The sequence below is a fragment of the Ziziphus jujuba genome, chromosome 1, assembly GCF_031755915.1.
Source record: "Ziziphus jujuba cultivar Dongzao chromosome 1, ASM3175591v1".
Classification (NCBI taxonomy): Eukaryota; Viridiplantae; Streptophyta; class Magnoliopsida; order Rosales; family Rhamnaceae; genus Ziziphus; species Ziziphus jujuba.
Genome location: NC_083379.1, coordinates 10,573,763 through 10,695,658, shown reverse-complemented (window position 1 = coordinate 10,695,658; position 121,896 = coordinate 10,573,763). Strand labels below are relative to the sequence as shown.

Here is a 121,896-nt window from a genome sequence, read left to right as displayed (position 1 = left end):
TTCCGGCGAGTACCCAGTCGCACCGCCGGTCTTTGTCCACTGTGTTCGACCTCCTGAACCCGAATCCGGCATCCTTTTCTGCCAATTCGAGACGGTTTGGGAGAATTGAGGAGTCAAAACCCGAAAGCTTTCCGGCGAGATTCCGACCACCTCGGGTCCGATCACCGGAAAGTAAGACTGAATCCGTGATCTTCATCACTCAAGCTTCGATTCGGTATATAACTCGTAACTTTTAGTTGTCGTTGTGTTTGCTCCCTGGGTACCCATTTGGGAATTACCCGAATAAAATATTAATATATTTGGTTGGTATACTGTGGATGTTTTAGGTGCACGCGCGAGTAGTGGAGTTGATCCTGCGGAGGATCTTAGCTTATTTACGCGCTTAAGGTGAGTGACCCACCTTTAAAAATATTTTGGGCAATTAATTATGTTTAATTGGTATTTAAATTATGCTCATGTGGTGCGATTTAATTATGGTTTTATTGTGATTTAATTTATTTATTATGCATGAGCAAAGTATATTTCGGTAATAATCGTACGAGGGTTTAAGTATTATTTTCGGGCATAATTGGGTTAAATATTTTATGAAAATATTTGTTTAAATTGTATAAATTATGCCCACGGTATTTTATCTGTTGAACCTCGTATTACGAGAAAATTATGGTTTATTTGTTATCGATGTTTTCGTACCGATTTGTTAAATAAAAATATGTGGGATGGTAAGTGTGAAATTTTGGTATATTTTCCACGGTAATTTTGGAAAACGGTACCGTTGGTTTAATAATTATTTTAGACGCATTCATACAGTATTGGTGTTCTGGTATATGTATATGTGGTTCAGCGCGCAAGTATTATTATTTCACTCGTGAGTTGCCATTGGACCTTGGGCAGGTAAGTTTGTTATTGGCCACAGCCGCCCCCCTCCTTGGCCGGGATGATGGTTTCAGCAGCGGTACTGTCGGCACGCCGAAGTACCATTTGCAAGTTTTTCTCTTTAATCTCCCCGCCAGTCGGTGCTCAGGACGCTGGGTATCGGAGGGCATCACCGGTATATGGTGTGATGCGTCAAGTGAAATTTTCACATAAAATTTCAAACCCCAAAGGTGTTCAAAAATTATTTATTATAATTTATTACATTTTAATTATATATTGGGGTATTTATTTATTTATTTATTTATTGATTATCAAATGTTTGATCCCTTGGTTTTCGAGAAGTACGAATATCGGGTTTTGTGAAATCGTTTTAAAAATGTAACATTTCCAACGGAGTGATTGGTGAGAGTTTTGAGGGAAAAATTATCATTTCCAACTGTTATTATTTATTTATTAATTGTTGGTATTAATTCAATTCCCTTATTTGTTATATTATTATTATTATTATCATTAAAAGTGTTCAGTAGTTAGGGTCACTCATTGAGATGATTAGCATCTCACGTTTTTAAGTTCTGTTCCCTTAGGTGCAAGGGGTGGTAGACGTTCTTCCGGAGCGAACCAATTTTCCGCTGCTATCGTGTTTCGAGAAGTACCTTTGTACTCATTCATTTCAGTTGTATTATTTCTTTCATCTTTGTTGTATTTCTGTTGATTAGCACTTCATAAAGCTCTGTATACTATTTGGACACTTATGTTTTATTTATGCACTGGGCTGCTGTTATTGTTGTGAAGTGCTGTAAATTGTGGAACAACTTGTAGTTTTGCGGGAGGAATAAGGGGGTGAATATAGAAGTGTGTTTTCAGTGCAGGTAATTTTTGGTAAGTCCTACTCTTAGGGGAGGTGCTGCCGGATTTTCCGTTGGAATGTTCAGTGGTATTTCCCTGGGATCAGGGCTTGTCTAGGGTTCCGGGAAGGAATTCTGGACGGGTCCTGACAATACGGCTTTGCCAAGTTTAACCCCAAAAAAATAAGAATGTCAACGGGGTGGGATAGGATCGATTTTTAAAATTCCGTCTCCGATTCCATGGGAAATTTTTCATCTAGTTCCCATGGGTTTCCTCGTTTCTTTAGAGGCGGGGCGGGGATGAGGATTTCCCAATTGAGGCCTCGACGGGATAGTTTTTCCTGTTTATTTATTTATTTTTTTTTATAATTGATATAATTGTTTTTGAGAAATTTATATAAAAAAAATTTTTACGAATAAAATGTAAATAAAGTGACTAAAATGTAATAAAAGTACAATAAAATATATCGAGGTCCAAATTTATAATTATAATAAAATACATTCTTAAAAAATACAATAGTCCAAATACATAAAATATATAAAAAAAAGTAAATATATATGAATCGGGTTCTTTATTCTCCAGTTGTAGTCCAATCCCGATTCGAGCCTTAAGGATTTATTCCAAGCCCCTTCCACGATTCCGATTTTTGGGAGAAAAACTGTCCCGTTAAGGGCTGTGCACTACGGTTTTCAGAGTGTGCGGGGTAAATTGTCACCCCTATAAAAAATAAAAAGACCTCTACCTTGCCCAACCAAGCTGGATTGGTGATGTTAATGGAGATATGCGGCAACTTTTTTTTTTAATTGGATAATATTTTTAATTAACCTACTTGAATAAAAAAATTATGACTAAAAAAATACAAATACTAATAAAATATATAAAATTGAATATTTTATTTTTATTTAATAAAAAATATAATATAATACATTATAATACCAAACAATATTATACAATCATTTCCAATACAATTTCTTTCAATCTATTCCAATACAATACAATACTACATGCAAAATGAAACCTAAGTGTTTAAACCAAAGATATGAATATATATTTCACTAGTTTTACCAAACCTAGTGAAATATATAACTTCTCAATGCCAATTGAAAATGATGTGGGACTATGTTTCCAGCCAACTTGACCATCAAACTATTCTACAAGTATTTCTTTACCCTTCTGTTTCATTTCACTTTCCCAAAAAAAAAAACATAATAATAATCCAACTTTAAAGAATTTTCAACTTATAAATAACCTCAATTTTCTTAGACTCTTATTAATGGAAGGAAGATATGCCAAAGCTGTGGATTCGGACGGACAACCTTAATTTGGCATCTCTTTTATACTTGGCACGAGAAAAAAGGCCTCAAATACCACCACAACCTAAAAGCAGTAGCCACGGACGCACTGGTACATTTAACTACTCTCTAATTAGTACCATATATTATCCAAATACAAAATTAATGTATATAAAGTAAAAGAGCTTTAGTTTTTAAAATAAATGGTGTTTCGAATCTAAATATCCCAATGTAGTAGCGTAAAATAGCTAGGATTTTCATGTGATAGTTAATGTGATCATTTACGGTTCAATGTTTTTTTTTTTGATGGAATGAGAAAATAGATAAGGGTGTCATCGAGGATAACCAATGCTTCAATAATTCTTAACGTGGGTTGCGATATGTACTCGAGCAATTCAGAGTCAGTGAGAGATGCACTATGCTTCTTCTTGGATGAAGAGCAGGGGCATGAAATTGCTTTCGTACAATTTCCACAGGTCTTTGACAACATCACCGAGAATGATATTTACAGCAGCTCCTTGCGTCTTACAAGCAAGGTTAGCCAGTAGATATGCATACATTTCAAAATTTGTTTTCTGAAATCCATTACACTGACCCAGTAAACCTTCTCATCCTGCCTCTGCTTGCTCAAATACTGTTTTGACATTATTCAACACAAAAGCACAGGAGGCGATGATGACAAAAAATGATGACTATCTTCCTCTTTTCGAAACGAAAAACAGCAAAGGGGCTAATCCCATTTCGACTGTATGCAGCTTCAAATATTCACGTATATCTGCTTTATCACGGTTTACAGGCTGAACCAAATCCAAAATTAAGCCTGCAAACGAAGAAGAAGAAGAAGCTGAAGAAGATGGGCTTGGATTGGAATGTTTGTTACGCAGAGCTTTGGTTCAGTCTCTGTTGGCTTGTCAATGTTGGATTCTCAATGTTGTGGTTAGATGGAACATCTATCGTTACAGTTTCACGGACAGGCTCTCCAGAAGGTATATGGTCTCTTTCTCTATTTCTCTCTGTTTTTCTCTGTTTCTCTCTGCTACTTTGTTAAGTATTTTGCAATGGGATTGCGGAAAAATTACATAAATATATGTATTGCAGATACAATGAGAAGGATTTGCCCAGGGATAGACATATTCGTGTGCACAGCTGACCCGCCACCGCAGTCTTATCAGTCATGGCTTATGACTACCCAACGGAGAAGCTTAGCGTTTATTTATCCGATGATGGTGGGGTCGGAGGACTTGACCTTCTAAGCTCTGTTAGAGGCCTCTGAGTTTGCAAAGGATGGGCTTCCATTTTGCACCATGGGAGAGGCGGCCGTTGCCATTACTTACCATGACGACCTTAAAGGATCTTGGTTTTTTTTTTGGTGAATATAAAGGATCTTGGTTTATGGGTCATACCATTGCACCTATCACCTACCTCGCTTGTCTGTCAACTAATTATTTTTTATGTCGTCTTTTCTTTTTCTTTTATTTATTATTATATTGTTTTTTTGTTTGTTTTGAGATGTTGCATTTTCTTTTTCTTTCTCAATATATATATATATATATATATATATAATTACCGATATGTCACGAGCATTGCTATATGAATATTATTCGTATGTATTTTGAAAATTTTATATAAATTATCCTTGTAGCAAGTTGTTCTTATTTATTTATTCTTCTTCTTCGGAAAAAGACAACAATTCTCATTTATTAATTTATAGAATTAAAATTTTAAATAAAAAAAAATTTACAAGTTAAAAGAGCTTTGGTGGATTGTGGGCTTTTTTTTTTTTTTAAATTTTTTAGATATATTTATGTATATACAATAGGTTATATTATACTATATATTTTAAATTTTTTTTATTACAATAGAATATTCTCATATTTATATTTTTATAATTTCATAAAAATATCTAATTATAATTAAATTTTTTTTAAAATATACAATATAATATATCCTTGTGGAGATTCAAGCATTTCCATCTAATAAAATACAACAAAATTAATAAAGTATTGTTTTGGGTAGGCAATCTTGTGTACGTACGCGATCATTACGTGAAGGGACTTAAGAAAAATAAAATAGATAAAATAGTGTGAAGTTTATAAAATCCATAAAATTAATTTAATTGTTAGTAGGAAGCAAAAAAATTAAAAAAAAAATTGTTAGTACCAAAATATATAAATAAACACCAAAGATTAATTTTTGTGATAAATAATAATTGTGGAATTGAAGGGAACTTTACATTTCCAACCTGCTTCCATCCAATTTATTAATTATTATTTTCTAGGAATGGGGTACATCATTTCCCTAATTTCTCCTTATTTATTTTTTACTGAAAAGTATGGGTTTATTACAAAATAAAAAAAGCAACAAGCTAAAGCACATATTAAGAGCCAGTACCGGGACCTCTCTGTTTTCCTCCTCATCTTTTCTTCTCTTTTTCTTTTTTTTTTTTTTTTTTTTGGGTTTTTTTAAAGGAAAGTTTTTTTTTTTTATATTTATGCTGGATAAAGTACAGGCCTTACTGAGTTTGATTGGACAATTCCAACTTATCTTTTAGCTCTGTGTGGTGATTATTTCAGAAAGGACCTTGTGACATGTAGCTTGAAAACGATGTCCATTAATAGTCTACCGATGAAATTTTAGTGTACTTTTTACCTGTGGAAAAAAATAATGCAATTAATCATTGATTTTCCTCCGTTTATACATTTCTCCACTCTTCATTCATAGGGGAAAAGAAATTTGTGTACCATCAATGCATTAATTTTCGTATTTCTTGCTTTTAATCATTATTATTTTTACATATTAAAATTACTTTTCATCGCCGCTCATACTAACACTCTCTCTCTCTCTCTCTATCTATCTATATATATATATATATATATATATTCCACACATATATCATCAGAGAGACAGAAGAAATTAGAAGACAGTGAGAGAGGTTGTGATGGCAAGAAACGACTATCTTCCACTCTTCCACACAAAATCAGGCAAAGGACTTGTCTCATTCCGACTGTTTGCAGCTTCAATCTTCGCCGGCGTCTGGCTGATCTTGGTGCATAGGGTCATCCACATGCCATCCAACAAAGGAAATACACTAGCAACTTGGGCTTGGAGTGGATTGTTTCTTTCTGAACTCTGGTTCGCGTTCTACTACCTCATCAATGTCCTTGTTAGATGGAACCCTGCCTACCGTAACACTTTTAAAGACCGCCTCTCCCTCAGGTTAATTCCTATCTCTTCATCATATATATATAGATTATATGTATACTATTCTGCTATAAAAGATAATACATATAATTGATGGAATATATTACTCTTAATTAAATGTAATTCGGCCATAAATTATGGTGCATCTCTTCGTTATCATTTGTATATATATATACAATTCTATTATAATAAATAGTAGATGTAATTGATAGAATATATTATGCTTAATTAAATGTAATTCGGCCATTATGGTGGGCGACCTCGCTCATCTTAACAAAATTATACATATCAAAATACTGTAAATTATTTGCCAACAGATATGAGAAGGTGTTGCCAGGGATAGACATATTTGTATGCACCGCGGACCCCACGGTAGAGCCACCAATCATGGTTATAAACACAGTGTTATCAGTCATGGCTTATGACTATCCACCGGAGAAGCTCAGTGTTTATCTATCTGATGATGGTGGGTCCGACTTGACATTTTACGCCATGTTAATGGCCTCGCGGTTTGCAAAGGAATGGCTTCCATTTTGCAGAAAGTTCAAAGTAGAACCCAGGTCCCCTGAGGCTTATTTTCAGACAGCTCCTGAACCACTTGATAATAATACTCTATTGGCCAAAGAGTGGACCTCCATCAAGGTTCGTAACATTAATTCTGTCACTGACTTCTTTAAATTTTTATACAACTCCTCACCACTATATACCTAAATAAACGTTTCTTTCACGCATGCAGCTAAAAACAAGTTGTTATTCTGATTAAATTTAGCATATATATTTTTATCAAAAATAATAATAATAATAATAATAATAATAATATAGAATCATATTTAAATTAGATTTTTAATATTAAAATTAATATTAGATTTTTTTTTTAACTTTTATATCACATTAAATGTTGAAATATTTATTAATCATCGAAATTTAATAAATTTATTTTTTAATAAAATATTAATATATTATTAAATTTATATATGATGATTTAGATATTTACCATTTCACTGTATGGGCAAAGTAATTGACCATCATCAAGATTTGTAAAATTGTCATTCATTTCCTTAAATTTATCTTCATAGACACATGGACTCCTCACCACTAAATACTTAAATATTACTTTCATGCATGCGCCTAAAGGCCTAAAACTAGTTGTTATTCTTTACTTATTAATTTTGGTTAAATAAAACGACCATTAGGATTTTTTTTGGTAATAAAAACGACCATTAGGATTAGGTATACATAAGAGTGTTCTGTAGTATGGACACCAACTTCTACCAATTCATGTGGCTCCAAATAATTATCAATATATTAATTGTTAAAATATTGATTAAAAAGAAAAACTCTTAAAGAAAGTGACTTCATAAAAATCAATGACATAATTTATATTATTTGTCATATTAGTTGATAAATAAGTTATACGTGCGACATGGTTATTATTTAGATTTTAAAATTTAAATTTAAATAATAATTTTGTTGATTTAACTAAATCTGAAATCTAGATTTGACAGTTATTCTACAAACTATGATGCTCATTTTTATTAAAATAAATAAATAAATGATAGGATGCTTATTATGCACCACAAAGAGTTCGCATGGGTCCTCCAAAATACTGTGTCCTTGGAGATATTCCCCACTCCAGTCCAGTCCAGTTCAGTGGGAATGGCCTAAAACTTCACCTCCGGCTCAAATTTTAAAACTCCACCTTTTTTTTTTTTTTTTTTGGAACAATGTAAAACACCACGTTGTCTAGCTTTAAGAAATAGTAGACCAATAGTAACTCAAAATAAATAAATAAATAAAATAACAATTGAAGGCCGATACTAGCAATAATAATTAATATTAAGAGTTTCAACCAGATTTAGTGTTTAAACCAAAGATATGAAAATATTTTCTCAAGCCTACAAATACAATTTCTCAATGCCAATTGAAAAGGATATATGTGTTGGTCGCCAACGAATTAAAGAGATACTATGTATCTGTAAGATCTAGAATTAATTTATTCTTTATTTATTTATTTATTTTCCCAGGGTAACTTCTTTTAGTTTTGGTCCTTGCTGTCTAGCTTGTTCACCACAAGTTAATTAAAAATTGATAATTTTTTTTATCCTAAAATATATAGAAACTATACGAGGACGTAAAGACAAGAATTGAAAGCACCACAAAGACAGGCCGAATTTCAGGAGAAATACGCAAAGAACACAAGGGTTTTCTGGAGTGGGACTATGTTTCCAGTCGACGTGACCATCAAACTATTCTTCAAGTATTTCTTCACCATTCCGTTTCATTTCACTTTCCCCCAAAAAAAAAAAAAAAAAAAAAAATTCACTTTAAAGACTTACCAACTTATACATGACCATAATTTTTCTTAGATTCTTATCGATGGAAGACATGCCAAGGCTGTGGATTCTGAAGGACAACCTTTGCCATCTCTTATATACTTGGCACGAGAAAAACGGCCTCAATACCACCACAACTTTAAAGCAGGAGCCATGAATGCTCTGGTACTATTAACTACTCTCTAATTAGTACCATTTATTATCCAATCATAAAATTAAAAATATATAAAAGCTTGAGATTTTAGGATAAATGGTGGCTTTTTTTTTTTTTAATAATTCCAATTACTCTAATATAATCGCATAAAATAGCTAGCATTTTCTTCTGATGGTTAATATGATCATTTATTGTCCATTAATGTTTTTGTTTTTGATGGAATGAGAAAATAGATAAGGGTGTCATCGAGGATAACCAATGCTCCAATAATTCTTAACGTGGATTGTGACATGTACTCAAGCAATTCAGAGTCGGTGAGAGATGCTCTATGCTTCTTGCTGGATGAAGATAAGGGGAAGGAGATTGCTTATGTACAGTTTCCTCAGGTCTTTGGCAACCTCACCAAGAATGATGTTTACGGCAGCTCTTTACGTATTTCAAGCAAGGTTATTTAGCCATTTGATATCTGCATAAATTTAGTACTACTTTTAATGTTAATTATGGAGGAAATTTTTTGTTCAAATTTCTTCACTCTGATCGATGAATCTGGCTGATTTTCAAGGTCGAGCTTCATGGATATGATGGTTATGGAGGACCTTGCTATGTTGGTAGTGGATGCTTTCACAGAAGGGAATCCCTTTCTGGGAAGAAGTACAATGGCATGGCATGTCAAGAAGACTGGATGAGCAACAAGGTCGACATTATAAAGAAAGAAGAAAATGCACATGTATTGGAAGAAATATGTAAAGTTCTTGCAAGTTGTAGCTATGAAGAAAACACTCAATGGGGAAAGGAGGTCCTTATATCTTTCTTACTATATGTGGATTAATTAATCAATCGTATATGTTATTTTTGTTGCAATATCACCCTTTTTGCATACTTACATTTTTGTGACATCTTCATGTAAATGCAATAAACCGAACTTTATATCTACTTTTTGCACGCTCAATTTATATGTTAAAATTTCAATAAAAAAAATAAAATTATGCAGATGGGTTTGAAGTATGGTTGTCCAGTGGAAGACATTTTGACAGGCTTATGCATACAATATAGAGGTTGGAAATCGGTCTACTTTAATCCAGAGAGGCCAGGTTTCTTAGGGGTTGCTCCAACAACTTTGCTTCAATCACTTGTACAACATAAGAGGTGGTCCGAAGGAGATTTTGAAATCTTTCTAAGATACTGTCCTTTCTTGTACGGACACAAAAAGATCTCACTTGGACTTCAACTTACATACTGCCTTTATTTGCTGTTGGCTCCAAACTCATTGGCCACACTTTACTATGTGACTGTTCCATCACTTTGCCTGCTAAGAGGAATCTCTTTATTTCCACAGGTAAGAAAATTAGTTTTATTTTCTAGAAAAGTTTGAGTTTTCTCACGTAGTATTTTCAGCAACGAAATTAATCAATTACTAATTTAGCCATAGTACAGATGTATTGGAAAATAAACTTGATACACATTTTTGGACCCGCTTCCTATTAGCTAAAGCTGTTAGGATAGGCGGTGACTTCATATGATGTCAGAGCCTTGTGACGAAGAGTTTGTATTTGTGTTGAATTGTTGTTTGGGTTGGGTTGAATTGTTATTTGCATTATTTAGCATGTATAAGATCGTGTTTCTTTCCTTCTTTATTAATGGACTTATACATGAAGGGGTGTATTGGAAAATAAGTTTCATATGCATTGTTGGGCATGCTTCCTATTTGCTATAACTATTTGCTATACCATTTGATTTCACAATATATTGCTGTCCACATAAAGATTTGTCATGCGTCCTCATTTTGTGTCAAAACGAATTTTGTTACTTATAGGTTTGCATTGTATGAACAGGTTTTGAACCCATGGGTGATACCATTTGTGTATGTCTTCTTTGGCAACTTTGCATACAGCCTTGTTGAATTCGTACACCATGGAGGGACATGCATAGAGTGGCTGAATGATACAAGGATGTGGGTATATAGAAGAACAACTTCGTTCTTGTTTGGATTTTGTGACAACATCTTCAAGTTATTGGGGTTCTCAAAATCAGCCTTTGTTGTCACTGCAAAGGTGGTGGATGAGGATGTTTCCGAGAGATACGAGCAAGAGCTTATGGAGTTTGGTACTGCTTCTCCATTATTTACCATTTTGGCCACATTGGCATTGCTCAATGCATTTGTTCTTGTTTGGGGAATAAAAAGGCTGCTGATCTTGGAGGATCCGAATATTAATTTGGGTCAGAACCCATTTAGTTTGCAGATTATTCTATGCAGTCTTTTGGTTTTCATCAATGTACCACTTTACAAAGCTCTCTTTTTGAGGAAGGACAAAGGAAGAATGCCTTCTTCAGTAGCAAACAAGTCACTAGTGTTTGCTTTGGCAGCTTGTTTACTAGCCCTTCGATATTAGAACAAAGTTTTTTTGTTATTGCTTGCATTTGGATGATTTTTTGTGTCAATGTACTCTTCTACTTTCAAATGCTGTACAAGGAGAAGATGTACTATTGGTTATTTTTGGATGGTCGTTTTTTTGTGTCCGGAGGAATTTATTGTATGGCATCCACTAGTCTATTCTGTAGCACTTTATGTAGTTCTTCAAGAATTTGTTCTAATATCAAATCTACTCTTTTTCTTTTCATTTCTTTATGTCAAATTAATTAACATGCAAGGCTATGGGGAAGAATTTGTTCTCTGAAACCCATTACGCTAACCCAGTGAACCTTCTCATCCAGCCTCTTCCTGCTCATATATTGTTTGATATTATTCAAAACAAATAAAAAAACAAAACAAAATAAAACAAAACAGAAACACAGCACTTGATAATGGCAAGAAATGATGACTATCTTCCTCTTTTCGAAACAAAAACAGCAAAGGGGCTAATCCCATTTCGATTGTTTGCAGCTTCAATGTTCACGAGCATCTGCTTCATCATGGTTTACAGGGTGAACCAAATCCAAAAGCCTGCAAAAGAGGAAGAAGAAGCTCTTCTAGGAAGAAAGTGGACTTGGATTGGAATGTTTATTGCAGAGCTTTGGTTCAGTCTCTGTTGGATTCTCAATGTTGTGGTTAGATGGAAACCCGTGTATCGTGTCACATTCAAAGACAGACTCTCCAAAAGGTGGTCTCTTTCTCCTCTGTTTCTCTCCGTTACTTTGTTAAGTATTTTGCAATGGGATTGCAAAAATCTTTATAAATATTTGTGTTGCAGATATAATGAGAAGGATTTTCCGGGCATAGACATATTCGTGTGCACAGCTGACCCCATAATAGAGCCACCGATCATGGTTCTAAACTCGGTGTTATCAGTCATGGCTTATGACTACCCACCAGAGAAGCTTAGCGTTTATCTATCGGATGATGGTGGCTCGTGTGAAGTCCAGCCGCACCAACCAACCTCACCAGCCTCACCAACCGCACCAACCTCACCAACCACAGCCACCATTGTTGACAGCCACCATTGTTGACACCATGGCTGCACCGATCAACAATTGTGGGCTAAGATGTTGAAAATTGTGGCCTTGTAAGCCTATAAATAGGCTCCTTACCGTTTCATGAAAACCAAGCCAAGAGAGCAATCTCAATCATCCCAAGTGAGGAGAATTGAGAGAAGACTCCGAGAGAGAGAGTCTTTAAGTTCCAGAGAGAGCTTGAGAGAAGAGTGAGCAATTCCAGAGAGAATTGGAGAGTGCAGAGAGAGGTTCCACGAGAGAATCCTCCATGAGAGAAGTTTTTATTTTTGTATTCTATTTTTAAGAGATTAATAGAATTCTTTTATTTTCTTCTCATATTTCTTCTCTAAAGTGGTCAGAGAACCACAACAAGTGGTATCAGAGCTCCAGGTTGAGAGCTTGGGTTCAAAATTTGAAGAAACAGAGCCACTGTTCTTCAAGTTGGTGTTTCGGAAAGTTGCTCAAATAATTAATTTGACAATCCCAGGTGAAAGTACCCGACGAGAGAAGAACAACGAAGTTCGCCGGAGAGAAAACGGACGTTCCACGCTCCCGCACGCGCCGACTGAAATTTTTCTGCAACTGTTCACGCGCGCACGCGCCGCACGAGCCGTCTGGAGGTTGAAGACGACCACGTCAGCAGCCACGTCAGCGAACCCTTGCCACATCATCTGCCACGCCAGCGACACGTCGTCAGCCACGTCATCTGCCACGTGGTGCCACGTCAGCACCATCTGCCACGTCAGCAATATTTTCTGAAATTACGGAACGGCCCCTGAAGTTTCGGAAATTACGGAACAGCCCCTGAGTTATTAGAAATTACAGATTGACCCCTGTAGTTTTTCTGAAATTACGGTGCAGCCCCTGAACTATTGGAAATTACAGATTGACCCCTATAGTTTCTGTATTTGCAGGTTGACCCAGAAATTTTGTGAAATTACATTTTTGCCCCAAAATTTCTGGTAATTATATTTTGACCCCGGAAGAGTCAAGTCCACCATTTTCGGCCGTTCCGGACGCAACGGTTAACTCCGTTTTGCCAAATTCAGCTCCATTTTTGGTCAAGCCATAATGTCAATGGAAGAATCATCTTCGGGAGCTATGGTTAAGCTCACTGCCACAAATTATACACTTTGGAGACCTCGGATGGAAGATCTCCTCAATTGTAAGGATCTGTTTGATCCTATAGAAGCTAAAGGCGAAAACCCCGATCCCAGCAAAGTAGCAGAATGGAAGAAATTAAACAAGAAAACAATCGGTCGGATCAGGCAATGGATCGACCACAGTGTCTTCCATCATGTAGCGAAGGAAACGGATGCATATGCCCTCTGGACAAAATTGGAGGACATGTACCAGGCCAAGACTGCTCGGAACAAAGCCCTGTTGCTTAAGCGATTGGTACATCTAACATTACAGAATGGAACTTCTGTAGCCGAGCATACCAGTGAGTTCCAGAGCTTGGTAAATCAACTATCTGCTGTGGATTACCAACTAGGGGATGAGGATCAGGCCCTCCTACTTCTAAGCTCTCTTCCAGACAGTTGGGAGACATTGGTAGTCTCTCTCAGCAATTCGGCCCCGAATGGCAAACTTACTATGGTTATGGTTAAGGATGCCCTATTTAATGAAGAGGCCAGGAGAAAGGACATTGGCATGGATCAGTCACATGCCCTCGTCACAGAGAGAGGAAGACAGCAAAGAGGTGGTCGAGATAGGGGGAGAGGCAGGAGCAAGAGCAGAGGCAGATCTACAGACGGCAGAAAATCATCGTATAAGTGCTATCATTGTGGCCTGGAGGGTCACATGAAGAAGAACTGCAGAAAGTTGTTGAGAGAGCAGAGACTCCAAGGAAATCAGCCGAAGAAGGATGGAGAGACACTAGTCACTTGTACAGGAGAAGTGGCGCTCTGCTCCACCGAAGAAGAGACATGCCTTCATATATCAACCCAAGATGTTGAGTGGGTAGTCGATACTGCAGCATCCTACCATGTCACTCCACACAGAGATTTCTTCAAAACGTACAAAGCAGGAGACTTTGGTACGGTAAAGATGGGAAATTCCAGTTTCGCAAAGATTATAGGAACTGGTGATATTCAGATAAAAATAAATGTTGGTTGTACAATCACTTTGAAGGATGTCCGTCATGTTCCAGACCTTCGACTTAATCTACTTTCGGGAGCAGCCTTAGACAAGCAAGGCTATGACAACTACTTCAGCAAAGGCACATGGAAAATGACGAAAGGTGCCATAGTTGTCGCCCGATGACATATTTGTGGAACATTGTACAAGACTCATGTGAAGATATGTGCAGACAGCCTCAATATTGCAGAAGGAGAGGCGTCTCAAAATCTGTGGCACCAGAGACTCGGTCACATGAGTGAAAAAGGATTGTCCACTTTGGCAAGGAAGAAGCTTATCACTGTTTGCAAGGATGCTGTGCTAGATCCTTGTAATCACTGCTTGTTTGGTAAGCAACATAGAGTCTCCTTCAGTTCCTCTGCATCGAGAAGATCAGAGTTGCTTAGTCTGGTGCACTCTGATGTTTGTGGTCCCATGGAGGTGGAATCATTAGGTGGCAACAAGTATTTCCTGACCTTCATTGATGATGCTTCACGGAAGGTGTGGGTATATTTCTTGAAGACAAAGGACCAGGTATTGGATTACTTCAAACTGTTTCATACCATGGTAGAGCGTGAAACAGGAAAGAAGCTGAAATGTCTCCGTTCAGATAATGGAGGCGAGTATACTTCCAAAGAGTTCGATGCCTACTGCAGAAGACACGGCATTCGACATGAGAAGACGGTCCCTCGCACCCCACAACATAATGGAATAGCCGAAAGAATGAACCGAACCATTATGGAAAAGGTCAGAAGTATGCTCAGTATGGCTAAGCTGCCAAAGCCATTCTGGGGAGAAGCTGTTCGTGCCGCCTGCTATTTAATCAACAGATCACCGTCAGTACCGTTGAATTTTGAAATTCCGGAGAAAGTGTGGTCGGGTAAGATTCCCTCCTACTCTCATTTAAGAGTGTTTGGTTGTATAGCTTATGTACATGTATCCAAGGAGCTCAGACAGAAGCTCGATGCAAGATCTACTCCATGCATCTTTATAGGATATGGAGACGAAGAATTCGGATACAGGTTATGGGACCCGAAAACAAAGAAGGTTATTAGAAGCAGGGATGTAGTATTCCAAGAAAACCAGAAAATGGAAGACATTGAAAAGCCCAGAATGTCTCCTAATTGCAGTTCTAGTGCCGAGAATTTTTGTCCTAATCCAGCACCAGCACAAATAGCCACAGAGGATAATGAGGTGCATGAAGATATACCAGAAGCAGACCAGGAGGAAGAAGGGGATATTGAGCAGGGGGAGACTCAATCCTCTCAAGCAGCTGCAGGGCCATCACAGCGGTCAGATGATGGTACACCTCCTGAAACCAGTGGTTTACAAGTTCGGAGATCTGAGCGAGGCCGAATTCCATCAAAGAGATTTCCAGAATCTGAGTATATTCTGCTTACTGAAGAGGGGGAGCCAGAGAGTTTCCAGGAAGCTGTTTCTCATCAAGAGAAGGAAAAGTGGCTGCAAGCAATGCAAGATGAGATGGAATCCTTGCAGAAAAATCATACTTATGAGTTGGTTGAGCTTCCAACAGGAAAGAAGGCACTAAAGAATAAATGGGTGTTCAAGCTCAAGAAAGATGGCAGCGGAAGGGTGGAGAAACACAAAGCCTGATTGGTGGTCAAAGGATTTCTTCAGAAGAAAGGAATTGACTTTGATGAGATTTTTTCACCAGTGGTAAAAATGACTTCAATTCGAGTCATTTTTGGTTTAGTAGCAAGTCTAAACCTAGAGCTTGAACAGATGGATGTGAAGACAGCATTTCTTCACGGTGATTTACATGAAGAAATCTACATGGAGCAGCCAGAAGGATTTGAGGTTTCAGGGAAAGAAAACCTCGTATGCAAGCTAAAGAAGAGCTTGTATGGCCTCAAGCAAGCACCAAGACAATGGTATAAGAAGTTTGACTCGTTTATGGTGAGTCAAGGCTATAAAAGGACTGCAGCAGACCAGTGTGTTTATATTAAAAAATTTTCAGGTGGAAACTTCATTGCACTTTTGCTATATGTGGACGACATGTTGATCGTTGGACAAGATGCAATGAAGATTAGTAAGCTGAAGAAAGAATTGTCTAAGTCTTTTGATATGAAAGACTTAGGACCAGCTCAACAAATTTTGGGAATGCAAATAATCCGAGACAGGAAGAATAGAAGGTTATGGCTATCTCAAGAGAAGTATGTTGAACGGGTGATAAAGAGATTCAACATGGATAAAGCCAAACCGGTCAGCATTCTACTTGCAAATCATTTCAAGTTGAGTAAGAAGTTGTGCCCCTCATCCAAAGAAGAGATAGAGGAGATGGCTTCAGTACCATATTCTTCAGCGGTAGGAAGTCTGATGTATGCAATGGTGTGTACCAGACCAGACATTGCTCATGCAGTAGGTGTTGTGAGCAGATTTCTTTCAAATCCTGGAAAGAAACACTGGGAAGCAGTCAAATGGATTCTCAGGTATCTTAAAGGTACATCGAAGCTGTGCTTGTGCTACGGGGGAGGTGACCCAATCTTAGAAGGCTATACAGATGCAGATATGGCCGGAGACCCTGATAATAGAAAGTCTACATCAGGTTATCTCTACACTTTTGCAGGGGGAGCTGTGTCATGGCAGTCAAGATTGCAGAAGTGTGTTGCTTTATCCACTACTGAAGCAGAGTACATTGCCGCAGCAGAAGCGGGTAAGGAAATGTTGTGGTTAAAGCGTTTTCTCACAGAATTGGGCATCAAGCAAGAAGACTACAAGATACATTGTGATAACCAAAGTGCCATGGATTTGAGCAAAAACTCAATGTATCATTCCCGTACAAAGCACATTGACATCCGCTATCATTGGATACGCGAAGTAATAGATCAACAGTTGCTGAAACTGATGAAGATCCACACAAAAGAGAATCCAGCAGATATGCTAACAAAAGTTGTTGCTCAAGAGAAGCTGAAGCTATGCAGAGACATAGCTGGAATAGATGGCAGATGACCATCAGTTTTAAATGCGACTGGAGGGGGAGAATTGTGAAGTCCAGCCGCACCAACCAACCTCACCAGCCTCACCAACCGCACCAACCTCACCAACCACAGCCACCATTGTTGACAGCCACCATTGTTGACACCATGGCTGCACCGATCAACAATTGTGGGCTAAGATGTTGAAAATTGTGGCCTTGTAAGCCTATAAATAGGCTCCTTACCGTTTCATGAAAACCAAGCCAAGAGAGCAATCTCAATCATCCCAAGTGAGGAGAATTGAGAGAAGACTCCGAGAGAGAGAGTTTTTAAGTTCCAGAGAGAGCTTGAGAGAAGAGTGAGCAATTCCAGAGAGAATTGGAGAGTGCAGAGAGAGGTTCCACGAGAGAATCCTCCATGAGAGAAGTTTTTATTTTTGTATTCTATTTTTAAGAGATTAATAGAATTCTTTTATTTTCTTCTCATATTTCTTCTCTAAAGTGGTCAGAGAACCACAACAGCTCGGACTTGACCTTCTATGCTCTGTTAGAGGCCTCTCAGTTTGCAAAGGAGTGGCTTCCATTTTGCAGGAAGTTCAAAGTGGAACCCAGATCACCAGAGGCATTTTTCCATAGAGCTCCTAAACAAGTTGAAGATTCTGCCATGGTCAAGGAGTGGACCTCCATTAAGGTCAGGAAGCAAGCATTGTCTTCTATGCCCCTGTTATTAATTTAAGAATGAAATAGATATTTGATATTATTAATATATTGTCTGTATTCAATTTGGATAATTTTATTTGTAAACCATCATATAATAAAAGGAAATAATAAATTTCATTTTACACAATACTATGTTTTGAGAGTGTCTTGCTATATTGCTCATGTGAATCTGAGGATAAATGAATTTTTTTTTTTTTCTTATTGTAGAAGTTGTATCAAGATATGAAAACAAGAATACAAACCACTACAAAGCTAGGCCGAATTTCAGAAGAAATACGCAAACAACACAAAGGATTTCATGAGTGGGACTCTGTTTCAGGCCAACATGACCACGACACCATTCTTCAAGTACTTCTCTAGCTCATCCTCCCAATGAAATTCAATCATTCACTACTTTCAAACTTTCTAATCCTAATAACATTAATTTCCAGCTTATATAGATGGACTAATTGAGACCAATATACTTTCCAATAGATTCTTATTGACTCAAAGGCTGTGGATAATGAAGGAAAGCGTTTGCCTATTCTGGTATACTTGGCCCGTGAGAAAAGGCCAACATACCACCACAATTTTAAAGCAGGTGCCATGAATGCGCTGGTAATATTTCTTTCAGATTAAGATACTTAGAAATATTAACATAATTTTTTTCTTACTTTTATATAAAATGGCAGTAATATTAGCCACTAAATTCATATTATACTTTTCGTAAATGAGAAAAATAGATAAGGGTTTCAGCACGGATAAGTAATGCTCCAGTAATTCTTAACGTGGACTGCGACATGTACTCGAACAATTCAGAATCAGTGAGAGATGCTCTATGCTTCTTCTTGGATGAAGAGAAGGGGCATGAGATTGCGTTTGTGCAGTTTCCACAGTTGTTTGATAACCTCACTAAGAATGATATTTACAACCATTTCATGCGTATCATAAGCGAGGTAATTAGCCCCTAATTAATAATCAAACTTATTCAACGATTTTCAATTATATTGAATCAAAAGTTTGTCTACGCTTATGGTGGTTGAATGGGTGATAGGTTGAGTTTGCTGGACTAGATAGTTATGGAGGGGTTTACTATGTTGGCACTGGTTGCCTTCACAGAAGGGAGTCTCTTTGTGGTAAGAAACACAGCAAGACATTGAAGCAAAACTTGATCAATACCAGGTACAGAAAGGAGGAGGAAAGTGCAAGTGTGCTAGAAGAAATATGCAGAGAACTTGCAAGTTGTACCTATGAAGATAACACTCAGTGGGGAATGGAGGTGATCACTGTCTATATAAAACCAGTCTGTTATTAGGGCAACCTGATAATATTATACTAAGTATGCATATATGTTGACGATGTTCATCATGCATGGATGCAGATGGGTTTAAAGTATGGATGTCCAGTGGAAGATATTATATCAGGAATAGACATACTATGCAGAGGATGGAAATCCATTTACTATAATCCAGAGAGGAAGGGCTTCTTAGGTCTTGCTCCCTCAACACTGCTGCAATCACTTGTACAGCATAAGAGATGGATTGCAGGAGATTTCCAAATCCTTCTCTCAAAATACTCTCCATTGTTGTATGGACACGGAAAGATTCCCCTACCACTTCAAATCTCTTACACTCAATACATGCTTTGGGCTCCAACCAGCTTGGTTTGGCTCTACTATTATGTTGTTCCATCGCTTTGCTTGCTCAAAGGAGTTGCCTTATTTCCCGAGGTAACTAATCCATATACTTTATACATATATACATACGCATAACATGCTATATATATACAATTGTGATTATTCTTTCCCCACAAATTGCAGACTTTAAACCCATGGGTGATACCATTTTTATATGTCTTCTTTGGAAACCGTGCATACACTCTTGGAGAATGTCTTTGCTATGGAGGGACATTACGAGAATGGTTGAATGAGCAAAGGATGTGGGTATTTAGAAGATCGACTTCACACTTATTTGCATTTTTCGACAACATCCTGAAGCTATTGGGTATCACAGACTCGACCTTCATCATCACTGCAAAGGTTGATGATGATCATGAAGATGTGTCTATAAAATATGAGCAAGAGCTAATGGAGTTTGGTGCCACTTCCCCAATGTCTACCATTTTGGCATCACTTGCCTTGCTCAATGCCATTATTTTTGCTGTGGGATTGAAGAGGTTGATTGAGGAATATGACAAAACATTGGTCACAAATCCATTTGTTTTGCAGATTATTCTATGTGGACTGTTGGTTTTCATAAACCTGCCAGTTTACATAGCTATGTTCTTAAGAATGGATAAGGGCAGAATACCCACCTCAATAACATGTCAATCATTCATATTGGCTCTTGCTGCTTGTTCAATAATCCAGATGTATTGAGAATCTTTATTGTATGTGTCATATATATATATATATATATATATTTCTGTATTTATTGTTATATATATATAATTTGGCAAGTAGTAGCATGGGAAGAGTGTGATGATTGACAGAGAAAAAGATAAATGCTTATCTGCAGACACAAAACAACAAAACAAAGGAAAAAAAACAATATAATATTGTCAAATATATATATTGGTTTTTTGCCATTTCGCTATTGCTAGCTAATGCTTCCCAACTACATCTCCCAAGGCTTATTTGTTTCTTTTGAGTTTATGAGTTCAATTTTCAGCTTTCTAGAGCTATATGTGAAGGAATATGTTGTCTTGAGTATAATATCTTCCTACTGTTATTTTGTTTTGTTTTGTTTTTTTTATTTTTATTTTTTCATAACAAGTGAAAATGAAAAAGGGAAAAGAAAAAGGGGGGAAAAAAAAAAGGGTGGGTTATAGTTCAAATTGCAAAATGCCTCATTCCACTGTTAAAGAATTTAAGTTTAAATGGAAACGCAAAAAATGCTCAATATATTTTAATTAAACAAATTTAAAGCCGACCAAACTAAGAGCATCCACTGGTTATAAAAGCAAATCTTTGAATCTATTATTTTAATCATAGCTTTCAACTTTTGGAAGAATATTGATTAACATGATATGGAAGGCTCTGTTGGGAAGAATTTATGGCATGGAATCCAGTTGTCATTTGATGCCTTAAAAGGGTAACACAGTCTTCTCTGAAAAATGACCTAAATGGTTATTTTAGGCCAACTGTCTGGAAGAATTTGTTCCCTCTACCATATTTGAGACAAGGAATATAATTTTAACATTATTATATTTAGAATTATTCCTTCCAACTGCTTGTTTGATCTCTAAAATCCTTTGTTAGAATTGATGATACGAATTCTTATTTATCAGATTTGAAAAGCTCGTGCGACCACTTAGTGAAATTTATTTTAAGGAAAAAATTAGAACTTTGTGGTAGTAGCAGAGATCAAGGGCTAAAGGTTCGTATTGCGAGGTTATATATTGTACAGACCTTTCAATTTTAAAATTTATCTCGTCCCTACAATATATATATTCAGAATTTTCAAATGTATTGTATTTTTACATATCTATTTTCGCTCACCTTTTGTACTAATATTTATCAATAAAAAATTTTGCTTCTCCTGTGGTTTTCCACGTAAATCTATATGTATTTTTGTTTTCATTCTCGTTCTTCTATTGTTATTGTTTTTGTTCTATTTTAAGTAACAGCCTTTATGTATTTTTGTTTTTATTCTCGTTCTTCTATTGTTATTGTTTTTGTTCTATTTTAAGTAACAGCCTTTTTGACTTTCAGGAAGGATATGTTCTCTTAAATCTATTTCACTAGTCCTCAATGTACTTCTCATCCAGCCTATGCTTTCTATTTATTTGCTGTTTTTAGCATTATAAGTTTGAAGAGAAAAGAAAAATAAAACACAGCAACCTAGCACATAAATGGCAAAAGGTGATGATCATTATCCTCCCCTCTTCGAAACAAAACCAGCCAAGGGTATCGTTCCATTCCGACTTTTTTCAGCTTCAATCTTCATTTCTATATGCTTTATCATGGTTTACAGGGTGAACCAAATGCCTGCAAAAGAAGAAGCAGCTCTTCTAGGAAGAAAATGGGCTTGGATTGGGATGCTTCTTGCAGAGCTCTGGTTCAGTCTCTGTTGGATTCTCAATGTTGTGGTTAAATGGAAGCCCGTCTATCGTTACACTTACAAAGACAGACTCTCTCAGAGGTGGTCTATTTCACCTTGTCTCTCTATCTCTCTATCACTCTCTTATGTATTTCCAATACCATTGAAAACTTTACACACGCAAACATTTTGCAGATATGATGAGGAGGTTTTACCCGGCATAGACATATTTGTATGCACCGCGGACGCCATGGTAGAGCCACCAAGCATGGTTATAAACACGGTGTTATCAGTCATGGCTTATGACTACCCACCGGAGAAGCTTAGCATTTATCTATCCGATGATGGTTGTTCCGACTTGACATTCTATGCTCTGTTAGAGGTCTCTCGGTTTGCAGAGCAATGGCTTCCATTTTGCAGGAAGTTCAAAGTGGAACCCAGATCGCCGGAGGCTTACTTTCAGAGAGCTTCTGATCAAGTTGAAGATTCCGCCATGGCCAGCGAGTGGACCTCTATTAAGGTCAGTAATTTGCGTAGTCTACTTCTGAAGTGTCAATTACGAAATATCAAATATGGCTTGCATTGCTTTCAGACAAAGCCAGATGGTCTTCTTGATGTCCCTGTTTTATTCCCCTGTTCTTGATCTAATCCTCCATGACATGATATGATATAATATTCCGAATAACTATTCTTTTAAAAATAAAAATAACTGCTTAAAATTTTTTTAAAAAAAATAATAATAATTTATAGAAATAAAAAATAAAAAAGGAAAAATAATTTATATTTATATGTTTAGTAAAATATTGATTTAAAATCAAAATTTATATGATAATTTATATTTATATGTTTAGTAAAATATTGATTTAAAATTAAAATTTATCCTTTTAAAATATTTTTTAAAAAAATATTCAAATTTAATAAAAATTAATTAGAAGTTCAATTTTATATTTATTAATATATTTTTAATATGGAATAAAAATTTTATATTCATTTATATATTTTTAATATATGATGATCAATGTAAATATAAACATAATAAAGATATTTTAAACTTCATCCAGATTAAAATATAGTAATAGAAATTCTAAAGTTTTCAAAAAAAAAAAAAAATTGGTATTCTTTCAAATTGATACATATCTATTTCTATGAAATAATTATTATCAAATTCAAAAATTTACCAAATATAGAAAAAATAAAATCAATGAAATAAGTATTCTATTCCTATATTTATTTCATGAATTAAACATACTCTAAAAATGAAATAGCTGGAACATAATTATATGAACATTACATATACATATATAATAAATAATTTTTTTTATTTTTTTATTTTAATTTTATGATTAATATGCCATCATAGAATAAATGAAATCATGAACTTTTGCCAACATGAATTTGAAAAGGAATGAATACTTTTTTTTCATTACAGAAGTTGTATGAAGACATGAAAGCAAGAATTGAAACCACCACCAAACTAGGCCGAATTCCAGAAGAAATAGGCAAACAACATGAAGGATTTCGCAAGTGGGATTTTGTTTCAAGTCGGCAGGATCATCAAACCATTGTTCAGGTATGGAAAACAGTAACCAAAAAAAAAAAAAAGAAAAAATACGTCAGTTTCCTTTGCAAATGTTGCTGCCGTATATGTTTTATCATAAAAACATGCTCCAGAGCTAAATGTTTTACTTGCAACTTATTACAAAATGTTTATTTAGGAATAAAACTGTTTTGTTACAAAAATACTCTGTCATTATTAGAGTTTTGATTACAAAGTTAATTATATTTCATTCATAAACGTATATGGTTGTGATAAAAATTTGTAGACCATAACCTGTAGTCACAATATGATCACATCAATCTGCAACTAATAATTTTCACAGGGATTTATGATGACCAAAAATTGAATTTTTCAGTTTTTGTAGTTCTAAATAAGAATTAACATCTGAACTTCAATGAGTTGTTATTTGTTTTTTCAGATTCTCATTGATGGAAGAGATTCCAAATCTGTGGATATTGAAGGACAACCTTTGCCAACCCTTGTATATTTGGCACGTGAAAAAAGTCCAAAATACCACCATAACTTCAAAGCAGGAGCCATGAATGCACTGGTAAAGCTAAGTATCAGCTAATTAATTTTATTAAGAGAAAGTTACCGTAACACTTACTTTTTCAATTTTGCAAAATAACCTCTATATTTTTAGAAAATGCAAAATAATAATGTAATAATTTTTTTAAAAAATGAAACCTTTTCTTTTTTTCTTTTTTATTTTTTTTCAAATGAAATGTGATAGGATATTTTTGTAAAATCTGAAAAATAGCAAGGCATTGTCATAAAAAATGACTGAAACTTCCCTTATAAATAGTACACCCAAATTCAAAACTCCCCACCTACAAGATGGCTGATATATATAAATTCTACTAAAATATTTTCTATGCTTTGATGATGAAAAAACAGTTAAGGGTTTCTTCGCGGATAAGCAATGGTCCAATAATTCTTAACGTGGATTGTGATATGTATTCAAACAACTCGGAGTCAGTGAGAGATGTTTTGTGCTTCTTCCTGGATGAAGAAAAAGGCCATGAGATTGCTTTTGTACAATTTGCACAGGCCTTTGATAACCTCACAAAGAATGATGTTTACAGCAGTTCCTCACGTCTTATATGTGAGGTTAGCGAAACTAATAAAAATGTTTTAAATTTTTCCTAATTAATACCTTGTTAAACAAAAAGGTTTAATTTAATTAAATGATCAAATGGTTTTTTGAAGGTTGAGCTTCCTGGTCTTGATAGTTATGGAGGGCCTTGCTATATTGGCAGTGGTTGCTTTCATAGAAGGGAGTGTCTTTGTGGGAAAAAATATAGCAAGTCAATATACAAGGAAGAGTGGAAGCACAGTAGATTAAAGATGGAGGAAAGTGCAAGTGTACTGGAAGAATTATGCAGAGTTCTTGCAAACTGTTCCTATGAAGATAACACTCAGTGGGGCAAGGAGGTCTTTTCTCTTGACATATCACATTTGCTAAACTGCGTATATTGATATGCATGTATACAGATTTGATCTCGTTGGAACTATCTGTCAATTTATAATGAAAGACATAGTAGCGTGGCAAGTGCTAAATTTACCTATTTTTAGTCAGGTTTTTTAGATTTGAATCATTCATTTAGGTATCACTTTTAGCACCTTCCCTGTCAGTAAGCGTGGTTTCCAACATATCAAACTATATGTATACACACACACACACACACACACACACACACATTGTAAGTAAAGTATTGATGATGTGCATGCATGGATGCAGATGGGCTTGAAGTATGGATGTCCAGTGGAGGACATTATAACAGGGTTAGCAATACAATGCAGAGGATGGAAATCCATATACTACAACCCAGAGAGGAAGGGCTTCCTAGGAGTTGCTCCCCCAATGCTGCTGCAATCACTTGTACAACATAAAAGATGGTCGGAAGGAGATTTTCAGATCTTGCTCTCAAAGCACTGTCCCTTGTTGTATGGATACAAAAAGATTCCTCTACCACTTCAACTATCATACTGTCAGTACATGCTTTGGGCTCCAAGCTGCTTGGCTTCACTCTACTATTTCGTTGTGCCATCGCTTTGCTTGCTCAAAGGGATTGCCTTGTTTCCAGAGGTATGTATTAGTAAGTTTCCACCTGTATTAGGAATAGCACCCTCTCTATTTTGTCAGTTCTGCATAGGATTGTCTATGCATCTTCATAAATCCTGCACTTAACACTTTTTGTTTCAGTATCAGACTTTTTGTGTTCTAACTTCTTGAAACTTTCACATGTAAATAGATATTGTTTAATTGATTGTATTTACATGAAAGCATAGAAGATTTACAGGTAAAAAAAATATAAAAAATTTTTACAGTATAAAAAGAGTGATATTGCAACACAAAATGAGTACAAAAGCATTTGTAATTTTACAAAACTGGCAAAACAACATAGAGGGTATTAGTATAAGTTACTAGAATGATAAGTTCATGTATCTTCTTAATTTTCTCCTTGTCCAAACAGATGCTAAACCCATGGGTGATACCATTTGTATATATCTTCTTTGGGAACCGTTTATACAGCCTTGGAGAATATCTTTGCTATGGAGGGACATTCCTAGAATGGTTGAATGATCAAAGAATGAGAATATTTAGAAGATCAACTTCATACTTGTTTGCCTTCTTTGACAACATCCTGAAGCTATTGAGGATCACAAAGTCAAGCTTCATCATCACCGCAAAGGTGGTTGACGATGAAAATGTGTCAATAAGATATGAGCAAGAGCTAATTGAGTTTGGTGCCACTTCCCCAATGTTTACCATTTTGGCAACACTTGCATTGCTCAATGCCTTCGTTTTTGCTGTGGGATTGAAGAGGTTGGTAATGGATGATCACCAAACTTTTGCTGCAAACCCATTTGCATTGCAGATGATTCTATGTGGCCTGTTGGTTTTCATTAACCTGCCAGTTTTTCGAGGTATGTTCTTTCGGATGGATAAGGGCAGAATTCCTACCTCAACAACATTTCAGTCAATAACTTTGGCTCTGGTGGCCTGTTCCATAATTTTGTACTAATTAGGATTAATATTCTCATAATGCCCCAGGGATGAAAAGCTTATAATTGATCAGAAGTTCAACTCTTTTGGTTCTAATGGTTTGGAGTATGTTTCTCAGCATTAATCATTATTCGCCTTATTTATCTTCCATTCTTGATTGGCAAGTAACGTTTAGTTATCATATTTACACGTACAAAAACCAAAGATGAAAACGATTAAACATGTTGAAAAAGGAATTTTATCTAATAAAGCTGGCTAGCAATATCATATAAATATAAGATGATCAAAAACAGGTTCCTGTATATGTATGTTTATTCCCAGAAAGAGATTTCCATCTGTGGAAGCAAAGCCCCGACTATGAAGCCCACCTTCACCACCCACCTGTTTCGATATATTTTAAGAGAGTTTGAAATAACTAGCTTCTGGGTCATATATAGTGGCTAACCTCTCTAATAATTCTCAAAGACCTGTGGAAACTGTAGGAATAAATAGCAATATTCTCATAGTTATGACCTTTCTCCTCATACAATAAGAAGCATGATGAAGATTGCAGAGCACTCTCCTGCTCGTTCTGAATTGTTTTAATACACATGTCGAAGTCTTGTGAGTTAAGAATGATCTGAGCATTGCTTACCTATTTTCTCATTCTTGATAATATCAATAAGTAATGGATATGACCATTACTACAGAAATTAAAGTAAAAATAATACACCAGAAGTTGTAGGACTTTTTTATACTAAATACGCTTCTATTTTGCTACTTTTGTTGAAACGCTTTTGCAATTTCAGACATTATATAAACACCTCCATTATATTCCATGTATTATAGGTGAATATGTTAGGGCATTCCAAAGTTTTTAATTGATTAGTATTTAGTAGCACACATCTTGTTGCCATTCAATGTTCATTCTGGTGTTCTGCAGAATATGTTGATGTTAAATTCTCCTTCATTTTCACTCATAAAGGTATAACAAGGAGAGCTGGGAAAGAGATGAAAAGGAAAATAACAGGAGAAGACTAAGAAAGAAACAGATAAGACTTGATAAGTTGAACAAATACAGATCCATTTATTCTCTTAAACATATCTGATACAAGATTTGGTTTTTCTCAGGGAGAAAAGCCAAAGCAATGCATGGAAAAATGGTACAAGCAGTATAGCGATGTGGAATTGCAAATTCAATATCATAACTTAGAATGTCCAACCTTTGCAACTGACCTGCAAGATGCAAAATTCATTTACAGCTTAATAAACTTCCACAATAATCCATGGGGGGAAATAGTGAAATCCCTTTCAATTAGCTGAAATTTAATCAACAATATAAAAACTGGAAGAAAGAAAACTTACACGAGCTCAAGAACAAGTGAAGACGCTCCCCCTCCCCCATTGCATATACCTGCAACACCATACTTTCCATTTTTATGTCTCAGTACCTGCAAACCACAATTTTTGACTCAGACATTCTGAAGGATATGAAAATATGAAAGGTTTAAAAATAATAATAATAATAATAAATTAAAAAAAAAAAAAAAAAAAAAAAAAGCAACTCTGATTCTGTCTTTTATTCCCTCAAATAAAGGAGCTTCAACTCCCAAGTGGATTTAATTAAAAGGGGATCCCAAACAGAGGACCGTTTCCATTTTGCAGGCACAAACATGAACAAAACATGTGTGGAAACAGAAAAGGATCACAAACAGTGATTTAAATCATCAGGCAAAAAACAAAGTAGCTAGAAAAACAATGAGCCTTTGCAAATTACCCCTAACAATGTGACCAAGATACGAGCTCCACTGCACCCTAATGGGTGTCCCAAAGATACAGCTCCACCATGCACATTAACTTTCTCCTGCAATATTTTAGACAAGCATAAAAACTGTAGAAATAAGAACCTGCTGGTACTGGGTTAATCTGTAGCAAAGCCACAAAGCAGAGTGACCAGAGGAATAGATAGCACAGCTTGATTCTCAGATTTCAGAATGCATCATATCAAGTTTGAAATAACGGTTGAGTTGTCTTGGAAACTCACAGGATCAAGACCAAGCAGCTTTTGGTTGGCAAGAGCCACAACCTGCAGAAAAAAGAAAATGTGTACGATATAAAAAATTAGCAATAAAAACAGACGTGTGGCATGAACATAAAGCATAAAAGCTTACAGAGAAGGCTTCATTTATTTCATAATAATCAACTTGAGAAGCCTCCAAACCAGCATTTGCAATAGCTTTTGGTATAGCAAGGGCTGGGGCAGTTGTAAATAACTCGGGTGCCTGCACAGACAATCTTGTTTTAGCACTAAAGTTATCTAAATTTCATGAACAAGGGCAAGATAAATGGATTTTTTCACAACAAAAGATAAATAAATAAATAAATAGATAAAATTAGGATGAAAATAAATAAACATATAGATAAAATTAGCCTTTTCAATACCTGAGCTGCATCAGCAAAGCCCTTGATCTTGGCAATTATTTGTAACCCCAGCTGAAGTGCTTTCTCCCCGCTCACCAAAACTAACGCAGCAGCACCATCACTAACCATGATAGGAACACCAAACAATTATCAAAAACAAGGGAAATAAAATTTGCACTAATATATAAGAAAAGAAAACTTATAACAAAAATCTTATCATTTTTATTCAGCTTAAATTTTCTAAATTAACTTTAGGCAAGGACTAAAAGGATATATTTTAAACTGGAAGCCTAGCCATGCAACTTTTGGTACAATATAATACATTGCCCTTGATAATACTAAAGTCAACGTTCATAAATGCTGTCCCTGAAAGATCTTTCAAACAACTTTCTCCCAACATTAACAATGAGAACAATACAAGTTCTTGGACCTCTCAGTTGATGAAATTTCCAAGAATCTAGATAACTAGGCACACCACCAAACCTTTCCTGGACATGGCCTGGTAAAGGACACAAATATTTGCACTTCAACACACAACCACACTGATAAAGATAGAAAGGACCTTATAAGCGAAGCATTGCCAGCAGTAACAGATCCATTCTCCTTGAAACTTGGTTTGAGACTCCTTAGTTTTGCAGCATCAAACTACAAGGTAAAATATGAAAAGAGAAAAAAAAAAAGAAAATATATAATTTGGTACTGAGGCTAGAATCAAGTCACTCTGAAGCACAACCTCAGAATTCAAACCTAGTCTATATTATATACTCAATAATTTCACATGTTATTTAATAATTATAGTGAATCAAGCCCATAGATTTGTTGGTTCATTGTCCTAAGAATTAAGATACTCTTAGCATAACGCTCAAACCCTAACATGGTGAAGTTAGGATGAAAAGATAAAAATCTGTTTTGCTTTTGTTAAATTCAAGATTAGATAAGCTAATTAGCCAGTCCCTTGCTTCCTATTGTCATTAATTTATATTGCAGTAGAAAAAATATCAACATGCATGGCCAATTAGTACAATTTGGAAGAGCAACCAAGAAACCATTCAATAAGGAGAAACAGATGCTGACATTTAATCTCAATCAATTTGGAATTTATTTGTTATAAAAATTTATACAAATTCCAACAATAAGATTATATTACAATCAATTAAACAAAGTTTAAAAACTCAATCACAAGCCCAGTATTGTCTTTACCTTTACTAAACCCTCATCCTTGCTAACAATTGTCGATGATCTTCCTCGTCCACCAGGAATTTCAACCTGCAGGTACAATATTCTAAGCATAGCCATATATAATAAAACAAAAAGTCTATTCTTTGGCATTGAACTCTAATTCACACCGGAACTATTTCCCATTCAAAGAGACCACCATTTTGTGCAGAAATTCCACGCTCAAAGCTTCGAATAGCGTAAGAATCCTGGAAGAATTTGCATAGCAGAGAAACATCCACATAAGTAGTTCAGGATTCAAAGTCAACCAAAAAAAAAAAAAAAAAAAAAAAAAAAGAAGGAAAAAGAAAAACAAGGGGAGGAATATCAAACAAAAAGAAAAACCAGGGGAGGAATATCATACTACATTCTCTTAGAACTTAAGCATTTAATTGGGTACATGGAGACAGAATTTTACGCTTATATATGCAGTACATTATGAATCAAGTATATTTTAAAAATTAGTTTGGTACAAGCTTTTGATTACTAGACATCAAGAGGGAGGCAGAAATTCAAAAATCTTAAACCTGAAGTGAGAAGACTACCTGCTCTTTCCTTGATATGGCATGTTGATCAGCACATATTTCTGCACAAACTCCCATTCCAAAGTCATTATAGACATCCCACAAGCCATCTTTAACCATTCCATCAACAATAGTGTCATCTCCTAATCGAGATCCTTTTCTGTTAAGAAATGAGGATCAGAATAGATCACTCTGATACATCTCTCAATTAATTAATATATAATGATCCTTTTGAAGCATAGAGAACATAATATCTAGCAATCAACAAGCTCATAACAGAATGCACAAAGCAAACAAGTAAAGAGACAGTTCCATTTAGGTAAATTAACAGAAAATGTATCTCAAGCAGAGAAACAATTGGTTCACATATCATATAATATACAAAGTTGATCGCTTTACATCGAAGCTTCTCTTCATGTTACTTGGAAAAGGCCACAAGGATATCAGTTTAAGCCCCAAGTAATTGACCCGTCATCCATTGACTTGAGCGAGCATAAATTGAGTCGTTTAAGTGCAAGTTTTCAGTCAGCATCAAGCTTCCATTTTTATCTTTATCAGTTTCTGTGGCAAAATGCAATCACTCTATTTTGCCTTAATTTTCAATGTTAGCTTTCACAACACATCTTCCAACTCCATGAATGAGAAAAAGGAAAAACAAAAACAAAAGGGAATTATTTTTGCATAAGCAAGGATATAAAGCTAAACCTTGCTGCTGGTAGGTACTTAGGCGCGTTTGACATACTCTCCATGCCACCAACCACAACTATATCATTGGCACCAAGCTGGATGCTATGTGCTGCAATCATTGTTGCTGAACAAAAGAAAATAAAGATAACGCCTTGTTTCACTTTTTGAATACCAAACTCTTTGAAACATACAAAGTGAAAGTACCAGATTTAGCAATAAGAGAGAAGTTCAACCTTTCATCCCAGATGAACAAACTTTGTTAATAGTGGTGCAAATAACAGAATTAGGTATGCCTGCACCAAGAGCAGCCTGTCTTGCCGGAGCTTGCCCTAAATTCGCACATAGAACATTGCCAAAGAAGACCTCTTGTACTAGTGAAGGATCCACATTTGCCCTCTTCAGAGCGGCTTACAAAGCAAACATTCCAAACCCCATAAAATAACTTCAATAGGTGCACCAAAAAAACATAAAATTCAATAGACAGAAGCAAAAGGGTATCCCAAAAAAGAAATATATATTACCCTTTATGGCAATAGAGCCAAGTTGGATAGCTGATAAAGACGAAAGGGAGCCCAATAAGCCGCCCATAGGCGTACGAGCAACACCCACTATACAAACATCTGTTGCCAAATATTCAAAAAAGAAACCATAAAAACACACCTTAAAGACTGTATAAAACCATGATCCTCTTGAAATGGAAAAAGTAATTTATCAATTCGAAGTACAAGCTCTGATAGCAAAACACAGAAAGAAGAAATTTTAAATCGAACCATACAAAGAAAGAAAGAAAATATTCAGTTTCATGAGTGTTAAAAGGAAATAAATAACCTCGCGGTTTGATGGAAGCCGAATAAGATGGAGCTGAGCGTGGAGCCATGGCAGTGTCAGAGAAGGAGGTTCGTGAGGTTTCGAACAAGGGCAATTAAAAAGGAGAAAAAGAAGTTGCTTTGAAGCCGAAAATATGAAGTTATATATATATATGGAGTTGGAGGATATATTATGGGAGAACAAGAAGTAGAAAGAATGGCAGTTGGGCTCTTCTTGTAGGGAAGAAGAAGAGCATCAGCAATTTCAATCAAGAGCTTAAAGAGAGAGTCGTGATGGTGACAAAAAATGCATATATTGATAGGTGATATTATATTATATTATACAACTCTTTGTTCTTTTTATCTCTGCGTTGGAATGCTCAATACGCTTACTGCCACGCTGTCTTTAATATTTGCACCATTATTTTGGCTGAGATTATTTTCCATGTTGAAAGGGAAAGAAAAAAAAAAAATAGATATTGTTTTCCATATTGCAATTAAAATTATATGGTTCTAGGTGTTTTTTTTTTTTTTTTTTTTGGTAGGGTTCTATTTTGGTTTGGCTTTTAATACTTTCTTTTTTCGGATTTTGTTTTCTTTTTTAATGAAATGCATCATTCAGCAAAAAAGAGAATAAAATGGAATTTAAGGATTTAATTTTACCAGTTAAATGGACTAACAAGATAATACCATTTTTTTTATATTTTTTTTTTCAAGACAAGTCAAAAAGTTCTCATTAGAATTTTTGTTTTATTACTGCATGAAAGACAACACACCTTGAGCAATGCATATGTTTCGAAGTAGAAAAATATATTGTCGTTAAATGTCTCTCGTTGTTACATAAATGTCTAGAATAAAGGTCATGCTGCGCTGGAAGCCGATATGATCCTAATTCCACACGTCATACCAGTTAAAAAATTCCTATTTGTGGACAATTTCTCGTTTCTTCCTTTTATTTTTATCAGAGCAAACAAATTACAACGGTTTGGGCATGTATTGTGGAGGCCATCATAGGCTCTATGGGCGAAATAATCGCGGTCTGAACGTATACAAGTCCATCCAATTGACCTCCATCTTTGAAACCCAATAAAAACCATTGAGCAGCCTTTATCTCCCAAAGGGGAAAACTAGGAAAACTAGTTTTTATGACCCAAAATTGGGATTCTACTGACCACCTCTTTAAGTGATCAGCAATAGAAGTACAACCAATGATGGATGTGTTTTTGAAACGATTAACATCAGCAATCGAGTCATAGAAGAGGTTAATGAAACTTTGCTTCAATAAAAGTAGGATGAAATGCCAATTTATATTCTAATAATGTCTCTTACTCGTTCAAACAAAGACATTCAAAGTAACTTGAGAGAAAAACAATGTAAGCATTCCTCCTTCAAACAAAAGGTACAGAGTTATGTACCAAAAGGTGGGATTTTTGCGAAGGCCAGTCGAACAGGTAAGATGAGAAGTGGAGAACAATCAAAACTGCAATTCTCCTCTGATCTTAGAACCCATCAGAGCACATGCCTGAAGGTGAGACTGATACGAGTTGCCTCAGCTTTTGCCCGCTTAGGCAGTGAATGCAGCCAATCCCTTTGAGTGTAACCTTTCATCACTAAAAGTGATCCATGCTTAAGATTGAATGAGTGCTGATCAACGTGACTGCTCTTCTTTAACCTCTTTGTCACAGGCTCTTCATCATTTATTCTTTCTGGAATTTACAAATAAAACACCATTGGAAAACTGGCAAACAGTGTGTGTATGACTTTTAATGCCTATACTGTATACAAGTTAAAAAACACAAAAAGAACTGTAGAAGTCCTTCTCCCTGTGCTTGCAAGAATTGGAGTATTAGTATACCAAATTTCTTCCCTAGCAGAATGTGAGAGATTGCCTTTTGATTTACCAGAAGCAGAAGAAAAATTAGTAGCAGGTTATCAAACCGAATATTCAGGGATATAATTTGGTTTATTTTACATTTCTTCCTATCTAAACCTATTAGTTTCGTCATTATTTGTAAAGGTTCTTTACTTGGACGGTTGGAATATCTCTACTCCGTATATATTTGTTTCCGAGTTTTTCAAACTAAATCAACAATATGGGGTTTTTGGGGTGACAGTTGGTATCTATATTACATTAGTTAAAACTTATTTATTTTGGCGACTAAAACCTATTTGTTTTTGTTCATTCCTATTGCAAACAGTTGCAAACTAGTGGAACCGTACAGACAATGCACAATAAACAACAGAAAGAGAGGTGCCTCAGCCAAATTACAGTCCCGAACCCCATCAACACAGTACAGAATGCAAGAACTTCATACCTTGTGAAGAATTTTTGTGTTTTTTCTTCTTCAACAAGAAATCACGGTCACATCCAAAGGACACCGTTGCTATTTCAGGAGTTGACCCATAAAGCTTTTCATCGTCAGAATGCCAACCAACATACTCATTACCACTTTTATACCTGTTTAGGAGCAAGCTATTGAAACTACTCCCAGGAAGCGCTTTATGAACCTTCATGTTTTATGCGAACGACATCAGGTCCCATCATAGCATTAGCAACAACTATGGAAACTAAAATATATTAAAAGGACAAACAGCCATTTATAATAGCAAAAACAAGAAATTTACCAAAAAGAGGTTTAAAATGGCTTTCAATATATATACAGAAACAAACTTACAGCCTCCAAGAGTTGCTTGAGTGGAGGATAATCATCCCACGAATAGGCATGTGGCTTATATCCACTGTAAGTATATTCTGGCAACCCAGGACTTGCAAAATAGCACGAGTCTCTAGGCTTCACAAACAAATATTTTACATTACCAACTAAAAAGAGTTACCTATGAAAACAATAAAAGAACCAAAATTCGTCTAATTTCTATGCCTCTCCTCATCAACATTAATTCTTTCTTTTCAATCTACATTACCCAAAACAAAAAGCTTTCGCCTTTCTGTTTTTCACTTATCCAAAGATCCAATTTTCAGTTAAATTTCTGGGTTAGTTTGGGATAAATCAGAAAATAAAAGAAAAGAAAAAGAAAAACGAAAACGAAAGATTAATCGAGAAACCTGGAGGCAGGATCTTCCAAAGACACGAAGGGTAGGTGTCGTCCAAGGGATTTCATTGTTGAGATATTCGAACCACTTCCATGAATCCTCGAAGCTCAAGAACCTTGGACTGTATACGATTTGGCTTCCGTTTCCCAGATCCACTGTCTGTGATTTTGGGATTTCATTAGGATTTGGGTATGGATTTGTCAGTCTGCCGAACGACAACGTTTTTGGTTTCAAACTCATTGACAAGCTCCTGAAACATGAAAGAAGAAGAACCCAAAGAGAGACCCAGTAGTTCTAATTCTCTTAACATTTACGCGCCAACCATGGATAGGAAAGCATCGTAGTGTATTCTCAATTACTCAAAAATTTAAAATTAAAAAAATAAAATAAAATAAAATAAATTCCTTTATACACATACGTGGTTCTGTTTATACCATAAAATTAGACACGCTACATTTTTAATGCTTTTTATATTCTTAAAAATAAAAGACAACCGAACAATCCAACATCATATGATAACATAAATCCCCGACCGTATAAACTTAAAGAAAGATATGCATCATCCAGTATATAACGTATATTACCAAAAAAAGAAAATATTACCAGCATACGACATATAAAAGAAATGTATGCACTCTAGTGTAAATATATATATATATATATATGCTGAGCGGACCTATACATATTATGTAATCTTAGAATAAAATTGACATATTAATATTTTATTAATGTAAAAGGTAATTATAAAATTTAAAATGAATGTAATATGCTTAATAATTCTTTGTAGAGTGAATAAAACCACCCAAACATGTTTTGAGTATATTAAAATCTACATATATTTAGGGTAAAATTACAATGATACCCCATTTGTATTGTACACATACCTTTTTTTTTATTATTATAAAAGCTATTTACATATGAATGATATTTATTTGGAAAAATTATTATAAAAAAAAAAAAATTATGTGTATGCCCTTTCAGAGCATCTTTGGTGGCATGTCATTGCTAAAAAATAACATAAATTTTTTATTTTGCTATTCCAATTGGGAATAATAAATTTTGCCAGTAACATTTTTTACCAAATTTGACAGTATAAAAATGTAATTGATAAAATTTGCTTATAGGTTTTACTATAAAAAAGTGGGAGAAAAACCTATATTTATTAAACTAAATTTTTAATTAATTGAAAAAAATTTTAAATGGGATCCCATATCTTTTAGCCTTGGTGCACTCTCTCTCTCTTAAATAAATTTTAGAATTTGACAATGTTATTTTTTAACATTTGTCATTTGAATAGTAATACCAAAATTTAGCGTGGGTATTGATATTTACCATTAGAAAATCCATATCAATATCAAAATTTTAAAATAGCAATACCAAAATGGTATTTGTTATTAGAAATGCTTAATGGTAATAATCATTTCACAGCAATGAAGAAGAATATTGTAAAATATAATAATAATAAATAAAGACAGATTGATGTATGCCTCAATCAAATTCAAGATAATTAAAAAAGAAAAAATCAAATGAAATGAAATTTTGAACTAGCATATTTTTATATACTAATTGTATGATATGATTGGAAATGAATGAAAATCAAAATACTGAATATTCACGAAAAAATAAAATAAAATAAAACAAAACAAAACAAAACGAAATGCTGAAGATTTATAAGTTATAATGGATAATATCGGAGGCAATGATTCTCTGAAAACAATTTATCAACATGTGGGTTGACACTAAAAATAAATAAATAAATATAAATATAAATATAAATAAATAAAACTCTGAAGAAGAAATAGAAGAAGGCTTTAAGCTGAGAAAAAGAATTTGTATACGTGGAGTTGGTGGATATATTACGGAGTAAGAAAGGTGGAAAAATGTTGAGCTCTTGTAGAGAAGAAGAGAATCAGCAATTCCCATCAAGGGTATTTTCAATGGTAAATATCATTTTGATATTGTAATTTGTATAATTTAGTAGCATTGATAGTAATTATCATTATCAATATTAAATTTTAATATTTGTGATGGGATCTTTTTTTATTAAAATTTTATTTAATTGTGATAGGATCCATTTTTTATCAATAAAAAATAAAATAACAATTTTTAATTCAATAAAAGGTGGCCAACCTATTGTAACTGTTGTGGGATCCAGCATCAAAAAAATAACAATTTTAGCATTATCAAAATTTGACATTTTTTATTGCTAAATGGGGGAAGATACCAAATTATAGGACTTGTATTGCCTAAACAGCATTGTCATTAGAGATGCCGTAACATGCATTGCTATTCTTCATGGAATCCGCGGCTTCTGACATTACAACAATTACCTTGTTCTATTTAAATTCTTGTTAATTTTACAAATTTAAAAACCTAACAGTAAATGAATGCATAATCGTAGCCAATTAAATTTTGATATGGGCGATATGGTAATCAACGTCACAGTTAAAATTGTTTGTTATATTATATGATCCTTTCTTTTTATCTCTATGCTGAAGTGCTCAATACTCAATGCGCCAAAATAATTTATCAAGAACTAAGCATTCCTCCTATAAACCAAGAAGTAAAAACAGTGTTATGTACCAAAAAGTGGTCGTTTGCAAGGTAATATGAAATACAGATCACAACCAAAAACTGTCATTCTCCTCTGATCTCAGTAGCCATCATAGAACTAGCCTGAAGGTGAGACTTATACGACTTCCCTCAGCATTTGGCCGCTTAGGCACCGAATGCAGCCAATCCCTATGAGTGTGACCTCTCATCACTAATATTAATGATCCGTGCTCAAGGTTGAATGAATACTTAAGAACACTTCTCTTCTTTAACTGCTTCCTCACAGGCTCTTCATCATTTATTCTTTCTGGCTCTTACAGTGAAACAGCATTGAGAGAACTGAGAAAACAGTATATGAATATAGCTTCTAATGTTCATCTTTGCACTCAAAAGACCAATGCAAGTCGATGACTCAATGTCCCTGTACTAAACAATGTAATGCAAGTGAATGTCCTTGTGCACGTTAGAAAATGGAGTTTCAGTATACCGTCAAAGAGTTTAGGATGCAGAAGAAGTAAAAAGCAAGAAAGGTACCCCAGTTAAATCACAGTCCATAACACCATGAAACATAAAACAGAAGCAAGAACAGCAAGAAGACTGCCGATCATACCTTGATAAGCTTTTCCAGGTTTCTTCTTCAACAAGAAATCGAGGTGGCATCCACAGGATACCTTAGCTATTTCAGAAGTCAACCCATAAAGCTTTTGGTCCTCTCAGAATGCCAACCAACATATTCATTACCACCTTTATACATGTCTATAAGCAAGCTATTGAAACTACTGCCAGGAAGAGCTTTATGGACCTTAAAATTTTAAAAGGGATCACTACCAGTTCCCATTAAAGCACCGGCAAGCAGCAACAATTATGGTGTAACTACAAGCTCGTTTCCAGGAATCGAGATAGTGGAAGCATTTCCAGGAATCGTCATCGTAGCTCAAGAAGCTGGGAACATAGACAATTTGGCTTCCTTATTTTAGATCCACTGTACGTGATTATGGGATTTCGTTAGGGTTTGGGATCGTCAACGTCAATCCATGAAACGACACCTCTTTGGCTTTCAAACTCATCGTCATACTTGAATTGAAGGATCGCACTGCATTTCATCATTCTCAGCTCTTTTATTTTTTTCCTCCACAAATTCTACTGTTCCTACAGAAATCCTGAGGCTCATTACAGAGTAAATAAAATTATTTAGAAAAACTTTAGTGTAATGAATAAATAAATGAAAAAATTGAGGCCCAAGTAAACACATGTATCAAAATAACATTTCAATAAGATAACCAATACCAAGAATATTAAGCAAATGATGCTGTGGTACTTTTTAAGCGACTTGCTATTGGATTTCACTTACCCATTTAAAAAGTTCAATTACCTATATTTTTCCATCACTGACATGTAGCCATGTCCTTGGCAAGTTGCAACATTATTCAGGGTATCATAACATAATATTACACTGCAGTAGGCACAATTTTTAGATTTTTCACCCGTAGAATATAGAATATCCTACATTAATACATTATTTTTAGATTTTTCACCTGTAAAACCATCCTACTTTTATATAAAATTATAAATACAATCAACAATTTCTAACAACACAAAATGGTAAAAGAGTTTTTCTGTTTTTTCTTTGCTTTTCTTTTTTTTTAATAAAAAAAGAGCCAAATTAAAGGTTGTTTGACTTGGCGCTCTAATTTCCTCTACCAATATTATTCTCCAAGTTGTTTGTTATTCTACTCTAATTTACAACTGCTTCCATAATGCATATTTGGGTCTTCTACAGGAAATGCATGGGCAAGAATATGCCGAAAAATGATCTTCACACAGCTTTAGACCAACATGAAAAAGAAACTGAAACTGAGAGTTGATGATAGTTGATCTGTAAGGTGTGTGTCTTTTGGAGTTTACAACAATTTCAAACCCATGAAATTCCACATACTACCTTATGTACAAATTACATAGGTTGTCTCAGTCTTGCAGCATCTCGTTCACCAAGTCCAGATTCGTTGCAAAGTCATTGCTAAACTACATTGAAGCTCACCTTGAATTTGAAAATGGAGTTGAAACATGGGGTTTCTAAAAACTAGAGATTTTCAGTTCTTCATTGTTAGAAGGTCCACACAAACAAGCCAACTAGAATTTTCTATCTATCTTGAGGGAGCAACAGGAACAGGTGGATCCACCAGTTTGATTTTCAGCTCTATCTCACCAGACTCAACTCCACAAAGCCTCAACCAAACACTCTGCTCCACCTCACCATCAACACAAGTGATGGAGCTTTCCCTTACAAGACAATTATCAGTATCCGGGATGACTTTTCTTAGAACTGTCTCCCCAGAAGAAACCCGTAGAATCTGCCTCAATCTAGCAGCAGAAACTATTGGTTGAAGGCTGAGGTGAGCATGTCCCATCTTGTCATCTGTCTTTAAAAGGTCTTTATCAAACACTTCCTGCAGAAAAAGGATTTTGGTCATATGCCATTTTAAGTCTTAAGATATGCTTGTAGCATTTTGAAAGCTACTTCACCAGCTAGATTTTATCTATAAAAAACTGTAGAATCATGTTTGTTTTGGAGCAACAGAGAGAAATATTGTAAAATTTAATGAAGGCAGATTGATCTACATCAATCAGGATTAGCAATCTATCGCTTCTTCTGAAAAATATAAAGTACCACAGAAGGAACGTTGTATGTACTGGCATGTTCTTTATTCAGTGTATAACATGATTAAAATGTATGTAATATTAGAATACTGAAGATTATAACAGAATATGTGAAAACATCTTAATTTTTATGCAGGTATAGAAAATCAAAGACATTCCATTTTATGAAACCACACATAAGGAAGATCAGGGATTTTGATGGGATCAGATTCACTCACCCACCTAAAACTAAAATATTTGGTTTGGAACCCCATTCGATAAGACTTCAGCTATGACAAGATTATCCATTGAATTGAAGTTGCTACCCAAACTCGCTACTTTAGAAGCTAAAAGAATACCAAACTTCCAGCAAGACTGCCAAAAGTTCCAGTCTTAAAATTTTACATGATACGTGTGATTGCAAACAAAATATAGAATCCGTTTGCAGAAAAGCCAAAAGCTTGGTACTCACCAAATTTAGAACTCCAACAGGTTCCATGAGGGAGAAACTCAGCTCTTCATTCCATACAGGATCAAGGCAACTGTTGATAACCCTGGTTTTGGCTGTCTGGTACAGGAAATACTGATATAAGCCACTCTGATAATTTTTAATGCATGTTCAAGTTTCAATAACTTTATGCAATCTAAAATGAAGCCATCAAGAATACTAAGATCAATAAGAATTTGTATCAGTGCCTAAAAGAAAATATTCAGATGATATTTTAAATTGAAGTACACAAATATCAAAACTACGAAAAACATAGCATAAGTTTCAAAAAAATAATAATAATAACAATAACAATGAAATATTTGAACTTTCAATAGTGAAAGATTTGGGAGGGATAGGGTGGGAAGAGAGAGAACTGAAACAACAAAACAGCAACAAACAAGCAAGAACAATTCATAACAAACAAACATAATGTCTATTTATGTCTTAAATTAATACTTCTATTGTTATGGTGCCAAAATGATATTTATGATCTCGCTTCTTGAAGCATTGAATAGAGATGCCATTCCTTTAACCATCATTTACTATGTATTGTAGGAATGAGATCCAGTATTAGACAAGAAGGGAAACATCACACTTCCTAAACAGTAATAACAAGTAGGTTTCAGCCAATGAAGCTCACAAAATCAGCTACACAATTTACACTGAAGTGGTACATTCTAAAATGCTACCATATCAACACATTCAATATACTTCGGACAAGAATGATAGGAAACAGAGTCAAGGTCCCAGTATCAATAGAAAAATATACAAAAGATAAAACCACATCCACAAAGGAAACAAGGTATGAAAAAAAAAAAAAAAAATTAATCATAGGGACCAACATCACCTGACTGCCCAACTTGACTACAACATAAGGATCACTGCTCTTGAAATCCCGGATTACCAGTCTTCTCCCTTGCACAACTACAATTTTAAGCAGCCCCAGTGACTCCCCCATGGTTTGCCTCCAAAGTTGTGGCAACTTTCTAAGGATGACCAAACACTGGAGTGAATGAACAAATATATTACACCAAAAGCCAACAATAAATGGCATGGGAATAGAATCTCAATCTCCCGGTAGAATTTTGAAGGACTAAAAAGAAATAATTATGAATCATGCTTTTCATTATTAGCCAACCGTGAAGCAAATGCAGTACCCACAAGAGTACATTGAAATATATAATTCATAATTTTTTGAAAAATTAAAAACATTCTCATTGCCTGACCCATAATCAGCAATCTGAAAATGGTTTATGCAAACTAAAAACTTAAAACGACTGGAAACTACTTGAAAGGGGAAAAGAGAAACGAAACAAAAACTTTGCTCAAAACTTATACCAAAAGAAAACAACAGAAATACACATCAAATGAAGGCAAACAAGAGATTATTACCATTGAAACAACATAAAACCAAACCCTAGAACTTCTGCACACTTTTAAATGTAAAGATACAAACTATTATGTACGTGTAGTATTTCTATACAGAGAAATAAGAACTTAAATTACAGAATAGCTTCATTACTATGGAATTAAAGCTCGAGGAGCTTAAATGACTGGAAAAAGCTTTGTGATTTGCGTTAGAAGAGGAAGATAGAACACCTTTGTAACAAACGTAAAAGAGATGCTCTTAAAACCCCCACCATTTCCTACTTTATGGTTTATAATCCCACACAAATACCCAAAAAGAAAAATAAATAAATAAATAAAAATCCATCCTTGAAAGCAAAAGAACAAGAGATAATAATAATAATAATAATAAAATGAAAAGAGAGAGAGAGAGGAAACAAAATTTACATAAAAATACAGGGCTTTGTTGATGATGTTGAATCTCAGAGTTTTTTTTTCCCTTTTTTTTTTTTTTTTTTTTTTTTGTGGGTTGTGGTAGAGTTTGGCTTGGTGAGCAGAAGATGCAGAGCACTTCAAAAACCGCCGGCGATAACAGGTCGTCGAGGATTCTAATGACTAGAGTTTTTGCCACGTCAAGAAAGTGGATGTCACAGGCAGCTGTCGGTCAGCATTTTTAATGTTTGACCAGATCATTACCGGGTTTCTTAGTGCGGTCCATGTTGACTCTCCCAATCTCTGAATCTTGACTGCTTGGCTTTGCCAATTGCCATCCTCGCATGCTGTGTCTTTTTTATTTTTCTTGCTCTCATTTTCCTTCACTTTCTTTCTATTTTTGCTAAAAAAAAATTTGTTTATATGATAATCACATTTTAAACCCAATGCCACTAATTGGGTTTTCTTTAATCTGATGAAGGTAAGCACAGAAGCATTCACATGTGCCGCCTAACCATTTTTTTAAAATAATACAAACAAAGAACCAATAATAATAATAACAATAATTTCAAAGAAAATGAGTAACAAAAAAAATAAAATAAACCTGAAGAGGATGTCTTATGGATTTGTCAAACTTTGTCAGGAAAAGTAGCAATTTCATGCAATCTATTTGATATTGTAATTGGATTACAAAGTCAAGTCCACCGACTTTTTCTTATTGAACTTAATAGTCTTTCATTGAATTCCTTTCAAATACAATCTGCCATTATTTGCATTAATTCCTATTCCCACCTTGTACCACACGCATGTAATAATAACTAATTACAAAACAAAAAAGTCCATTTAATATTATCCTCCACTACTTCAATTAACTAATCAATTTTATTGATTTTAAAAATTTGTTTCTCTAGCCCTACTAATTTCAGAAAGTCATTACCTTACACTTTTTTTTTTTTTTTTTTTTGTTGGTGAATATCTTCTGTTACGTTTTCTACCATTCTATAAAAGATTTGAACTAGGATTTTAGAGGGTGTGAGTTGTACTAATTATTAACTTATAAGTGTTGAATTTAATGGGGAGAGAGAGAGAGGAGAGAGAGAGAGAGAGAGAGAGAGAGAGAGAGAAAACAAAAAACCAAAAAAACTATTCTATGGCTAGCCCACCTAATGCGTCTAAGAAAACAGTGGGACATATACAATGTGGTATACACGTGGCCCTGGCAACCAAATGAACAGAAAAGCAAAGTTTCAGTGATTTTTATTTCTGCTTTTCCACGTTCTTTTGTTCTGTTCCGCTGGGGATAAAAATCTGTGACTGATCCTGAACATAATACACCCATTCTAAATCATTAAAAAAAAAAAAATATATATATATATATATAGCTTACTTTGAACATAATATACCAATATAGTGCATGAAAGGCTCAAACCAAACTGTCAAGGACTAATCCTGTTATATATTGAGGTAATTACATGTCAGGGAGAAGACAAAAGAAGAATAACATACATAATTACCGCAACCAATAGAACAAACAAAGAAGACAGAGCTAACACTTTGATGGACAACTAGAATTCAATCGTTAACATATAATTAATCTATCATCCCCACGTATAATCTGTACACGAAAGAAAGACGACGGAATTATCAGTTATGGCAGCGGGCAAGAAAGGTTCACTGCAGCCCACCAAATCACATGTCAAACCTATTCATCTACCACTAGTCATGCTCCACATTGTTATACGCTATTGTTTGCCTAACTAAACGTGGGAGCGTCTACCGTTATTTTTACAATGGACATGGGGCTGCAGGGAAACTGCTCTACTTGAGTACGTTAATCGGCTGTGTTTGCATGGTTTGAATGTCATTCATCTTCCTCAAACTCTCTCCATGCCAAAATGCAAACGCAGAAGTTACAAGATTCTGCCACAACAATACAGGGCTCGGTGAAAGTCGACTGCTTTTCCTGTGGCCATAATGCTTACCGGGTAAGCTTTGAGCCTTTTTTCCCTACTCGATTCTTCCACATCATCTGCACTCAGTGAAAATAAGTAATAAGAATAAATTCGCAAATAATGCAAGCTAAAACAGTTTGTATGCTAATGCATAGCTAGAGACACGTACAAGAGGCTCATCATCAGAAATTTCAGGATTCCCAACTGTGGATGGATTTGATGGTTCTCCTTTATGAGGTTTCTCTGATGTTAGAGGAGCATTACCGACATCATTTGTTTCTTGATTCCCTTCAGAATCTGATTTACCTTCAATGCTAGCCTGTTCTCTTGAGTCTTCACTCAATTCATCTGCTTGCTTTTCTTCTGAATGATGCTTTTCTTCAGCACCGTTTTGAGTATCCGGAGCAATGCTCTCCAAACCTTGACCAAGCTTCTCTCTTGAATCAGGTTTCTCTTCTTCAGACTCCTCTATATGACTTGGGCCGCCCTTCGCATTATCGGACCGTTTTCTTTTGGAAACTGACTTTGCTTCACTGTCTGAGTCCATCCCATCTGTTATGCTCTCATCCATTTTCTCAGTATGCTCTCCTTCAGAACTATCTGGGAAAGAATAAACAAATTTTGAGAAACCCCACACAAACAGATCCTCCACATAGTAACAGTGCAAGTTTCAAGCATCAGAAAACAAACTACCTAGCAATTATGCACTATTGAGAACCGATAAGACACCTTACCTGAGCTCCTCTCATCAACTTTAGACATCGCAGTGCCTTCAAGATTGAACACATCAGCACTTCCTCTATCCCCAGTTTCACGATGGTCGCTTCTTGATGTATCCTTTTGTCCATGCTTCAAAACTTTTTTAGGTGTTCTTTTCCCCTTAACTCTAGAAAATCAAAGACCATTCAATTTGTAACTTGCAGATATGTGAAATAATGTCATAGAACAGCATCGGGGATGCAAAATTTGACTCACATCTTAACTGCTTTCTTATTCCACCGCGAACCATCCGAATTTTTATTTTTCTGCCTAGGTGGCCTGTAAAAAATTAGAGAGTAAGAAAAAAATATTTATAAAACCATTGGCATCATAACTCTTAAAAATGCAAGAAACATTCATCAGCCCATAAGGATGGATATAACAAAACTACACTAGAACTACAAGAGCATTCTCAAAAAAAGGCTGATGTGTAATTACAACAGAGATTAATGTACATCGCACATGAGGAAGAAAAACACTTACACTTCTTTTGAAGGTGAAATTTTTGAACTCGGTTTCTGAAGACGGTGAAGGGTAAATCCATCAGAATTAAGCTATGATTCATAGCTTAACTAGAAACAAAATGTAGAACATCAATGAGTGAAAATGCTAAAAAAGATCCCATACCTTCATGGACTTGCGACCATTGTCAATGAGCTCCCATCGCTCCTTTTCCAAGCGTAGTACTTCTACATCTCCATCATCATATAATATCTTCCACATGACAATAATAAATAAAAACTATGTTAGCAGACTAGAAAGAAATAAATATCACATCAAATAATCAAATAGCGAAAAAGATGTGTGGAAAGCAAGTGTTTCTTACCACATGCTTCCTTTTCATGAGGTCAAATGACTTCACTGTGCCTTCATAAAATCTAGAGATGTAGCAAAATGATATTTACAATCAAAACAAAATCTATATTTCAAAAAATAAATAAAGTAGAAAAAAAATCCCTGGACATAATCTCATTAAAACTTTCCTATCTTATATTGGAAAAGTAAAATTTTATAAATGTAATCCAGAAAATATGACTTATCGGTGGAAAGGTTATTATAATCCTAAATTTATTTTTTGATGCTTCATTATTTCATTTTATGTGGAGAAAAAAAAAAAAAAAATCTACCACTGTATCCTTTTCCTTTTGTTATCTTCCTTGTCTATTTAAGAGTATACTCACTTCTTATCCATAGGCCACCAAACTTTTATTCTGCAGCCAATCAAGTCTTCAACATCCTTTCCACTTTCCTTGAATTTGGACTGACAACAAAAAAGTAAATGCATCATATAAAATACTGACATGTTTTTCAGGAAACTCAATATGATTATAAATTTTAAGTAACCACTGGAGCCTGCAACAACAAACCAAAAGGACGATACTCAATATTTATGACCATATACACACAACTATTTCAATCCACAAGTCGCATGTTTGTATTTAAACACCCAGTCAGATAAACAGAAGACGTTTTTTACAACTAATCCTGGCACATGAACAATAGCAGGGCCACCATTTACCAAATGAAATTAAAAAGACAGGGACATGAGCTAAAGTAAATTGAATATGCATGTGCAAGGTAATGGCAACAGATGTAAATTAATTCAAGCAAACCTTTGCCAATCCTGCAACGCTCTTTCTTTTCCGCTTCTTAGTTGACCCTGTGGTAAATTGGATATTGCTATTTGTGTCAATCTTGTCTTCCATCAGCCCAAGAGACTTCTGCAAGAGAAGTGAAGTGGGATGTTAGAAATAATAGCCAGCAAAATTATCAGGTGCACTCCTATGAAGCAGATTATTCGAAGAGCTTACCTCATGATCACTGGCTTCTCCAACTTCATCTTCCTTGTCATCACGACTGCGAATTGAGCCTTTCCCTTTATGTTTTGAAGACGATGTTGTACTCTTCCGGAAGCATGATGCCAACAAATCTCTCTCAGTGCTCCCAACCAATTTTCTCTGCATAGACAACTTCTCATCAGATACCATGAGGATCTCAAGTTTCATGTAAATAGACTGGAATGGGTTAATCCTTACTTGACGTAAACCATCCCCAGTGTCTCTTAACAAAGTTTTTGACGTATTACTCGGTCCTCTGGAAGCACTATGAGTGGACAATGACCTTCTCCGTTTAGGAACTGGAACAGATGTTTGATCACTTGCTTTTCTCTTTTCACCTTTTTCATGCTCTGGATCTGCCATTGATTTCTTACTTGGAAAATGCTCATGCCCATTGCTCGATTCAAACTTACTAGGCTTTCCCAAGTTATCAAAATTTATTTCCCTGACCATTTTTAATATGTCAACATCATTTTCAGTATCCCCTGCTTCAACTGGGGATGACTTGTTCTTTTTGACCTTTTTCGCTTTGGCACCGTGAGATTTGAAGCGCTTTATCATTTTCCCAAGAGGAACTTCATTACCATCTTTTTCACCTTTCAGATTCTCATCCTCTATAGGTTCTGAAACTACCTGGAGAGAAAAAGGAAACACCAGCAGTGAAAAGATGAGCCAATATCACAAAATAAGAAGGGTAAGTACTGTATTTAAATTGTCCTTGAGCAGCAGAACATACCGTTTCACTAGTTTCTAGCTTAAGCGATTCAAAATGTGACAATACACTCTCATCAGCCAGCCAAGTTTGCCCGTCACCAGCCTATAGTATACATGCAATCAATTAAAAAAAGTAATATAAAACAGAGAACAATGAAATCCTGCTGGGCCACTCTCATATCACTAGATATGGATTTCTTTTTTTCTTTTTTTCTTTTTTTGGTTCTCCCAATAAAATAATATAACTCACATTTTTGAATTATGCAGACTAAAATTGAGATCTAATTTCATGAAGGACACAGTGCAAAATTCAATGAATTCATAGCATCGATAAGAAAATAAAAGGTATGTAGGCTGCAATATATGTCAAGCTATCAATGTATAGTCTATACAATAAATTTAAAGCATAATTATTTTATCTTCGGCTCCAATTGATTTGTGTTTTCAAATTGTTTTTCTATTTTTTTTTTTCATAAATAAGTCAACCAAACATTCTTTAATTAAAAATCAACTCTTTCAAACCAAAAGAGGGAGTAGATTTCACCATCTTTTCTCCATTTATTTCATCTTTCTTCCCACCAACTTCACTATCCTTCCATAAAAATGTTGTATTGTATTCGTATTGTTTAATTTTGAAAATTCTTTATCAAACACATTTTTCAATTAAAAAAAAAGGAAAACAGAGCTGTTAGAGGACTGCTTAGAAACTCCTTTCCTTTTCTCTAAAGTTGAATGGGTCCTGGGCTTTGCTCAGAGTAGTTCTAAACCTAAGAATCATTCCTATTTGGGAAAACCTAAAGAATATAAAAGTTTCTTTTTATTTCAATGAATCATATGAAAATTGTTCTCAAAATGTAACTTTAATAATATCAGACATAATAAGGACAATCATATACAAGAATAGATAACTAACCATAGAATCTTCGCCTTCTCTCTTCTCATATGGTTTGTACAGCATGGAAGGTAGAGGAACCGATGCAGTCAACCCTTGTGAATCGTCCTCCTTGGACACTATACGCTTGGTTATTGACAATCCAAGGTCACATATTGCATATGAATTCTGAGAATATCAATTATCATACAATTAATATCGAGGTTTTATATTATAATTTAGTAAATATGGATTTTACTTTTCCTTTTTCTGTATTTCAGTGGGGATGATAATAAATAACTGAAAAGTAACAACACCAACATTGATAAGAGATATGTTATCACCAACCTTTGATTTTGCTGCATCAACTATATCTTCAGAGCACTTGATACTCTGAAAGATAGAGACAATTGCAAAAATGCTGTCTTTCAATGCGTTAGTACTAGGTTCTGACTTGACTTCTTCATCTCTATGCACCAGCATAGAAAGAATTAAGTGCAGTTGCCTGAAAATTGCAGAAACAGAACTAATATGTAAATAAGTATATCCAATGTGCCAAATAACAGATTAAATATGGATTCAATAATTGCAAAACGACAATTAACCAAGCTCTAAGATCATGTCTCTAAAATTTAAGTTCTTAAGTTAGGAAGAACCAGCTAGACCAGCTAAATATGATAATCATGCAAAAGCACCTCACCATCACGTTTGGATCAACTAAACTCATTTAAAAAAAATTTTAAAAAAATGCCCTTCCATTTTCTAGTTTCTCTTCTTGTTCCTCTATAATAAAATTTTGACATCCATCACATACAAACCATATCATATGTAAAATTGTGTTCAAGAAGTAAATATAAATACCGGTATAGGACTTCAAAAGCTTTGACGTCCTTGCATTCATCTATATTTGGACATGAATGATGAGCAAGAGCATGAACCAAGTATGCAAGTATGTATTCAGGATAAGCTGTCAAGGAATTCGCATCACTTTGCATAGAGAGTTGCCGTGCCTTCGTTTGGTGAAACATTTGAATAATTTCAGCCAGGTTCTGTTTCTCCTGATATCAATGAGGATCCAGCATTCAGCCAATAAATGCATTTACATGGAAAACTACTTCAAAAAAACAAGTCATACATGAATACCTCTTGAAACTCTGATGACTTGGATCCAAATATGTTAAACAAGAAAGTACAAGCATATTTTGCATCCAAAAGCCGATCCTTTATGTATTGGTGAACTTTACTCAGAAATAGTCTCTTAGCTTCAGGGAAACTAATCTATAAAACCCAACATAATAGATAATTAGATACAGCAAAAGTACAACCAGATTGATTCTACATGGGGAAGAAAAGGAGAACAAATTATAGACACTGCAAAGGAAATTCTTAAGACGTCGGGCCTCACCTCTGATGTCCTTAATGTTAAGTAGAAAACATCAACAGGTATCTTATGATCCCACTGCTTTGACAAACGAAGAACTGCCTTGGCAGAAGCAAGCTTCAAATGGGCCTTGTCAACTGAACTGTAGAATGGCACAAACTCATACATAAAGTTGCAAGCTTCTTATTACAAGCAAAAATTGTTAAGTAAATTGATCAACAAGGATTAAAATTGAGTTTAATTCTAACATTACCTAGATTCTATATCTTCTGATATTTCTCCAAATGTAAGTATGTTTTTGAGTATTTCCAAAAGACCATCAATACCAGGACGAACATGAGCATCCTTAACAGGCAGGTAGCTCTTGACCAATGTCTTAATTCCAAATATCTGCAGTGAAAGAAAAGAAAATCAACAAGGAACAGCGCAAGCATATAACATCACAAGTATATCGCTTCTTAACAAAAATGACTTATCCAAATATGACCAACCTTTAACAAGCAAAGCTCGCTTCTCTGATCCCAAGATGCTTTTTTCTCATCCCCTGCTTTCTGAAATCATACAGCACCAACACACAAGAGAACAAATTATAATGAAATCACATATGGGAAATATACCACAAATCCAGTAGATTTAAATTAAAGCAGGCATACATTGTTGCATTTTAAGATCTTGTTTATTATAAATTCTTCAATTTCACTCTCTCTTGTTTCAAAAACTGGCATTGCAGTCTGAGCTATACAACCCAAGGATTGTAGTACAGCAGGCAAATGTGTTTTCTCCTCCAGTAAATCCACTAGCCTCTGCAGATTGAGAAACATCAACAATGCAATTGCTGAAATCATTATGGACAAAATTATTACACCGAATTGATATCTGGTGATGCATGAAATGATAATGTGAAACCTTATACAGAACAGAAAGTGACTTCAGTCCATCATCCTTTGTAATTGCTGCAAGGGCATGAACAGCATACTTTGCCTGTCTTCGACTGCCTTCAAGACATAGCCTCTCCAATATAAGATCTATGGAACTGAAAAAATACAATAAGGATTAGTAAGCATTATATATTGGAAATAAGCCACAAAGTCAACAAGTCCAGGAGTTGCACCTCGATGACACTGCTAATTTTTCGCGTATCATACCACCAGCCTTAGCTAAAATATGTAAAACACCTTCTTTTGTAATTTCATCATCATCTTTAAGAAATTTGATAAGTTCTTCTTCTGTCCCATTAAGTAGCACTGGACTGAAGCGGGCAAGAATCTGAATGTGGATAACTAGAAAAATTAGAAATATTTATTTAAGCAAAATTCAAGTCGGACTTACATAACTTTTAGGGCCATAAAGTTGCATAGTATTTCTAATGTTATTGGAGATAGATATTCAAACATAAGTTAGAATAGACAGCCAAATGTGATTTCATCAAAGATCCGAACTAAAATCATGCAACAATTTTGAACCCCATGAGAAAAAGAAATCAATGGCAAGAAGAATCCCATAAAATATGGTATGTAGTTGTGGACAGGAGATACTGCCCCTGTTACTGCAATAGATTCCCAAACACTAGACAGACCATAAAAACTCCCATTCATCTTTATAAGGACTCCCAAAGTCCCTTCCTCTTATTAGGGTTGATTGTGTGAATTGAGCTTGCATGGGTTGAAGATTGGAGGCTCAGTGAAGGCCTTTTCCCTTAATTGTTAGTTACAAAGGAGCACATTTTACCCTACATAAACAGCTTTAACCTTTTCTCCATTCCCCCAGTCAGCTAAAATAGAACATCTTAAGGTAGCACAACAGAGTTAAAATAAATAAATAAATAAATAAAAAATGAAGATGTCAAGAGTCTATGCTCACTAAATACCCTTTTTTTTTTTTTTTTTTTAACTTCTCGCCACTCGTACCAATTAGCTTACTTGGCTTCTTGTATAGATTCCCCAAACACTAGACAGACAATGAATAAATAAAATGAAATAAAATAAATCAATCTACTGGCTTAAATTCGACTCTCTATACTCAATGAAATCCTCTTTTCTTTGAGGATTGAATCCGACCCTTTTAGTTCCATGTTTGGTAATTCCTGAACTATTTCTTCTATGGAAATAAATAATACAAAGTTAACACACATAAGAAAGTTAAGCAGTTAACACACTTAAAAAAGTGAAGCAGGACCAACAGCAATCCAAGGGAAATGCAAGAGATAAACTAAGAATTCTATCAGCATACATCCAAAAGCTTTTCTTGTTTTCTCCCTTTTTTTTTTTTTTTGGGTTGGGGAGGAGTGGGGGGGTGGGTTTTTGGGGGGAGGGGCATAAAACAAGAGATGTAGTAAAAATGGGTTTTTACCACCAATATATTCATGCAAGATGAAGCATATTGTGTATTGCCAGTTGATTTCTGTGCATCAGCCTCCAGAAGAAGTTCTTTCACGTGCTCCTTGTTGAAAAGTAGATAAGAACTCTTTACAGAGAGAGTGCTAAGAAAGTCATATAATCGGTGTTTCTCACCAAGAATCTTTAGCAAATCATCCTGCAAGTAAGGAAATTCGAATTACTTGTCATTCCATAAAACAAAAAAGCTAGACATGCAGTTTTTTACCTGCTTGGGAAGCAAGTTTAGGTTCAGGAAATCAGAGAGTGCTTGCAGCTCAGGTTTAAATTTAAAATAAGCTTTCCAAAGTTTGTTTTACCAATCAAAACCACTCTAGGCAAAATTATAAGAAAATGTAATACTAGATTTGAGTGTACCATTATCTAAAAATGCTACAACAGTCTGTCCACAATTTCTTACCCGAATAGTGCAAGCTTGATGGAAACTAGTGTTTGGATCAACAAGGTTAGTTAAAATCTTCCAGATGTTAGTATCTTTCAATTGATCAAGAATCTGAAAGTTTTCTTCTGCCTTTGCAGGATCAGCAAAAGAGCGTGACATAATACGGAAGCAAAAGAGAACTTTTTTTTGGACCTCGGGAGCATCACCATCCTGCATTTGGATTAGGATTAAACATTTTGCTTTGGTATTACTTAATAGTCCAAATTTGCTAATTGTGCATCTTGCAAACCTGATACATCTGCCTAAGGGACAGATACCTCTGCATCTCTTGTTGTAACCTGCAATCCAAGAGGAAATCCCCTGAAAATCAGTGCATAATTCATCAAATACCAAATTTCAAGGCGACAAGGTGTACCAAAGCAGAATCCTGGTGCAAAAACCAAGGATTAACAACGGACCTTTGCTTCTGCTCTAGTATCTTCTCAAGAGCCTTCACCTCAACTTTGTCAAATCCTGAAAATACTCTTACCCAGTGTTGAACTTTATCTTTAATTGCAAAGTCGGTTGGAAAAAGGGACCCACTAAGAACAGATTCAATTGTATCCGATCTGCGAGATTTAAGTGTTTTAAAAAAACTCTCAAAGAATTTTTTTTTTTTTTTAAGGAAAAAATAAAAAAAAAGTCACAACAAAATAACAGGGAGGGGTACTTTAGAACAACAGAATACTTCTAAATCTCCTACTTAACCACAAATAATCAACAAGTAATTGATGTCTAAGTCATTTGAAAAAAATAAAATAAAATAAAAAATTAGAAGCCAAGCTATTTTTGGTTCTGTGTATCATGCAAAGTTAAAGGTTTTACCTGAAATCTTTATCATAAAAACATCTCAAAATCTTTGCAGGAATCCATGCATATTCATCAGAGTTACTTGACGCATCAGAGCACTTCAAACAATGGACCCTGTATATCTCAGCTAGTCTCTCCAACGTATATTTTTTAACGAGTAACTGGACATTTGGAGGGAGACAACTAACATAAATAACTATTACAGAATGGCTAAAAATCAGATCACAAACAAAAGTGAAAAGGAAAAGCATACATACAGATTTGTCTCGAAGGCGTTCAGCAACAAGCTTGACAGTTTCAAGTGGAATGGAGTTTAACTCATGACATGCCACATCACAAATTACAGTAACAACTTGTTTTCGTACATTTTCGTCGAAGTCCAACAGCCGGTCACAAAGAGCAGCTAGAAAATGTTAACACATAACAAAATTAGCATGCCTTAGATGTACATAAGTTTGAAAAAACTTCAATACACTTACAAATTATTTGTGGAGCTTCAGATCTCAAAGGATTTAACAGCAGACAGCTCTTGACATGTTCAAGGACAGACATTCGTACTGTAACAACTCTATCAGTTAATCTCTTCAAATACTCTGAAAAGATGGGCTGAAAGGCATCAGAGACAGCAGATTCTGGCAGAGCAAATAGGTCTCCAACCAAGCCAACTGCTTTTAAACGAGTGTCTAGCTGATCGGTCTGCAGATGTTGAAACTTATCATTAGAAGCTATTCATCAAATTTCAAAAAGCCTCTCGTTAAAATGCCCCCCCCCCCCCCCCCCCCCCCCAAACAAAAACAAAAACAAAAAAAAAAAAAACAATTAAATGTTGATGATTCTTTAAAAGAGCATACCAAAGTACATCAACAAGCAAAAACAAAATTAAGAAAAAGTGTAAATCATAAATGACTAAAGATTTTCAAATAAGGGATTAGACTTGGTCACTCTAACTGATGACATTCTAAACCTAAAATCACAACAAAAGATAGAAAAAAGAAGAAAATAACTATTGGACATTAAAATAATTTATAAAAATAAAGATTGTCAGAAGATATTTGCAGTGCCATGTCAATGGACATAGCTGGGAAAAAGAAAATTACCAATAGCTCTCCTGTTAGGTATGGAACAACTCCAGACAAGATCTGGGGTGCACAGCGATAGACATCATAGATAACTTCATGGTAATCAATCTGATAATTTGACTTGCTATCTCCTGACATGGATGATACAAGAAACTGTTTGATGCCAGCTTCAAGTTTGCCAGCGCATTGTTCTATAACATTCATGGCAAGCCTCCTTGCAGCCATAGTAATATCCTGGAATCCAATTTTACAAGAATAATTGAAAAAAAAAATTATAAAAGAGAAAAAAAAAACTCAAGTAAATTGGATGATAAAAGCAACAAAATTTGATGTAACTCATATTCAAATGGCAGAGAAAAAGAGCTACACTATTAATTGCAAATACCAGAAAATGCAAGAAACGCTTACACTTTTATTGCGACCTAACACGGACAATATAATAAATAAAAGATCCTCTCGGATGTCTTCACTCTCCTCCAAGAGAACAATCATGATTGTCTGCATTGATGAAAGTATATTTTCTGGATGATCATCACTGCATATGGAAGAAAAGTTCACATTAAATGGAAGACGAAGTACCATACAACAGATTACCAAGAACCATTAGAGATAATTCTGTGTTTTGAGTACATCTACAAGACTAGTAATTAGTATATCATTCATGTCAGAAAACAAAGTTCGATAACAAAGCTTATATACTGTATTGATAGATAATCAATAGATAACCATAATACATTAACTCTACTAGAAGCGCACCAACACATTTCAAACCATATAAGTGGTTATTTAATTGTTAATGAAACATGGTTACATTATTCTTTGAGCTTTCATTCCATCTTATATAGGGGGAAGTCATTGTATTCAAAATTCCAATGTAGAAGTAAATGGTCAAGCAGCTGTTGAGAAGGATGAATATATTAGAGAGAAAATGAGAGATACTTTGTTCCAATGCAGAAAAGTAATTCATTATTGCATATAAGGAATTTAGAACAATCATTCCTGCTAATTGATCAAACAACAGAGAATAAACAAGTTCAATATCAATGACATATATTGGACTATTTTGAAGAACGTATATATACATAGGACTAGTTTGAAGGCAATGCTCTGCAAAAGCAAATGAAAAAGACCAAGAAGGGGAGGAGGGCATTGCTCTAAGACATTTGGTTCAGAAATAAGCATTTAAGATATTATTAAAAATAATAATAATAAAATAAAATAACCATGTAAGAGTTAAAACAATTATGCTCTTCAGAAACAAGTATCATGTTATTATCAAGACAAGTACATTCCTCAAACTGACAAACAAAAGTAAAATTATTATGCAATAGAACAAACCTGGCAACAGAAAAAAATGTACTGAACATTTCATTGACTAGGTCATCACATTCCAGATCCAACATTACAACACATGACCTATATTTTGCAAGAGTCTCCAAAATGACAACTCTCCTACCAAATGATGGACCGCTGGTATCACTTAATCCACCAAAAGTGCCCACAATCAAGTGAAATATATCCTGCCAAGACATCCAGCACCAAATTAGGTGGAATAAAATTCAATACATAGCAATAATAGAAATATGCATGGCCCACATCCATTAACCAGTTGACTAATAAAAGAAAAGCACCTTCAAAACATCATCACTATAAGGAGCTTCAGGTGCAGTAATCCGAGTTATCTCGCAAATACACGTTGCAACTAGAAGCTTAACATCCCTATCTTGATGCTTCAGCAGTTCTGGCTTGACAATTCCATTGAGGAGAGGCTGCATAGCCTCTAATATTGATGCTGAAGGCGATTGATCTAACTCGGAAAGACATACTCCAGCTTGCTGCAGATTGGAAAAAATAATAATAATAATATTAAAATATTACCAAGAAGCTAAAAACTAAGCCCAACTTTATATACAAAATTCACAACTATTTACAAGTTTACACACCTTTTCAGGGTTAATTAAGCATCATGAAACAATTATCTTCTTAGGTTCTACTGAAAAGAAAGGAATACTTGTAATGAACTTTAGCGATGAACTCTAATATCTAAAACTTATTAGACAAAAAACTGCAGAAAAGGAGGAAAAAAATAGAAAAAAGGTTTAATAGTCACAAGTAAATGTGACAGAAAACTATAATTCACAATTAACCATCATCTAAGTTAATAAGAAAGAATATCTTTTGAGTAAATTTGTAAACAGGACCAGAATTCCAACCTAAATATCAGATCTCATTCAGCAGGTAACATAACAGAATCATTCAGAAGTTAAAGGTCAGGATGAGAAAACTGGGATATCTGAACAGATGCTGTTTCATCATGATGAGAAGGCTTTGGGCCCATAGAGCCAAGAAACACAATTCCAGACTGCTTATTTTACTTAATTAACAGGTTCATCCACTCAAGTTATATAAAAAGAAATTAGGCCCTGTTTGGGATAACTTTTGCTTCTAATTCTTTAGAGTTTCAACTTCTCCAAAAGACATTCCTGAGAAGCTACATTTTAACTTTGGTTAGAATCTCTAAACTCTTCAGATAACCATCCAAACACTCTTAGAAGTAACTTTTCAGAAGTCATGCCGAACAGGACTTAAAACTGGCAAACAAAAAGATTACTTCAATCTTTTCTATAACATTATATGTTAAGTTGTCATCAATCCCAAAAGTTTAAATAGTTAGGTAGAGGACCCAAATATGCATATCAAGCTAACACAATAAAACAGCTAACAGTCCCTCTTAGCCAGCATAACATAATAAATAACAGAAGAGGGAGAACAGCAAGAGTTCAAAGCAAATTAGACAACTAGGCTCTAATACCATATTCAATTACCATCAAACCCAAAAGCTTGTAATTCAACATACTACTCAAAAAATGAATTTTGTATATCAAACTCTTCTAAAAATCAGTACCATAAAGCCTAAAACTAGCGTTTAGATCATGTATGCCAACATTCTGGCCTCTCATAAATGCAATGTCAGCTTTCAAATTTCTTTATGAATCCCCAAAACCAAATCATAAAAGATTTAAGCAGGGCCAAAATTATCTCTTTTAAACAACAATGCAAAGGTCTGTTATAGATACAAACTTATTATATGAGGATGCTTTGTTTTTTTCAGCTCTTTAGCCTTCAGAGTAGCGAGACAAGTGATATCCCATTCAAAAACAATTGCAACTATCAAATACCAAAACTCAAAAACACCCCGCAAGGTACCCCAGGTCCCCTCAACCCAACTCCTTCATTAATAGCCTCATGTCACTCCTATTACAGCAACTGAACAACTACCAATACAAAAGGATCTTAAGCCATCAAGATTTCATAATTATAATGCCATGTGTTCAGGGTCCTCTACAACCAAGCCAAAAATCCTAAACATGTTTTATTCGCCTTATATGTCATGGCTTAGTTAAATTTGCTTCCTCATCTGGGCCTACTAGTAATTACTGAAAGAAATGCAATAACAAATCCATGAAGCAAGAGTTATAATCTAACCTCGATACTTATCAATTTAACAAGTATCAAAAACCAGCCACACCCTAGCCACAGAATCACTAAATTGCACTTCTTTGGCCGCACAAATCAACAATACAAAACCCAAGTAAACCAAACAAATGTACGTCAAATAGCCAAAGCAATTTAATCACAAAGAGCAAGGTGCGTAAAGAAAGGCAGACCTTTAAAAGGCACAAATACCTTGGAATTCCATTAGTTTATTACTTAGCGTGGTCACTTAGAGAACTCTTTATCCATCACTGATGAGTTCAAAACAAAGTAACCCTTTTTCCGTTACAGTATGAATGAACCCTAATGTACACGCTCTCCATGAAACCCTCTTTCTAACTTGCCAACTCGGATTTGTCCTTGTTCCCTGAAATTTCTAGAACGTTATCTGAAACCCTAACACAACTATCTATTTCATGCGCCGGAGTAATTCCCTCTATGGAAAAAAACGCTATGTATTGAAATCAGACTATTTTTCTCTTTTTCCACAGGCCTTCTCCACCACGTACACAAATTTACGTAGCTTTTCCCGAGATTATAGTTCTTGTTCAATAAAACGCCCCCAAGCTTCTATCAATTTCACGAAATTCAAAAAACCCTCCAAGCATACTAATTCACTAAAAAACAACGTCTGACTCCCAAGACAAGATTGAATTAGGAATTCAAAAATCTTAAAAATCACAGATTTTTTAGCTCCAAGAGAGCAAAAACATGTCCTGGGTCACGACCAAACCCTAATTCAACTACTTAGGTTGCTAGCTGGAGCTGCGTAATTCAGTCTCCCAGTCAAATTTTGAAAAAAAACAATGGAAAAAGCAAGAAAGGGAGAATTGAGAAAACAAAGGCAAAGAAACGTAATACAGAAACTTCCAAAATTCCTTTTTTTTTTTTTTTTCTTTCATAAATTCTCTCAGTAACCAAACAGAGAAGTAACTGAAATAACTAACGGCAGCCAAGCGTGAAATTCAAAATTCGTCAAAATTAAATTCCAAAAGAGTTCGAAAAAATCGAACATTTCAAGAAATGCGAACCTTTAAGAGCTTAACGAGAGCATCTTTGGTGGACGGAGGGTTGTCGAGCTTGGATCCCACCTCCTTAAGCTGCTGCTCGAGCTTCTGAGACATTTCTTCGTCGAGCAAAACGGCGTCGTAATTAGAGCTTTACACCTGCTCTTTCATGGGGGTCGTCGATACAGCACGAGGAAGTTGAAGATTTTGAATGAAAAAGAAATGAAATAAAGAAGGGCTTTTTTTGTTTATATGGATTTTCTTCTCCTTCTCTTTCGTTTTTTTTTTTTTTTTTTTTTTTTTTCTTTTTTTTTTTTTTTTTTGGGCTCTCACTTCTCTCGCGTAAAGGGCTTTTTCGAACAGCAACGCGAAATGAGCTGCAAATGGAAGTGAAATTTTCACGAAATTGCTGACTTCACATATAAAGTATATCTCTATCCCCCGAGTCGGAGATTTACACTCTTGGGATTTTTTGCTCACGTGCTCCTGTATTTTTTCTTATTTTCAATTTTACCCCAGCTTATTATTTTGCCTTTTTGGTCCTTGCTTTTTTGTATTTTTCTCCATGGACCCCTTGGTTCTTTTGTTTCTGTGGTAAGGTATTAACACACTATCAATGTTCTGCCCGTGTAGTCGAAAATAGCGATTCAGATTCACATCTATAGCTTGCTTTTTTGAGTAACTTCTTAACCGCCTGACTAATTCTTCATTTAATTAATATAACCCCAACCACGGTTCACAGGATTTTTTTCATTTCTCTTTATTTAATATTTAAGTAAATGCGCATTTTAATTAAGAGGCAAACCTTTTACAATTTTATTTCATCTTTATATCATTTTATTTACAATGAAATATTAAAAATATTTAGATTCTATTGGACTGTGTTTTCTGTTTTTTATTTTTAAAATATTATTTTCAGAAATAAAAATAGAAAATTATTTTTTCTTGTTTAATAAAAACAAAGATCGTTTAATCATTAATGTTTGAAAACAATTTTCAACACCATACATAGAAAACATATTCGGTTAAATAGTTTTCAATTTTTTTTAAACATTTTTTTTCGGGTACATACAAGTTTTTTTTTTTTTCTTTCATACAAAGAACTTTATATATAATATATGTAGCTATAATATATATATATATATATATACATATATAATATTAATCCATTCACATATTAATGAATTATATACATATATATATAATATAAAATATATATTGAAATATAGTATAACATTTTTTTTTTGTTGAACTTTTTTTTTTCTATTATTATTGATTTTTTTTTTCTATTATTATTGATTCATTGATATTATAATATATATATTTATATATATGTATGTATAAAATCATTTTTTTTTACTGTATGTATTTAATTTTTTGTTGGTTTATAATTAGCTTTCTAGAACTATATCTCTCCATTCCATGTGTGCCACATTATCAATCAACTATTTTTTTATTAATTAATTATTAAATCTAATTGATATTATATAATATCTTCTGAGCCAAATATCTTAGAGCAATGCCCTCCTGCCCTTCTTGGTCCTTTTCATTTGCTTTTGCATAGCATTGCCTTCAAACTTGTCCTATACATACATATATATATATATATATATACACGTTCTTCAAACTAGTCCAATATATATGTCATTGATATTGAACTTGTTTATTTTCTATTATTTGATCAATTAGCAGGAATGATTGTTCTAAATTCTTTATATGCAATAATGAATTACTTTTCTGCATTGGAACAAATTATCTCTCATTTTCTCTCTAATATATTCATCCTTCTCAACAACTGCTTGAGCATTTACTTATACATTGGAATTTGGAATACAATAACTTTCCCTATATAAGATGGAATGAAAGCTCAAAGAATACTGTAACCATGTTTCATTAACAATTAAATGACCACTTATATGGTTTGAAATGTGTTGGTGTGCTCCTAGTAGAGTTAATGTATAATGGTTATCTATCAATACAGTATATAAGCAATGGAAACAGAAAATGTACAAGCAATTTTTGGAAATTGGAAAGCCAACCCCACATTCTCTTATAGAAAATTTATTGATTGCAGCAACTAGATTCCCTGGCTCACCAATACCACAAAACTCTTGGCTGATTCTTCTATTCCTAATCCTAGGTGATATTTCGGACACTATTTGAAAATTTGTTAATTTACCCTCTACTCCTCTACTAATGAAAAGCACAAACAAAAAGCTAAAATCAAAAGAGGGTGTACCCATCTTGATCTTTTTTATCATTCTCTAGGTTGTTCTCCTAAACATAAATACAAACACATTGAGAGCGAGAGAGACAACGATAGAGAGAAAGAGAGGGATTACACTTACAGGTTAAGTATGTGAGGGATTATACTATCAGAGAATAAAACCCAAAACCAAAACCAGAGAATAAAAATACGAGAATAACCAAAAAAAAAAAAAAAATAGCAGAAATAGGAATAAAAGATTATAGAGGTTCACGTTGAAAGATTTGAGAAGAGAAGAAAAACCTAAATTGGTGAACTCCAAGAGCTGAGATCTATTCGAAATTTGTAAAAGGAATGCTACTCGAGATCTGTTCAAAGAGTGGTGAAAGTTTCGTGGTAAGCTGGTGTGAGCGGTGAAGGTTTCGAAGAGCGGTGAAGGAGCGGGTGTGAGTGGCTAAGGTGAAAACAGGTGGGTTTCAAAACAGTGGAAATATCTTTTTGAAGTTTTTCAAATTTTGTTTTTTTTTTTTAATTTATTTTCTATAATTGTTTTTGGAAACAAATGGCTAAACAGGTATGTTGTTATTTTAGAAACAATTTTTTGTTTTCTATAACAGAAAACTGTTCTAAAAACAGATGGTCAAACAGACTATTATATTTTTATATTTTTTTCCAAACCCTAATCGTTTCTATCATTGGATTCTTTTGTTTCAATAAAATAAATTCGATGTTAAAATTGTTATCTTGACGAAGATAATAGCTTCAGTGATTGAGCATCCTTATTTATATTTATGAGAGTAAAGGTTCAAATTATATGAGATATAGGATATTTTGGATAATTTGTAAATTACATAATTTGTATTAAAAAAAAATATGTTGCTACCTTTTGTTTCAACTCAAGTTTTTTAATTAAAGATTAAAATTAAGACAACAAACTGAGACAACGTGGACAAGAACTTTAACAATGCATTGAAGATTTCTCTAAAGTGGTAAAAAGAGGGAGGAGGGTGGCCATTTAGGTTTTGAAGATCAAATTCTTCTAAATACAACAACAGGAACAACGTCACCAACAGAGCTCGTGAATGGTGGGATCTAAGGCAACGGTGAATGATAGAAAATATGGTAAGCTAATACTTGTCAATAGTTTTTGGCTTCGGGACAACCATTGTTATGTAAATTGGTGGATACTAAGGCAAAAAGCAACGATGTTATTGAAATATATAGGAGGTTCTTAACACTTGATGAGAGAGAAGGTGGCTAACGATATGTTAGATTAAAGTAGAAAGAAATAAAAAAGAAAAAAATAAAAGAAAAATCAGGAATTGAGTATTATTATTATTTTTTTTTTGTATTTCGAACTATTAAAATTGTATAAAATTAAATTTGGTAGTGCTGTCAAAACTTGTCTTTATTAAATTTCTGTTTTCCTTGATTATTCTCCAGCCCAAACTAATAAAAAAAAAATTCAGTCTCCCAGTCAATTTATTTTTTTTTCTTTTTTAAAAAAAGAAAAAAGTAAGAAAGGGAGAATTAAGAAAACAAAGGCAAAGAAACGTAATACGGAATCAAATTGTGCAGTATGTTTTTAGAAAAAAACAACTATTAAAGCGAATAAGGAAATTTCCACAGTGCTATTAGAAGTACTCTACTTTTTTCCTTTTTTTGCTAGGAAGTACTCTACTTTTTTCATCCGTGAATATATATACATGAGTACATGCCACACATTTTTTTGCGACAGTGAGGTGTAATGCCCAAAAAAGATATTGCAGTTTTTTCTCTCAATATATAACAGCAATGATATTACACTGTTTATGATTAATATCCACTTTATCTAAATAAATTAAATTCAAAACAATTTACTCATTCTAATAGAAGAGAATGGAAAGAAAATTATTTGTTAACGTGAAAACTATAATTTTGTTTTACGATCTATAGGAGGAAATCTTTTAATTTATTATAATTTAATTTATAGATCTGAATAGTAACTGATGTTATTAAGCCTTTTTATATGTTAAAATTACCAAGTCATTGGTATGGTACTCATACTAGTCGTTTTCTTGTTCAAATAATAAAGAAAGAAAGAAAAATAAAACCTTGTTTATCGTAATGGTTATTATAAAGTTACCAGGTTATACTTTCTTCAAAGGTCGTTTCTGAAATACTATATTCGTTATCCTTTAGCCAAATTACAAAATATAAAAAAAATAAAAATAAATAAGAAAAGATAGATTATTCTATAAATAACAAATAATGGAAACAAATATTAAATTGTGTTTATAATTTAGGAGTATAGCAAAATAATGTTGCTGGAGAATATTAATATCTTCGATTTAAGATGTGAAAATATCCACTAAAGGACAATCATGTCATAGTCACACACTTTTTATATTTAAATTTTCAGAGGTTAGAATTTAAGTGACCTTTATCCCATAGCAAACCAAAAAAAAAAAAAGTGCTCACAAATAATTCATAATTCAACTCGTATAAAGACGTGAGCCCCTTGTGTAAAAATTTATAATATATATTAATTATATAAAAATTATAATTTCTCTTTCAGAAATTTTTTATTTTTTATTTTTCCTTAAAATTAAAATTGAAATCATATATTGGAACACGTGCGTCTAACGATTGAGTTGGCAGAGAGGATGAAGAAAATCGTAAACTGAAAAGATTAGGGGTGTGAAATAGAGGGAGGGACTGGCGCACACGTCATCAACATGGATCGCATTGGAAGTACGAGATTTGCGAGTTCTACTGATTATTGATGGATCTGTCGGAACAGCAGTCCGGCACGTGAGGCAAATAATTAAATTTCAAATTACTCCTCTAACTTCTGTTCAATAACATTTGCGCCACTCTAGTCTCTGGATTCCCCTTTGCCGCTAGCCCCCGTAAAAGTCACGTGCAAAGCAATTCACTGGTGGCACCATGGGAGGAGCGCTTGTTGGCACGCTTGAAAAAAATAATAATAAAAACATGATACCTTTGAAAATTTTGAATAATTTTTATTTTTCAAGAAAAAAAAGAAATACAGGAAATATGGTGATTTCCGTGGAGTCAAATTACTTATCATCTAAGCTTTCACTGTATTCGATATTTTCTTCCACTTCTAATGATGTTTTCTTTTTATTTTATATAGAATAATATTAATCAAACGTCTTTTTTTTTTGGAAAAAAAAGAATTTGTATGGGCATGGCTGAATCTTTCTGTTTTTAGTACAATATAAATGGTCAATGTTTTTATAACAATTTGAACACCATTATTTGAATAAAATATGCAACTAGACTATTCTCTACTCATTACAGATCTAGACAAGTATATAAATTGGTAAGAAATTTTAACTTTGATTAATAAAGTATAAATTTTATTTATTAGTTTAATTGAAGCAAATGGATTATCTATTCTAAATTAAAAATTCATTTCGTATTCAAATCAGTTGAATTGAAGCAAATGAATTCTTTTTTCTGAATTGTAAGGTTAGACCAATCTTTACCCATCCAACCTTTAATATTAATTTAGAATATTATTACTATTTAAACAATTCTTCTTCCTAAACAAATTTTGCATTTCTCAAATCTAGGAAGATTCAAGCCATTTTTTTGATATTATTTTGTATTTATGCTGCCTCACCTTTAACGGGGCGATATTTTCTCAAAAAGTTGGGGTTGGAGGGCCAGCTTGGGGCAAAAATCTAAAATCGGAATAGGAATCGAGCCGGAATCGGAGAATAAAACCCCCTATCCGAACTCGACCCAGTATATATATTATTATTATTTTCTTTTATAGTTTTATGTATCCCCGATTACATCATTTTCTTTCTTCTTACAAGCCCTATCAAGCAGCCCTCAACTCTAGCCGGCATCACCTTAGTAGGACATCCCTCCCTCATAAACAGCTGCTACCGCACCAAGCTTCACCAACAAGCTACCACCTGCCGCCACCAAGCTTCACCGCCACCAAGGAAGGTCCTAGCCGACTATCACCTTCACAAATAGCCCTCACAAACTGCCAGCCTCTCAACAAGTAAAATGCTGTTAATTTGGATTTTAATTTCTTGATTTTTTCAGCTAATGAAAGTTAAAAGAAGATTTTTTTTTTTTGAATGAAGCATTTGGGAAAACAAAACGAAAAAAGAAGGATTAAAATGAAAAAAGTGTTGCCGTGATGATGTGGTTGTTCTTTCGTTGATGTGGGAAAACAGAGAAAAAATACTTCTGCTCCTTTTGAAAATATTAAAATGAAAAAAGGGTTGCTGATGTGGGAAAACAAAAGGGCAAAAAAAATAAAAAAAAGATTAAAAAACGTTGCTGATGTGGGAAAACAAAAGCCCCAAAAAAAAAGATTAAAAAACAAGGGCTGTTCTTTTGTTGAAGAACAGAAGGTGACTTGGTGTGGTTGTAATATTTTCTTATCCATTAATGAAATGGAATGGCGGTACATAAAATGGGTTGTTCCGTTTCAGATTGGAGAATTCCAGTCCTCATCCCTTCTTTAAGAAACGGAAAAAACCACGGGACGAGATGAAAGGGATGGAAACGGGATTTTAAAAATGGATCCCGCCCCACCCGATTGACAAACATGCCTAGCTAAATTACACGTTAATTTAGTTTTATTTTTATTTTGGCTTTAAATTTATTAGTTTTGCTCTCAACGTCAACATATCCTTAACACGGTGCACTTGATCTGCTCGTGGGCTACAGACGAAACGACGCCGTAGAAAAGCCCGCTCAAGCCCTAAAAGAAACTTTAGAGGCCGCGCTCAAAACTCAAAGCAGAAGGAATTTCTCCGAGCAAAATATCGATGGAGGCCGCACAAAATGACGACAACGCCGTCGAAGAATCTCAAAATTCGGGCATAGCTGCTCCATCAGCTCCCGAGCAACATCTATCTAAGAACGCGAAGAAGAAGCTGCTGAAGCAGCAAAAGTACGAAGCCAAGAAAGCCGAGAAGAAAGCGCAGGCGAAGGAGCACAAGAAGAAGGAAGCGGAGCGCAAGAGGAAGGAATGGGAGGAGACGCTGGCGAGCGTGACGGAGGAGGAGCGGTCGAAGCTGATCGAGTCAAGGAGGAGCCTGAGGAAGGAGAGGATGGAGAAGAGGTCGGACGAGAGGGAGAAGAAGATCGAGAGGCTCGCCAGGGCCAAGCAGTCGGGCCAGAACATCGTCATCGACCTCGAATTCTCTCACCTTATGTCCCCACACGAGATCAACAGCCTCGTTCAGCAGGTTTCCCTTTTAATTCTCTGTGAATTGCAGAAATGGTCTCGCATTTGAGCTGCTTTTTGTGCTTCAAATTTTTCAGTTTTTACTTTTTTTTTTTTTTTTTTTATAAATAAAAAAGAGTTTTGGAGCTTTTAATTTTGACAGTAACAGGTTGATTACATGTTTTTGCTTCTGTAGTATTTACTCTTGGCATTGATTCTCATTGAATTGGCAGAAATGGTCTTGCATTTGAGCAAAAAGCTTTTTGTGCTTCAAATTTTTCGTTTTTTACAGTTTCCTTTTCTATTTTTCTAGCTTTGAATTTTGACAGATACAGTTTAATATTATATGTTTTTGCTTCCTCACTTTGTGATATTTCTTCTTAATTGACAAGACCTGCAGATAATGTACTGTTATGCTGTGAATGGAAGATGTAGCAATCCGGGTCATCTATGGCTGACTGGATGTGTAGGAGAGATGGGTAACCAGTTGCAAAGGCTACCGGGATTCGATAAGTGGATAATTGAGAAGGAAAGTAGATCCTATATCGAGGCTTTGCAAGACCAAAAGGAAAATCTGGTATATCTCACAGCAGATTCAGAAACTGTGCTTGATCAACTCGATCCGAAGAAAATGTATATAGTTGGCGGATTGGTGGATCGGAACAGGTGGAAAGGGATAACCATGAAGAAAGCAGAAGAGCAGGGTATCCAAACAGCAAAGCTCCCAATAGGAAATTACTTGAAGATGTCGAGTTCTCAGGTATGTATATACAGTTTATGATTTACTCTTCCTCTGCATCTTTTGTTAAATGCGTTTTGCTTCTCATTTTTCTCTAAATTCTACATGTTAAATATACAAATAAAGAATGCTAATTTTAGTGGTAATTTGCAAAACTGCACAACGATGAGAATTGGACATGCTGTCATTTGGTTTTAGCAAATTTTCTCTGATGGGGGTCGCTGGTGTATTGAGATTATGCTGCATTACTTAGCAAACTATTTTACATTACCATTAGAGAATACTGAACCTACATCATGCCCGCAAATTTTGTTCTTATGGTTGAAAATTAACGTTGTGATTAGGTTGGCAGTTGCACATCTTTTTACTGGAACAAGTTGGGTGCCAAATATTTTTGTCAAGAATACTTTTAGGAATACTTAACCCATATTACCATCTTATGTTAGTACTTGGTCTTGAAACAAAGGGAATGTCTAAAACCTAAACTGTGAAAGTCTCTCTCAACACTTTCTGCATTGTCTTTCCTGAGTGCAGGTCCTGACAGTGAATCAAGTGATAGAGATACTACTCAAATTTGTGGAAACTAATGATTGGAAGGCTTCTTTCTTTCAAGTGATTCCTCAAAGGAAGAGATGTGAAGCTGATTCAGGGGAATTCCAAGGAGAAGTAGAAGGGCAAGAAATCCAAGGCAAAGATGATCAATCTGACAAAAAAAGGCAATGTACTATTTAAAGGCAACCTCAGAGTTAATAGTACATTTGTGTTCCTTTGATGGACTCAGATAAATTTTGACATTGACAGTGGCTGACTGATCCTTGAGTTGACTGCTTCTCTCCCAAATTAAAAAATCAATACCTCATCGTAGTTGATCTTTTTCGTTTTCGGAATGAGCCTGTCTAATCTTAAAATAGTCTTGGAATGCGGTCTGTACTTAACACAGAAGAAAATCAAATTATAATCTTATAGCAATTGGTTTGCGGTGAAAACTTGCTGGGAATGATTTTGTTCATGGTATGGCGCTTAAGCTGAAAAACTAGTTAGAGACTGCATCAATGGAATAATGCCATTCCGCTAGACTCAGTGAGAATTGGCTTCGAGAGGGCCGACTCATCTATGTATTTGATTGTTTTATGTGGTATAAAATTCTGCACTCTTTGTTTTAAACGGTTTAGAAAACCATGTCTTTTATACCACAAAACCCAGCATCTCATGTAATATATTCTTGTAACCCCTAATCTCATTTTCTTATGCCCACAATTACCAGTTGAACAGCCTCTCTGCTAATATGAGTTTTCCATCCATGGCCCCTTGAGTCTCTGATTGAATATGTTGTTGTCAGCGCTCACCAGAAAACAAACAGCTAACAATTAACGTAGAAAACGGAACTACAAAACAGCGAAACAGATTCAATTAATGGAGAAATCTACACAGGTAGGATGCTTCTCTTAAGTGAAAAGAAGAATTAGCAGAAAACCAGACGCACATCCGGACATGTAAACCAATTGACATACTTGCGGCCCGATTGAGGCCTCTCAGAAAATTGTGGCAAAAGAAGCACATATAGTCTGTTTTAAAAAGTTGTGCTAAAAAATTAAGCGCGTCGCTTCCATAGCATAGTGGTAGTGCGTTCGCTTCGTAAGCGAAAGGTCGCGAGTTCGATCCTCGCTGGGAGCTATTCTTTTTAATATTTTAGAATCTGCTTCTGTTGTCTATTTGCTTCTTCCTTCATGTTTAAGCCAAAGTTAAATTAATTGAAATGGTAATGATCCGGACTCGATTAACAAATAAACGAAAATAAATGGAGATTAAACTTCATAAGCTTTGTTTTTCCATTAAACCTACTGAAGAGTCAAACACAACCAAAAGAACGAAAAAGAAGGCCGAAAACCCTCCCTCGTCACTTCCATTTCTCCTACTTTCTTCTTATTCTTCCATCAAGTCCAAAACCTACATAATTAGCTGATCGGCTTCATTTCCAAACCCAACTAAGAAAAACAACCATTAATTCCCAATGGTTCATCAAAAAACAAAAAAACGATAACATATTCATTTAAACTGGGCATTAGTTTCTCCATTAGCCAAAGCAGCCTGAGACGAACCACCACTGGAAGCCTCCTTGATGTACCCAAAAAAGCCATGATGATGATGATGTCCAATATGAAACGCCGGAGCAAAAGCAGCAACACCTAAGCTCCCTGCCGCATACTCCACCGTAGTAGTAGTAGTCCTCTTCAGCAACGGCTCTCCTCTCATCGTCCCGCGATCACCTTCCATTTCTCTATAACGATGAAGATATATAGTCAACGGCTCAATGTAATCATCGAAACCCAACTTGCTCATCGCCCAAAGGACGTCCTCCGCCGTGATAGTCTTTCGCTGCTCTCGCTGGCACCGCTCGTTGGCTTCTCCGGTGATGAAGCTTATGAACTCCGACACACATTCCTGGATGGTCTCCTTGGCGTCATCCGAGATCTTTGCATGTGGTGGTAGAATCTTCCGCATGATCCTTATCACGTTGGCTATTGGCATAAACCTGTCTTGCTCTCTTACAGTGCATTCGTTGTCGTCCCCGGCGACAGCGCTGGTGGCTGCGGCGGCCACCGCCACCGCCGAGGTTTGGTTGTTGTTGTTGTCTGAGCGGTTGATCTCAGATAGCCTCGCACTGATGTCGGAGAGCTTCAAACCTGTTCGTGTAGTAAGAAAATTTAATGAGCTGCGTATATGTATAAATGAAACACTAATATTTTTTCTCAAAGTTTGCTTTATGATGGGTCCTATTAGCAAGGTAACGCGTGGGAACATGGGAACAAGGAAAATCTCTATTCTCTAGCTAGACTATATATACATATAAATAAAACAAAGAACGCGGAGGCCATGTGGAGCATTGGTCTAAGGCCCGAGGGACATTTTTGAATTAATTTTTCATTTTCTCCGCTCTTTTTTTATTTTCAAAAAAAAAAAAAAAAAAGTGAAATAAAGAAGAACAAATTCAAAGAACTCTCCGCTTTCACTGAACTAATGGAGAAAGAAGACAAAACAACCAAACCAACTCTTATTCATGGTTTTTTGTCGTTATGCGAATCAAATTTTGAAACGGATCACTTTTGCTTTTGAAGCTTCGGGAGAAGAGAAGAGATATTAATGCTTTGATAGCCCCATCAAACGGACCAATGGGGGCACTTCGTTTTTGCTCGTGCTTGACACCGAGTCTGGCTCTAAAACAAACTCACCCATCGAGTTCTACCATTTCTGAACTCAGCCATATAAACTTGGTTGAAAATGAAACACATCTTTCTATGGTGTACTGAAATCAATAACAACCCTCGACAAAAAAAGAGACTCAACAATTAATTAACGTTGTCCTCCCTGAAAAGAGTGAAGAGAAGAGAGACTACTCGTTGAGTTGAAGACTATATGAAATATGAATCTCTCTCTCTCTGTGAAGATGAGAGAGTAAGAAGAGAGTTGAAGAAGACAGTGTGTTTGGTATTTTGCTGAAAGCATGCAAGAGGACAGATGAGAGTGGGCCTCAAGAAAGCTTGAGAGAACATGCATGAATGCCACTTGTTGGAAGTGGGGTCATACAATGCATGCAATGTAGATGCCACTTGTTCCCTCTCCCGCAATGTCTCCATCTCCACTTCGATCATCATCACCCATTCATCCAACCGTTCTTTCTTTCTTTCTTTTTTTTTTTTTCTTTTCCCCCAAACAAAGTTTTTCACATTGTACAGCCTCAGCAGCATACTCCACCATGCTGGTCTTCCTTTCGTTTTTACCAGAAAAACATGTATGAGAAACGAAAAAGAGCAAATCAACAAGGTGGGTTATTATTTACAAGAATGACACCAGATAATCGGATGGACAAAAAACACAACAGCCCCACTTATTGACCATCATCTGATGGAGTTGCCGATGAATAACTGACACAAAAACAAAACGTACGTCTTTGCCCATTCTATAGAGAGAGAAAGAGAGAGAGAGAGAGAGAGAGAGAGAGAGAGAATGTATATATGTGATTGTGAAGATTCGAAAGAACCAAACAGCTGTATACATATTTGCTCATTGAGTAACAAACCACAGACCAAGAGAGAAAGAAACTAGATATAATTTTTTTTTCCCCCTCAAAAACAATGGTAAGGGTTAAGGAGGCACTTTCCAATCTTCAGAAAAAAAAAGAAAAAAAAAAAAAAAGAATATACATATGTATAATATAATATAATTATGAATATATATAATAGGGTTGAAACTAGCCAGCAAGAAAAGGAGAGCCTAACGGGTGGGTTATCAAAAATGCGAAGAGAGAAAGAGTAGTGAAATGGGGCAGGCATATATATACAGTATCTGTTTTGTTGCTAAAACCCGAGATCTGACAAACAAACTCTTTGCATGCAAGTGAAGAATAACGAACAACACTATGAAATAAAGCTATTTATATAAATTATTTAAGCTGCGATATTTGATCCATGGAGATGATTTAGCAGAATAAAAGAAGATGACGAAAAATGTATCAAGGAGAGGAAACCTCTATGTATATATATTTATATTTATATAAAATGCATGTTTGAAAAAATTGTCTTGATAAGTTTATAAATAGTTTGAAATATATATATATATTAATAGTTTACCGGAGCTTGTGTTGGGGAGCTTGCGGTAGCCATGGAAACCTCCACGTTCCATTTCTGCTCAATCGCTCTCTCTCTCTCTCTCTCTCTCTCTCTCTCACTCTCTTTCTCTCTCTCTCTTTGTCTCTGTCTCTCTCTGTCTCTCTCTATAACTCAGAATTAATTTTCTTATTTTGAAAGTGCAATTAGAGGTTACTACTTGGCAAGTCTCCAAATTTATACTACTCCTCAACTATACTCCACCTGTCAGGCAGCGGAAAGTTGCACTATTTGCCGGTTATAGATCACTCCTCTCTCTGTTTCACACTTCCACACCCTTCACCAAAGCCTGCACAACCGGGCTTACATGGGCTTCAAACTTTGACCCATCGGGCCTAAGAGGCCCAACACTCTTCACTGTATCTATTCACTTTAAACTTAGCATTAATCGTCGATAAATTTAAATTTAATTTAAAATTTTAATGAATTATATATATATATATATATATATATATCAATGTTATCAAACTTTTTTTTTTTTTTTGTTAATGTAATTTTATAATTTTGAATTGAAATAGAATGCTGAGATTGTGTGAAATTGACGACAATTTAGTACTGGGTTCATTTTTATTTATTTATTTATTTCCTGATAAGGGATTCTTTGTTGTTAATTATAGGGTTTGATCAAACTGGTAATACTAACGCATAAGTTGAGTTCTTATAAACCTTTTTAATCGATAATTTAAAAGCAAACCGCAAATCTTAAACTAGGCGTCTTAATTTGGTGACCATTGACCAATGCTGATACACTACCGCCCCATTGTCCCAAGTCCCAACTGTAAAGGGGCGAAACGTCACGTCGTAAATAAAAATGTTAATCAATGTCCGGTGAACCAGCGTACACTGACGTAACCCCTGCGAAACGACACCATGCACACACTATATATAACGAAGGACCATGCATGATGGTGATATGTGTGGTCAGGCAACAGGTTGACGCAAAACACCACAGATTTGCTCATCAAAAAGAGAAAGCAAAATCAAGAAAGATGGACGGACAGGATGAAGTATGCGGTGGTGGAAGCATATTGATGATAATTGTGGTGGGGGCATTGCTGCTATTTCTTCCATTGACAATGGGGGCGGTGCAACCACCTCCTCTTTTCTCACTCCTCGCAATCCCGGTCTTCTTGCTCGTCGTTTTCATCTTTTTGTCACGGGCCTCCACTCATGCTTGACAAGACAAGCTGTTCCTATATATTTATCTACTTCTTCTTTCCTTTATAATCGTAAGAATAATATCTAGTATACATGTCATATTTGCTTGCACTACACAGCGATCGGTCCGGTTTCTTTTTAAGATGATGGTTTTGATGTTTTCCATCGGCCTTAAGTTTGCAAGGAAGGAATATTAAATGTTTCAATATATATATGTAATATGATCAATTTGGAGAACATATATAATATACAGAAGTTGCTTTTCAATATAATATATTTTATTAATTATCTTGTCCGAGGCTTTTTCTGCGTCTTATTCTTATAATCCTATCACTTTTTTCTTGTGTTTATATATATTACATTTTGGTGGATATATGCATTAGTTTTTATTTATTTTGGGCTTTGATTTTACGTTCTCAGCCACAAACTTATTACACTACATGTTGTATGTATAGTATTACCGTTTGGAGAAGATGAATGATGTGACTTAATAATACAACTTATGTATGCATTTTATCAAAGCAACATATATATACAGGCAGGCAGAAGTATATGTATTTTGTAATTGAGAAATATTAGCCACGTTTTTTTTTTTTTTTGTGCAACGTGGCCGTGCTTATATAATTCTAATAGTAATTATTGCTAGTGCACGATTATGCGTAAAGCAAAAATTGACCCACCACCAGCAGCAACAGTTTTTTTTCTTATATGTATGTATAATGGGGCATGGGCATCCTCAAAATCAGAATTATTATCCGAGGAATCTCGAACCAGAGGCTTGATGTTTATACTACAAGGTTCTTTTTACGAAATGATAAAATGTGCTTAAAGGCCTCGCTCTATTTAATGTGCTTGTGTAGCTCATAAAGTAAAAAGCAGAAAAGCATAGGACATTTTAAAAGCGAACTGCAACATTCCCAACCAAGAACAAAATTATTTTCCAACATATGAAATTCAGACATTGTACATATATTGGTAAAGCTCCATCCATCAAAAAGATGTTGCCGAAGGAAAAAAGGAAATTAAAAAAAAAAAAAAAAAGTCCAGTTGGTTATAATCAAGGTGGTAGGACATGGTTTCCGGACGAAATTTTAGCTGTCTATCATGAAGAGCCAAAAACCAGATGAAGAGGTTAAAGCCAATTTGAAGCGACTGTTAATCAATCATATAAGTTCTTGGCCTCATTCTCGTTGTTTGTGATGCTAAAATAATTTCTGGGATGTACAAATCCATTTTTGTACAGCAACTCCAAATCATGAAAATAAGGACGACCACTACTCTTACCATTTGCAAAATCACGGTTCTTCTCACTTGCCGCTGATCTTTTGAAATACTTGTTGATGTTTTCCCATTTCTCTTTGCACTTTTTGGCTGTTCTGTTATATCCCATATTGCACATCCCAATAGATATCTCTTCCCATATGGATCTCTTGGAGCCTGTAATTTGAAATTTATGTTCCAAAGAAGCTCTCACTGCTATTAGAGCTTGTACTTCACCTTCTGGCCATCTCTTATTATTTGGATCACAACATTTCATCTCTTTTTGATGACTGTCATCAGTTCCTGGGGAAACTACCGGTTGTACTTGAGGTATTTGAATTTGAGGTATCTGAATTTCTTGACCCATAAGATTCTGTACCAAGGAAATCAGGGCAAGGTTCCTAGATGTCTCTTGAGCTCGTGCCTCCTCATCCCTTTTCAACCTTTCCATCTCCTGCTGCATCCAAGCTTCTTCCCTGATTATTCTCTCTTTCTCCCTTTTCTCTATCATCTCAATCAACTGCTTGTGCATCTGCTCTTGTTTCTCCATCACTTTCATCACTAGGTTTTCCAAGAAAGCCTCAAGCTTTCTCCTTGATTTTCTCCTCCTCCTCCTGCTCCTCTTCCTGTTCGTTGGTTCTTCCAAGCTCCATGCCGAATAATCATCACTACTATCATCCGAAGGCGAGCTAAACATTAAGAAAAAAAAAAAAAAAAAAAAACAAAAAACAAAAATTCTGTTCATGGTTAATCAATAAGCATATAAGGGGTTGCATTAAAGGAATATATGGAAATGCATCCCTATGCATAAGAGCCTATGAAATCCACCATTAAATTTTCACTCTTAAAGCATGCCAATTGTTATAAGCCAATAAATTCCAACAGCATATATTTCAACTAGTTCGTTCTTCTCTGTAAAATGCAAAAAGACAAAGGCTCATTATGATAAACTCGCAATGATTTCACACCCACCAACTACAACATAATAGACACAAAATACACCAATAGCACACTGCGACACCACCATCCTTCATCGTATTAATTTATAATTGTGTTTCTGATTCAAACCCCAGTGTTAATGTTATCGAACAGCAAAACTACAAAATATAATCCATCATCAACGTTTTTGAAGAAACCCAACTCACATAAAAATAACATTATGCCGTCATATTCTTTTAACTTAGCAAAACCTTGAAAATAAAAATTGTCTCCAATTTCTGTCGGTTAAGTATTTCATTTATCAAAAAAAAAAAGGCTTACTGGGTAATTTATATTGCTTTCAATTGGTTAAAGAATATTATAACAAGTTTAAAGTTCTGAACATTACAAAAGAAAAAAATGGTCTTTTTTTGACAGTTTAGCTAAAGCACAGTCGTGTACTTATATACTGCAGGTCGTATACAAAAGCGATATTAAGCTTTATTTTTTCTTTTCCACCCAAAAAAAAAAAAAAAAAAAAAAAAAAAATGAAAAAGAAAATGAGAAATTAATTGGATATGTCAAAAAAGCTCACCTGGTTTCATCCTCCACAACACGTTCCCTGCCGTTAGGGTCCGAACCCTCAGCTACCGTACCCGACCCGACTTGAACCGGATCGCCCAAACCAACACCATTTGGCGCCTCACCACTTGTTTCTACTTTCACCTCCAACTCCAACTCTCTATTTATGGAGCACACCTCGTCGCTCAGAAGAAGCCCCTTTTCCAGGTCGCCGCTAACCGAAGACCTGACGTTGCACCTGATGGGACGGAGCTTTTGCGGCAGCGAAATCGGGTGGTCGGTTATACCCGACGAGTGAATCAGAGCCGTCGGATGGGCGTAGAGGATGTCGGTGGGCTCGGGAAAAGGGGCTATGTGCAGAGGGAAGTCGTCAGGATTCGGAATTTGCCGGTCGCCGGAGAAAACCTCCATAACCGAGTTAAAAAAAAGAAGGAAAAAAAAAAACTAATAATTAATAATTTAAAAAAAATTAAAGGGGTAGTAAAAGGTGTCTTAGGTTGAGATCGGTGAAATGGGGCTGGTAAATGGGTAAAATGAGCTTTTAAATTTTACGGAGGGTTTATGCGTTTTGTTTGTTTGTCAATATTTACGGATGTGTCCTTGCAACTTTTTGGGATGTCCTTCGTACAGTTGGACAGACGCCCCTCAAAACAATATCCGTTCATTTCACCATTTTTTTTTTTTCAATAATCTAAAACATTTCACAAACTTAAATGGGAAAAAAAAAAATCCAAAAAAATATAAAATGAAAAGATTTTTTTTAAAAAACCGATATAATTAAATTTGTTAAATAAATAAAAAATAAAATAGCAATCTTCTTTGTATTTTTATTATTTGGGTATTTGATTATTTTTTTACATGATAATTAACATGTCATATTTCTTAAGAAGTATTTACCATATCAAACACAAAATTTAAAATATCCGATATTTTTTCGATATTTTTATTTTTTGAATGGGTCAAAATAAAATTTAGGCTTAAAATGAAAATGGATAAGACTTCCATAATATCCATTGAAATTTTCAAAATTTTATCAAAATTTCCATGAAAATTTTTATAAAATATTTACATCAAATCGTTAAATCATAAATATTATTAATATTTAGTAAAACTTTTTATTAAATTAACTTCATTGATAATTTTTTTTACCTTTTAATTGCTTTTTAGATATTTAATGATAAAAACAAAATAGATTGAATTGAATTGTATAATATTAATAAGTTCTATTTATTGAATATCGATAAAGCAAAAATACAAAATTTGTGGATTATATTTTTGAATCTGACAAATCTTATTGTCGAAGATATCTGTTTTACAAATATGGGTAAATAGATGATGAAATATATATATATATATATATATATATGTGAAATAATAATGTTTGTTTGAAAAATAAAAAAAATTCCTGACAATTCACAACTTTTTTTTTAACATTTTTGAAGAAATTAGAAGAGGTAGTGGCCAAAGGGAATCACCAAATCAAGAAATTGGATTAAGTCCATTTACTGGTGAACAATATTACACACATGCAACACAAGATGAAGATCATGGGAGTAGAGATGAAGGTCAAAGATTCGGTACTGTTGGAAAAAACTATATACGTAAAAAGAAATCTATAATGAAGATGTCACAACAAGAAGAAGATTCGATTTCTATAAATTTTGAATCTATGAGGTTTGAAAGTCATTTTCATAACTCTTATTCAATGGATATTTATGGAATGTTATTAAGTAGCAATTTATGGGTACTATCTCAAACTCAACTATAAAAGAATACTAGTTATGCACATAGTCAACCAATAATGAAAAATCCATATGGTTGTCATATTAATAATTATATGCAAAATTATCAGGAAGATACATCTTTTCATAAATACTTCTCACATTTCACATTTCAAAATCAAAATGAAGAAGAAACCGATAATTTTCAACCACTCCGAAATTCTATGTGGTATTAAGATGGCGTTTATGAACTATAATGTAATTGTAATAATTATTTTATATATTTTAGTTAATAAATAATTTTATCCTATATGTATTTTTTAACATATTTTTATTAATAATAATTCATCTATGGTCTTTAATGTTTATTATAAATCAATTCAATTAACTAAGAAGAATATAACATCCATTTAATATTTTAGCAAGTTTTCTAATCAATTTAATAACTGATGGATTAAATAAGCTTATTTTAAAGTTTAAATTAAAATTTTCATTTTTTAAAATAAATTTCTATCATTTTTTTATAGTTTTTTTTTATCGATATTTAATATTTTCTGATATTTTCATGAAAATTTTTGTATTTTAAACTTTCGATATTTCTATCGATATCGATTTTTTGAATCTTAATCAAACATACTATTTACCATATCAAACACACACACACACACACACACACACACATATATATATATATATATACATATATATAAGTCAAATTCAGCATGCTATTAATATTTGAACAAGTTTTGTTTTTATGTATATAGATGCCTTAGTATTTGAATAGGTTGAATAGGTCAATTTTATTTTTAAGTGTAACTAGATACATACCTGTGCGATGCACAACATATACAATTGCCATATATTATTTGATAATAAATGTAAAAAGAAATTATAATCAAATCATATATAAAGTATCATAAAAATAATATTAAACCAAAATTTTCAATTCAACATAATTAATCTAAATTTTCAAAAATTTCTTTAAACACCGCATTAGTGGTTGAATTGGTAGGTTTTCCATCTTTATTACAAATTAATATCTTCAATCCTTTTCTATTTGTAACTCTGGAGACTGCAACATATAATTGTCCATGACTGAAAACTGGTCTTCTAAGAAAAAGTCCGACATGCGAAAGAGATTGACCTTGGCTCTTATTAATAGTTATAGCATATGATACAACCATTGTCTTCTTTTAAACTTACCTTGGCTATTATTAATAGTCATAGCATATGATACAACCAAAGGATATTGTCTTCTTTTAAACTTAAAAGGCAACCTTGGATCCGTTGGAGTTAAAGTCATTCTTGGAATAAAAATGTTAAACCCGGTATTGCTTCCTGAAATAACTTTTCCTTCGAAAACATGATTGCCAAGCCTTGTAATGACCAATCTAGTCCATTGCACAACCCCGAATAATGATCGACATTTCTTAATAGCAGAACGGGGACACCGACCTTCAATTTCAACTGATGATTAGGCACCTCGGAGCATTTTATAGCATTCAAAAATTCAGGTGTATGAAGATCTCCTATAAGATTAATGTTCGAATCAGACTTGCAAGTTGCATCAGAACTTAAATATGTATTTTCCTCAGCTTGATTAAGGGAACTCACGTAGTCATTTATGGATTCAACAATGTCCAGAGTCGGAGCAAGTATGGCTCTTTCTTGCAAATATGATGGGTCATTAATATTCTCTGAGAAAGAAGGATACGTGCTATTTACAATAGATGCAGCTGAATCTTCTGTATACTTTATCAAAAGATCATTAGGTATATCAATCATTGCATGACCATCATTCGGACCACCAATTGTTCCATCTCCAATACTTGATATCCATTCTGAAAAAGCTTTCAATTCATCCTTATCAATGTCCGAGTCAATACTTTGAAGTCTCATGTTCTTTGTTAACTTCAAAACTTTACAATATTTCCACAAATATGATGAGTTTAAAGTTGCGAGAACAATGTCTTGCCTACTTCTTTTTAGGATAATCGAAAAAATTTGTCTGAAATCTCCTCCAAACATGACAGTTTTACCTCCAAAAGGTTGCTCCAAACTTAGTGGATTGCTAAATCTTAAAATATCTCTCATAGTCCTGTCCAACGCTTTAAAACAATATTTATTCATCATAGGTGCTTCATCCTAAATGATAAGTTCGATTTTGACAATCAACTCAGCAAGTGGACTACTTGGTTTAATTTTGCAAGTTAAATCTTCATTTGGAGCAAGAGGTATAGCAAACCTCGAATGTGTTGTCCTACCTCCTGGCAGAAGAAGAAATGCTATACCACTCGATGCTACAGTCAACACAATTTTCCCCTTCGATCTCAATGCTGCTAATAGAGTTTTCCAGATAAAATTTTTTCCAGTACCTACATATCCATACGCAAAGAATATACCGGGTTTGACACCTTCAACAGCACCCATAATTATTTCATAAACACTTTTTTGTTCAGCTGTGAGATTTGATACAAACTTATTATAGTCTTCAGCCAAAGCAATTCTATCATAACACAGCTCATGTAACACCCCGTCCAAAAGTACAACGGAAATTTTCCAACTTTGATCGAGGTTGACCGTTGACTTTGACCGTTGACCATTGATCGAAGGGGTCAAATGTTGACTTTTTGACTCGGATGGAATTCTAGGTTGACTGAGGTACCGTTATGAAGTACACATTGGCATGAGTTCGTAGACTAGTAGCACGTTGAAAACGGAGCTACGGTTTGAAAGTTATGGGCAAAACAAGTCGAGATTCAAATTGTCCAAAAGATGCCAGAGTTCTCTTTTTATGGTTGTAGAATTTTGCTTTGACTTTTGTATGGTTGTAAAGTACTCGTCGATACGAGTCCGTAGACTAGCGCACGCCTAATTTGGATGTGTAGTTAAAAAGTTATGGACATGCGAAGTTTTCCGAATACCGTAATATTTTAATATTTTTGAATCGGTGAATAGTGAAATGCCACGTGTCGACATCTAAGAGGTCCACGTGGGTGAACAGTGTCACCCACGATGGCTTTTATTTTGGCAAAACCGGGGGGGGGGGGGGGGGGAGGAGAGAGAAAGAGAGAGAGAGAGAGAGAGAGAGAGAGAGAGAGAGGCCACCGCCACTTAGCCGTTTTCCGGCCACCCTTTCCCCACACGCGCCACCCCACTGCCTCTGCCTCCTCAATTCCGACCGGCCACCCAAATCTTGCGGCCAACCGGCCAGTAACGAGCCGGGATCGGAGCGTTTTCCGGCGACGGTGATTTTTCCCCTCCACCACCAGCCACTGCTGTTTGACCCATTTCCGGCCATTTTCAGGCCACACGCACCAGCCACCCCTCACCACCTCCTCATTTCCGGCTAGACCACCAAATTTCACGGCCACCGGACCTCCGACGCGCCGGGATCGGAGTATTTTCGGGCGAGCGGCCGAAAATCTTCAAACCCAGATCTCTTCGCTGTCCGGCCTCCGTTTGCCTCACCACTGGTCCCGTTGGAACCCTCTCCCTACGATCTACAAAACCCCCAAAAATCTCAGCCATCGGCCACCGAACGCGCCGCCGCCGGCTACAGTTGTCAGTGACCGCGGCGGCTTGCCGGAAAATCCAGTTCCGGCGAGTACCCAGTTGTACCGCCGGTCCCTCCCCACTAATTCCGACCCCCTGAATCCAAATCCGATGTCCTTTTCCTCCAATTGGCGATGGTTTGGGAGAATCGAGGCTCTAAAGGCCGAAAGCTTTCCGGCGAGATTCCGGCCACCTCGGGTCCGATCTCCGGGAAGTAAGACCGGATTCGTAATCCTTGTCACTCAAGCTTTGATTCGGTATATTACTCGTCAATTTTGGTTAACGTTTGTGTTTAACCCCCCGGGAACCTGGTATTATTTACTCGAATAAAATATTAATTTATTTGACTATGTGTGAATTGTTGTTCTAGGAGCACGTGTGCATTGTGGAATTGATCCCATGGAGGATCTTAGGTTAATTGCGTGCTTCAAGTGAGTTACCCACCTTTAAAACTATTTTGGGGTGATTAATTATATTTATTTGGCGTTAAATTGATATCTAGAATTATGCTCATGTGGTGGAATTTAAATATAATTGGGAAAAAAATATTATTTTATATATATATATATATATATATATACCCATTGATGCTAAACGAAATTTTGGGTTATTAAGAAATTTCTGATTATTATTATTGTGATTTAATTATATTTATTACGCATGAGCAAGGTATTTTCATTAATTAATTGTATTTGGATTTTAATATTATTTTGGGTATAATTGGTTTAAATTGGTGGTTTCAAATTTTATAATTATGTTCGTGGAGTATTAATTGATGGACTTTGTGTTGCGAGAAGAATTATGTGTATATAGTTATCGGTGGTTTTATACCGGAAATGTTAAAGAAAAATATGGGATGGTGAGTTTGAAAAATGGTATAATTCCCACAGTAAATTTTTGAAAAATTTGGTTATTTATTTTAGACGCACTCATACAGTATTAGTGTTCTGGCTGTATATGTGGATTAGCGCGCAAGTTATTATGTCTCCCGTGAGTTGCCATTGGACCGAGGGCAGGCAAGTTTGATATTGGCCACAGCCGCCCCCTCCGTGGCCGAGATGACGGTTTCAGCAGTGGCGCTGTTGGGACGCCGAAGCGCCGTATGCAAGTTTCTCTCTTTAACCTCCCCGCCAGTCGGTGCTCGGGACGCTAGGTATCGGAGGGCATCACTGGTATATGGTGTGGTGCGTCAAGTATAAATTTTCAGATAGAAATTTCAAACCCTAAAGTGTTCAAAAATTATTTATTATATTTTATTACATTTTATTTATATTCGGATCATTTAATTATTATTTATTAAATTAATTGATTCCTTAGTTTTCGGAGAATACAAATATTGGGTTTTGTGGAAATGTTTTAAAAGGGGAACATTTCCAACGGAGTGAATAGTGAGGGTTTTGAGAGAAAGTATTACTTCCAATTAATTATTATTATTTATTTATTTATTTACTCTTAATTAATCAAATGTACTGTGATTATCGTTATTATTATATGTGTACAGTAGATAGAGTTACTCACTGAGATGATTAACATCTCATATTTTTAAATTCCGTTCCCCTAGGTCCAAGTTGGGAGACGTTGATCGTCCGGGGCGAGCCCGACGTCTCAGTTCATTGCCGAAAGTCCAAGGAGCATTTTCTTTCCTTTTTCCTCTCCATCTTGTATTGTTTCATCTGACATTGTATTAATTCCACATTTATTTGTATAATGCTCTGTATACTGTATTGGACATTTAGTTATTAATTATGCACTGAATTATTGTTATTCATTTGAAGTACTGTAAAATTGTGGAATCAAATTGTAGTAACGTGGGAGGAATAAAGGGATGTGTATAGAAGTGTGTTTTCAGTGCAGGGAATTTGTGGTAAGTCCAACCCTTAGGGGAGGTTCTGCCGGATTTTCCATTGGAGAGTCCGGTAGGGTTTTCCTGGGATCAGGGCTTGTCTAGGGTTCCGGTGAGGAATTTTGGACGGGTCTTGACAGCTCATCCTGTATAAGTCTATTTTGGCGGAAGAAACATCAATGGTACTAGGAAAATGCATCATTGGAAAGTCATGAAGACTTTTTCCATTGCTCCGTAAGATCTTCTCAATCTCTAGAAGAGTGTAATTTTTTATCTCTTCGTCAATTAGATGCAAATCTGTCAAGTAGAATAAATAAACAATCAAATTATACTAATCATTATTATTATGTAAATAAAAACATTAAAGAATATATAAAACCTTGATGATGGAGCATGATGCGTTATCTGTAGAGTATATCATCTGATAGACACCTCCAACTTTGTTCCCAAACAAATTCAGACCTCGTTAACGAATCTGATAGCAACAAAGTTGCAAATAGATTTCTCAAATAATATGCAAATCCCTAATGGCTTGCTTCAGCTATACCATCAACATATTCCTTATCATCATCTAACAAACCAAGTGCATAGTAAGCATCTCTCAAAGAATTATACTGAATGCCATTTATATTCATTATTTCTTTAAAATTTCTTGGTCCCCAAATTGTGTTAAGAAGTATTCTCAAATAGTACATGTCACCGCATCTTGCAGGCACAAAAAACATTCGTTCAATTGCAAATCCATGCTTCCTTGGATGCCACTCCCTTTCTGAACTCTTCCATACAAATCTAGTAGGAAACTCTGCACAAGTCAGCTCCCTCGCTTCAACATATTTTTTATTTGCATTCATCCAAGCTGAAAACATTGATTTGCTCACAGTATTTTGATTCATGATAGCATCAATCGAATCAATATCTAGAAATACTATGTTTTGCTCATTGGGAAGATGGAAATTCAATCACTCAACTGGAGGATCTCTATAATGAATATCAAAACCAAAAATTCTCCAAGCTGCCTCGCATGGTGAAATATACCTGCAATCATAATACGTATTTATTTCATCCATGTGACCATGCACATTACTGTCATTAGCGTTTCCATAAAAAGTTGCGGTGATCCGATCATGTCCTTTATTGACATATTTAAAAAGATACTTAATAGATCTTGATTGTTTACACCACTCAACATTCATATGAGCACCATACTTCAAAAGTAAGTAACGGTTGTGCGGAATGACATATCTATTATCCAAGGCAATTCCATTCTTTTCAATTGTTCTTCCGTTGTCTTTCCTTCTATAAATTGGATACCCATATTTATCAATTGTAGTGCAATCAACATACCTTTTGGGGAAATGTTTTGTACATCTTCCATCCAATATACATGGAGAATTTTTTCTTGAGCTGCTGCATGGTCCATGCTTCATCAAATTTTTAATTGCAACATAGTATTCTGGATCATTTGCTTCATCAGGAATTTCGGCTGAAATGATCTTATCAATATCTTCACCTGTTGGACATTTGTCTTCTTGATATAAAAAAAGCAGTATATGTGCATGTGGCAATCCATGTTTTTAGAACTCAACGGTGTATATTACTGCAACAACGTATTTTAATATTAAAATTATGATAGCAAACATATATCATCAATTATATATATATATATATATATATATATTGTTGTAAGATTATATTTATATTAGTTAAATAATATTATTTAAAGGATGCAATTTATACAAAACATTCATCAAATAAATATGAAAAATTACCTGCTTTGACTTTTTCAAATATCTTGTTTTGTCTGAGATCTTTTACCAACTAATCGAGCTTGACTTTGAATATCCTACAAAGTATATCTGGCCGATCTTCAGGTTTTAAGCCTCTACTTTCTAAAAAACAAACAACCTCTGGCCATTTTGGATTACATGTAAGTGTGATAAAAAGCTCAAGGTATCCAGCCCATTTATAAATTGCCATTGCATCTTGGTAATTTTGAATCATGTATCGTGCCCCATCTGTAAAAGAAGAAGGCAATATAACACGTTTTCCTTGTGAAAAAGCATCTGTTTCTCCTCTTAAAATTGCTTCTGCCAAACCTCTATACATCTCGAACCTCAATTCTTTTTGATGGGAACGTATATATGATAGATGCGATGATTCAACCATCGTATATGCATCAACTAAAAATTGCTAGAACAAGCTTTTTGAGAATAAAATATTCGAGGACTCATTATCTCTTTCTTGCAATCTATAGGCAAAGAACTCTCTCATACTTAACCTTTTCCTTTTAGAAGATGATTTTGTGTCTGACTGCTTTAGTGGAACATCCTCTCGATATCCATCCTAGCCATATGGAAAAAGCAAAGGGTATTGAAGTCCAAGATATGATGCGTTTAAGTTGTTGATCTGTTTCAACTCTCCAGTTTGAGTTTCAACTATAATGTCTCTATCAGCCAGAGATGTTTCAAAGTCGCCAACTACCAAAGCTGCAACTTCTAATACAGTTGGTAAATTGTACATCCTTCCATTTCCTTCTCTCCTTCCAATGAGTCTGGGCTTCAAATTTGAGGAGTCATGTTGTTGAATTATATCCCTTACCATTCTAAATGACTTAGCTAAAACATTATGCTCATCAAGCATCATCTTCAAGTCATGAACAATCTCAGTGTGTAGTTTTTTGATGTCAAAATTTTGGCTGATACATATATAAAAATAACAATCATTGTTAGCATAAGTAGTTATATATATTAGCATGAAAAATAAAAATTTCGAAAAACATTGGTTACCTGACAGCTTGTATTCTATTTGACACTTTATTTTCAGTGTCATAAATATACAATTGAGCAAACTTTGGCAGTGAACCTTCTGGCGGCAATAAACTTCCAATCTTGTGGTAATTTTGACCATGTAACCTAAATACAGGAGGTTCTCTTCCACAATTTACACTTGAATTGATCTTTCCTCCCATGGATGTAAAAGAAAACATGCTGTTGTATGACTGAATATTTTCATGAAAATGCTTGTTTTTGTCGTCTGCACCATAAAGTAGATACTTAAGAAATTGAGGGGGGTCTTGCATAATTGGAAGCTCCACTTTCCCTTGCATACAACACAAAGAGAATTTTGGTTTTGATGAATTGTAATCCTTTCTTACCCTTTCATCATACCAAAATAATGCACCACAAAATTCACATTTATTGTTAGGATCTCCAATATCCCAATAGTCTGCATTAAATTCATAAAGGGTGAATACTATTAAAATTCACATATAAGCAATATAAGCAATTTTGAAATAAAAATAATAAAATCCTAAAAATATACTCATAGTTGAGAAATCACCGCATTCCACTTCATCCCCTAAAAAAAGGTAAAACAATTAGTAAATAATCAAATTATAATAGTACATTTGCTTATGACAATTGGAATTCTGTATAGCAATAACTATACCATCATATTCGCAATTACCACTCCTTGCGACATCAGAATTTATAGGATTTTCATTACCTACAACATAGCAAACTAATGAGACTAAATAAATAATCATATAGTTTTAAATTAAAAAAATTAAAATAATTAACTAATGTACTTTAAAGGGTTAGAATACACCAATAATATTCGATTGAATATTATGTACTGGCAAATCTATTTCCATGATCACTTCTGAAACAATAATTATGGATTTAACTAAAAAAATTAATTAATAGTATTAATTTAAATAACTGAATTTTATTTTATTTTTCTTAAAGCACCGTACCATTATTTAAGTTGCATGTGTTTTTTGAAAAACCTTTAGAAACATGTTTATCTGAAGAAGTATTTGACATTGCATTAAAAGCTTCAACAGTAGATCTATTATTTATTATGTGCTTCCCAGAAGATAGTGCATTTAATGGTGTAGATGGTTTGTTGCATTTATCATATCCAAAACTCCCTTGACAGAAGTTGGTATTATTGACAAATGTGCAATGCCTTCCTTCTCTTTGCAAAACTGCCACAAAATTGATATTTTCTATTAGTATATCTTTACCTTTTGAAACTGCTAAAATGTAAAATAAATAAATAAATAAATAATCATACCATATGTGACACCACTCAAAGGGGTTCTTGAGCAAATTTGTGAGCTTCTTAACAAATCTTGACTTTGACAAATAGCCTTTGTGTTTGGTGAAACGAAATAACCATCTAATGCTCTTGTTTGAGATGGTATATTTTCTGTATGTTGTCCAAATATAGTTACTATGAGCATGTTACAAAGAGAAATTGCAAATCATTGTATACAACATGTATATTCTTTTTGTATTTGCATAACATAGTCTTCCTTTAAAAAAAAAAAATACAAATTTATTTGTCCTTTTTACAAAAATATTTTGTAAATATAATTTTGGAATATACTATAAAGCTAAAGCCATGCTCCAAGCATTTCTTCTATTTTTCTACTAAATTGTTTTCTCATTTTTTTGACCAATTATTTATGTTACGTAATAAATTCTAATAATAATAATAATGATGAACATTTAAAATACAAAATAATAGTCTAAATGTAAAATTACAAAGTATATACTAAAATATATATATATATATATATATATTTAACAAAAGCTTCCAAGAATTTAAAGATTGGATCAATAAAGAAATAATGAAAAAATAAACTAACCATCATATATACAATGTGATATTTAGCGCTTTTGAAATCTGATCTGTATTCTTTTCATTATTGCTTCTTTTTTGGACTGTGCATCCATTATCAATCTTTAACACAAAATAAATTTGACTGTTTTGATCGGTGCAATTATTGATTTGACCTTAGAGTAAGAACATAAAAGTGTATGAAATAATTAGTTTACCTTTAACAATTATCAATGATACAAAAAACCAAATAATAGAACTTGTACAAAAAAAGAAAAGTTACCGATTCGTTTTATATCTTTATGTTAATCAACAACCCGAATAAAAAGTAAATTCCTTCTTTTGTTATATTTTTTAAAAGTGAGACTCTATTTCTCATTATTTTTTTTCATCATTTGCAACTTTTTTTTTTTTTTTAACTACAATTTGTTCCAATGAAAAAAAAAAAAAACCATAGATCTATAGCACTAAATTTAGTATATAATTATATAGAATCAGTTTTTTTTTTTTTGATTTTCTTTTTGATTTCTCTATTTAGGTAAACATTTGTAGGCCAAATTAAAATGTATTTTAAAAAATAAAATAAAAAAGGTTATGATTCTCTAATATATTATTTCACAAAGCAATTTTATCTTTTATGGAATTTTGTCTTTTATCTTTTGAAACATAATCTTATTATTTCACAAATGTAATTGCTTTATGGCCTAAAAAAAGAAAAAAAAAAAACTTACTACAACATATATTAGGCCATATATATATATATATATATATAATTCTAACTTTTATATAATATTATGTTGGCCATAAATATTATATGACCATTGTAGTAAGATTTATATGGCCTAATATAAAACCAATATTTTATCACATATTATATATTTTTTATTTATATATTTATGTATTCAAAGATATTAAATTTGGTTTACAATATTTGTTTTAAAAAATGCATCTTCATTTATAATTATGAAATAAATAAAATGTTTTATATAAAAAATACTAAATATATATATATATATATATATATTTTATAATCAAATCAAAAACAAAATATCTTTCTAAACAAATTAATTAAAAAAGGAAAAAAAAAACTCCTTTTCACATATATTATCTCATTCTAAATATATATATATATATATAGAAAAAATAATATAACATATATAATAATTATCTAACAAGAAATTTCTAGTTAAAAAACACACACACATTCAAAAACAAAACAAAATAAAAAGAAAAAGAATAAGAAGCTTTCTTACGGGTGTCATGGTTTATTCACATGAAGATGCTTAAATTTTATTTAGTATGACTTTTTTTTTTAAAAAAATATTTAGTATGATTTTGACTTCAATGTTAAGGTTACCATCAAATCTAAAAAATAATACATTTCTCTAATATATGTATTTCTTGAACAAAAATTTCCATGATATTTTACGGAAAATTTGTTTTTATGGTACCTGAAGATTGGTAAAACAAAAAAATCAAGTAATTTACCAAAAAAGAAAAATACAAAAAACCATGGAAAAAAATTTCGTTGAAATCCTCTCAAATTTTCTGATACATATGATGAAATTCCTATGGAGATTCCTTCAAATTTTCAAATGGACAATTTCCTCTGGTGGAATGTTTATTGAAAAGAAAATGGAAGTCTTTTTTTTTTTAAATGAATTTTTTTTTTGTTTTTGTTTAACTTTATTTTCCATATGATATATTTTATCAATTTGTCTTCAATTATCTTTTAAAGTTGATTAATTTATATTAACACTTTAACCAATAAAATAAAACAATATTATTTACCATATCAAATTTAATCCATAAAAAAAAAAAAAATGATGTCGCTATCTTTGATTTCCTAAGTACCCAATCTCCAACCAAAACAATTCCACTAGGTAGTCTAGTGAATAGGTGTATAAGTCCCTTCCCTTGTTGGCCTTATACCCAACCCCACCCTATTCAGGCCAAAAAAACAAAAAAAAAAAAAAAAACCTACAAAATATACATGTTTCTACTTATAATACAAGGATACTACCGTACACATGAGTAGAAAGTACGTGTGATGCATTTTGGCTTTGCTCGCTAAGAAAGCTTACTTGTACATTCGAGCCTACCAATCACAATAAATTTTGACCCCCCAAAACAAAAAAAAAAAAAAAAGACAATAAACTTAATAATTTGAGAAATTGGTCTAGGAGGAAAGTACCCCACAAATTACATCATAAAACGAAGCGACCGTGAAACTTGCAAAAAATTTCTGTTCATACTTTTCTTTTTCTTATCTCTCCGGTAACTTGTAGTGCGTACCAATCGACCATTCATCTATTACGTACACGTCGGTTTGTTTGTTTATTGACTTATTGATGTTTTAATTTTTAATAATTATTAAGCATTTGAATTCATAAAATTTAAAAACAAAATAGTTTTTTTCTTCTTTTCCCTACTTAGACTGAATGTTTAAATACTTTTTAAAAATTCTAGCTGAAGTTGACTCAACTATGTTATTTGAAATTACACTGAATTTGAAATATCGGTAAAATTGTTGTAAATAATATATATATATATATATATATATATATATATATATTTCTAAGAAGAAAATATAAAAGAAAAAGAAATAATAATAACAAGCAAGCAAAAAGCGTATAGTAATGGAGGAAGGTAAATTAACCGGAAATGAAGCTAAAGAGTTCAGGAGAGTTGCGAGGGAATTGTCAGGAAAAACCTGGAAGAACGCGGGATCGGAGACTCGGACTTAAAGAAAGCGTTTTCTTGATATTTGACCCGTGACCGTTGTTCAGTTCACAATATTTTCTCCCATTCAAAAAGGTTTAAAAAGTCCTCCAATAATCCAAGCCAATATTATCTCTGTCACTGTATTGAAAAGTAGAGTGGGGCTCATGCTTTTGTTTTTGTTTGTTATAAAAATGATGATATGGTAATTGCTCTCCAAGCCGTCATTGCTCTGTCTGTCTGTCTCTCTCTTTTATTCACAACCATTTATTTCTGTGTCTCTCTTTCACATATCTTGAAACTTTTGCACAAACCTTTCCTTCTTTCCTTCTTTCGTCTAAAACCCATCTTCCACAGGTACTTACTTATTTCTTCCTCCATTTTATTCTTTTTTATCTTCTTTGAAAAGTGGGAGGAATTTTTTATTAGCAGTAAAAAAGAAAATTGGGTTGCGTGGTAAAGTGGTAATTGAGAAGGTGTTTGTTAGAAAATAATTCTAACTAAAACTAACTGATTCGATCTGTTCCATTTGTACAATGAACCTTAATCTTAATTTTGTTGTGACATTTGTCTAATTAAGAATTGCTCTCGTTTTAGTTGGGAAACTCTGTGGTTGTGTTAAAAATTGCATCTTTCTAATCATCACCTTCGGTACTATTAAAAACCAAAAATAATTGATCTTCGATGTTTTTTTGTTCTGCTTTAAAATTTGATTTTATTGGTTTTTGTTTGTATCCACAACAGGATTTCGTTGTTTTGATCTCCTTGGGTGCCGAAATTAGAGCGCTACGGCTACTTTTACCATGGGTTCACTGTCAGTTTCAGCAAATTCATCGATGGCTGCAGAGGGAGTAGTAGTAATTTCTGGAAAGGAAGTCCAAAGACCGGTTGAAATATTAAGTGCAACCAATGATGAGTTTGATTTTGTCACCGTTGAAATGAAGGAAAAAATGGACCCAACGATCTTTGCTTCAAGTCTTAGAGATTCAGTTTCGCATTGGAGACAGCAGGTGTCTGTTTGTTCTGACCAACTTCTCTTAATTCATTACTTCTCTCTTCGTTTTACATATAGAGATTTGCTATAGTGCATATATGTCCCATTCATAATATGTGCGCCTTATATTAAGTAACATGTTGCAGGACAAAAGTTTCAGGCAACATGTTACCTGATATGTTACGGTCATATTATGGTGGGATTTGATAGGGTATTTAGTAAAATTTTGTATATATATATATATATATATACACACATTGACTATAAATGAGTTGTTTGTGATACAATTCCTGAATGTTCTGCAGGGAATGAAGGCTGTTTGGCTCAAATTGCCAATTGATCTAGTCAATCTTGTCCCAGCTGCCGTAGATGTGAGTTTTATTGGTTTTGCATGTTGACTATGAGAAGCTCAATTTTATAAAGTTTTTTTTGAATTTTCTTGGTCTTGTTTTTTTGACTTCTTAACCCGTTATTGAGTAATTTTTTATTATTATAATTGTTATTTGTTGACAGGAAGGTTTTTCTTACCACCATGCTGAGCCAGATTATTTGATGCTTGCATGTTGGCTTTCCAAAACTAAACAAGTTCTTCCTTCATATGCCACTAACAGAGTGCACATTGGAGCATTTGTTATGAACGATAAAAGAGAGGTATTTTCCTGCAGTTCGTCATCTTAAACAATGGCAACTTTTCTGTGTGAAGATTAGGTTCTAACAAGTTGGTGGGATATTCTTTCTACATTTTGATGCTTATGAGGGAAAGTTAAATCATATGTTTAACACAATATTTCGGATAGAGCTCATCAGCAGATGACTTTACATGGTTGTTCTTACTACAATCGTATCTCTGCTTCTTCTTATTTTCAAATTTCAATTCCTAGGAATTCCTTACAAACAATCTTGCATCGCACAATATCATTATTTTGATTCGGCTAAAAAAGTGGGAGTTAGATATTTATTATTGGCGATTGCGTACAACATACCTGTTTTATTAACTTTTCTGGATTTAGCTTCTAAATTCTTTACTAATCATCTATGTTGTTCTATCATCTCTTTTATTAATCATAGCTAGACTAACTTTTCACCATGCTCCGTATGCAAACTCCTCTCCTTCGTATCTTCTTGTGTCTTTAAGTAATATTAGACATATTTTCTATTATACAATTTTTCATTTTTGTTGAATTACATATTGCTTAATCTGTCATTTTCAATGGTTCTGCTTCTGAAAATTAATGCGTTTCCTATAATTACATTTAAAGGTGTTAGTAGTCAAAGAAAGTAGAGGAATGTTCAAAAGGATGGATCTGTGGAAGTTCCCTACTGGTTTTGCTGAAGACGTATGTGCACAAATGCAGAGTCTTCTTATTTAATTGTAAAAGTTAATGCAGTGTGCTCTAGACACCACTAATTGAGTTTTACCTCTTCAGGGTGAAGACATTTCCGAAGCTGCAAAGAGAGAAGTCAAAGAAGAGACAGGAGTGAGTAGCTTTTTGATGTTTATATATTATTCATCTAATTATAATTCATAAAATTATTCAGCAAGTCAGTGATTGGAATGTCTTTGTTTGTCTATTCATAGCTATCTAATTTCAGTAATGATAGATTTTTCCTTTCATTTCAGATTGACTCAGAATTTGTGGAAATACTAGCATTCGGGTAGGAAGTTTGTCTGGGGTTAGAAATGTCTACTTTTATGAACTTCCAGATTTATATATATATATATATATATATATATGAGAATGTTTCAGGGACTATAAGAGTTCTGAATATTTCAAAATTCTCATACTGTAACAGGCATAGGCACAAGCAATTCCATGGAAAGTCTAATTTATTCTTTGTCTGCATGTTGCGACCCCTCTCTTTTGATATCCAGATGGAGGAATCTGCACTGAAGGAACCTGAACTAGAGGAAGCCATGGTAATTTCTTAGTGATGCCAGAATAATATAAGCAGTAATAATTATAATAATAATAAATATAAAATTGTTATTTCTTTCGAGAACTTCTCTATATCGAAGCAAAGCTGCCTACCTAAATCTACGAGTAACAAGGTTGCCAAAACTTCGATGCTGTGTGCTTTAAAGACTATAGAGATGCCCTGTTCCTAAACTATATACCCTCTCATAAACTTTTTTTTTTTTTTCCCCTGTTTGCCGCTTGCAGTGGATGCCATTAGAGGAGTTTGGAGCTCAACCATTAGTGAAGGAACTGGAAGTCCTAAACTATATGTATGCAATATGCAAAGCAAAGGTTGATGAGGGATACTCTGGATTTTCTCGACTGCCTGTATCAAGATTTCTTGATGATGTTCGAGAGAGCTCCTTTTATTTTAATGCCAAGGATATGAAGAGTAAATCTTTGGGAAAAGATTTTGCAGAATATTTTGCATTTGCAAAAGATTTTCCAAAAGGTGTTGTAAAATTTGGTGCAAAAGATTTTGCAAAATCTTTAGCAAAATCTTTTTTAAAATCCTTCCCCGTTGCTTCAACTTTCCCTTGTAGTGTCTCTCTTTCCATCCTTGCAATATTCTTGTATTGTAATTGGTATCAGAGCCTATAAGACACTTATGCTTTATAAGTCATCTCATGTGTTGAGATTTTTTATATTATTGTGATAATTTTATTATCTTATCAATAAAATGAAGAATGAAGTATGTTTCAATTCTCTGTTTTGTATTCTTTTATTTTATGGGATACAAATTCTAAATTTTTTAAAAAGAATAATAATTCTTTATTCTAAAGAATTAGGATTTCATAAGAATAGATAAAATAAATTTTAAAAATCAAAACAAATAAAAGAATATCAAAATTTTAGGAATCTTATTCTATTCCACTATCTATTCCATAAACCAAATGTATCCTAAATTTTTTTTAATATATATGTTTATGTTTTCTTATATTTTTATTTAACTTTATCTTCTATCCTTAATTTAAAACCCATATATTTAGTTTCCAATAAAGCTCATATTTCCATATCCACTCTTCTATTTTGTTGAATTTAGCTCATATTTCCATATTCAGTCTTCTATTTTATTGAATTTAGAGGACTTTTAGAAATTGATTTTAAGTATTTTTAGAAAATTAATAGGTTTTCGGTGCTGTAATTAATTGAAGAAAATAAAGGTAAAAGCACCATGATCCATTCATTTCCATTGGAAAACTATTCGCTATTTGACATCTTATTGGTCCGATTTTTAAATTTTATACTCGGGTTTTTAAGTTTGAGGGATTTTCGAGTTGAATTGTAAAGCTAGAAATTGAAATTTTGAATGCAATCGAAATTGAGCTGGTTTTTAGCATTAAGGGATTAAGGACGCGTAAGCATTGATGTTGAATATGAAAACTATATGAGTTTCATGGGTAATGATGGAAAATAATTTGAGTGATTTGTTATTGAAATACTGGGGCTTTAGAAATATTAGTAGATGGAAAATGGCCGATGGATCAGACTCTGACATAACAATAATTCTCTTAATTGGAAAGGAAAACCATAAAAAAAGAAAAAAAGAAAAATACAATTTCGAGTTGACTGTGAGCTATCAATTTCTTAGTCTTTGATGATTAGTTAGACTTGCAGTCTACTTAGGTTTTGCAAGACTGGGAAATTTTTTTTTTTTAATTCTTTGTCACAAAATTTTGCTGTAACTTGGATATATCCCTTTTATGTTCAAAGGTTTTTGCTAAGAGTCTAGAAGTACCATGCTTGACACAATCAAAGTGAGACTTTTGTCTTAACTGCAACAATTCTCAATTTCATTAAAGGTCCTGAATTCAAGTTTTTGTAAAAGAGACCAGCCAAAAAAAAAGGGGGAAAAAAAATACTAGACAAAACTCTATTGTCACTCTGTTCACCTCTGAATTGATTAATATCTTTTTCTGATTTATTAGTTTTTGCAGACCATTGCTGGAGCTATGTAAGTTGGTATAATTCTCCATGCTGGGGACCATCTTGCATGTAATTTTCCAAGGTTAATAAATGTACCTAAAGATAAATATGAGGAATTTCTAAAGGATGATTTCGGAACTCATAAGCCCAGATACGTTGATCTGGTTAAAGGCCCTGAGGGTGTTACTGGAATTCTAATGGTTATCTGCATTCACACACTTGCAACAAGATGGTTCAGGAAGAGCCAAATTAAGTTCCCAAAGCCCTTTGATAGGCTAACTGGCTTCAATGCGTTCTGGTATTCCCATCATCTATTTGTAATTGTCTACATCTTGCTCATTGTTCATGGAGTTTTTTCTCTATCTTGTCCATAAATGATCTCACATTGCTATCTATACTGGAAATGTTCTCACATTGCATACGTCTAAGCCACCTCAATTTAAGTACAAAAGTGGACAGTACATGTTTGTGCAATGCCCTGCTTTCTCTCCCTTTGTGTGGTAAGTCACTATTTTCTTCTTTCTCCTTTTATGGAGAAATCAAAATAAGTTTTTATTTTATTTTATTTTTATTTTTAATGTTGATTGAAAATGACAATCTTGTAGCACCAATGGAAACTATAAAAGGGGAAAAAAAAAATTTAGAAACTTGATTGAAAATAAGTCTTTTGTTAGGTTTGAATATATTTTAAGTTTTCTGCTTCTAATTTTTGGTGATTGAATCTGCATCCTTTTATATGCTTTTTAGGTTGTATTCACCATAATTTTCATATCAAAAGAAAGTACGTTGAAATTATAAAAGAAGTGGACTTTGGTTGGTGCATTGACTGCATCAAGATAAAAAAGTTACTGCCAAGATCCCAAATGATGAAAACAAGCATCATTATGATGCTTTGGAAACTTCGAGTAGTATTTGGAGATGATGAAAAAATGCCGGCACAACAAACTTTATTTTATATATGATATATTATATGGATTTGTCTTCCATTATCCTTTAAAGTTAATTAATTTATATTAACACTTTAACCAATAAAATAAAATAATATTATTTACCACATCAAATTTAATTGATAAAAAAAAAAAATGATGTCGATATCATTAATTTACTAAGTCCCCAATCTCCAACAAAAACAATGCACTTGGTAGTGTATATGTGTATAGGTCCCTCCCCATGTCGGCTTTATACCCTACCACCACCCGATTAGGGACCAAAAATAAAAAATAAAAAATAAAAAATAAAAACTACAAAACAAACATGTTTCCAGTTTCTAATACATAGATAATACCCGTACACATGAGTAGAACCTATATGTGATGTATTTTGGATTTTTTTTTTTTTTCTTGCTAAGAAAGTTTACTTGTGTATTCGAACCTACCAACCACAAGATATTTTGACTAAAAGAAAAATAAAATACAATAAAATTAATAATTGGATAAATTGGTCGTGGAGGGAAAGTACCCAATAAATTACATCATAAAACGAAGCGACCGTCGAACTTGCAAGAATTTCTGTCCATGCTTGTCTTTTTCTCACCTCTCCGTTAACTTGTGCTGCGTACCAAGCAACCACTCATCTATTACGTCTACGTCGGTTTGTTTATTTCTTTCATGTTTTATTTTTTAATAATTATTAAGCATTTGAATTCATAAAATTTAAAAACAAAATAGTTTTATAATTTTTCTTTTTAGACTGAATGTTTAAATATTTCATAAAAGATTATAATTGAAGTTGACTCAACTGATATACTATTTGAATTAATACTTGAAAAATTAAAAATTTCGTTAAAATTGTTGTAAATAATATAAAAATATATATTTCTAAGAAGAAAATTCAAAAGAAAAAGAAATAATAATAACAAGCAAGCAAAAAGCCTCTAGCAATGGAGGAAGGAAAATTAACTGGAAATGAAGCTAAAGAGTTCAGGAGAGTTGCGAGGGAATTGTCAGGAAAAAACTGGAAGAACGCGGTATTGGAGCCTCGGACTTAAACAAAGCGTTTTCTTAGTATTTGACTGGTGACCGTTGTTCAGGTCACAATTTTTTCCCCATTCAAAAAGGTTTAAAAAAAGTCCTCCAATAATTCGAGCCAATATTATCTCTGTCACTGTCACTGAACCCAAAAAACAAGGAAAATAATAATAACAATAATAAGAAGAAGCAAAGCAGATTTTCCACAAAATTATTAATATTTTTTTCGTTTTCTGTACTGTAAAATTGCAAAACCAATTGAAAAGTAGAGTGGGGGCCGGGTTGATGCTCTTGTTTTTTTTCATTATAAAAATGATGATATGGTAGTTGCTCTCCTGTCCGTCATTGCTCTGTCGCTTTATCTCTCTCTTATTTACAACCATTTATCTCTGTGTCTTTCTTTCACATGTCTTATAACTTTTGCACAAACCTTTCCTTCTTTCCTTCCTTCATCAAAAACCCATCTTCCACAGCACTTACTTATTTCTTCCTCCGTTTTATTCTTTTTTATCTTCTTTGATATGTCCCTCTCATAATATATATACTTCATATCAAGTATAATATAACGGGATAAAAGTGTTAGGTAATATGTTACTTGATATGTTATGCCTACATTATGATGGGGTCTGATGCATTTATATATAAAATAAATATATAGACTATAAATGAGTTGTTTGTGATACAATTCCTGAATGTTGTGCAGGGAACGAAGGGTCTTTGGATCAAATTGCCAATTGCTCTAGTCAATCTTGTCCAAGCTGCTGTAGATGTGAGTTTTATTGGTCTTGTATGTTGACTATGAGAATCTCAATTTTATAAAGTTTTGTTGATTGTTATTTCTTGACAGGAAGGTTTTTGGTATCACCATGCTGAGCCAGAATATTTGATGCTTGCATATTGGCTTCCCAAAACTAAACAGGTTCTTCCTTCATATGCCACTAACACAGGGCACATTGGAGCATTTGTTATGAATGACAAAAGAGAGGTATTTTCCTGTAGTTTGTCATCTTAAACAATGACAGCTTTTCTGTGTGAAGTTTAGGTTCTAAACAAGTTGGTGGGATATTCTTTCTACATTATGTTCAACACAATATTTTGGACGGAACTCATCAGCAGATGACCTTAAATGGTTGTTCTTACTGCAATCATATCTCTGCTTCATCTAAGTTTCAAATATCAATTCCTATTCGTTACAACAATCTTGGTTCGCACAATCTCATTGTTTGATTTAGCTAAAAAAGTGGGAGTTAGTTATTATTGGCGATTGTGTAAAGCATACCTGTTTTATTAATTTTTCTGGATTTAGCCTTCTAAATTCTTTATTAATCATCTACGTTATCCTATCATCTCTTATATTAATCATAGCTAGTCTACTTTTGATCATGCTCCGTATGCAAACTCCTCTTCGTAACTTCTTGTGTCTTTAAGTAATATTGGACATATTTTCTATCATACAAATTTTCATTTTAGTTGAATTACATATTGCTTAGCTGTCATTTTCAATAGTTCTGCTTCTGATAATTAACGGGCTTCCTATAATTCCATATGAAGGTGTTCGTAGTCAAAGAAAATAGAGGAATGTTCAAGAGGATGGGTCTGTGGAAGTTCCCTACTGGTTTTGCTGAAGAGGTATGTGCACAAATGCAAAGTCTTCTTATTTAATCGTAAAAGTTAATGCATTGTGCTATGGACACCGCTGATTGAGTTTTACCTGTGAAGACATTTTCGCAGCTGCAAAGAGAGAAGTCAAAGAAGAGACAGGAGTGAGTAGTTTTTTAATTTCAGTAATGATAGATTTCCCTTTCATTTCAGATTGACTCAGAATTTGTGGAAATACTAGCATTGAGGTAGGAAGTTTTACTTACGTCTGTGGTTAGAAATGCCTACATTGTTTGAACTTCCAGATCTATATATATTTGAGAATGTTTCAGGGACTATAAGAGTTCTGAATATTTCAAAATTCTCATACTGTAACAGACATAGGCACGAGCAATTCCATGGAAAGTTTAATTTATTCTTTGTCTGCATGATGCGACCCCTCTCTTTTGTCATCCAGTGGCAGGATTCTGAACTAGAGGAAGCCAAGGTAGTTTCTTATTGATGCCTGAATAATATAAGCAGTAATAATTATAATAATAATAAATAGAATTGTTATTTCTTTCCTTTGAGAACTTTTCTATATCGAAGCAAAGCTGCATACCTAAATCTATGAGTAACGAGGTTGTCAAAACTTCGATGCTGTGTGCTTTAAAGACGACACAGATGCCTGTTCCTAAACTATATATCCTCTCATAATTTTTTTTCTGTTTGCTGCTTACAATGGATGCCATTAGAGGAGTTTGCAGCTCAACCATTAGTGAAGGAAGTGGAATTCCTAAACCATATGTATGAAGTATGCAAAGCAAAGGTTGATGGGGGATACTCTGGATTTTCTCAACTACCTGTATCAGGATTTCATGATGATGTTGGAGAGAGCTCCTTTTATTTTAATGCCATGGATCTGAAGAATGCCGAGGATAATGCCGAGGATCCGAAGAATGCCGAGAAAAATGTCGAGGATCTAAATAATGCTGCGAATGCCAATACGAAGATGAGGTCTAGATGCTGTTGTGATGTGAATTTGTCATGTATATCAGAATTTTTTTTTGCATCTAGCAGGGATGGGGATTTGTTGTGTATGTGACGCTTTTTGCATCTAACATTCCCCTCACTTTGGTATAGGAGACGCAGGGATTTGTTGTGTATGTAATGCTTTTTGCGTCTAACATACTTCGGTATATAATTTGAAGAATGCCGAGAATAATGTCAAGGATCTGAATAATGCTGCTAATGCCAAGGATACGAAAATGAGTCTAGGTGCTGTTGTGATGTGAATTTGTCATGTATATCAGATTTTTTTTTTTGCATGCATCTAGCAGGGATGGGGATTTGATTTGTTGGGTATGTGACGCTTTTTGCATCTAACAGTCCCCGTCACTTTGGTATAGGAGACGCAGGGATTTGTTATGTATCTGACCCTTTTTGCGTCTAACATACTTTGGTATATAATTTGAATGGCAGGTATAATGTATATTAATATGCTTATATAGTTATTATGTATGTAGTATATGTTTAATTCTATATCATTTAAATGAATGGCAATATGACAGTAATGGGATTTAAACATATGTTTTTAGGATTTTAGGCTTTGATATCATATTAAATTATTATTGATTTCAAAAACTTAAACTATTAAGATATGGATTTATTATGAATATAAAATTTTTTTTGTCTAACAATTGTTAGCCATGTTCAAACTATATATAGTCATCGATAGTGCTACAAACACCAAATGGTTTACCGAAACGTAAATCAAATAACATAACGAAAATTACTTTTCATTACCTTGTTGGTTGACTAATAAATATAATCTAAGATATAGATGAGTGAACTTTTAGTTCAATACAAAATAAAAAAATAATGCCATGTAATTTGGTTTACTATTTGGTAAACTATTTGGTACTTTAAGCATTATAGTTATATATTCTAACAACAATTTGTATTTTGAAGTGACACTGCTCTCCAAGCTAGGGAAAATAGATTTGATTTTCCACTTTATTGTATCTCCTTTTTTTGTAGATTTCACAGATTATTCTAAGCTATTTGAAGTGTATTTTATTACTACATGTAAAATAGTTGTAAGGAGCAGTTGGTGTAAGAATATAGAGAAAAGTTTACATTTAGCGAAGTTTGTATCAATTAATAGATTATTATTATTTTTCTTGTATGTTGTTTCTATAATTCATAAATTAACCAAATTGAGGTTTAAAGTTTAGAAAATGTTTAGTTTATGGAATAAATATAAGAATAAAATACATATTCTATAGATTTAGTTCTTCCTATATTTAGTAAGTTTTTGAATTTGACAATAGTTATTCCATAAGAATAGATATATTTTCATTTGAAGGAATAACAATTTTTTTTTTAAATTTCAAAATTCATATTTCTATGTTTTAATATGAATAAACTTTAAAATATCATTATCATGTTTAGATTTACATTTATTATCATATACTAAAAATATGTAAATAAATATAAATTTTAACTTTTAATTAATTTTCACCAAATTTGAGCATTTTTGTAAAAAAATATTTATAAAAGGCTAAACTTTGATTTTAAATCAATATTTTTATCAAACATATAAACATGAATTAGCATTTTTTTCCTTTTTTGTTCCCATGGATAACTATTTCTATTTTTAAAGAAATAATTATTTTGTTTATCAAAATGTAGCCTTATATTATTTTAAGCAATCTGAAATGCATTTTTATTACTATATGTAAAATAGTTGGTGAAAGAAACTAGAGAAAAGTTTACATTTAGGGAAGTTCGTATCAATTAATAAATTATTATTATTTTTCTTGTATGTTGTTTCTGTAATTCATAAATTAGACAAATTGAGGTTTAACGTTTATAATATTTAGATGCTAATAATGCACACCAAAATTTAAAAAGGTAAAAGAGAAGAGGAATTGCCCACTACTGTATGTAAAATTGTTGTAAGGAGTAGTTGTGAAACAAAATAGAGAAAAATTTATTTTTATCAAACATATAAATAAGAATTACCATTCTTGTTTTCATTTTTTATTCCCATGGATAGCTATTTATATTTATAAAAACAAAAATGGTTATTCAGTATATCAAATGTGACCTTATATAACACATATGAAATTTTAAAAAAGTAAAAGAGAAGTGGAATGGTCATTACTACATGTAAAACAGTTGTAAGGAGTAGTTAAATTAAAGTTTAAAGTTTAAAATATTCAAATGCTAATAACAGACACCAAATTTTAAAAAGTTAAAAGAGAAGAGGAATGACCCACTACTACACGTAAAATAGTTGTAAGGAGTAGTTAGTGGAAGAAAATAGAGAAAAGTTTTTAGGAAAGTGTCCCATGCTGGCCATTGCTACATGTAAAATAGTTGTAAGAAATAGTTGATGAAAGAAAATAGAGAAGAGTTTTTAGGAGAATGTCCCATGCAAGTGTTGAACCTGCGATCTTCGCGTTATTACCGCGATACAGCCACATCATAATTTTTAATGTAAAAATTATAAAATATTTAAAGGATGATAACCTACAACTTGCAACAAGGTATCGAATTATATAGTAATAATTTTTGGGGTATTTTTTTCGAAAGATAATTTTTCAGTGTCTTATCATATAAATGTAATCATAAAAATGACTCATGTGAGGGGAGGAGGTTGTTTTTTTCATTACAATTTAAGGGGATGGAGAATTTTTATTCAAGTCAATATTTGAACCTTATTTTTGAAGGTACATTCTCAAATGATTTACCACTAAATATGCCATAGTTAACAAGTGTAACCAAATATATTAAAATATTGCATATCTACTTAATGACACATCTCAAAAGTACTGTGAAAAGGAAAATTGATACAACCATTATTCAGAAATGAAATGTTTATTATATTCTGTTAGGTAGCCAGGAATATACTTTTAACCATTATTCAGAAATGAAATGTATATTATATTCTGTTAGGTAGCCAGGAATATACTTTTATATGCAATATTTATGAAGTAAATTATTTATATTGACAAAGTTTGAAACTACATAAAGATCTTCAGGGTTACGATATATGTTGTTTCGGGTGAATTCTACAAAGGATTTTTGACACATATTCTCTTTGATAGAAATGGTTAATACCATTCGATTTAACTAGAAAGACAATTATATTTGCTTAAATTAAAATATTAAAAAAACCTGGATTTTAAATTGATCAATATAATTTAGTTACTATTTATTTAACTTCATCAAAAACCAAAAAAGTTTGAAGGTATTAATTACCTTCTATTCACCAGGGATTAAACAAAAAAAAAAAAAAAAAGTTCATAATGTATTGGACCAAAACTTGATAATTAATAAATTCATTTTAAAAAAACAATTTGTTTAAATTAATTTAAGTATCAAAATCATTATCTTAGCATTTGATTGAACCATCACACATGAGAGTTTGTTTTTTCTTATTATTATTATAATGCTAGCTTTTGATACGTAGGGAGTTTTATATATATGTATATATATTTTAGAGGTGATGAGATACGTAGAGAATTAAGTAACTAACATTCCAACCAATATATATATACATATATAAATATTCATGGGGAAGGCTAGGGATCAAAGATGCAGAGCCATCTGGAACCAAGCATTGATCGCGATGTATATGTTATAATAATATATTTAGTTTATCGTAAAACTACAAACAATTATATAATCATTTGGAATGGGGCACCGGCCGTTTAAATCTGTTTAAGTGTACACCTTTCGTCACCTTCATGAGCTCTCTTCAAAGCATCTTATCATTTAAAATATTACTTTTGCTTGCATTGACACTATTGCTTTCGTTTTTTTTTTTTTTTGCTTGCATTGACACTATTGCTTTCGTTTTTTTTTTTTCTTTTTTTTTCTTTTTTTTTCTGGGAAGATATATGGGGAACTTTCTTTCTCTCACAAGTGAGATTAATATTATTACTAAGCATGGTTAAGTTAAAAATAAAGATTAACTAAACTTTCTTGTTTATATGTGGAGAAAAGTTTGTTGACTAGTATATATAATTCAGTTGGAAGCAGCCAAAATTCAAAGGCGCAGGGTGACAAATTATTTGCTTACTTATTCGTCTCTTTCCTCCTCTACTCTTGTTAGGGTTGAATATGCAGACAAACTACTGAAAGCTAGGTAGGCATCTAGGATTGTATTATATTATATATTTTCCACAAGTTTGGTTAGTGACCCAAAAAAAAAAAAAAAAAAGTTCAAAATTTGTTAGTAAAGCATTATCCATTGCAATAGCTTTAATATAGAGGGAAAATGAAAAAAGAAAGAAAAACAATTATCTATCTAAATACTTTAAAATAAATGCATGATACATATACCACAAAACATAGATCCAATTTTAAATCTCTTTAATTAATTAAGACCAGAATCTACAAATAAGGATTTGAATTTGAGACCATTAATTAATTTTTTTCCTTTTTATTTTCCCCTTTCTTTCTTTCATTTAATTTCTTCCCTCTCCTACACAAAATATAAACACAAAACGACTGGTCTTCTTTACCAAAGAGGATCAATGAAAGGACAAAAAGTTAATAATAATATTAATAATAAAAGAAAAAGAAAAATTTAGGGAAGAAATATCCTTATACAAAAACAATATGCCATGCTATAGTCTAATCCATAATATATATCTATGAGAAATAAAAGAGAGGAAAAATCAACAAGCTCTTAATTAATATGATGTGAATATAGATCACTATCTAAAATAGTTTAAAAGTCCAAAAAAGGGAGAAAAAGAAAAAACCCTACCTTGGTCTCCCAGTAGAAGTTCCACTACCAGATCCATACATATGATGACCATGAGATTGAGCTTGATGATGATGGTGGTGGTGATGGTGATGTTGACCCATCATCATCATGGTAGTAGATTGCACCCCACCACCATACATACCATCCCCACCAGTCCCACCACCAAAACCAACCCCAGAGTTGGTAATATTCACAACACTGCCACTAACATCTCCTCCTCCTCCTTCTCTCTCTCCTTGTCTACCGCCACTGCTTCCAGCCAAAGCAGTCTTCTCCCCTTCCATCTCTCTAAACTTCTGCAAGTAAATCTTCAAGGGCTCCACGTACTCTTCGAAACCCAGAGTGGTCATGGCCCACAGCAGATCGTCACCGTTGATGGTCTTCCTCTTCTCTCTTTGGCACTTATCAGAGGCTTCACCGGTGATGAAGCTGATGAACTCGGAGACACACTCCTGGACGGTTTCCTTAGCGTCTTTGGAGATCTTGGCGTTGGCTGGAAGAGCCTTCTTCATGATCCTACTGACGTTGGCTATCGGCAAGAACCTATCTTGCTCTCTTGGTGATGCAGCGTTTGTATGCCCTCCTGAGTCGTTGTCCGAATCAGCCATATATGAACCAATTCACTTACTCTCTCTTTTCTTTTTTTTTTCTTTTTTTTAATATATATATATATTTCTATATATATATATATATATATATATGAAAGCTGACTGGTAACAGGGGTTTGAAAAGCGAAGAAAGTTTGTGTGTGTGTGTGTGTGATAGTGAAATCGCAGAGAGAGAGAAAGAGAGAGAGAGAGAGAGAGAGAGAGAGAAGGAGGAGGAGTGTAAAATGGTGAAGGGTGGATACTGCTGCCGAAGTAAAGTGCTACTAAGTAGGATATGATCATGGCCTTTTATATTGTTTTCTTTCGTCCAACGTTGGATCGTTTTAGACCGTTCGTTTAGCGATAAGTTCTTTGACACGTGTACTTTCTCCTGATCCGGCTCACTTTGTTATCTCCTTCTCAAGCCCGATACAAACTCTTTTCTTCTTTTTTGGCCAGATATGCAAAACTAATTAGTTTTTATTATTATTTTTTTTTATCGTAGGGGAGTGTGTATTTTTTTTTCACTTAGATCGAACTTTAAATTGTGAATTTGGAAATATATTTTCAATAAATTTTTCATTGGATTGAACTTATGAATATTTAAACTAATTACGTTTTATCATCTAAGCTATCATGTATTTTATTTATGCCTTTATGTCATAGTTCCAATAATTTAATTTTGTAAAAATATATTTGTCCTTGTTTTCTGATAATATAACATCATAATATCGACTAATGCTGTTAAAATAAAAATCAAGTTTTTTCACCGATTTTATCAATTGATTTGAAAAAATGGTTGTATAGCTCATGAGAAGTTTTATGGACAGTTCATGTCTAGGATGATGAAACTTTTACTTCTTAAAATTATGGAAGAATGAACGAATGGCTTCAACAAGCATAATATTACTTTTTTTAGTTGAGAGTTTTATATAAAATAAATATTATTGTTGACATAACCTTTTAATAAAATAATAAAATTGTATTACCTATAAAATAATATTATATCATTTGTTACATAATTTGATATGATTAATTAATTTATATATAGAAAATAATCGAGATAATATTTTTAAAATTTAATGTATAAACATAATGTTTAGTTACAAGGTTTTACATGTAGTTTAGTTGGCTAAAATTTTATATCATGGTCGAAATTAAAAATTAAAATTAACATCGTAAAGAAATCAAAACAAATAATAAACAATTTTGACCTTGACTTATCGCTCGAAATTAAAAATTGATTGAAAAAAAAATTAACAAAAAGAAAATGAGGTCGGTATACACGACAAATCTTAAATGCTTTTAAGAAAATAAATAAATATGATTTTGCATTATTTTTTTCTTTTTTTACAATTTGATTGAAACATAAAACATATTTAGTTACAAGCCTGACGTGAAGGTCGGTATGAAAAGCGGCTTAAGCGGCTCCATAACCAATTTGCAGCCGTAGCCGAGCCACAAGACAAAAATTTGTTTGGTGAAAGTAGAAACCAGTGACCTAATATCGTCAGCCTTACGATTGATGATGAGCAAGCAATTTTCATTGGATGGTGATGACCATCCTTTCATAAACCAGTAAGCAAATCAAATGGCACTTGATGGTATACTCGATTGTCCCACATTGGACGGTTGAGATCCATCCACAAGGGAAGAAAAAAAGAACCAGTGGGGTCCAGATGATGATACTTAATTAAATTACGTGGACATAGTACTGATGATTATGAGAGTGGTCCACCTGGTCACTTTTTCCTCAAGGGTCGGTGAGGTTGTAATAGACACCTCATTACTCATTAGTCCATAATCATATTATATAATAACAATTTTAATAGTGGTGTTTTGGGGGGCTGGTGTTCTTAATTTTTTTGATGTTGGAAAGCATACGGAGTTTTCCACTTCACAAAGTGGAGTTACTGTTTTATCGTCAACACAATGCCCATCATAATAAGTGAACCAATTGAAAAAGATTGAACCACACTTTGTGTTAACTCAAAAAGTTAAAAATTTATGTGCAAAGAAACTTGATCATACATGCAAGCATTTTTCCCTCTCCAAATTGTGTGATTGTTTATATTTTAGAATCTTCTAGTTTAGAATAGCTGTATTTGTAAACATTGTAATTTAAAATTGTTCCAATTTAAACACTCAACTTTTAATTTTTTTGAATTAATTTTCTCCATTTAGATTATTTTGTCCAATGATGTTTAACAAATATGTACTAAAACAAAAAATTTTGAAACTAAAAGATCTTAACCTAAACAATTGCATTTTTATATTGGTTATGTAGGTTGGACCACACCGTTGGATAAGAAAATATAATTGGACAAAATTATAATAAACTAAAAAAATTAAGATTCTAAGTGCAAAATTTTGAAACAAGTATAAAGTGCAATTCAACCTCAAATTGGGACATACTAAAGTTCAGTTACCCTATATTTTAATCGAGTTTCATATGCAGTTTAATGTAATAGAATTAAGAGCTTAAATTTTGTCCTTCACAGTGGGGACTGGGGACCCCCCACTTTCTGTGATTTAATTTACAGATAGCTTATGCTTTGTGATTACATCCGGCCATGGTGCCCATGGAATCAAACTCTACGACACTAGCATGCATGTTGTACTGTATACTTGGGTCATTGAATCGTTTGAAGGATATATGTAGAAGAGAGTGTTCTATGGATCTGATTTTTGACAAATCATCAATTCATACATTGAAATTTATACATGTAAAGTTTATCTCTAACAAATTTTTTAAATAGTACTTTAATATGATGTAGAACTATAAACCTAAAATTCAATCATTATTATTATGGTTGGATAGTTATCAATTTTGTTGCACTGTTTTGTAAATAACTTGTTGTATGTAATAGAATTGTATGAATATATGTAGTTTTCAAGATTTTAAACTTTAAAATAAAATAAAAAAACGACTTTTTTAATTCATAAACGATGAAAACAAATTCATAAACTTTAAAGCAGATTGAATTTAACCCATTAAAATTCTTGTGTTAAATTGTCAAGACAACTTTTTTTTTTTTTTTTGGGGGGGGGGGGGGGGGGGGCGAATAATTCTCCAGACAACTTTGGAAAAAGCAGTCTTGTAATGCATTTAAAATTAATGGTGACGTTCATTATTTGCAATTATATAAAAAGAAATATGCTAATCACATTCCTATCAAGACTTAAAAAGAAATAATTAAATACTAAAACAACTGAATCATGGTGTCCATGTCTTAACTTATTATGGCACCATTATAATTTTAATTTTTAACTGCTAATAGTTGGCCCGCTGAATTTGTCCTAATCACAAGCCAATTCCTGTCACTTTAATATATAAAAATAACCCCGTCCTTGCTTGTTTCCCACTGCTTTAACAACCATGGGCTGGGCTGTCACTTTGTCCAAGTGCCAGTGAAAAACCATGCAAAACTTTTTGTTATAAAAAAAGTTTTCTGTGCCAAAAGCCCAAAATTTTATATTCTATCATATTTATTCACAAAACAAACGCTCCAATCACTTCACGGAGGATTCGAGGTGTAAATCTACTAGACGACCTCACAGCCATAAATCTTTATCATGTTAGAAAGGATTCGAGGTGTAAATCTACTAGACGACTTCACAGCCAAAGACCTTTTATCATGTTAGAATTTTACTCCAATAATTGATCAAACCAAGCGAAAGCTATATTTTTATTCATAGCATATGAATTATTAGTTAGAAAAGCACCTCCTATATGTGTCAAGTTCGAAATTAAATTCATTTCATTAAATAGTTTTTATTTCCTCTGGGAGAGTTAATTACATATAGCTCAATAACACAAAAATATACGTACTCGTTTTTCCAATGGGTATATACAAAATTGAGGATTCGTTTAATTTATTAGATATGTATAAATCATGACAAAAGTTAGTGTCCACACATTAATTAGGAATGATAAATTCAATATAACTACCTGTTTTTTATTGGCAACCAAACGAAACTCTTATTGATTTTTGCGTTTGTTGGATTTGTTTATAATATTTAATGATCCAACGAAATTTTCAATACATTTTCTCGAACATTAATTTCAACATTTTCAGGGAATCGTCTAATTAAATGCATGTTTTAATTAAATGCATGTCATCTTCTTCCATACATATTTTTGACATAAAACACAAACCCATCCAACCAAAACCATAAATTAATTTGAAATTTTTCACAGCATGAAATATCAAATCAACACACACACACACACACACACACACACATATATATATATATATATATATAGAGAGAGAGAGAGAGAGAGAGAGAGTTTTCCTCAATAAAAAGAATCCAGTATAATCTTCCTATAAATGTTATGGAGGATAGTATTTTTTGGTTGTAAATGTCAGGGAAGGTTGTTCACCCATATATACAACTTAATATTGTTATTAATAATTCTCGAAGTAAATTACATAAAACTTGCATGCATAAGTGCCACGTGCAATAAGTGTAAAAATATCCATAAAATTTAACCAAAAAACAAAGCAAAAAAAAAAAAAAAAAGAAAGAAAAAGAAAAACAAGGAAGTGGAGTAGAATATGGTGCAGAGAGATCGATAGGGATGGTTGAGGCAGGCTAGAAAATTTGAATAATTAGGAAGCCCCTCCCAAGATTAAATTTTAATAAGGATGTCTGTGTACAAAGAGTAATTAGGTAAGCAGATTATTTTTGTACATAAAAAAAGCTGCTTTGCAATTAAAAGAATACGTAGACGATAAGAGTAGGCTACCAACCTTTAGATTTAACTTCCCCTTCCAACTTCTGCTTTCTTCACACCATGACTGATATGCCCCTCCATTTTAATCCCTTTTTTTTTTAAATTTGGTGATGTCAACTTTGGCCATTTTGCTAAATTAACCTTCAACTTTCAACGCCTAATTCGATAAGTGTGAGTCCAACAACGAGGGTACAATGATAATTTAACATGAGGTGGCAATCAGATATGTTTGACAATCAAAGTCAATTCTAAAGGTTAAATTGGTAATTGTGACCATGCATTGCCTATAAAATGGAAAATTTTGGAAAGCCTCTTGTATTGGTCTTTCCCTGTTCCATATAACGTAATATAAAGAAAAGCTTAGAATTTAGAAGCGATGTACACAAAGAAGATGAGCTACTTTTGCGGCTCTAACAATCTTGTCATGATGTATATTCTCTTCATCTTCTTCTTCATCAGATCTTCGATGGCGGAACACGATGAAGATCAGTTGTTCGAATTGTTTAGCAGAGAGGATATGGTGCAGGTGGCTGGTTATGGAGAAGAGAAGCTCTCCACAGTCCTAATTTCAGGCTCTGTCCATTGCGAAACTTGTTTACATGATGCTCAACTTCATGCTTGGCCTATGTCAGGTTTGTAATTAACCCTATCACCATAGCCAACTATATATATATATATATATATATATAATATCATTCTTAGAGTATATAATTTTAATTTTGATTCACCTTTTATAATGTATGAGATAAAGAGAGAGCAATGCTTTTTTGTGGCAAATATTACGGTTCATCATGTAAATTATATTGCATTCTTATATTTATATGCATTAATGAAAAATATTGCAGGCTTAATTGCTAATCTTCCTATATAAAACATCCTGATTAACTTCTCATCAACTGGGGATTAATTTATAGGGGCCGTTTATATATATTTCTTAATAATATTTTTGTTATGTTTTTCTTATATATTCTGATGTTTAGCTAGCAATATATATGGGTATATATTAATCATTAAGCCGGTCTTTATTTTTCATGTTTGTGGTTTCTTTTATATATAAGGCATCCTTCTTTGACATAGAAATTTCCAATTTAGATCACTAAGGTTTTCTCTACAAGAAAAAATAACGCTTTCATGATTTTCTTTTTGAAATAAAAATTGAAATATCAAAGAAGATGTGAATCGAAAGGCTTGTAGTAGTTGGTGTTTTCTTTTCCCTTAATGTCTAATAATATTTGAAAGCGAAAATATGCATATGACGCATGATGCATGGTGGTGGTTCAAAATTGCAAAGAAACAATATTATTGAATTTACAATTATGTCCACGATCTGAACCTATAAATGTGCAAATTAAGGCATACACAATAGTATTACCAAAAAAATTAAGGCATACACAAAGATATATGATACTTAAAAATACCCCTAGTTAGGCTTTCTATATAAATCTTCTGTCCGAAGAACAGTTGTTTTAAAGCAATCACCTAAATTTTGATATCCACTTTCAACTTAGTGAAAATTAACCATGGTCCTAATATGATTTGGACATGTCCCTTTTTCTTTGGGAACAATTCAAATTCTCAAAACATCTTAGAATTAATTTATAGAATTATTAGAAGTCCACACCAAGAACAGTATATTTATGCTCATCTTGGAATGAACTTTCGACCTTATTGCTTGAAAGCATTTCTCAATGAATTTTTGATAGAGTAAAAAATAACTTTTACTTAAATGCCAAGCAAAAACATCGTTGTACATTGATGATTATATTAAATTTTGGCATTTAACTCTCCTGAAAATGACTTTTTGGCTTTATAAAAACTTTAAAAAGGACATAATTGAATTCAAAGCAAGATAATCACATAGTTGAAGTTGATTATAAAGAAAACAAACCAAAAAAAAATGTGTCCCCTAGAAATTTTCACATTAATTGTCCTCCAAACTATATTTGTATTGACAACAATAATGTCCAAGAAAATAAACTATGAAGTTCCTTAAGAAAAATATTTCTTGGAACTGTTCAATACTTTAATATCATGATTTTCACCATTATCCTGTTAATTTCAATATTTTTGCAGGTGTTTTGGTTGGCATAAACTGTCATAAAAATGGTAAAAGGAGCAAATCTAATTGGGTACGGGCTGTCACAGACGAATTTGGGGATTTCACAATTGATCTTCCTTCCAACCTACATTCCATTCCAAACTTAGACAAATCATGTAGGGTTAAAGTTCTTCGAGTACCAAAGAAATCAATGTGCCAACCAACTTATGTCAGGAGGCACAAGGGGTTGAGATTATCATCAATTCAAAACGGTGTTCGAACTTATAATGCCGGAAGGATAAGGTTCCAGCATTCGTCATCTACGCCCATAGAAGCATGCGTTAAGAAGGGAAACAACAACATGGCATCATAGATGAAAAGGTTCAAGCAATGGATCGATGGGGATGTAGCACCACAGCTCATCTAGATGGCGCATCAGTCACAGCATTGAGTTAGGAAGGTTTAATCCCATTTCTACCATCAGGTGTAAAATGCATATGAGTGCGAAACAGAGTGTGATGACAAATATAGCATATATGTATATACATATATGTACAATCATATACAAGCCTAGTGTGATTAAATACGTTATGGACAATACTAAAAGTTTTTCCCTTCGAAAATCGTATTTATTTTGTGTAGTAAGTAAAAGAAATACATGAGGAATATGGAGTTTTACAAATTCTGCAATTGCAACCATTCACACTTAAAAAGGTAAAGCAGCCTCAAAGTTAAGCAGACATCTCGACTATGCAAAGAGAATGATCAATGGTGAAAAAAAAAAAAAGAAAAAAAAAAATAGGAAGTATAAACGAACATATTGTTGTCCAGGAAATAATCCTATTGATGAAAAGCTACTTAGGACTTCATGTTCTGTTCAGCTCCAGAAACTATGTATTTCGCAACATCGGCACAGCAGGTGAGCTTATCGGCTTTCTCATCAGGGATTTCAATAGAGAATTCTTGCTCAAAAGCCATAACAAGCTCCACCCGATCTAAGCTGTCCAGGCTCAAGTCTTTTTGGAAATCAGCTGTTTCAGTAACCTGTTCAGGTAAAGTGACAAAGTTTTTATTCATATTCTTGTTCCTTGATAAGGGCAGGTCAATTGTTTTCTGGTATAATGGAAAGCAACTTCAACAAAAGAAGAAAATAAAATGGATCTATCCAACAAACCATATAATGTGATCCATCATTTCAAACAACTATTAAAATGGAAGATAGAGAAACCAATAAAACCAAAACAGAGCAAGAATCATTTAATTACCTTAGTGGCATCGATTTTATCAAATTTCTTGACCAACCCGATAACTCGATCCATTGTTTGATCAGTATGGGTACCTGTCGTTGATGCAAACATCTTGCTGCTGCTCAGCTGTTTGAGCACATTCCCATTTTCAGCGAACAACCATGTTTTAGCAGAACTCCTCCCCCTCACATGCCACAAGATGGAGTTTTTAATGCTTTGCATATTGAGGAGAGCTGGAAAAATTAATAGAACTCTGTCCAAAGTCACACAAACACAAACAAGAAAAATCAAGACCATGTATAGGTATGTGAACCAAAATTAATTATGTTTCACGGAGATGGTTCCCATTCCCCAAAATATGCATATCACGTGAGGAATGAACAGATAACATACCACTGTTCATAAAGACGAATAAAAGGAATTACACATTAGTCGCAAATTAAGGGCAATACAAGAACCAACAGAAACTTTTACAAAAAAAAAAAAAAAAAAAAGGTTTATCGTGGTCTATACATGAAACCCATTTTTGGTAAGCTTGGTAAAATCCTACCAAGGAAACTTCCGAGAAACTTCAAGGTTTTCAATGTTAAAAAAAGAGTACAAAACAAAATAAACAAGCACGTGACAGAACAAATATTATAGCCATCCTTTGATTCATTTCCTTCTCAACATTGAAATTTAGCTTAGTTAGAAGCATTCAAATTTTAAAAGTTATCAATTATGATAAGCAAGCAACAAGGTAGTTGCAGTTACACCACATAGGCAAATGTTTAGAACCAACAATCATTTGGAACCTATAATGGCCCTGAGTAGCAGTTTAAAAGTTAAAGAAACCACAGTTGAGAAGGAAATCTGAACAAAGAAAAACTGCTGATGGGTGACCCACAAACTATTTGGCAAGCAGTAGCTACTAGCTGGTCAGACATTTTGCATGACAGGGAAAGAAGATGGTCAATGAATCTAAACTCTTAACTTTTTTTTTTTTTTTTTCTGGAAAAACTTATTAGAAAATGGAGGCAAAACTACTCAAAGTTACCAAACCCAGTTGACCCTAATTTTTTCTTCCATTTCCAACTGTCTTCACAATTTTGCTAGAATACCACTATCTATCTTTTGCCTAGTTTCAAACAACAAACAGTAAATCAGCAACAGCATTTCTGAATAAGGAGTAAGAAGCCCATCAAATCATTCACCTTTCCCAGAAAGAAGTCACAAACCAAAATGATAAAAACAAAAATAGGAGTCCAAAAATTAGCAGACGTCAAATCAAACCCAAAACCCAAATATGAAGAAATTTATTGCATTTTGGAGTTATGTATAAGCAAATCAGAAAAGGAAGATATGATGTCATGGAGTATAATGTATAAAACAAAAATGAAAAATAAGCAAAGCAAGCAGGAACTGATCGCTCACGAGATTGCCGCTGTGCTTTGGATTTCGTATTGAGAGGTGTTTGCTTAAATGCCGCACTGAACTGAAAGACCAGTTCTTGAAGCAAGGACACTAGACCGTCTTTTCTTTCTAGTCCTTCCTCAAGTTTTATATCCTTTAAAAGGGCCGGGAGCTTGGGCCGGTTTATCGCTTCGAATCGGGTTTTCCCCCCTATCATAGCAATCCAAAAATGGAATGCGACCATTTTAATTTTTAATTAAACAATACAATACTTGCCTCAACATGACATATTATTACTAGTTTATTTGAATTTTATAATCAGTTAAAATTAGTTTATAGTTCAATATATTAAATAACCATATTTAATTGATAATTTCTTATATTTTATGGGATCTATTGTATAATACAAACAAAACTTTGACACAAGACAAGTATATTTTCTTTAGAAAGGACAATAATCATTCATATTTCATTGTTCCAATAGTTGTAAATCATCTGTTTTTAACATTTAGCAAAGACTTTTGATCCAACTTATACTCCATTGTCTAGTTTGCGTTTTCCCAAAAAAAAAAAAAAAAGGAAATGAAAAATAGCTCAATATTCTCTTCACACACTCCTAAGTACAAAAAAATAATAATAGAGTTCAAGTTCAACACACGTTTAATGAATCAGTTCCTCCATTAGCAGTAATTTTTCATGTAAAACTCAATTGGTTTCAAATATTTTGTACCGTTGCTTCTCTCTTCAATTCTTTCTGGTTCAATCAAGGATATAATTTAATTACTATCCAGGATTTTATTACATATATTTGTTTGGAAAACTATCAAAATTTGGAAGAAAAATAAAAATTTTGGAATTTAATTTTTTGAAAATCAATTTTTTTATTATATTTTTATAACTAATATAAAAATTAAAATTTATAAGTAATTAAATTTAATTTTATACGATAAATTAAAAATAAATTTATATTTGAAATTTTGTAAAATTATTTTTAAAGGAATATAATCTAAGTAGTTATCCAGTTTACTCTAAAATCAATTATTTAAGAGTATGTTCGGTAAATAATATATAATAATATTTATTTACAGCATATTTTAATACTAATAATATAATAAAAAATGAATCTTTCAACAGTAATAGGTTAAATTGTCAGATAATTTATATGTAGCACTGAAATATTTAAAAAGTATTAAAAAAATTTTATATATCGAAGGTTGTCACAATGAGTGAAGTAAAAATGCTACATAATAGGTAATAACCATTTATAATTATCAATTCTATATAATTTATACAATCTAAAGGTTGTGCATGACTGTCCATAATAGTATTTTCATTTATGCATTTCCGTTTTTACTTCTGTTATGATATTAATGTCATGTAGCATAAGGTAAACTACAACCGGCTGGTCCATGTGTGTATATATACACACACACACACACACACACACACACACACATACAGGTATATACATTATTGTAAAATAATAATAATAATAATAATAATTAATTTTTTTAAAATAAATAAATAAACCTCTTTTCGAAAATGAGAATATTAAAGCGTCATCTGGTGGGACGGTGAGTCGCAGAGGAGAGGATGGGGAGGGAAGGGAAGGGAAGGAAGAGGGGGCTTCGTGAAGAGAAAATTAAAGGGAAGGAAAAGACTTTGTCAATGATGACGTGACCACCATCCCCACTATATCCAACATCACTGGGCCACCATTCGATCTTCCAAACTCGTCGGAGAATCATTTTCAATTTTTTTTTTTCCCCTTTCTCTATTAAAATTCATTCATCGAAAATAATTTCTTTTTAATTTTGTTTTTCACCTCTCCCTTTCTTTAATTACTTCTTAAATCTCTCTGTACTTATTCGCAATTCATCATCTTTTTTCATAACAAACAAATTCTCTATCTTGGGGCTTCCTTCAACAGGGAGGGCTTTTTCCTTTCTTGGGTTATTACTGGTTTTTTGTTGGTCTCCATATATATATGTATTTTTTTTTTCAATCAATTACTTTGTTGTTTTTGTGGGTTTGGTTTGTTTTGAGGTTTCTTGAAGTGGGTTTGTATTATTATTATTATTATTATTTTGTGGGTTTGCTGTGAATTTGTTGGATTGGATAATAAGAAACCGTAGTTATAATGGGAAACGTAAATGGAAGAGAAGATGGGAATGGTAACCAATCTGGGGTGGACGAAGAAGTTGGTGGCGTTAGTGTTCAGGAAGAAGGAATGGTCTCGCATGGCCCTGCCCGTGGTGAGTCGTCCGAGTTAATGGGTCAGTCTCCTCCTCATAGTCCTAGGGCCACTCACTCACCTCTCATGTTCACTCCTCAAGTAAGTTTCTTCTTTATCTTTTTATCTCTTTATCTATTTATTTATATATCTTTCTCTGTTTATTTCAGTTCGATTGATTTTCCTAGTATCTAAATTCTTTTGTGCTTTTGGTAAATAGTAAAAATTATAAATAATATTGATTAAAAAAAAAAAAAAAAAAAAAAAAAACCTGATGCTACGTAGATCATAGATTCAGTTTATTAACGTTTTGTTCGTGTCTTGAAATTGGTTAGACTGGTGGTTGGGAAAGCTTTTCATGGTTCTGCGAATTTGAGGAGAAAATTGAAATGAATATAATTTTTTTGGGTCTGAGATCTTTATTAAACATCATGTTTGTTGTTCCTGTTAGACACTTGGCAGTTTTTTGATTTAAGTCCAGTAAGAATTTATGGTTGTTCCCGGAGGCCTTTAATCGTATAATGCTTTCCCTTTTTGTTGTATAACCTTTGAGCCGCTTGTTCTTGGATCTCTGATAGGTTAAATGGGATGAAAATGTTAGCTCATTTGGAGGCCATAGCCCATAGATATGACGTTAGCTGATGAAATGCTTTAAGTTTTGCTTTGTGTTTAGCCAGAGACCTGGACATGACATCAAATATAAATGATCAAGATGAAGTCAGTTTCATCCTGCTAGCGTGGAGGTTGTATTATTATTAATATTTTTATCTTTTTGGGAGGGGATTTATTTTCCTCAAGCATCAGACTATTGGTGAAACTGTTTACTATATTTGATATAGTTATACCTGTTAATATGATGTGCTTTTCTACTAATTGTTTTTCTCGAGTCATAATCCTAACTGATTTAGTCTCAACTCCCCTTCCTACCGTTTCCAGCTCCCTGTGGTTCCATTGCAAAGACCTGATGAGCTTCACATTCCAAGCCCCTCGTGGATGCAAACTACTTCAGGGTACGAAGACATGTACTGTGAGCAAGGAATTCCAACAATGCTCACTTGGAGCCATGGCGGCAAAGAAGTAGCTGTTGAGGGATCTTGGGATAACTGGAAGACAAGGTTTCTTAGAGTTCTTTTCGTTGAGTTTCTACTACATAATTTACTCATGAACTGCTGTATAATTGCCTAATAATTGTTCTGGGTTAGAATGCCTCTGCAGAGATCTGGAAAAGACTTCACTATTATGAAAGTACTGCCATCTGGTGTTTACCAGTATAGGTTTATTGTTGATGGGCAGTGGAGGTATGCCCCTGATTTGCCCATGGCCCAAGATGATGCAGGAAATCCTTATAACATTCTAGATTTGAAGGTAAACATATTTTCTTCGCAGAGTTTATCCATGCATAGATGTCAATAAGAGAGCCTATCACTGGCAGAGCACTATTGTTATCATCTTGAGCAAAAAGCTTCTAATTAGGTCAGGTTTATTTTAAGTAACTTAAATTCAGTATATTTGGTTTAGAATTAAAAATTTTGTTTTATGTTTTTAAGTTTTAAAACCAAGTCAATCAAACAGCAATCTTTACTTCAAAACCAGTTCTTTAAAACCTACTACCGTTTCCCTGTATCATTTTTCCTTTCATGAGAATGTTTGTTATATATGTATTTTGAGTTTAAAAACTATTTTCCAGTATTCCAAATTACCAGTGTATTTTTATTTTTGTTTTAACCGAATTGTATAAAAATTGTTTTTAGGTCACAATCCTAATGCATCAGTAATTTTTTAAAACTTCAATCTTTGGGGATTTTACTGTGGTTGGAACTGCTTATCTTTTTACAATTCTATAACTCTAATTAGGACTGCACGTTGTATATTATCTGTTGGCTCTTGCTGCCATGGCCAATTTTATCTTTACCCTTGTGCACATATATAGTCCTTGTCCTTGGGCCAAAGTTACTTTTCCTTACTGCTGGTCTAATTGCTTTTCACCATAAATTTATGCAACTTTCTCCTATCCTCAAGGATGATGCTTTTAAGTATTATGCCTCTCCTTCTCTTTCACACTACTCTCTCTATGTAATGCCTGGGTGGGAGGGGGTTTTGATAGAACAATGAACCCATCACTGATCATGGGAGTACAATTCTATTATTGATTGGCACTTTTGAGTTTTGATCAAAGGGTATTGGAAAGGTTTTTAGTATCATAGCTTGTCTGAGTCTTTGGTTCGGTTTTTCAAAACAGCTACCGGGATCTTGGGAATGAGGAGAGTAATTAAGGAAAATCATTATGTTTGAGATAACTGACTTGTTTCTTGACTGGTATATGACTTTTTCCTCCCCAGTATGTGAGATTAAAGAAGTGAAAAGAATATTTATGGTTCGATCCCTTTTGATTGAAAAGAGGTTTTTACATTTATGTTTTTGTATATGTAACATATGATACATGCATACTCTCCCTTATTTTTTGAATGGCACATCCAGCTACAATTTTCTCTTCCAAATAGCGACTGCTGAATATTCTTTTCGTACGTCTTTAGTAGTTTACAAGTTTCGTTCGCAATCTGTGTGTGAATGCCCAGGGACTTTGTAAATAGTCATGCTGACTATTTATATGACATGACATAATGAAAATATATAATAAATCTATGCTGATCGTCATGCAGTTTTTTTTTTTTTTTTTTTTTGGGTGCGCAATGTGTGCATTACGTTTATTGAGTACACAATTCCGCTGTAACAAATTAACTGAAAATTAGGCTATATATATATATATATATATATCTTTTTTGTTGCTCAGGATTATGTTCCAGAGGATATTGGAAGCATTTCTAGCTTTGAACCTCCCCAGTCCCCAGATTCAAGCTACGACAGTATGCAACTTGGATCTGAAGATTTCGCCAAGGAGCCGCCATTGGTTCCTCCACACCTACAGATGACACTGCTTAGTGTGCCGGCACCGTACATGGAGATTCCACTTCCTTTGTCGAGACCTCAACATGTAGTACTTAATCATCTTTACATGCAAAAATGGAAGAGTGGCCCGTCGGTGGTGGCACTTGGTTCAACACATAGGTTTCTAGCCAAGTATGTTTCAGTGGTGCTTTACAAGTCCTTGCAGAGGTGAACATAGACATATATATATATATATATATATATATTCTGTGTGGACTTGGTAGATTCCTTGATGCAGTTAGTATAATTTTCAGATCTAAATGCCCTTCTAGTTGGCTTATGTAAGCCTAGGAAGGAGTAACAGATGAGATTTCAAAGATTGTATCTCAGATGATGTAATTTTCTTTTGACTGCTGATCCAGCTTTTTCTTCACCTTCACTTGGGTAATGTTCAGCTGTTCTTGCACTGCATTTTTTGGTAAGGAAGGAACTAATATGTAAAATGGAAATGTTACATCAATATCTGTTTTTCCAGTTTTGCAGATTTACCTCTGGAACTTTTTGGAAATACGTTTCAATTTTAGTTAAAATATCACCCCTTTTGTGCTCGACTCCTTAGAAATCCTCATGTAACTTTTATATCTAAATTGCCACATTTTTACATTTAATTAATCTTATAACATAAATTTTGTACATTTTCATATATTCGATTTAATGCGAGGACTTCGCATATGTATTGCACGATAGAGTTAGCATTAAAATAAAAAAATGAAATACAAGGAGATAAAATAAAAAAATGAAATACAAGGAGATAGCTTTATGAAGAGAAAATAATAATTACAAAATTGGGACGAGATTAACCATTCAGGTGAAGATGGCTGTTATCTTGTCCCATCTGAATCAAAAACCTTATGAGACTGAAGACGTGCTTGGTAGACAAACTTTTTGAATGTTTTTGCAACAGCTAATATTTGATATTTTTCACAGCATACGAGAAATTTATTTATATTAATACAAATGCCATAGTTGTTATCTTTTTTGTTTGATAAATGTTCAAAGATGATTAGGATGGGTTGCCGAGTTCTATATTTTTTGTATGAAGTTGAGTTGATACATAAATTTTAGCAAATTATTTTATTGCGATTTTCTAATCTCTCTTCTTACTTCTGAGAGCGCTCAATCATTTTGTAGGGATATATTTTTGCTGCTCGTATAACCTTAAAATTAACTGTCATCATCCTCTACTCTCAAAATGCCTTAGTGTAAAAGACCCTTTTCATAGAAATGATTTTGGGCCTTACTCCCTCTCGAATGGTTATCCTTCTAGGACCATGGGAAATCACAGATTGTGGTCATATTTTAGTTGTCAGGAATAAAAGGAAGCAAAAGCAATGAACCCCTCTTGCTTTACCAAGATACTTTTCTAGTTCAGCTTCTCAAAAAATTTAGGCTTTGCCCGATGGAAAAGATTCAAACTTTTCAGTTCTCTCAAGTGACAGGAATCTAGAAAAAGATAACCCCTAGGATTATAGCAACTAGTTATTTTGTTGCCTCTACAACTGCATGTTGAACGGATACAAGAGGGGATTATACCAACAGACATATTTAAAAACCTATTCGCTAATTTGCTACTATAAAAAAAGCACTGGTGGGAGAGGACCTTTATGATTTGCAATTTCTTTTTTTTTTTTTTTTTTTTTTTCCTAGAGAATAAATAAAAGCTTTCACAAACTCCCAACTGATCAAACCATATTTCTGTTCCTTCATCACTAACACACACTATCTTCATTTCCGCATTGGCTATGTAAAAACCGGACAGCCTTCAACTTTAATACCTGGTGCAGTTGGGCATGTTGCCAAGGGACAGTGATCCAGTTCGGTTCCCCACCATTTCAGGTTCTTGTTATTGTTCTGTAATGCGAAAAAGAGAAGAACAGCCATGAAAGCTGTGCCAGCATCAAGAGCAGCAGATAAAACATAGTTATATTTCTGCCACCAGCGTTTGTGATACCGGAAC

General features: G+C 33.7%; 17 protein-coding genes, 1 non-coding gene and 2 pseudogenes across 26 annotated transcripts in view; 10 read left to right on the top strand and 10 right to left on the bottom strand.

Moving 5' to 3' along the window:
- Nucleotides 1-5,721: 5,721 nt before the first annotated feature.
- Nucleotides 5,722-11,317, top strand: LOC107424770 (cellulose synthase-like protein E6). The gene is made up of 8 exons (XM_048481177.2): nucleotides 5,722-6,227; nucleotides 6,530-6,854; nucleotides 8,329-8,469; nucleotides 8,579-8,710; nucleotides 8,933-9,145; nucleotides 9,262-9,495; nucleotides 9,691-10,035; nucleotides 10,532-11,317. The coding sequence occupies exons 1-8, from the start codon at nucleotides 5,950-5,952 to the stop codon at nucleotides 11,087-11,089; spliced, it is 2,226 nt and encodes a 741-aa protein (XP_048337134.1). The 5' UTR covers nucleotides 5,722-5,949; the 3' UTR covers nucleotides 11,090-11,317.
- A 38-nt stretch (nucleotides 11,318-11,355) lies between these two features.
- On the top strand, nucleotides 11,356-20,268 carry LOC112492131 (cellulose synthase-like protein E6). Its single transcript, XM_048481172.2, has 9 exons — nucleotides 11,356-11,797; nucleotides 11,888-12,047; nucleotides 17,708-17,872; nucleotides 18,109-18,249; nucleotides 18,376-18,498; nucleotides 18,624-18,836; nucleotides 18,935-19,159; nucleotides 19,262-19,609; nucleotides 19,700-20,268. Exons 1-9 carry the CDS (start codon nucleotides 11,502-11,504, stop codon nucleotides 20,255-20,257), a joined length of 2,229 nt encoding a protein of 742 aa, XP_048337129.1. The 5' UTR covers nucleotides 11,356-11,501; the 3' UTR covers nucleotides 20,258-20,268.
- A 902-nt stretch (nucleotides 20,269-21,170) lies between these two features.
- On the top strand, nucleotides 21,171-26,566 carry LOC107415775 (cellulose synthase-like protein E6). Of its 3 annotated transcripts, none has more exons than XM_048479045.2 (9): nucleotides 21,171-21,257; nucleotides 21,593-22,022; nucleotides 22,116-22,440; nucleotides 23,350-23,490; nucleotides 23,897-24,028; nucleotides 24,376-24,588; nucleotides 24,688-24,912; nucleotides 25,220-25,567; nucleotides 25,956-26,566. In XM_048479045.2, the coding sequence occupies exons 2-9, from the start codon at nucleotides 21,733-21,735 to the stop codon at nucleotides 26,505-26,507; spliced, it is 2,226 nt and encodes a 741-aa protein (XP_048335002.1). In that variant the 5' UTR covers nucleotides 21,171-21,257; nucleotides 21,593-21,732; the 3' UTR covers nucleotides 26,508-26,566. The 3 variants fall into 3 exon arrangements, with proteins under 3 accessions (XP_048335002.1, XP_048335007.1, XP_048335004.1); XM_048479047.2 differs by lacking the exon at nucleotides 21,171-21,257 and having other exon boundaries at nucleotides 21,510-21,742; nucleotides 21,855-22,022; XM_048479050.2 differs by lacking the exons at nucleotides 21,171-21,257; nucleotides 24,376-24,588; nucleotides 24,688-24,912 and having other exon boundaries at nucleotides 21,500-22,022.
- A 939-nt stretch (nucleotides 26,567-27,505) lies between these two features.
- Nucleotides 27,506-32,459, bottom strand: LOC107415786 (acetyl-CoA acetyltransferase 2). Its single transcript, XM_048479054.2, has 14 exons — nucleotides 32,143-32,459; nucleotides 31,836-31,934; nucleotides 31,548-31,721; nucleotides 31,333-31,438; nucleotides 30,649-30,787; nucleotides 30,235-30,312; nucleotides 30,089-30,154; nucleotides 29,451-29,533; nucleotides 28,910-29,009; nucleotides 28,639-28,749; nucleotides 28,512-28,553; nucleotides 28,245-28,331; nucleotides 27,833-27,918; nucleotides 27,506-27,703 (listed from the first exon to the last, which is right to left on the bottom strand). Exons 1-14 carry the CDS (start codon nucleotides 32,189-32,191, stop codon nucleotides 27,670-27,672), a joined length of 1,254 nt encoding a protein of 417 aa, XP_048335011.1. The 5' UTR covers nucleotides 32,192-32,459; the 3' UTR covers nucleotides 27,506-27,669.
- A 949-nt stretch (nucleotides 32,460-33,408) lies between these two features.
- On the bottom strand, nucleotides 33,409-35,561 carry LOC107415946 (DNA oxidative demethylase ALKBH2). 2 transcript variants are annotated; one of them, XM_048468901.2, is made up of 4 exons: nucleotides 35,185-35,556; nucleotides 34,796-34,912; nucleotides 34,436-34,628; nucleotides 33,409-33,826 (listed from the first exon to the last, which is right to left on the bottom strand). In XM_048468901.2, exons 1-4 carry the CDS (start codon nucleotides 35,410-35,412, stop codon nucleotides 33,630-33,632), a joined length of 735 nt encoding a protein of 244 aa, XP_048324858.1. In that variant the 5' UTR covers nucleotides 35,413-35,556; the 3' UTR covers nucleotides 33,409-33,629. The 2 variants fall into 2 exon arrangements, with proteins under 2 accessions (XP_048324858.1, XP_048324864.1); XM_048468907.2 differs by lacking the exon at nucleotides 34,796-34,912 and having other exon boundaries at nucleotides 35,185-35,561.
- Nucleotides 35,562-39,564: 4,003 nt separating this feature from the next.
- LOC107415960 (protein C2-DOMAIN ABA-RELATED 11) lies at nucleotides 39,565-43,003 on the bottom strand. Of its 3 annotated transcripts, none has more exons than XM_016024416.4 (4): nucleotides 42,647-43,003; nucleotides 41,700-41,838; nucleotides 40,835-40,930; nucleotides 39,565-40,172 (listed from the first exon to the last, which is right to left on the bottom strand). In XM_016024416.4, exons 2-4 carry the CDS (start codon nucleotides 41,808-41,810, stop codon nucleotides 39,870-39,872), a joined length of 510 nt encoding a protein of 169 aa, XP_015879902.1. In that variant the 5' UTR covers nucleotides 41,811-41,838; nucleotides 42,647-43,003; the 3' UTR covers nucleotides 39,565-39,869. The 3 variants fall into 3 exon arrangements, with proteins under 3 accessions (XP_015879902.1, XP_015879897.1, XP_048323373.1); XM_016024411.4 differs by having other exon boundaries at nucleotides 41,700-41,855; nucleotides 42,647-43,000; XM_048467416.1 differs by lacking the exon at nucleotides 42,647-43,003 and adding an exon at nucleotides 42,375-42,451 and having other exon boundaries at nucleotides 41,700-41,855.
- A 1,051-nt stretch (nucleotides 43,004-44,054) lies between these two features.
- Nucleotides 44,055-59,732, bottom strand: LOC107415804 (sister chromatid cohesion protein PDS5 homolog A). Its single transcript, XM_048467414.2, has 34 exons — nucleotides 59,376-59,732; nucleotides 56,481-56,684; nucleotides 56,188-56,369; nucleotides 55,258-55,384; nucleotides 54,868-55,083; nucleotides 54,250-54,466; nucleotides 54,028-54,173; nucleotides 53,786-53,931; nucleotides 53,380-53,529; nucleotides 53,211-53,259; nucleotides 52,940-53,131; nucleotides 52,496-52,678; nucleotides 51,258-51,412; nucleotides 51,053-51,179; nucleotides 50,800-50,949; nucleotides 50,638-50,697; nucleotides 50,400-50,536; nucleotides 50,171-50,288; nucleotides 49,909-50,043; nucleotides 49,627-49,823; nucleotides 49,114-49,270; nucleotides 48,808-48,954; nucleotides 47,917-47,997; nucleotides 47,379-47,813; nucleotides 47,154-47,300; nucleotides 46,956-47,063; nucleotides 46,524-46,603; nucleotides 46,169-46,220; nucleotides 45,970-46,056; nucleotides 45,826-45,860; nucleotides 45,559-45,621; nucleotides 45,318-45,469; nucleotides 44,753-45,183; nucleotides 44,055-44,660 (listed from the first exon to the last, which is right to left on the bottom strand). Exons 1-34 carry the CDS (start codon nucleotides 59,466-59,468, stop codon nucleotides 44,610-44,612), a joined length of 5,010 nt encoding a protein of 1,669 aa, XP_048323371.1. The 5' UTR covers nucleotides 59,469-59,732; the 3' UTR covers nucleotides 44,055-44,609.
- A 5,465-nt stretch (nucleotides 59,733-65,197) lies between these two features.
- On the top strand, nucleotides 65,198-68,663 carry LOC107415812 (tRNA (guanine(9)-N1)-methyltransferase). The gene is made up of 4 exons (XM_048465367.2): nucleotides 65,198-65,581; nucleotides 66,259-66,782; nucleotides 67,161-67,520; nucleotides 68,034-68,663. Exons 2-4 carry the CDS (start codon nucleotides 66,360-66,362, stop codon nucleotides 68,229-68,231), a joined length of 981 nt encoding a protein of 326 aa, XP_048321324.1. The 5' UTR covers nucleotides 65,198-65,581; nucleotides 66,259-66,359; the 3' UTR covers nucleotides 68,232-68,663.
- A 438-nt stretch (nucleotides 68,664-69,101) lies between these two features.
- On the top strand, nucleotides 69,102-69,173 carry TRNAT-CGU (transfer RNA threonine (anticodon CGU)). Its single transcript has one exon. It is a non-coding gene; the product is annotated as a tRNA-Thr (tRNA).
- Nucleotides 69,174-69,310: 137 nt separating this feature from the next.
- On the bottom strand, nucleotides 69,311-72,283 carry LOC107407392 (nuclear transcription factor Y subunit B-6). Its single transcript, XM_016014672.4, has 2 exons — nucleotides 72,128-72,283; nucleotides 69,311-70,183 (listed from the first exon to the last, which is right to left on the bottom strand). Exons 1-2 carry the CDS (start codon nucleotides 72,177-72,179, stop codon nucleotides 69,546-69,548), a joined length of 690 nt encoding a protein of 229 aa, XP_015870158.3. The 5' UTR covers nucleotides 72,180-72,283; the 3' UTR covers nucleotides 69,311-69,545.
- Nucleotides 72,284-74,235: 1,952 nt separating this feature from the next.
- LOC107415895 (trihelix transcription factor DF1) lies at nucleotides 74,236-76,758 on the bottom strand. Its single transcript, XM_016024310.4, has 2 exons — nucleotides 76,095-76,758; nucleotides 74,236-75,270 (listed from the first exon to the last, which is right to left on the bottom strand). The coding sequence occupies exons 1-2, from the start codon at nucleotides 76,490-76,492 to the stop codon at nucleotides 74,481-74,483; spliced, it is 1,188 nt and encodes a 395-aa protein (XP_015879796.2). The 5' UTR covers nucleotides 76,493-76,758; the 3' UTR covers nucleotides 74,236-74,480.
- Nucleotides 76,759-78,770: 2,012 nt separating this feature from the next.
- On the bottom strand, nucleotides 78,771-87,024 carry LOC107428170 (uncharacterized; annotated as a pseudogene).
- A 3,688-nt stretch (nucleotides 87,025-90,712) lies between these two features.
- On the top strand, nucleotides 90,713-94,201 carry LOC107415866 (nudix hydrolase 2). 3 transcript variants are annotated; one of them, XM_016024290.4, is made up of 9 exons: nucleotides 90,713-91,023; nucleotides 91,292-91,557; nucleotides 91,847-91,912; nucleotides 92,055-92,192; nucleotides 92,801-92,878; nucleotides 92,969-93,019; nucleotides 93,163-93,197; nucleotides 93,336-93,459; nucleotides 93,704-94,201. In XM_016024290.4, exons 2-9 carry the CDS (start codon nucleotides 91,351-91,353, stop codon nucleotides 94,097-94,099), a joined length of 1,095 nt encoding a protein of 364 aa, XP_015879776.3. In that variant the 5' UTR covers nucleotides 90,713-91,023; nucleotides 91,292-91,350; the 3' UTR covers nucleotides 94,100-94,201. The 3 variants fall into 3 exon arrangements, with proteins under 3 accessions (XP_015879776.3, XP_015879761.3, XP_015879769.3); XM_016024275.4 differs by having other exon boundaries at nucleotides 90,715-90,904; XM_016024283.4 differs by lacking the exon at nucleotides 90,713-91,023 and adding an exon at nucleotides 91,056-91,198.
- A 1,037-nt stretch (nucleotides 94,202-95,238) lies between these two features.
- On the top strand, nucleotides 95,239-96,188 carry LOC125422896 (respiratory burst oxidase homolog protein A-like; annotated as a pseudogene).
- Nucleotides 96,189-97,304: 1,116 nt separating this feature from the next.
- Nucleotides 97,305-100,265, top strand: LOC125422883 (nudix hydrolase 2). The gene is made up of 10 exons (XM_060819013.1): nucleotides 97,305-97,391; nucleotides 98,096-98,161; nucleotides 98,240-98,377; nucleotides 98,944-99,022; nucleotides 99,106-99,155; nucleotides 99,205-99,239; nucleotides 99,370-99,474; nucleotides 99,709-100,006; nucleotides 100,051-100,107; nucleotides 100,182-100,265. Exons 1-10 carry the CDS (start codon nucleotides 97,305-97,307, stop codon nucleotides 100,263-100,265), a joined length of 999 nt encoding a protein of 332 aa, XP_060674996.1.
- Nucleotides 100,266-104,520: 4,255 nt separating this feature from the next.
- Nucleotides 104,521-105,609, bottom strand: LOC107415990 (nuclear transcription factor Y subunit B-3). The gene has a single exon (XM_048461887.2). The coding sequence runs from the start codon at nucleotides 105,361-105,363 to the stop codon at nucleotides 104,752-104,754; it is 612 nt and encodes a 203-aa protein (XP_048317844.1). The 5' UTR covers nucleotides 105,364-105,609; the 3' UTR covers nucleotides 104,521-104,751.
- Nucleotides 105,610-110,391: 4,782 nt separating this feature from the next.
- LOC107416006 (uncharacterized) lies at nucleotides 110,392-112,747 on the top strand. The gene is made up of 2 exons (XM_016024457.4): nucleotides 110,392-110,715; nucleotides 112,157-112,747. Exons 1-2 carry the CDS (start codon nucleotides 110,460-110,462, stop codon nucleotides 112,492-112,494), a joined length of 594 nt encoding a protein of 197 aa, XP_015879943.2. The 5' UTR covers nucleotides 110,392-110,459; the 3' UTR covers nucleotides 112,495-112,747.
- Nucleotides 112,723-114,933, bottom strand: LOC107416015 (acyl carrier protein 3, mitochondrial). Of its 2 annotated transcripts, none has more exons than XM_016024463.4 (3): nucleotides 114,782-114,933; nucleotides 113,387-113,621; nucleotides 112,723-113,165 (listed from the first exon to the last, which is right to left on the bottom strand). In XM_016024463.4, exons 2-3 carry the CDS (start codon nucleotides 113,588-113,590, stop codon nucleotides 112,980-112,982), a joined length of 390 nt encoding a protein of 129 aa, XP_015879949.2. In that variant the 5' UTR covers nucleotides 113,591-113,621; nucleotides 114,782-114,933; the 3' UTR covers nucleotides 112,723-112,979. The 2 variants fall into 2 exon arrangements, with proteins under 2 accessions (XP_015879949.2, XP_048323496.1); XM_048467539.2 differs by having other exon boundaries at nucleotides 114,771-114,860.
- Nucleotides 114,934-116,331: 1,398 nt separating this feature from the next.
- Nucleotides 116,332-120,318, top strand: LOC107415970 (SNF1-related protein kinase regulatory subunit beta-2). Its single transcript, XM_016024428.3, has 4 exons — nucleotides 116,332-117,095; nucleotides 117,930-118,108; nucleotides 118,196-118,358; nucleotides 119,785-120,318. Exons 1-4 carry the CDS (start codon nucleotides 116,901-116,903, stop codon nucleotides 120,109-120,111), a joined length of 864 nt encoding a protein of 287 aa, XP_015879914.2. The 5' UTR covers nucleotides 116,332-116,900; the 3' UTR covers nucleotides 120,112-120,318.
- Nucleotides 120,319-121,554: 1,236 nt separating this feature from the next.
- Nucleotides 121,555-121,896, bottom strand: part of LOC107415838 (oligopeptide transporter 3) — a 4,684-nt gene continuing 4,342 nt past the window's right edge. Inside the window, exon 6 of the mRNA XM_048467537.2 lies at nucleotides 121,555-121,896. This exon is cut by the window's right edge and continues 401 nt beyond it. Coding sequence (XP_048323494.2) covers nucleotides 121,680-121,896 — 217 coding nt within the window. The 3' untranslated portion in view covers nucleotides 121,555-121,679.

Excerpts from the sequence above, each read along its gene's own strand:
- LOC107424770 (XM_048481177.2), top strand. The coding sequence starts at position 5,950 with ATGGCAAGAAACGACTATCTTCCACTCTTCCACACAAAATCAGGCAAA. Across the intron at positions 8,470-8,578 it reads ACCATCAAACTATTCTTCAA|ATTCTTATCGATGGAAGACA; the intron begins GTATTTCTTCAC and ends AATTTTTCTTAG. Across the intron at positions 9,146-9,261 it reads CTTTACGTATTTCAAGCAAG|GTCGAGCTTCATGGATATGA; the intron begins GTTATTTAGCCA and ends CTGATTTTCAAG.
- LOC112492131 (XM_048481172.2), top strand. The coding sequence starts at position 11,502 with ATGGCAAGAAATGATGACTATCTTCCTCTTTTCGAAACAAAAACAGCA. Across the intron at positions 11,798-11,887 it reads AAAGACAGACTCTCCAAAAG|ATATAATGAGAAGGATTTTC; the intron begins GTGGTCTCTTTC and ends TTTGTGTTGCAG. Across the intron at positions 12,048-17,707 it reads TATCGGATGATGGTGGCTCG|GACTTGACCTTCTATGCTCT; the intron begins TGTGAAGTCCAG and ends CACAACAGCTCG.
- LOC107415775 (XM_048479045.2), top strand. The coding sequence starts at position 21,733 with ATGGCAAAAGGTGATGATCATTATCCTCCCCTCTTCGAAACAAAACCA. Across the intron at positions 22,441-23,349 it reads GCGAGTGGACCTCTATTAAG|AAGTTGTATGAAGACATGAA; the intron begins GTCAGTAATTTG and ends TTTTCATTACAG. Across the intron at positions 24,589-24,687 it reads CCTCACGTCTTATATGTGAG|GTTGAGCTTCCTGGTCTTGA; the intron begins GTTAGCGAAACT and ends GGTTTTTTGAAG.
- LOC107415786 (XM_048479054.2), bottom strand. The coding sequence starts at position 32,191 with ATGGCTCCACGCTCAGCTCCATCTTATTCGGCTTCCATCAAACCGCGA. Across the intron at positions 28,750-28,909 it reads GCTTTGCTGATGCAGCTCAG|GCACCCGAGTTATTTACAAC; the intron begins GTATTGAAAAGG and ends TTGTCTGTGCAG. Across the intron at positions 27,919-28,244 it reads TCTTGGTCACATTGTTAGGG|GTACTGAGACATAAAAATGG; the intron begins GTAATTTGCAAA and ends TGTGGTTTGCAG.
- LOC107415946 (XM_048468901.2), bottom strand. The coding sequence starts at position 35,412 with ATGAGTTTGAAACCAAAAACGTTGTCGTTCGGCAGACTGACAAATCCA. Across the intron at positions 34,913-35,184 it reads TTGGAAGATCCTGCCTCCAG|CCTAGAGACTCGTGCTATTT; the intron begins GTTTCTCGATTA and ends TTGTTTGTGAAG. Across the intron at positions 33,827-34,435 it reads ACACAAAAATTCTTCACAAG|AAAGAATAAATGATGAAGAG; the intron begins GTATGAAGTTCT and ends TGTAAATTCCAG.
- LOC107415960 (XM_016024416.4), bottom strand. The coding sequence starts at position 41,810 with ATGGGGGAGTCACTGGGGCTGCTTAAAATTGTAGTTGTGCAAGGGAGA. Across the intron at positions 40,931-41,699 it reads TAGTCAAGTTGGGCAGTCAG|ACAGCCAAAACCAGGGTTAT; the intron begins GTGATGTTGGTC and ends TTCCTGTACCAG. Across the intron at positions 40,173-40,834 it reads CTGTTGGAGTTCTAAATTTG|GAAGTGTTTGATAAAGACCT; the intron begins GTGAGTACCAAG and ends CTTTTTCTGCAG.
- LOC107415804 (XM_048467414.2), bottom strand. The coding sequence starts at position 59,468 with ATGTCTCAGAAGCTCGAGCAGCAGCTTAAGGAGGTGGGATCCAAGCTC. Across the intron at positions 49,824-49,908 it reads AGTCATCAGAGTTTCAAGAG|GAGAAACAGAACCTGGCTGA; the intron begins GTATTCATGTAT and ends CATTGATATCAG. Across the intron at positions 45,470-45,558 it reads AATAAGAAAGCAGTTAAGAT|AGTTAAGGGGAAAAGAACAC; the intron begins GTGAGTCAAATT and ends TTGATTTTCTAG.
- LOC107415812 (XM_048465367.2), top strand. The coding sequence starts at position 66,360 with ATGGAGGCCGCACAAAATGACGACAACGCCGTCGAAGAATCTCAAAAT. Across the intron at positions 66,783-67,160 it reads TCAACAGCCTCGTTCAGCAG|ATAATGTACTGTTATGCTGT; the intron begins GTTTCCCTTTTA and ends CAAGACCTGCAG. Across the intron at positions 67,521-68,033 it reads TGAAGATGTCGAGTTCTCAG|GTCCTGACAGTGAATCAAGT; the intron begins GTATGTATATAC and ends TCCTGAGTGCAG.
- LOC107407392 (XM_016014672.4), bottom strand. The coding sequence starts at position 72,179 with ATGGAACGTGGAGGTTTCCATGGCTACCGCAAGCTCCCCAACACAAGC. Across the intron at positions 70,184-72,127 it reads GCTCCCCAACACAAGCTCCG|GTTTGAAGCTCTCCGACATC; the intron begins GTAAACTATTAA and ends CTACACGAACAG.
- LOC107415895 (XM_016024310.4), bottom strand. The coding sequence starts at position 76,492 with ATGGAGGTTTTCTCCGGCGACCGGCAAATTCCGAATCCTGACGACTTC. Across the intron at positions 75,271-76,094 it reads GTTGTGGAGGATGAAACCAG|CTCGCCTTCGGATGATAGTA; the intron begins GTGAGCTTTTTT and ends CTTAATGTTTAG.
- LOC107415866 (XM_016024290.4), top strand. The coding sequence starts at position 91,351 with ATGGGTTCACTGTCAGTTTCAGCAAATTCATCGATGGCTGCAGAGGGA. Across the intron at positions 91,913-92,054 it reads TTGTCCCAGCTGCCGTAGAT|GAAGGTTTTTCTTACCACCA; the intron begins GTGAGTTTTATT and ends ATTTGTTGACAG. Across the intron at positions 92,879-92,968 it reads CTACTGGTTTTGCTGAAGAC|GGTGAAGACATTTCCGAAGC; the intron begins GTATGTGCACAA and ends TTACCTCTTCAG.
- LOC125422883 (XM_060819013.1), top strand. The coding sequence starts at position 97,305 with ATGGAGGAAGGAAAATTAACTGGAAATGAAGCTAAAGAGTTCAGGAGA. Across the intron at positions 99,240-99,369 it reads GTGGAAATACTAGCATTGAG|ACATAGGCACGAGCAATTCC; the intron begins GTAGGAAGTTTT and ends ATACTGTAACAG. Across the intron at positions 100,007-100,050 it reads GGTCTAGATGCTGTTGTGAT|GGATGGGGATTTGTTGTGTA; the intron begins GTGAATTTGTCA and ends TGCATCTAGCAG.
- LOC107415990 (XM_048461887.2), bottom strand. The coding sequence starts at position 105,363 with ATGGCTGATTCGGACAACGACTCAGGAGGGCATACAAACGCTGCATCA.
- LOC107416006 (XM_016024457.4), top strand. The coding sequence starts at position 110,460 with ATGTACACAAAGAAGATGAGCTACTTTTGCGGCTCTAACAATCTTGTC. Across the intron at positions 110,716-112,156 it reads TCATGCTTGGCCTATGTCAG|GTGTTTTGGTTGGCATAAAC; the intron begins GTTTGTAATTAA and ends ATATTTTTGCAG.
- LOC107416015 (XM_016024463.4), bottom strand. The coding sequence starts at position 113,590 with ATGCAAAGCATTAAAAACTCCATCTTGTGGCATGTGAGGGGGAGGAGT. Across the intron at positions 113,166-113,386 it reads ATAAAATCGATGCCACTAAG|GTTACTGAAACAGCTGATTT; the intron begins GTAATTAAATGA and ends TTACCTGAACAG.
- LOC107415970 (XM_016024428.3), top strand. The coding sequence starts at position 116,901 with ATGGGAAACGTAAATGGAAGAGAAGATGGGAATGGTAACCAATCTGGG. Across the intron at positions 117,096-117,929 it reads CTCTCATGTTCACTCCTCAA|CTCCCTGTGGTTCCATTGCA; the intron begins GTAAGTTTCTTC and ends TACCGTTTCCAG. Across the intron at positions 118,359-119,784 it reads ATAACATTCTAGATTTGAAG|GATTATGTTCCAGAGGATAT; the intron begins GTAAACATATTT and ends TTTGTTGCTCAG.